Consider the following 144,179-nt stretch of genomic DNA (forward strand, 5'->3'; position numbering starts at 1 on the left):
ACAAGGTCTATGTTCATTGGACTGTCAGATCTACTCAAACAAGGCGTATGTTTATTGGACTGTCAGATCTACTCAAATTAGTTCTATGTTCATTGAACTGTCCGTTCTACTCAAACAAGATCTATGTTCATTGGACTGTAAGATCTACCCAAACAAGTTCTATATTCATTGGACTGTCAGATCTACTCAAACAAGATCTATGTTCATTGGACTGTAAGATCTACTCAAATAAATTATATGTTCATTGGACTGTCATATCTACTCAAACAAGATCTATGTTCATTGGACTGTCAGATCTACTCAAACAAGTTCTATTTTCATTAGACTGTCAGATCTACTCAAACAAGGTGTATGTTCATTGGACTGTCAGATCTACTCAAACAAGATCTATGTTGATTGGACTGTCAGCCCTACTCAAACAAGGTCTATGTTCATGGGACTGTCAGATCTACTCAAACAAGGTGTATGTTTATTGGACTGTCAGAACTACTCAAATAAGTTCTATGTTCATTGGACTGTCCGATCTACTCAAACAAGATCTATGTTAATTGGACTGTCAGATCTACTCGAACAAGCTCTATATGCATTGGACTGTCAGATCTAATCAAACAAGATCTATGTTCTTTGGACTGTCAGATCTACTCAAATAAGTTCTATGTTCATTGGACTGTCCGATCTACTCAAACAAGGTCTATGTTCATTGGACTGTCCGATCTATTAAAACAAGGTCTATGTTCATTGGACTGTCCGATCTACTTAAACAAGATCTATGTTCGTTGGACTGTTAGATCTACTCAAACAAGTTCTATGTTCAATAGACTGTCAGATCTACTCAAACAAGGTCTATGTTCATTGGACTGTCAGATCTACTCAAACAAGATCTATGTTCATTGGACTGTCGATTCTACTCAAATAAGGTCTATGTTAATTGGACTGTCAGATCTACTCAAACAAGGTGTATGTTGGTCTGACTGTCAGATCTACTCAAACAAGATATATGTTCATTGGACCGTCATATCTAATCAAAAAAGTCTATGTTCGCTGGACCGACTATGCTTATTGGAAAGGCATATATTCGAAACCATTATATTCTTGCGCTTAAACGAAATTGTGCGTTTTGAGTCTATTATATTTACTCATGATTTCACAATTTAAGGAAACACATTGAAGCATTTCCTCCAAAGCGACAGCATTACGTGTGTCCTAAGTAACTTCCGGCTCCATCATTTAACATGTCATCTCTTAATCAGACTCAATACACCTATTCGTGTAGCACATTCCAAAACAGCTCAGTAACAGAGACTTTATGTTTTAAAATGTGTAGAAACATACGAATGAACATTGCTTTATATCTTATAAATCTAGTACAATGATTCTGGCATAAGAATTGAATCAAAGTGTTCTAATACTAGCGTAGCAAAACGTGGTGTCAAATTTTCATTGTTGAATGTTTGTACTATTCTGACTATATTACATCTTTCACGATTTTGTTGTTGTTTTTACCTGTAACCTTATAATTATATTTGTGCATGTTCTTTCCCATTTTAGAACGATTGCATTTAATGCATTTCGTTTTTATTTACAATTAAAGGTCGAATGCATCGGTGTTTGAACGCAAACACGTATTATCTTTAACGAGTGCATTTAATCGCCACGCACAAAGTAAACGGTGACATTAATAGTGCATCAGTATGCTTAATGTGTTTGACATTTGTTTTAGGATCGACTATTAATGTTAACACTGTGGCGTGCGTCTAGCACAGTGTAATTTCCCGGGTTTTGTTATTAGTTCCTGGTCTCAGATTGATGGACGGTATATCCGGTTTCCTGTTGACAATTGACATACCTGGAACTTAAGTTCGTTTCCTTACGCTTTCATATCATCGTGATGTGCATATGCCTTATGTGTTATCACACGTTGATAAGATATGAACTTACATACATGTATACCTTAATATTAACTATCCCGTCCAGTGTGACTCACACAAAACATTAACAACTTATTTAAGACAAAGTAGACGTTTTGTTTCCAATGAAAATATATATATATATATATATGAAATTACAATAATGTATGGTGTCACTGATAAACGGCTATATATTCGATGTCATTGTGTTGTTAATTATGAGTTATGACCAAAATAATAAACGTGGACATGTTGTTGTTTGTGTTGGCCACCATGGCGTCTCCACTTTCGAACAATTATTATATGGCATTTAAGAGTATGTTACTAAATCAATATCTGATTAAATGAATCTCCTTCTTCTTCGCATATTAGTATGAGTATTGTTCCATGTATTCTTATTATACAGATTGTCAATTGTTATTGAATTTCATTCCATTTACTTAGGTAGCTTAATTATCTGGTGACTATTGTTTTTAATTATTTAAAAAAAAGAAAACATTTTATTTGATTACTTTTGCGCATAAAGTGGTTTTAACAAAAAAAAAATAAGATTTTAGTCCATCTGTTCATGCTAACAGAATAGCTGATAAAGGGAGAGTAGCTGTTGTATGACTCTAACGGTTGTATAATCAAACTGATATTTTTGCCAAGTGAAAGGATAATTGCATTTCAATTTGTCCGAATATGTGTATATTCATATCCTATGTGTATTGGCCACGTTCCAATCCCTCATGTGAACAAATCAGCTCGTAAATTGATAAATAATACGATTTATTGTACACATACTCCGATTTTGGTATATCGCTGTTAGTGGGACATTTTTAATGTGGTTATAATCCTAGAAAATCCTTGGCTCACATCCATCAATTCAGTTGCGATTAGTATATGCGACATATGTGTAGAGACTATGCTGCACTTGTTTCATATGATGAAAGTTAGCCGTATGTCATAGATTATATGTGCATGCCTGTAGAAAATAAAACTAAAATTACTATTTATTGACGGTACCAACTATTGCACTTTGTGGAGACAAAGCGTTATTAAAACATGTGCCTGCGATAAAGTTAAAAGCTGTGGGTGACCAAGAAAAGTATCAATATAAATCTATTTTTGAAAACGATAGAAGGCTTATGGAACTAGCATTCCGAAGGTTGGAAAATTCCGGAAGTTACAGTGCTTATCAAATACTTACGAATTCCGCATCAAATATGCTACATTCTTCTGAAATCATTTAGGTTTAAACCGTTTTTACATCAAAGCGGCACATAAACAATCACATCAAATGCAGAATTAATACTGGAATCACTCTTTTATGATTGTGACTTAACAGCATACGCATATTGTTTATTCTTATGATAGAAATTTAAGTACAGATATATTTAATAATAGGGAAATATTTTAATAATATGTTTGAGTAATTGATAAGTAATTGTTATAATTACTATTATGAACGAAAATGTTAAAAGGTTATTTACATCAATATTTCTATCTTATACGTAAGCAGAAGTTAAAAGTTTTAAGTGGTCAAACTATTTGAAAGTTCATCTCGTGCATGTAAAGACTAGTTGAAATATTGGAAGGTTTGTCAATAAGCAAGTAAACATGATATAGTGTGGGGTAAATAAATTGAAAAGTTTAATACAATATGTTAAGATTAGGAAATTGAGGGATTGTATAACTGACAGGCATTTGATAAACGGAACAGGTCAACCTATTTACATATAGGATTTTTATTACCTCATAATATCATTGTAACGGTACACATGAAAGGGGTCAACAGAAAATCTTATGTGTACAGGCCATATGAAATGATTCACAGGCATTCACAAGCAAACACAACATAAAGTTTTATGTCACACCGAGTAATGAGGTTTTAGAATATTCTATAAGCATGTAAGAACTCGAACAGTTTCGGCAATCAATTCCAAAGGTGCAATGTAACCAATCCGTTATAAGCCCGGACCATGGTTAACAATGGAAATTACAAGTAAATTTTATGTTAATTAACCTGGGGATAAAATGCAGTGTTTTTGTTAGTAGGGGGCGGTCTTTGGGTAGATTTGTCGAGTCTTCTTGACGTGGCGGCCATGTTGGCCGCCGCGCTGTAAAATTGGATTTCATTAACATTAGCAAGCGTTGTGTTAGAAAATATTCAACAGAAATAAATCAAGATGAAAACAGAAATGAACTTTGTTTGTTACTGTGTGTTCTCCAAGAACAAGGTGTTATTACGCTACATGATGATATAAGTCCAGGAGCTCAACACACCGGTGACAAGTACAGTAAAACATTGTTAGATATTTCTCTATTCGCGTTATGTTAATATAATTTCTGCTGTATTGTTCAAGTAAGCCAGAACGTGCTCGGATAATAATTAAACGTCGAACTGCTAGATGTAATGATAGACCAAGCTTGTTGAGCCCCACTTCAACGTAAAATAGGATATTTGCGATTTGTCTATTGGTGAAAAATGTTTCAAAAAGTTAAGGATCGTTGGCATAATAGTAGTTTTGTACTGAGCCTATTTAGGTCTCTGAACACACAATTGCCGCAACCTGGGAAAGCGGTGTTTGGTGCATGTGCTAAAAGTGTCGCCCTGATTAGTCTATGCTGTTCGCACAGGCTTATCTGTGACGGCATTTTAAGCACATTTATTAATCCCGATTTTACCAGACTGCGATTCACGTGAAAAAGCGATCAGTAAAAACCTTCTTGGTTTAGTCAAATGTTCCTTATGGGAGAAATAAATAATTCTTAATGCTGTGTTCTTACTTTTCGATTTGTATACAGCGAAAAAATTAAAACGAACAAACACTTAGAGAAGATCATCACCACGAATAATATACTGTTAGCGTTGATGGAAATGTCAATAATCTCGAGTTGAAACAAACCGTTCCTTCATTAAAGTTTTTTTTACTGTCATTTAAAAAAACATGTTTAAACTAACAAATCTATTCTTTGATAAGTCTTAATTAATAACAGCAAAAATAGTTATACGACAAATATTGTTTCTTTGGAATTTTACCCGGGCTCTCTGGCAGAAAAAGCAGGTGCGCTACCACTGCGCCTCATTGGCTTTATATAAAAGGTTATGTTATCATAAACATATGTTCCCAATCAACCAGAAATAATTCAAAACAATACCAAATATACGGCTTCCCATCCCAGTTGTAAGTCTCATTTAACGTTAGACAATGAGACTCCATATTTTCATTGAACGCAAACTAATAGTATTTCAATATGATTATACAAAACCCACACATGTTTTTCTTTCATATTTAATTAGTTTAAAAAAACTTTTTACGATATGATTAACGTCAAATGACAAAAGACAAATTAATTTGTTTAAAACGAGTGCCACTATCGTAGTTTTTTTGTAATCTTGTTTGTTATTTATGTTTAATCTATAACCTTAAATGAAGGTGGAAAAAAGAAAAACAACCAATCGTGCACTTAATTCAAGGTCGCTTGCACATTAAGTTTAAAGAAGTTAAGTTCCAAGACAACTTCTCATTAATTTTAAATAAAAAAAAAATACGTTTTATGCGTTAGTTTGAATAATACAACAAGCTTTGTTCACGTAAGAAAACACTTAATGCATCATCGGGTGATTTATATGTCATTTATTTTGTTTTCTTCGTGACCACGGAGCCACAAATAAATTGTGTGAACTGTTGGTTGAACTGCTAGAATTTGATAATGAATGTTTTAATATTGCCTCGTTGCTTGATATTGGTTTCCAGTGTTGAGCATAAATACAACTTAAAAGTGAATCTTTATATCATCCTGTAGCGAATTTACATAAACACTAAAAAACATTTTGTCGTTCGCCTTCAAAACGATCTCCATTAACATTTTAATATGTGTTTTCCTTTTCGTAATTTGATGTTAGTGGTGCAAAAAGGTGAATAAAAGGACATGAATTTTCATGGATCAACTTACAAAGCTGTACAAAGCAATGCGCGTGTCTTTAGCGATCACTTAGAATGATCACACGTAAGATGATGTTGAGTCATTTGGTAATGGCATTTCCATGCATGTTTCAAATGACTGGCAAATAATTTTCATCTAGCTGAACACTTTACCAGGGTTCAGGATCGCATGACTTTGTTGGGTTCCAAATTAAACGTTAATGGATGTAAACACACCGGTAAGTGTTGCTTTTATTCGAATAACTTTTCAAACCAATTTTTATTAAGAATTTCAACTAGTGCATAACAGACAGAGATTTTTATTACTCTTATGACAATGTGAAATACATCGGAATTACTTATTTAATAAGCATTTGTTCTGGTTCAAAAATTATATGTTAACTGCATTTATTTAAACGGTTATGCTTCACGCAACTTGAAATTGTTTCACCAATTTCTGACGTAATCAAGGATTAATTCTTATACCTTCAAATATCGGCACACACTGCAAGAAAACCCGTCTTTCATGCACTAAAGATTTTGCAAATGAATTTCAATAACTTGAGATATTTTCAAAAATAAAGTTCTGAATGGTGTGTTTACATTGTATCCAGCTCGTGTGTAAACCCCTGAAAACCTCGTTGACTCTGCACCCTCTTAATGTAAATAATAATACATTTAACACGAAATGCACTTAGCCTTCTTGTCAGGGAGTGAGGAAAGCAACTGCACACTGAAACGACGTAGTAAAACCGTTAGTAGTTCATCAGAATATTAGAGACAGCTTATTTATTTCAAATCAGATATATAATCTTATTTATATCTTACAGTTAGCGTTTAATATAAGCTGATATCCAATGTTGAAATGATATTAATGTAAATATTATGATGATGCATGAAATATTATCGGAAAATATTACAAGTAAATCTGGACACAACCAAACAAAAATGCATACCCATTTCTAATATATGTATAAGTAAAATTAATTCAATATTATTGCCAAATACATAATTGCAAAATGAATGGCAATTCAGTCACTTACAGCATGTTAACTGGAGACCTTATATGATCAAGTAGCTTAATTGCATGAAATAAACAAGATTACTTTGACACAAGATTTCACACATCATTTTGTTGCGGAATTACGCAATGACGTTGTTGTAATCATATAACGTATCCTATTAAAAATTTGCATTTCTAGTTGCCGACTAGCCTCGAACGTTGACAATTATCTCAGGTTCTCTCTGAAAATAGACAAGAATCTAATGGTTTAAATGTTTTAATTAACTGAATGATCTCTCTTCCTCTCTCTTGAGATGTGACTTATACCGAGCCAAATTGATTTATCCGCAATAAACATGTAAGCGTTAATATCTCTGATAACAACCATGATCAAAATCTGAAAACTGTTAAATATCGGGCATATAGGTAAAATAAATGTGTTAACACACGTCGGAGGAAAGTACGAGGATTTCAAAAGTTACATATTAATATAATCGCGCCTATACTTAAGAATACAAATCCACTTTGAACTGTGTTGTAAAGTATATTTGAGATACAATTCAATTATATAACCAAATAGCGGGAAACTTCAAAAAAATGGTTTCGACGCATACAGGTCGATACTTATAATGATAGATATATCAATACTGCAGATGTTTTTTCTTAAGTCATTTGTGTTTGACATTCAACACATGAAATTGATCTATGGAGCAGAGTGCCTACAGTAGAGTTTACGGAGCAGATTGGACACATGCTGAGGCATATGCAATTTCAATTTCAATATAAATTAAGATACAAGTTAAGACGAACATGTGTCAAGAAATGCGAAATAAGCCAGATATTTAATTCTGAAATCGAAAATGCCTGTACAGTCGAATTCGCGGTTCATTTAAAATCCCTGCAACGATATCTTTTCATACGACACACGCACACTAACTAAAAAGACGAATGCTTCGCTTATTGTATCTTCGTCACAATCGGATCGGGGCGCTAATTTGTCTTTGCTGCATTTTATGAAATTCGGCTTCAATGTATAATTTTTCGTGCCTATTTTTTGTTATTGTAATATGTTTTATCAATATATTACAATTGAACACATACAAAAAATCGTATAATCTCGCTCTAAATACAAATCGAACAAATTACCGTTTGCATATTCTCAAGCGAGCAATATGATCTGGATTTAAACGACAATTGTGTCTGTTGTGCCTACCAAATTACGCATATGCTTACGTAAAAAATGTCATCGGCAGCAGCTTTCGTGGAATAGGAGTAGTCAAACAACAATAATGCGTACATTGCACTCATCGTTATTTAATTCTGACACCTAACACATGCGTATTGATATCCAAATTAAGGAAATGCGCGATGTCGGTAAACCTGAAATTTAAACTGTCAGAAACCCATAATTCGTCGATAATAGATGTACGTGTACAACATAAAACGGGGATCATGCGACAATGTGCTATAATATAGTATCTTTATTCTTGTTTTCTTTATTCTAAACAAAAACTTGATTTTACTCACCGGAGCACGAACGAATTTATCGTGCCCATCATGTTGATCTCCACAATATCAAGTAAAAACATAGAACATGGGTCGGATGGATATCAAAATCTTAAATTAACTTAATTTTATTAAAATAAAAATTATGGACACATTATATGGCTTATGAGTGACCTAGGGGCGATGAAACATAGTCGGGTTCGATTCCCACTCTGAAGTGTTCTCAATATATCATCCAAAGATACCACATACTGGTCTTCTGAGAAAACAGACTTGATATGGTCTCAATTTACATTATGCGTTCGATGCAATCGAACTAAAATAGTTAACATTAAGGTTCATGGGAGGGATAAAATTCATTAAAACTTTGCTTTGGTTTTTCTTCATTCAATGTGGTACAATATGGTCAAACTATATATCATTTTAAAGGTAAAGACGGATAGAATAACATAAACACATTTTTGACATTAAATATTTTTTTGCTTTATTCATATTTTTGTTTAAAACCAATACATTTTTACACTAATTCACAAAATCTCAATCTAAAATTAGGAAGGGTATGCACGACCGTAAGTTGAATACATTCAAAGCTATATACATATACAAGGTCAAGTTGGCAACATTTCACAGAAAATTATTGTCGAAAAACAACAAATGAGTTATTATTCAACTGCATTTTTTTGGATAAATTTCCTAAACAAAGTTCTAAAAATAACTAAACTGAATTACTTTTAAAAAATCCAGGCATGGTGGATAAAAAGAGTTACCATTCTATTTCAAGGACTTAACAATTTTGCTTTAACCAAATGGAAAATTTTAAACCATCTCAAATTAAAAGAAATTGCAGACGACATATAAAATTGTAAATAAATATAAAGAAATAGGTTTGGCTGGGTAGAGATCATTGTGATAAAATGAGATATTGCTCATCAATAACAATGAGTTTTGTGCAGACGACTCTAGAAATCATAGTTTTACATAGAAATACACAGCTAGGTATCATGGTTTTTTCTTTCTTCCTTCCTGAACAACTACTGTCCTTGTACCGTTTTGAATAATGTGTTCCTTTTGGCAAACCGAATCTTTTTATATATGTGTATATCGATTCCTTCTACCCATTTTGAAAGCGTGGCACTCGCTGGTTATCGGTCGAAATTACGTGAAGTAGTAAGAAAACGTGGTATGTGTATACACATACCTTAGAAAGCACATCATTATTTTGACAGTTGGGTCGCGACTAGTAAAACAACTGTTAACATTAATCAGGAAGAGATCGCGCTTAATAACAGAAATGATCAGACAGAGATATAATCACTTACCCCATTTCAGATATTTTCCAGCTGAAAGTTTTCCCTCACACGTCTTTTTTTTAGTGTATTTGTATTGTTTTTCTGGAGCCGAAGTGCATCTCACAGAATATTCATCCGACTTCCGTTGTTTTCACTTCGTTATTAAAAACTCCGTTTAAAAGAATTATTTTTACATTTAGGTTGTTGAAGCGAATTACTGCTATTTATTATCAATAAAATAGTATACCGTGATGAATTAAACGGAGTTTCGTATCGATCTTTCTGTCAGTCTGTCAGCGTACAATTTTATGCGCAATAATACAAGTGCATTTGGTTCGACAACAATTGTAAACATTGGTGAAATGCTTCTTACAAAGTTATTTTTTGGAGTGTTTATGAGGTCTGATCATGCAGTTTGCACACGTTAACGGAAAGATTACAATCCAATGCATTTGTCATCGTCAACCGTTTGGAATGTCAATTAGGCGATGAGTGAGTTTTTAGCATGTTTGTTTCAAATTTATTAATTTAAAAATGGCTGCCCCCATCGTCATGAAATGACATGTGTTCGAGTTTTGATATTTCTAGATATGTAAACTTTTTACTATTTAAGCGTTACGTGCCCTCATCAATGTCGATATTATTAGCTAGTTATATAATTTTCCGCCGAAAAACGTTGAATAAACATCATTCAGATTTTTAAAAATAATGTCTTTTTTATGTTAAAATCGCTTTGTCTTTTGATTGATTTTGTATACATTTATATAAGCAAATATGTATACATTTTCAATGTGGAACTCTTCGTTCAGTCAAATTTGAGTCCAATGCTAGGGGTCCCACATATTTCAAACTGAAGCCTCTTCATGAACCTTAAACTAAATCAAAGATGCAACTATCTGAGCTCCTAATGTGAACTATTCGCCATGTTACTTTTACCATGAAAACACAGTTACGCAGGGTTTTTTCTCAGCATTTTGGATAAATAGCCCATGGCTTTGAAATTGGGAATTTTATCGGCATTTTCAAGAAATTGGGAAAATGAATTGGGATTTAAAACTACATGAAAGAGTTCAACACCTTTAATCACAAACTCCACAAACACTATCATGATCAACAGTTTTCCACATAATAAACTCACACAAAATCTTCAGTCACAAATGTAATTTCTCTAGTTTCAACATGTTGAATATCAGTTAGCACTTTGCTTTCGGAAATCAACGATGACGATGCAACAGTCACTTGTTATTAAATTACTATCATTGACAATGGAAGGAGTTTCAATGGGAGGACTTGTTCTTGTTGACGATGTTTGTTTATTTAATGGTGCCTGCTTAAAAAATCAACAGTTTTTGTTCGGCCACATTTTTGCTAAGGAATCTTTTTCATGTAATATTTCTAATTGTGTGACATATTTGTTTTCTATTCAGCCGAATCACAAAACAATTAAAATTTCATCACCAATATATTAAGCGCCTGAACAACACAGAGAATATCGGGCACACGAATAATGCCGACGTTATCCAAATCGCGGTATAGTCTAAATACTGTACAAGACTGGATCGGACTACGCTTTGTTAAAAATCGAAAAAGCCGATGTCAATAGCTTTTTTCCAATTTGGAATTTTTAAGCAAATTTTGGGAAAAAAGTATACTTTTTGCAATTGGGAATATAGCCGAATTTCGGCTATAAAATCGGGCCAAAAAAAAACCTGGTTAAGAGCCACTTATGGAATTCGACTTACATAAAACATGTAGATATGATCCGAATTGACCCATGACCTTGTTGCGTTCAAACTAATACTTCTTAACTCTTTCAGTGCTGGAACCGAATTTTGAAGGCCTTTGCAAACAGTTTGGATCCAGATGAGACGCGACAGAACGTGGCGTCTCATCATGATCCAAACTGTTTCGTATTCTTAAAGTATTCTTTGAAAAAAATCAAAGAAAATACTAATTTTAGAAATCCAGCAGACGACATTTTAGCAGACGACAAATTTCCCAGCATGCAAAGGATTAATAAACAAATGTCCCTCTTTGAAACCGAAAGCAATATCCTTCTTATGCAAATAGCACTGGATTTCGCTCCAAGTGCAATTATGTCAATCTTTGTCAAGTTTCCAAACAATAAACATGCAATTACTTGACTACGATTTATCAATGCCTTTCTCAGATTCAATGATATGCAATTGTGCAGTCAACAAAGAACACTTGATACATGTGGGTGTGTCTATATAAAATGGATGATTCTAAAGCATAACAGAGCCTGGTAAAAGCCTGCCAATTCAATCGTTTGATGTTGATCGACTAAAGATGATTTATAGAAAAGGGCCGATTGAGTATGATGGGACATGTAGGTGTTACGCGTTGATCCATACATTCTCTACAATACATCTACAATATATTGTATAAAAAGAAACCGAGTTTCTTTCTTCACTGAACGCATATTTAAAACAATGCAATATCAGTACATTCATATACGCATACATGTACAAGATTTTAAATGTGTCAGCCATTGATCATGTTATATTTACTTTAGTGTAAACCTATTTATTTTAGCTCGATTGAATCGAAAGCTGAAGTTATATGAAATGCTCTCCAGTCCGTTTCCTGGGACTTAAACCAGTAATGTGTGTATTTGGGGGAGATCTAAAGAACGCTCTCACAGTGGGGATCGCACCATTGACCTACGGGGATAGGTGGACACCATATCCATCACGGCATGGCGTCTATAATCATCATGTGCAATTAGAATTGTTCAACTGATCAAGAGATCCTTAAGAGTGAAATCCGATCCTATGCTTGCCATATTAGTTTAAAGAGCTTATGGACGTTGCTATAACTTAGAATATTAATTTTCAAAGTTTCAAGTTTATATATGTTCAGCTCAGTTCATACATAATTAATGTATTCAGCCAGATATTGTTATAACATGGAAGTTATTTCGTTCTTAATAAATGCGTGATTAATGAGATGAGTGCATGAGAAAACTAAATAAGGCGCGTACAATGTAATATAAATTAATTTGTGTTGCGTTGCGCTTATCAAATCACCTTTTTGGATGCATTCTTCGATGACTTGATTTTGTCGGAAAGTTCGATAAACCTATATATTGTCGACGATTTATGTTGTGGAAGTAATATTTTACGGAATACTCGTGTTATTTAAAATATTCTTAAGACTGCTTACACATGTTGCATACACAAAGCAATTATTCGGCCAATGAAACATAAATGTGTGTCTTTATATTTAACGTCAATTGACAAATGATAACGTTTCCAATTATTACTACTTCGTTTGTTTCATCATTTGTTTCTTTTATCACAAAAGCTTGGCATGATTATTTACTTTAATTGAATAAGTATGTTTTCATGCGAGCAACCCAAAATCTAGTTTAAGTTACCTAATAAACTGCACGTCTAAAAACACTTCATGCAGTAACTTAAGATTTTAATGTCAGTAATTACATATGTTTATGTGTTTACGGAGAAATGCATCCCATCCGTGTGCTAATGGTCGCACTGCACAACATATCGACTATAAACTGCTGACATTCTCACAATCTCCATATGGAATGTTGTAATTATACGATAGTCAGTCATTGTTTCAAAATGTTAAGAATTATCCACTGTTAAATGATAATGTGTTTCTATATTTGAATGCATAAAAGCCCAAATCAATTTTACGAAAATTACTTTCATCGTTAAGCTGTTTTATATCCATACTAGTTTGCTTTATTGGCTTTCAATACGCAAGCCTTTAATTATTTAAAGTTTTTGTTCTCCTCCTCGTTATTTGATGTCAGTTGAAGAACACTTTAACAGAAACCTGAATCTTCGCTGATGAACATTCTAAGTAGTACAACAACATTTATTGACGATGTATTAGTTAGCATCAGGGATCAGTTCGTATGATATACAGATGCGTATCCAGAAAATTATAAGAGGAAGAGGAGGGGGGGGGTTGAACTGGTGAGGGTGCGGGAGGGGTGTCCCCCCCTGTCGTCGATTTTTTTTTAAATGGCACCTTGAAATGACGCAATTTCCTGCTATCTAATCAGCATTTTGCATGATAAAAGTGCATGTAAAACAAAACAAGAACTTTAGTTCACACATCAAGTGTGACAGACAAACAGACACACAGGGGTAAATCAAATGTCTCTCACACCACTAAAGCGCTGGGAGACATAATCTTTATCCAGAAATTTTTAACAGTGTTAGATGGGTGGACCTCCTATTTCACCTTGTTGGATATCCTACTAAGTCATCCTCTTGGATGGGTGGATATTTATCAAACTTGGTTGTAATCATTGTCGATTTTTTTTAATGGCACCTTGAAATGACGCAATTTCCTGCTATCTAATCAGCATTTTGCGTGATAAAAGTGCATAAGATGTGTCACGTGATTAGGCGGGAAGGTCGAATTTTTGAGCTCTTGTGAAAATCTTTAAAATCTTAGTTAAAAAACATCAAATACAGAAAAAAGTTTATTAAATATGGATATAAAGTGTTTATAGTCGATGACAAAGTGTTATGGGGAGAAAAACAAAACGAAAGAGTAGAGAAAGCAGTGGTAGTGAAAGCGATATAGTAAACAAAGGAAAACTTTTCAAATCGAGAGGCCCGTCAGGAGATACAAGCGTTTCGCAGAGTGACATTTTAAATGTAGCTAATGCCGTATTATACGAAACGGATTGTGTGCCATCCCTAGAAATTGACAATAATGTGTTCAGTGGGTATGTGAGTTGTATCGAAGGAAATTCTGTCCAACCGGAAGTGCTAAATATGGCAGAACCGTTAAACAGCGAGCTACTCGCGTATTTGAAAAAGCTAGACACTAGAATGGACAACATAGAGAAAAAGCTAAACACTCTTGAAGAAGTAGAAAAAAAGGTTAGTAGCTTCGAATCAGAATTAAAAAAGTTGTGGTTGGTGGTAGAGGATAGAAACCGGAAGTTGGGCGAACAAGTCACGAGAGTCGAAGAAAAGACAGAGAGTATAGACTTTGCCCTGAGTGCTGTAGACAGTAAAGTGAGCGAACTGGAAAAACAGAGGAATACTTTGCAGGAAGAAGTTGTCTACTTGCAATCTCAATCTATGAGAAATAACTTGATGTTCGGTGGCATACCGGAACCAAGCGCCGGCACAACAGAAGACACCGAAAACACGTTACGGACGTTTCTGCACGAGAAAATGAAGCTGGCAAAGGAAGAAGCAGCATCCATTAGGTTGGAACGTGTACATCGGTCCCCAGGATCGCCAGTACACGGGAAAACCCGAAACATTGTGGCGAAGTTTAGCTACTTCAAAGACAGGGAAATGGTGAGGAAAAAATGGAAAGAACTGGACGGCACGGGTTTTACCGTCTTTGAGCAATACCCTCCGGAAGTGATACGGAAAAGAAGGTTATTGGTGCCGAAAATGAAAGAGGCGAGGCGGCTGGGGAAAAAAGCGTACCTGGCCTTCGATACGCTCTACATCGACGGAACCCCGGTGCGTGCCTAGGAACACGGCGGTGATGAACTGAAAATCCTGTCCTGGAATGTTAACGGACTTACCGATTGTAAAAAGTTATGTTCAAATTTTGTTAATATCTTGAGTTCTAATGATATATGTTTTTTGTTTGAATCCTGGACGAATAGCTCTAGTAATATAGATTTGAGTGGATATTTGACTTTTAACTTTTTTAGAAAATTCCAACATCGTAAAGCTCGAAGAAATAGTGGTGGTATTGTTGTTTATATTAAAGAAGAACTAGCCGTTGGTGTTTCAATCGTAAAAAATCATTATGATACAATAATTTGGTTAAAATGTGATCGTACATTTTTTAATATCCCAGATGATTTTTATATATGTGCCACTTATGTATGGGGACATGATTCTCCAGTATATAATACCTTTAATGTAGATCTCTTTGAAATTTTAGAAAACGATATAACTTATTTTTCGGAATTTGGTAAAATATTTGTTACTGGCGATCTTAATAGCAGAGTTGGCAATAAATGTGATTTTATTGTACAAGATAAAATAAATACTGTATATGATGACTCTGATTACTGCCCAGATAACACCTCAGTTAGGGCCTCTGTTGATAGCTTACTAAATTGTCATGGAGATTACTTGATCTATGCAAATCCACTAGTTTACGTATTGTTAATGGTAGAGTTGGAAATAGCTGTAAGCAAACCTTTTATTCGAATAACGGTACGTCTGTCATTGACTATTTGTTGACAAAAGAATGCAGCTTTTCAAATATATCGGATTTTACCGTGCATGATTTTAATGAGTTCAGTGATCACGCCCCGTTACATTTTTCGTTATTATGTAATTATGTCTCGTCAGAGTATCAGTCTTACACCGATGTCAATTATAAATGGGACGATGTGTTACGAGAGCAATTTCGTTCAGGGATTATTTCTATGTTACCAGCATTTAATAATATTGTGCACCATATAGATTTTTCAAGTCGTTCATCAATTAATGACGTTTTGAATAATTTTACCGAAACTATTCGCAGTGTTGCGGACCCGTTATTCTCCAAAAGTCGTGTTTATAATACCAACCCTAGTTTTAATGTTAATACCTGTATAAAACATGCAGAATGGTTTGACCACGAGTGCGTTACTGCACGAAATTTGTACCGCGCAGCTTTACGTGTTTTTAACTCTTGTAAAACAGATACTAACAGAGAAGGTTTATGTTCGAGTAAGAAATATTATAAAGACCTAATTCGTAGGAAGAAAGCCGTTTGCTATAGGCAACAAATGTTGAAGATCGAAAATTTAAGGAAGCAAAAACCAAGGGACTTCTGGCGATTTTTCAAAGCAAAAAATAGCGTCATTAAAAATAAAATATCATTAGAAGAATTTACAAAGTTTTTTGAAAACATTAGTAACAATAATGCTGATTTTTGTCATACTGGAGCAGAGGATTTTTGTTTAAATAATGATTTTAACTTAGAAAATTCTGCATTTCCTGAACTTGACTTGCCAATATCTGTTGAGGAAGTTCGCAATGCGATTAAACATTTAAAACGGAATAAATCATCTGGTAGTGATTGTATGTTGAATGAATATTTCCTTGAATGTAGTGATATCTTATCTGCCCATTTATGCGATGTGTTTAACGGTATTTTTGTATCGGGTTTTTTCCCCGATAAATGGACAGAAGGAGTAATAATCCCTTTGCATAAAAAAGGCTCAGTTAATGATGTAAATAACTATAGAGGGATTACCTTAGTAAGCTGCTTTTCAAAATTATTTACCACGATTTTAAATAAACGCATTGAAACTTTTTGCAATGAAAACACTATTATTTCGGATGCGCAGTTCGGATTTAGAAAAGGCTATTCAACTGTTGATGCTATTTTTATACTGATGTCAATTGTTCAAAATTATTTGAATGAAAATAAACGTTTGTATGTTATATACGTCGATATGTTTAAATGTTTTGACAGTATTTACCGCAATGCATTATGGTTGAAAATGTTTAAGTCTGGTATACAAGGTAAATTGTTAAGAATAGTGAAGGATATGTATGCGAATGTTAAGTCACGTGTTAAATCATGTTCATCCTATTCAGATTATTTTAGTTATGCGGTTGGACTGAGGCAAGGGGAGGTAATGTCGCCGATCTTGTTTTCTTTATTTGTTGAAGATTTTGAACTTTACTTACAAGATAGCATTAACTCTGGTTTGAGTATAGATGATATTGTTTTGATTTTATTATTATTTGCTGATGACATGGCTATTTTAGGCAAGTCACCTGCTGAAGTCCAATCACATTTAGATAAATTATATGTATACTGCAATGCTTGGGGGCTAAAAGTTAACACTGCAAAAACTAAAATAATGGTATTTCGGAAAAGAGGGCGATTAAAAGAAAATGAAAAATGGTCATATAATGGTATTGATATTGAAGTTGTTGATAACTTTAACTATTTAGGCACGGTGTTGAATTATACAGGAAGTTTTAAATTAAACCAAGAACATTTGGTTGGTAAAGCCCTTAAAGCATTGAATACATTATTGTTTAAATGCAATGAATTTGACATAAAACCGAAAATATTTTGCCAGTTGTTTGACGCTTTTGTGGGTTCTATATTAAATTATGCTTCAGAAGTGTGGGGTTTCACTAAGTCAGATGATATAGAACGCATACATTTAAAATTTTGCAAACGATTGCTACAGGTGAAAATAAATACATGTAATGTTGCTGTTTATGGAGAATTAGGTCGATATCCATTGTATGTAAACAGGTTTGTTAAAATTATTAAATATTGGTTTAAAGTTATATCATTATGCAAACTGTGTACAAACAAGCCTTGAACGATTGTAATAAAGGTTATACAAACTGGGTCTCAAATGTCAAGAACATGTTAAATAATTTTGGATTCGGTTATGTATTTGAAAATCCTAACGTTGTACATGTTAATAGTTTTATTAGCGAGTTCAAATGTAGACTTGTCGACAATTTTAAACAAGAGTGGTACGGTAAAATGAATAATAGTACTGTATTAGATATGTATAAAGCTTTTAAAAGCTGTTTGGAATATGAACCATATTTAGATTTACTTCCTAGAAGTCTTCGATTATTTTTTGTAAGATTGAGAGTCTCTGCACATCCGTTGAGTATACAAACTGGCAGATACGCCCGAAATAACATACCACGTAATGAACGTTATTGTTTATGTTGTAATGTCTTGGATTTAGAAGACGAATACCATTTTATATGTATATGCCGCTGTTACACTGATTTAAGGAAAAAATATATTAGTCGTATATTTTATATTAACCCATCTGTATATAAATTCCACAAGTTATTAGCCTCATGTGACAAACCAGTCATTTCAAATGTATGTAAATATATGAAAGAAGCTTTTGCTATAAGAAATGCAATTCTTAATAATGCTGTTTAATAAATTTCATTACCGCTTTGATAGAATTTACGTATTCATGCAATTTGATTGTGTTTATTTATATTTGAATTCTTAAATGACCATTTATGTTATGTAATGTTATGTTGTTATACCTATTCATGTGACAGAAAATAATGTGTATATTTGTGTATTAAGACGATGTACTTATGTATAAGTCTGAATAAACTGTCTGTCTGTCTGTCTGTCTGTCTGGTAAATCAAATGTCTCTCACACCACTAAAGCGCTGGGAGACATAATCTTTATCCAGAAATTTTTAACAGTGTTAGATGGGTGGACCTCCTATTTCACCTTGTAGGATATCCTACTAAGTCATCCTCTTGGATGGGTGGATATTTATCAAACTTGGTTGTAATCATTGTCGATTTTTTTTAATGGCACCTTGAAATGACGCAATTTCCTGCTATCTAATCAGCATTTTGCGTGATAAAAGTGCATGTAAAACAAAACAAGAACTTTAGTTCAGACATCAATTGTGACAGACAAACAGACACACAGGGGTAAATCAAATGTCTCTCACACCACTAAAGCGCTGGGAGACATAATCTTTATCCAGAAATTTTTAACAGTGTTAGATGGGTGGACCTCCTATTTAACCTTGTTGGATATCCTACTAAGTCATCCTCTTGGATGGGTGGATATTTATCAAACTTGGTTGTAATCATGTTATGTATATCTTGTTGAGTCTTGTGGTTCAAAAACTGTCAAATAAGGTAAAGTCATTGATAAACCTTTTTTACAAATTATAAAAATAACATTTTAACAACACTCTTTATTTCAAGTTCTCTCTATGCGGATGACCTAATGATGATAGAGCGGTAGACTTTTGCTCCGTGGCTCAAGAGGTCAGTGGTACGAGTCCCATTGAGTTTTTTTAAAGTCTTTAATTGTATTCTTGTTTTTTTACTGGAGATTTTAGACTCAATGTTTACATTTATCAATACAAAGCATTTTATGACAAACTTCAATACATGACAAAATCTGTGAAAAGGCCCCTTTAAATTCATCAAAGAAACTTACCGAAAAATGAATGAGCCATTTGTAAACATTTACCTATAGGAGGTTTTGGGGATTCCGATAATGACGTCACGTTTGAGCATGCTCAAATTTTGGCCGTCAAAACTGCGGCCATTCTGCTATTGTTTGCATTGATGAAGCGCATCGTGATAAGGTTACAAACATATTCGCGACCCTTTTGAAGAACAAAAAATACTCAGAAACCGAAATTCTTTCAGATTAAATTGAATCGAATGAACGAACACAAATAAGGACGAAAACAAACAACAAATTGATTGATTTTATGTAATCAACATATAGAAACTGATTTGAACCTATTTGTCTGTAAAAACTTACCTTGTTACAGATTAACTAAATCCTCTTGATAAATGTTTATGTTTTTTATTTAATTGTTCACACCAATTTTGACACTCTTTGTTTCAGCATTTTAACCCACTGTTTAATTGCCCCTTTCTTTATCACAAACCGATTATCTCGATATGATCGGATACTGTCCAGACAATTACTAAGAAAACAATGTGTCATAAACCCAGGGACCTATACTTGTATGACTCTGTATAGGGTCTCTGCATAAACCACATGTGTCTGGTCATTAAACACAATTTATGATACCTCCATGTCATCTCTCGACATATTAAGTCAAAAACTTAATAGTTGCTATAATAAAATATTTGAACATATTTAAAAATAGACATTTGTCCGAAATGGATTAACAGCTAGGAACTATGAAGTATATATATTAGCCAGTTTAAACATAAAATAAAGTGTTTAATAACTATACATTTAAAATATTGTACACATTTACTGCTACACAATTAACGTATTTAACGGGTACCTGCAAATGTAAACTCTGGCATAATGTGTAAAGATCGTGCGTTACTGCAGTGTTCGAAACATCATCATGAAAACAAGCAATCACGTTTGGTCATTAAAGGGATATAAAATACTTGCATTATATAAATTAAATGTTTAGATTAATGGTATCATAAAATGCTAGATTTGTATCGCTCATTATCACAACAGACGACTTTTCAATATACGTGTACATGCAAAGACAGTTCAATTTGCAAAATATGCAGGTGTTTTTCCAATTTGAATGCTTAAATTTATTAATATTTTCATTCAATGTTAACGAAACGAAAATTCATTCAATGTAAAAGAAAATTAAAAATAAATTTCAAGATTGAAATGTATTGAGCTATTTTAGGGCTTTGTTTTATAACTGATTCAATGCATCCCTTACACTTAATTTCAATCCCGGATGAAAAATAACACTATCGCATCCACACCACTTACAATAATATTCAAATGATTATATGTTTTATTATTTTTGAAATATCATTTATTAAATTCTTATTTTAAAACAGAATACGGGTATTTATAGTTTTGTTTTGTGAAATTGTACGTATTAAGTTTTCCGACGACCTTTACTCTGATACAATGTAATTGGCCGCGATCAAGAAGTTGACGGCCAATCTATTTTTAGTAACGGAAAACCCCTCTTGTGACGTCACACAAAAACCTCCTATAGCTAAATGTATCAATGAATTTCATTAGCTGAATGTCATTCATTCAGCCAAACAAATAGCGCAGCTTATCACTTACAGTCAGTGAAGCGTGCAGTTTAGCTGACGAAGGTTAGATCGTCTGTTCACATGCCTGGGGGCTGATCATACAAATCGACAGCTGTTTATGGCTTAATTAGGGGCATATGGCAGGAAGTACACCAGGGGATTGAAACTGTAAGGGGCTCATTAAAAAAATCGTATCTTGCCAGCCAGCTGGGGGGTGGGGCTTTAGCCCCCTAGCCCCCACCTAAATACGCCTCTGTACTATCAGCTGCAATTAAGTAACAAGGTTATGACAAACACGAGTCTTACGTTGCATCCAATGTAACCACCCAATTTAAGCCTTTTCAATTTTAAATGACTGGCAAATAAAGCCTTTTAATTTTACATCGTTGAACATAAATTTACGACGTCTTCTCGGAAGGTAGCAAAATGTACAATGAGTTTTGTAGATAAGACTCCATTCCCGTTTTTATTTTTAAATGTACACAACAATTTAGCAATAAGAGAAATCAGTTATTTTAGCAGTATATAAATTTCCAGTACAGTAGCCAGGGGCCTGTGTATTGAGCTGATAAGATACGGATCATCACAGCAGGTTGCTAATACACAGTGTAGACTTCCCCTGTTTTAGTATACTAATTGTTATTTGCCTGATATAAATGAAGTGTATTTATTCGGGTCTACCGACGTTATGTTAAAAGTCGTTAAATGTGAAAATGTCAAATTATTCATATTCTCAGATTTTAAACTCATTTGTATTGTGACATTTATTATTCCTATAATCAGTATGCATCACGCAAACATGCACTTTTATGATTAAAATCTATTCTTATAAAATTGAATTCATAGATGCTGCTTGGTGACAACGTTTATTAAAATTTCTTTCATCACTTAAATATTTTACAAAAATACACCTGTGTTTCTATCTTAAAAAATCTGCAAACAACGCTTTTTTATCAATGCATCTTTTTATCAAACACTTGTTTATATCTATTTCATACATTTTATTCAAAATTAGCAGTCAAACGTATTTTAAAATGTCAATACGGGTATAATAACACTCGCATTATACGCCCTATTTATGACACTTACTGATTGTTGTGAAACGCGTTATCTATTTCATGTGTTGAGAATATACCATAAATGTCTGTATACCACACGTCTGTAATTACCAATTACTGAGTGCGACAATCGTTATTATTGTAGACAATATCGGCATATGCTTGCATCTCGAGGACGCCCATCTTGTTTCATGTTAATAATTTTACTAATTGATAATTGATGTGTTAGTTAACAATGAAAAACAAGAAATATTGCCGTTTATGGCCTCGTCCTTTGTACATGTATATCTTATATTGTATCATAATCTTGAATGAACATGAACTACTTATTAAAGCGAGATTATACGATTTTTATAAGTGTTTAATTGTAATATATTGATACAATGTAAATATATGTAACCAAAACATGACAAATTTACACTGAAGACTGAAGACGAATTTCATAAAATGCAGCAAAAAGAAATTAGCCGCTGAAAGGAAATTAAAATCATCCGTAAAACTTAATTTAGATTCATATCGTACATGCATGATATACACGCTGGCGAATTCTATTGTACTGACATTTTAAATTCAGATTTTATATCTGACTTATTTCGCATTACACATGTTGTTCTTAGCTTTTATTTTAATTGATATCGAAATATATGTATAAAAAGTTTTTACACATTTTATATTAATTCATTCATTTTTGACAAAATCGTATATTCTCGCTTTGACACTTGATCCGTATGGTCCGCCGATGTTCAAATTTAAACAAGTATGTTATCATTAATGTCATTACAGATACATTATATTATATATTTTAATAAATTTATTGATACAATATTGAAAGACGAGGAACACGCAATCAATATTAAGTCAGACATGTTTTGTATGGTCCGCAAATCTGGACCGTATACTCCGTATATAGGTATTTGTCATTAAATGATTCATTAATGTTAGTACAGCAATTTTTACAATTTATTAAATTATGGAACACGGCAAATTTGTTCCCCTTGAGAACTTGCGTTTTTCTACTTCTACTTGTCGAATCAATTATCTATAATCGTATTACATATTTTACTTTAACAAATCGACGACAATATACATTTTGTAAAAGTGTAGAATACAAAAACAATTAAAAAATATCCCACTTTCATTTATTCAAAGGACAATCATCAAACAAATCGGAACTTTTTTATAGCCAATTATCTATTTTATTTTATGCTTTCCGGTGGTTTATAGAGAAATATCAGTGAAATAAAAGTGGTATTTCACTGTTTCAAACAGTGAAACATAACAGTGAAAAATATCGTTATTTTTCACTGTTTCAGTTAGATACTGGAACTACTTCCCCAATAACCCCATGGTGAGCCTCAATTGCAATTTTCATTCAAGGGAGACTAGTCTACTTGAACCTGAAACACACATTTACCTCCCTTAAACATAATTATTTCGTCTGCTGCTTAACTCTTTAACAACAATGGATGAATTGGAAAACAATGAAATAAATCTTCTTTTCTCAAATATCTTTGACTTTGATGACTTTTTTAATGAAATGAATGAACAAGATGATGACAGCGCTTCAAAATCACAAGAAATAACATCAGCAGCACCAACAGCAGGAGCAGCAACATCAGCCCCACATCCACTGGTAACAGCATCAACACAGGAAGAAAAAGAACAAAACCCAACATCAACACCAACAAGGAATTTCAGATCTGTAAGTGTGGATAGCTTTCTGCTTGAAAACGAAAATTTAAATACAAAAAAGAAAACCGACAATGACATCAGACTTTTCAAAACTTTCCTAAAAAGTCACAAAAATGAGGCAAGAAATATTGAAAATATACCTCCTCATGAATTGAACCCTCTGGTCTGCGAGTTTTTGTTGGGTGTGACTAAAAAAGATGGATCAGAGTATGAACCCACATCTTTGAGGGCATTTTTAAGCTCAATCGACAGGCATTTAAGGCACATGAACTACAAGCACTCTTTGATAAATGACCCTGAATTTGCCAAAGTGAGGGAAGTATTAAAAAGTAAACAAAAAGCTCTGAAAAAAGAAGGTTATGGAAATAAACCGCATCAAGCCCAGGCATTAACAAATGAACATATTGAAGCTATGTACGCAGCTAAAACTCTGGGAGAATCAAGCCCAAGAGCTCTATTACACTCACTGTGGCTTATATGTACAACCCATTTTGGGATGAGAACCGGCAAGGAAATTCACACCCTATGCTGGGGTGATGTCAGCCTTGGAATCGATTTTGAAACTGGTGAAGAATTCATCACCTTCGACACTGAGCGTCAGACAAAAACCCGTACTGGTGAAAATCCTAGGGATATAAGGTGATTTTCCTACTTTAATATATTTGTACACAAATCTGAATTGATAATTTTTTATTTATATAAAAACTGGTACTGTTTATAAAATATTTAAATGGAATTTTTCTTTAGTAAAAATAATACAAACATGGAGGATATGTGTTGGTTAAGGTAGAATATCGATTTTATTTCACGAGTGATCATAGAAATTATTATTTTTACGAGTGGCGAAGCCACAATTGAAAATATATATTTTCTATTATCACAAGTGAATTTATAGACCTTTTTTTACAATATAATTCTTATTTGTATTATTAATATACAGTAGACTTCACTTTTGTTGGAATAGTATTTAATTTAAACAAAACATTTAATGCAACACACATTTTAACTATTCATAGGAAAGTCAAGCCACTGGCATATGCAGTTCCCGAACAACCTGACAGAGATCCGGTGCATCTCTACAAGCTATATGCCGACAAACGCCCTGTTGACATGATGACAGAAGACAGCCCCTTCTTCTTAACTCCTGGCAACAAGACACAGCAATGCTGGTTCAGGAAGTCTGCCATGGGAATAAACAAGCTATACAGCATAATGACCGAGATGAAAACAGATGCTGGTATTCAAGAGCCAAGAATCACCCCATACAGGTCAAAACCCCATATTATATACACTACTTTCATAACAAGACTAAAATATATAATAAAAATCACTTACCTCCCATTTATTAAGTAGGTGTTGTTTGTCCAATTTACATGCTACAACACTCAAAATTTTAATTCATAAAATCTCCTGTACTCGACTAGTACTATTCCTCTACTTTCCGGTTCCATTACATCCAGTACTTGACAGACCACCATGTATTTATTGAAGTGTTTCAAGAGCACACAAAACAATTACAACTTATATCTTATGTAATATGTCATGTGTACCGTTGAATATCGATTTTATTTTTACCATAGAAATAAACTTTTTTCAGTGCAAGAAAGCACTTGATTCAGAAGCTGAATGACGAGAATGTTCCTGCTCATCAAATAATACAGATTTCAGGGCACAGAAATATTAACAGCTTAAATAATTACAGCAGTTTGAACAAGGAACAGTCAAAAAATATTTCAAAAATACTTTCTCATTCAAACCAGTCAGTTGAAAAGCACAACCGCACAGCCACTGCCACTGCGTCAGCCACACCTGCATCAAGTGATTTTCCGATGGCCCGAGGATTTTTTGTCAACTCACATTTCCAGGGCAATGTAACATTTAATTTTCACAACTCTGAATCTTACATGGGCCTTTCCCAGACACAGAACGTAGTCAATCACCAGAGGCAATCTCCATCCCGTACACCGGCGGTAACCGCAGATTCCCCTGTACAGCGACACTACAAGCGAATCCGTCTTATTGCAGAGAGTGACAGTGATTGATATCGAAACCATTTAGCACAAAAACACTGTTGAAATATGTTTGCGTTCCTAGTTTAATCCAGTTATGTGTTATTAATCCAGCAAGTCGTAAAAGTGTTGTTCAACATGGCGAGCACTTTCGTAACTTTGAGATCAGTTGAATACACAAATTACTACGCCAGTATATGCAACACTATTAATTTCATAATAATTTAAATTAAACTATTGTTTGTAATAATATTGAATGTATAAAGTATGAAAAAGATATATGTTGAATAAAACATTGATTTTAATAGTAATACACTTTTTACAGATGTGAACTATTTTCTTGTGTAGTAAGTTCTTTGTGCGTTCTAAAAATTGATGCACCCCACGGGGAAACTTAATGAGGCAAATTCGGAAAATTTACAAAACTACAAAAATAAGCATAAAATAAAAAGAAAATTTGTTGGTTTCGGTAGCATATCGAATTTAATTCACTCGTGATCATAGAAAAAAATATTTTCACTCGTGGCTACGCCACTCGTGAAAATATAAATTTCTATGATCACTCGTGAATTAAATTCGATATGCTACCGAAACCAACAAATATCCTCTATATATTCAATCAGACGTAGTGTCAAAAACTTGTGAATAGCGGATTAAAAACGCGTGAAACTAATAAAGGTGGTCGAAAAATCTGCAAACTGTAAAAAACGCAAAACAATTGATAGAAACTCGGCCAGTCGGTCTGTGATTAGTGGAAGTGAAATTCGGTAACAGCCCGGCGTCATGTGAAGAACTCGTATCTAATCGATACCAACAATCATTTTAATGTGTAGTTCGGTTGTAATTCGGTGACAAGTGTAATTCGGTTGTAATTCGGTGAAAAGTGGAATTCGGTGTTTCCATGGACCGTTTACAATGTCTTTTAATCATCTGTGTAATAGACAGTACCTTTTTTTATTTTGTTCAATATATCAGTATAAGAAAGTTTACATAATTATTGTTTTACCAGCACTTTGATTCTCTCATACTTTCTTATCTTATGGAAATGTAATTGAAATAAGCCCAATATTATTTTTATACTTTGAATATTTTTGGTGAGTTAGCTAGTCGTATTTATTTATCAAATGGAATGTTTTTGTCAGTTTTCAAGCTGTTCCTCTGATTAACCTATTTTTCCTTATTAATAAGAGAAGTGTTTTAATTAATTGTTTGTCACTAAGCCATTAATTCATACATGCATACAAAATATAAGAAAATTTTGAAAAAATATATATTAAAAGGTAAAATAATTAGGCATATCCATACTGGGCATAAGGCTGTACATGATCGAACCCATGTGCGCCCCAGCATTCCTTATAAACTGACTAGACTTTTAAAGTGTGGATGAAATTGGAATTATCATATAAGCAGCACTTTCCAGCTACTTGGTACAGAAAGATTTCCATTTTTGCGGATGTGTTCTGAGTGGAAGGCTCATTATCCAGAAAAAAACTAATCCATCCTGTATGTTGACCATCAACAGCTCTGACATTACTCAACAATATACAGGAAATGGCCTTGAGCTCAGGTCACCTAGCTGAAAAGGACACATATCAACCACTGCGCTTATAAGACCACCTTTATGTTATTGATAAAATATAATTTATTTAAAAATAATGCATGGTTAATACTGTGAAGAAATACTTATAAGTTGTTTGCGGATTCAAATGTTTGACAAAACAATGTGTGAGAATACTATAGTCTATAGGTCAAACAATATTTCTACAGTACAGCTTCCTCTCCTTTGTATTAGCCTGATCAGTATTTGAAATAAACTTGCATCGGAGACTATTGTGCATTATTTTCTAACCAGATGTCAACGCATTTTTTAATACAAATGTCTTGAAATCATTTGTAATAATATGCTGACTAATCAGACTTAAATTATTTAGCACTGTCACGAAGTGTATATTGATATTGTAATCTAGAGTCCGTGGCACTGTGAATATAAAAATAAACAAGCATAGATTAGTCATTAGAAACATAATTACCGGTTTCTGGTTCCTTTTAGAATAGGCGCCATACTTCGCTCGGTGCTTTTCCGGAAATATCGTTGGAATTGCACCAGCTTTGAGTTTGAGCTTTAACTCCATTCCAACACTAGCCATAACACTTGGAGGATGAAAAAACAACTGTCGTCAAAATGTTTCAAGCACAATCTAGATGCCTTACTCGGTTTGAAATCAACCAGTCTCCCATCGATTACTCTCCTGGAATTGACTGCCTTTATCCATTTCTTACAAGTAACATCAACCTTCTGAAAACGGAAAAAAAAACCTTCTTTCCCTTTTCCTCACGTTCTTTGCACCCAAAAGCAACACACTGAACCATATCGAATAACGATTGTCATGCAAAAAATACAGAAAATGCACACGATTTCAATAAAACTTGTGTAAAAGAATTGTATTATGCTAACGTGATAGATCTATTGAGTGTCAAATTTGACATTAAGCGCGAAGTGTTCACGCTTCGATTCGTAATAACGGTTTCCAGTCAACTCGTACCTAAGTCAACTCGTACCCTAGTCAACTCGTACCCGATTTGGTCAACTCGTACTTTAGTCATTTTTCAGATTGGTCAACTCGTACCTTTTTAATATTTGTTCTTTATGGAAACAAATTGCGATGGTTGTTTGCATGCATTTGATGTTTTTTATGTTTATTGCAGGTACGAGTTGACCAAATAATTCTGTTGTACTGAGCAAGTGTGACACCTAAAAAGTATCCAAATCGTTCTGATACAAATTTCTTTGTTTCATTTTTTTTTGTATTGTGGCAAAAATAAGATTAATGCCAAATTCTATTATGACAATGTCATTTTATTTTTTTAAATTAACTGTAAGCAATATTGAATTAGTTATTTAAAAACGTTAATTAGTTATATATAATTCACGTTCCATAAATACATCAGTTCTCATTGTATATACATATGGGGCCTGCTTTCTGCTAATCTTGGTATTAGTGTACATAGTACAACATACCAATGGCGGCTGAGCGCAGAATACTGAAATCGGCCGCCAAAAAAATCTATATGGATTTGCGGACAGAAATACAAAGAAGGAATCTGCGGACGATATATACAATTGTTGCGTTATAACTCGTATACAGATAACTCTATTGATAGTTCTGTGTTCTTTATTCAGTTCTTTACATAATGTTTCAAAGTCCAATACATCCAAGTCCAAAAGTTAATCAACAATATATTACAAAATCCGTTCAAATCCATCTGTATGAAATTCTAATTAAATAATGTATTAAATTAATACATCAAGCAAAGATACTCTTACTCTAACGTATATTTAGTCGTGTTACTATGTCAATTGCGGAAGAGAAACCTATCACCGAAGACGTAATTTATCATATATATATCGGTCATTTTGGTTTGCATATACAATAAATGGTCTTTTTAATTGAAAAGGCAGACGAAATCGACTAAAGTTTTAATATAAATTGACGTTTTATCTCTCCATTTGGAGACCGTTTACATAATTTACGAAATTGGCCTTTAAGTTGCGCTGCTTACCATTTTAATATTTATATAATTAAATAATAATAATCTTATACCTTAATGTTTTTATTATAATTGAACATTTTCTTTGAGGCCAATTTCTACAAAATTTAAAATATACTGCTCTGTTTTATTTACATAATTTATGTTTATTTACTTAATCATACGCTAATAATCATATTAAAAATCATATTAAAGATAATTTCTAAAAAAATTAATAATAACAGTTCTGTTTTATAAACATGATTTATGCAGGCATCAATATTCAGTATACTCTTTAGGATAATAGTTTCAACTTAATAATCATATTCTACATAACTAATTTCTATATGATATAGTAATTGTTCTCAATGTTAACTATATAAGGTTAATATGACACTCAATCAATCAATTAACACAGACCGTTATCTCTTTAATCTTTTAATTAATCGACATTGTTCAATAAAGGCCAGTTGCTACTTCACACAGCGCAATACACGCGAGAATTATTGTAAGTTGATCAGTTTAGTTAATTGAATATTGATGATGTTTTTATTGAGATTTTATGATGTTTATATGAATTTTAAATTTATTTGCCTTTGCAGGGATCGACAAGATTACAATAAATTAAATAATCCGACAGACGGTGGTTATAAACAACGCAAGAAGTTACACTCAAAATCTCATAATCTTAATGATTATAATACACATATTAATGTACAAATAATTTATAAATTTAATATATACAGCTTATATATAAAATAATAAATGATGCACTTTCTATTGTGTACATTATAATTTAGACTTTACATACTCACCAGTTCCAAATAGTTTATTATATCCTTTAACTTCAAAGTGGATCATACCTTTAATTGGTTAAGTCATCATGCGGTGTTTACAATCAAACATTTTATCAAAGAAAATGCCGACAACTACCGCGCGTGTCATTTTAGATGCACGACAAACAAATTGTTTAACAAATCGCCGACGGTCCTGTTGTCATAAAGGTGTTATTAGTCAACATTTTATCAAACAAAACGCCGACAAACACGTCCTTTATAATTATACACGTGTGAAAAATAATGAACTTGTCTACTTTTGCAAAAAAACCAACATTTTTTATAACCTTTATCTATATTCATATCAAAAACTTATTTCACGTCTTTGATATATATAAATAATTTTTAAGAGGGTACGTGTTGACCAATTCGGGTACGAGTTGACAAGTGGGGGTACGGGTTGACCAAAAATCGGGTACGAGTTGACCAAATCGGGTACGAGTTGACCGAAGGTACGAGTTGACTAAGGTACGAGTTGACTAGCTCCCGTAATAACAATGGACGAGTTTCCGAGTCATGCGCGTTGAGTGCCTGTGACGTCACAACCAAAATAGGTGGCGGAAATACCCGGGCGGTTTACGGAAAATAAAAACATCGTTTTTTAGTATCGTAATATTTTTTGCCATAGCTCTTGATGATTCCACTCGTTTTAGAATATACATATTTATAAAAATGCATTTTTCGTTATAAAATCGACAGTTCACCTTTAAAGTGTATCCGAGTGTTGGAGAAGAAATTGGTTACTTTGAATCATAACACATGAAACGTCTGACATATCGACAAAACACGTGATGTCTTTATTGCCTATATGACGTAAATGATATAAAAGTATTGTTTACGGAATAATTTCTTTTTCTTAATATTGTGTTTTCATAAAATAACATATGATATAAAGATATGTGAGCTTTTTATGACCATGCGGACTTTAAGAAACGAACGTTATCTAGTGTTCTTTAGATCTCCCTCAAAGTACTGGTTCTAGAACTAGGAAACGGACTCGAGAGCATTTCAAATAAGTTGTGAGTATCATGCATATGGAAGTGAACCTTCGAATTAGTATGATTCTTTTGTACATGCTTTGACCTAAAATATTTAATGTGATCTGAATATGACTTGCATATACCAAAGCGAAAAGCGAAATCGACTTTACTACGACAAATATTTACGATGTGCTAATCATATCACGTTTTTTACAGTCGCAAAAGATGCCATGCGTAAAGCTTACTTACCGTTCAGTGATAATGAGTTGATTTCATACAAATTACAGAAAAGTTACAGCTACGGTAATCCTAAAATATACACTGTCACAAACACACATATTCTGCAATATGGCACGTACAAGCACTGACATTTTGCGTCTATGGCGACCTTTTATATATTTAGAGTTATTACACCGCCAACGGAAAGTGTGCTCAAACGTGTATTTATTAAAAATGACATTTTACCATAGAAACACCTATTCGACCCAATTCAATAGAACCACGGCCACGACCATTGCCAGATGAAAGGTACTATACCACGACCAGATAGTGGTGGCCTCTTTAAGTCCGGGTAATTCCGTCTGATGGACAGAGTTGTGATGTTTTGTACAGAGTTGGGATGTTTTGTAACAGCGGCGTGTACTGCATTTAGACCAAGCTGCATTTAGACCAAGCTGCACGAAGCGCATTTATTTCAGCTTTGTCCTCTTTTATTAGTCAAATGGAAATAACTCCATGTCAATCATTGTAGTTAAACGGCGTCACAACATGCACATGGGATTTCTCCGGGTTCTCCGATTAACCCCCTCAGAAAAAGACCTCACCAAAATTGAATATCTCAGTAAAACAATACAAAGGTGAAAAATGCATTTATATTTTAAAATTCGTTTACACTTTCGTGAGTCATGTAGTTTACGAGTGCCGTAACACACTCCGGGTATTAAAATAAAGCAGCCGCATGCGCTGAAGGTATAAACTTCGATTAAACACACCATTGGTGTTGAAGATCTCGCGCAGATCTATACGAAGTTGACGGAAGGACGGACGGAAGCACATACATTTAGTATGACTTAAGTAATTATTGGAGAATTCGTTTCCACTCCAACAAACTATGTTAAATAGCTTCACCGCATTACAATTTGTATTTAATCAATCAGCCATATGTGTGTGACTATGAATATGGCACGTACAAGCACTGACATTTTGCGTCTATGGCGACCTTTTATTTATTTAGAGTTATTACACCGCCAACGGAAAGTGTGCTCAAACGTGTATTTATTAAAAATGACATTTTACCATAGAAACACCTATTCGACCCAATTCAATAGAACCACGGCCACGACCATTGCCAGATGAAAGGTACTATACCACGACCAGATAGTGGTGGCCTCTTTAAGTCCGGGTAATTCCGTCTGATGGACAGAGTTGTGATGTTTTGTACAGAGTTGGGATGTTTTGTAACAGCGGCGTGTACTGCATTTAGACCAAGCTGCATTTAGACCAAGCTGCATGAAGCGCATTTATTTCAGCTTTGTCCTCTTTTATTAGTCAAATGGAAATAACTCCATGTCAATCATTGTAGTTAAACGGCGTCACAACATGCACATGGGATTTCTCCGGGTTCTCCGATTAACCCCCCTCAGAAAAAGACCTCACCAAAATTGAATATCTCAGTAAAACAATACAAAGGTGAAAAATGCATTTATATTTTAAAATTCGTTTACACTTTCGTGAGTCATGTAGTTTACGAGTGCCGTAACACACTCCGGGTATTAAAATAAAGCAGCCGCATGCGCTGAAGGTATAAACTTCGATTAAACACACCATTGGTGTTGAAGATCTCGCGCAGATCTATACGAAGTTGACGGAAGGACGGACGGAAGCACATACATTTAGTATGACTTAAGTAATTATTGGAGAATTTGTTTCCACTCCAACAAACTATGTTAAATAGCTTCACCGCATTACAATTTGTATTTAATCAATCAGCCATATGTGTGTGACTATGAATATGGCACGTACAAGCACTGACATTTTGCGTATATGGCGACCTTTTATTTATTTAGAGTTATTACACCGCCAACGGAAAGTGTGCTCAAACGTGTATTTATTAAAAATGACATTTTACCATAGAAACACCTATTCGACCCAATTCAATAGAACCACGGCCACGACCATTGCCAGATGAAAGGTACTATACCACGACCAGATAGTGGTGGCCTCTTTAAGTCCGGGTAATTCCGTCTGATGGACAGAGTTGTGATGTTTTGTACAGAGTTGGGATGTTTTGTAACAGCGGCGTGTACTGCATTTAGACCAAGCTGCATTTAGACCAAGCTGCATGAAGCGCATTTATTTCAGCTTTGTCCTCTTTTATTAGTCAAATGGAAATAACTCCATGTCAATCATTGTAGTTAAACGGCGTCACAACATGCACATGGGATTTCTCCGGGTTCTCCGATTAACCCCCCTCAGAAAAAGACCTCACCAAAATTGAATATCTCAGTAAAACAATACAAAGGTGAAAAATGCATTTATATTTTAAAATTCGTTTACACTTTCGTGAGTCATGTAGTTTACGAGTGCCGTAACACACTCCGGGTATTAAAATAAAGCAGCCGCATGCGCTGAAGGTATAAACTTCGATTAAACACACCATTGGTGTTGAAGATCTCGCGCAGATCTATACGAAGTTGACGGAAGGACGGACGGAAGCACATACATTTAGTATGACTTAAGTAATTATTGGAGAATTTGTTTCCACTCCAACAAACTATGTTAAATAGCTTCACCGCATTACAATTTGTATTTAATCAATCAGCCATATGTGTGTGACTATGAATATGGCACGTACAAGCACTGACATTTTGCGTCTATGGCGACCTTTTATTTATTTAGAGTTATTACACCGCCAACGGAAAGTGTGCTCAAACGTGTATTTATTAAAAATGACATTTTACCATAGAAACACCTATTCGACCCAATTCAATAGAACCACGGCCACGACCATTGCCAGATGAAAGGTACTATACCACGACCAGATAGTGGTGGCCTCTTTAAGTCCGGGTAATTCCGTCTGATGGACAGAGTTGTGATGTTTTGTACAGAGTTGGGATGTTTTGTAACAGCGGCGTGTACTGCATTTAGACCAAGCTGCATTTAGACCAAGCTGCATGAAGCGCATTTATTTCAGCTTTGTCCTCTTTTATTAATCAAATGGAAATAACTCCATGTCAATCATTGTAGTTAAACGGCGTCACAACATGCACATGGGATTTCTCCGGGTTCTCCGATTAACCCCCTCAGAAAAAGACCTCACCAAAATTGAATATCTCAGTAAAACAATTCAAAGGCGAAAAATGCATTTATATTTTAAAATTCGTTTACACTTTCGTGAGTCATGTAGTTTACGAGTGCCGTAACACACTCCGGGTATTAAAATAAAGCAGCCGCATGCGCTGAAGGTATAAACTTCGATTAAACACACCATTGGTGTTGAAGATCTCGCGCAGATCTATACGAAGTTGACGGAAGGACGGACGGAAGCACATACATTTAGTATGGCTTAAGTAATTATTGGAGAATTTGTTTCCACTCCAACAAACTGTGTTAAATAGCTTCACCGCATTACAATTTGTATTTAATCAATCAGCCATATGTGTGTGACTATGAATATGTCAAACTTATTGACCAGATGGGGTATTCACGTGATAGTCAAAATGGCGTCGTCCAGGCTGAGGAATGGATTGTTCGCGGTTTTATACCCTTTATTACTTGTATTGTGTTTTTTAAATGCCGTTCACTTTCCAGCCATATCAGCAATAAAGTTGCGAGCGTTTATTTCGCATTTAGATTTGCTCTATATCTCGATTTATTAAATTGCTTAGCGGGATAACCTAATTCCATCTCCATTTAGAAAATTCGCGGGAAGTAAAGTCGAGAATTAAAGCGAACTTTAATACTGATATTGCTGGAAAGTGAGCGTCATTTAAACATTAAACGAAAGTAATAACTAGAAATGGCGCGGCAGAGGCCGACACGTATCCCCACGCCGCATGTTTGACCAAGGGGGCACCCCAGGATTGGTTATGGGGCCATGCATACTTGAGATTGACCGTATTGTCATAAGAGATGTTCAGTATCAATGGAAGTGAATCGGTGTAGAAATGAAGAAGTTAATGTAAAATAACATATAACAAGAGATGTGTTTGTCAGAAACACAATGCCCGCTCATGCGCCGCTTTGATTTATTTAAAAATATATATCATTTGGCAGTTTCATTACTTTCCTCCCTTTACAGCTTATTACTTCCTTTGGATTTTTTTTTACCTTTGAGTTTGTCAGGAAAACAATGCCCCCTCCTGCGCCGCGTTGATTTATTTTTTTATATCATTTGGCAGGTTCATTACTTACCCCCCTTTAAAGCTTATTACTTCCCTTGGAGTTGTTTTTTTGACCATTGAACTTGAAAAATGACCTTGACCTTTCAGCTCCATGAGATACACATGCATGCCAAATATCAAGTTGTTATCTTCAATATTGCAAAAGTTACGGCCAATGCACCATACTGGTGGCATAAAAATGAGTGAAAATCTCTGACCTGGCCCACCCCAACCCCCATAACTTTTGACCCAGGGGTCAGATCAAAGTTTCAAGGTTCTAGTGCTTATAGTGTAGGAGGAGATAGTGGCCAGGACGGACAGACAGACAGACAGACAAACAGACAGACAGACAGACGGACGGCGGAGATAACCACAATATCCCCACGCTTTTTAAAAAGCGTGCGGATAATGAGTATGAAACGGCGAAAAATAACTGTCTCGGCATGGACGTCGCCATATTGACTATCACGTGATTAATTACCCCCCTGTTAACTACTACAAATTGCACATTATACCTGGCTACGCAAGAGTACTGGCGTTCGACAAAATCAGTGACAAACACAATATTCGAAAGCAAACTTAATAGATTTACACCATATTAGTATTTGTTGTGCCCCTTTGTTGTAAAAAAATATACATGTAAACGCAAGTCAAATGATAGATTTAACAAGACTATTGCCAAGCAATATATATCCCCTACCGGCTCCACCATTGTCAGAAATTCTTCCATTGTCAGATTTATTTTATATATTTGTTTCCATAGCAACCAGAATTTTTTACATAGGAACAAAATGAAATGACGTGCATAATGTCCATATTGCCATCTATCCATGGTTCAAGTTTCGTGAAAAAATATGAATAACTTTTCAAGTTATCGCAGGATCCAGAAAAGTGTGACAGACAGACAGACAGACTCACAGACGCACAGAGCGAAAACCATAAGTCCCCTCCGGTGAAACCGGTAGGGGACAATAACAGGAAGCAGCAAATCAAGTACGAACGTAAACATGTACAACGAAATAGTAAATCGTAGTGCGTGATGTTATAGGAATGATTTCTTATGAAAATCAAGACCCAACTAAGAACTAGTACAGAGAAAATCTGATTTTGCTAATAAACAATGTATAAAACACGAAGGCTTTCGAGAGAATTTTGAACACAAATGTTTACGAACATATACACCTCAGTGAAATGGTTCTTGGAAGTATTCAAAACTTCCCTGAAAGAGAAGCACTTCGTTTTTCTCAATATGCACCTTTACCCTATTTATATTATCATCATCATTCCACACAAACACATTTAACATGTCGTCGTCAAAACTCTCCCCTGAATACAGAAGCTCCATGCGACTCAGTCCTCTCTGTTCAAGACATGTAAAATGCTTCACAAGCCCGTGCTTAACGTTGTGGTACAATCCGTCGAGCGCAAAGCGAACGTAGACCGACCAGTTCGTGTGATTGTTACTATCTATATCACTCCGAGCAACCTGGACCTTGTATGGCTTCAGTGACGATGGTTTCTCATATTTGTCCAACTTTAATGCTGAAAATCCTCGCCCATGTGGCTGGTACTTTTCTTTCCACCAGCCCGGAAGTGGCAAGGGACGACGGGTATTCTTGTCAATGCTCACTACTTGGTTGATGTTCCTTAGCAACTCCTTGCCGTCTACGGTGATAACAGTTGCTGATGAATTCAGAGACGAACTGCCCACAAATCCACCTTGTACCCTTACATCTAGCGGACACTTGGGTGTTGATAGATCATACAAATCCATCCTTATATCAAAGCAGGAGGTCACAAGAAATGTCAGACGATCGGCAGTTAATTCGGCATAGTCTCGAAACGTCCGTCCTGTGTCGTCCATTGGCCAATGATGGGACATATATCGTGCAGACTCGACTAGTTTCATCAGTTGCCATGGTTTTGGCAAGGAGTCTGAAAATAAAACAGGATTAGCGGATCTAAGATGTATTGTATCTTAATATGATAACTCGATAATATACAAACAAATAGACCATGCTCGATGACAAAAAGGGTTGTTATGAGTTCTAGTATTTACGACCACGTTCATGGCATGTCTGGCCACCCCAAATGGGTATTCCACTCGGAGATCCGTAAGACAATAAATGTATAATATCTTCTCTCATATGGCTTATAAATTGCGTATTGCACTTGTATTTCCTCTGCATCTGTGTATTGATCCATAAAGGTCGCTGTACTGTGAACACATCGGAATGCCAATAACCGTGTAGTTATACATGCGATAAAGGGTAACTGTACTGTGAACACATCGAACAACCAGTAACCATGTAGTTACCCATGCGATAAGGGTTACTGTACTGTGAACACATCAGACAACCAATAACTGTGTAGTTATACATGCAATAAATGGTCACTGTACTGTGAACACATCGGACTGCTAATAACCGTGTAGTTTATACATGCGATAAAGGGTCACTGTACTGTGAACACATCATACTGCCATTAACCGTGTAGTTATACATGCGATAACGGGTCGCTGTACTGTGAACACATCGGACAACCAATAACCGTGTAGTTATACATGAGATTATGGGCCATTGTACTGTGAACACATCGGACAACCAATCACCATGTAGTTATACATGCGATAACAGGGCAACTGTACTGTGAAAACATCGGACTGCCAATAACCGTGCAGTTATACATGCGATAAAGGGTCACTGTACTGTGAACACATCGGACAACCAATAACCGTGTAGTTATACAAGCGATAAAGGGTCGCTGTACTGTGAAAACATCGTACTGCCAATAACCGCGTAGTTATACATGCGATAAAGGGTTGCTGTACTGTGAACACATCGGACAACCAATAACCGTGTAGTTATGCATGCGATAAAGGGTCGCTGTAATGTAAACTCATCGGACTACCAATAACCGTGTATTTATACATGCGATAAAGGGTCGCTGTTCTGTGAACACATCGTACTGCCAATAACAATGTAGTTATACATGCGATAAAGTGGTGAGTGGGTCGAATAATAAAGCCTTTAACTAGTCTTTAATGACAAAAATACTACCATTATGGGAACAGACTTGTTTGTTTAATTGTCTTCAATTTTTGTAGAATCATAATATTTCGTGAGCTCCTTGGTTGCGTATTGAAAGACAAATATGTTCTATTAAAATTTTTATGAACATGTCGGAGTCATTATAGTTACAAGAGTTCCGCGGTCAGAGACATATGTCCCCAAACAGGGTTTTGAACAAGTGACCCCAATTTCAATAGGTGTCATCTACTGTTCATAGTCAATGCAAATGTGAAGTATCAAGCCAATCGGTCGATTCGTTGACGAGTTATTGATCAGAAATAATGTTCACACTTATTGTGACAGTGACCTTGACCTTTGACCGAGTGACTCCAATTTCAATAGGTCTCATCTACTGTCCAATTCCAATCCACATGGGAAGTATCAAGGCAATCGGTCAATGTGTTGACGAGTTATTGATCGGAAACGATTTTTCCACTTATTGTGATATTGACCATATTGACCCATTTCAATAGGGGTCATCTACTGTCCAAGGCCAATGCACAATGTATCAAGCTTATCGATCAATTCGTTTATGAGTTATTAATCGGAAACAATTTTCGCACTTATTGTAACAGTGACCTTTGACCAAGTGACCCCAATTTCAATAGGCGTCATCTAATGTCCAATTTCAATGTCAATGCACATGTGAAGTAACAAGTCATTCGGTCAATTTGTTGAAGAGTTATTGATTTGAAACGATTTTCTCAATTTATTGTGATAGTGACCTTGACGTTTGACCTAGTGACCCTTACTTCAATAGGGATCATCGAAATAACGGTCACCGTTATTGATCGGAAACGAACTGGTCTACCGACAGACCGACCGACAAACAGGCCGACTGACATCCAGCAAAACAATATACCCCCTCTTCTTCAAAGGGGCATAATTGTGTAATGACTGCAGCGTTATTACCAATAAATGTTACACGCATTGTAAAACAAAATAGTTTCATATTTTCAAAAAAAACATCGTTTCTTTTATAAATCATGCTTGAATTAATTTGACATGTTATTCGTTGTCATACTTTTAGAGTCATAATCGGAGTAGTGCAGTCCATTTGTTCGGACAATAGCAGTAAGGGTAGTTTCATCCACTGTCATCGCGTAGTTAAGCTGCTTTAATTGGTCCCATCGTAGCTGCCTGAAACAGAAAACGCGAGGTCGTGTCTGCAATAAGCTCTTGTTAATCAGTCATATCTCTAAGGCAGTGTAATGTAAGTATTGTACCATTTTACATAAAATGCTTAGTGAGTGGAGCACCGGTTCATTATGTAGAGCGTTGCAATTTTAATCCCGAATCCATGAGATCGAGACGATGCTCGACCATACCACAAAGGTAGCATTGGTAATTAAAATTGTATACGCTACGACTAACCACAAACACCTCTGATGTAATTAAGGAAGTTGTCAGTCACTGGTATGTATGTGTACGTATTAACATCGGAAAGGAAAGGACCATCACCATATTCATCATTACCATCTTCCAATTTCCTCACTCATGGATGGGTCATAGTCAGTAAAGGCAACATTCCTAATGACTCTCGTAGACTCAATGGTTTTGTAAGTAACGTAGGCATTGAGCTCTGAACAATCGAGCGTTGTTCGTGTGCCTGGCTGTGGATACAGCATATAGCCTACCAGACACTGACGAGACAACCAATACTGATATAAGTGCCTTGTGCGGTGGACACCATCTGTCATTTCCTTCTGGCTTGGTTGCGCGTTTGAGCGGCGCTCAATCCAGGTAAACAAATATAGGCGCAAACACGACAAATAAAGGTCGATTTCGCGCAGCCTTCAAACGCGCTAGGCCACAAACACGACAGAACTACAAAATAAAAGCAACCAAAAGACGAATGTCACGCTGGGATGGTTCAGTATTGACTTAAATAACTAGAGCTTTGTCACAGACGTGACGTATACCCCCACATGCTGCATTGACATAAAATATTTTGCATGCTGTCTTCACATAACAAGAGAATATAATTTATGGCAATTTTTAAGAATGTATATGCCATTATCATTTATGGCCATTTTGACCTTTGAACTCTTGAATTCTTTCGCAAGACACGCCGTCCAATGACTGTGAACAAAAAGATACCGACGTGATTCTTTCGAATGACACACCGTCCAATGATTGTGAACAAATGTACCGAGTAATTTTAAAATCGCACACTGAATGACTTAGTTATGGCCCGGACAAGATCATTTATGGCCATTTTTAACCTTTGAACTCAAAGTGTGACCTTGACCTTGGAGATATCAACGTATTTTTTTCCCGCGGCATACCGTCCTATGATGTTGAACAAATGTGCCAAATGATTCTAAAATCTCACAATGAACGACATATTTATGACCCGGACAAGCTCATTTATGACCATTTTTGACCTTTAATCTTAAAGTGTGACCTTGACCTAGGAGATATCTACGTCTTTTTTCGCGCGACACGCCGTCCAATTATGGTGAACAAATGTGCCAAGTGATTTTAAAATCACACAATGAACGACATAGTAATGGCCCGGACAAGAACATTTATGGCCATTTTAGACCTTTGAACTCCAAGTGTTACCTTGCCCTTGGAGATATCGACATAATTCTTTCGCATGACACACCGTCCAATTATGGTGAACAAATGAGCCCAATGATTTTAAAATCTCACAATGAACAACAAAGTTATGGCCCGGACAAGCATTTGACCTTTAAACTCCAAGTGTGACCTTGACCTTGGAGTTATCGACGTACTTCTTTCGCGCGACACACCGTCCTATGATGGTGAACAAATGTACCAAGGCATTTTAAAATCTAACAATAAATGACATAGTTATGGTCCGGACAAACTTTCGCTTTAAAAAGCATTAAGTGACCCCGTGACCTAGTTTTTGACCTGGCATGATCCATATTCAAACTTGACCTAGACATCATCTATATACAACTTCTGGCCAAGTAAGGTGAAGATGGGATGAAATTTTCGAGACAGACCGACAGACAGACAGACCGACTCCTTTATAGTCCATTACCAATGGTAATGGGGTATAATTATAATTATAATTAATGGCTGAGATATGGTTAAACACGTTGATTGAGATGTGGTGAAACTTGATGATTCAGATACGGTTCAACTCAGTGATTGAGCTGTGTTGTAACACGGAAGTTGAGACATGGTTCAACTCGCTGGTTAAGCTATGGTTCAGCACAATAGTTAATTAGGAGTTTAACGCAGGAGCTTAGAATTTATAGAGACAACTCTCTCCTACTTCTTGTACTGTACTTATACTATACAGAGTTGCGTTTTCTTATCTGCTTAAAATGCAGATAATTCAGCCAAAAGAGAAAAGGAGCTTTGATATTGTATGGCAGTACATCTCAAGAAGTAATTGTGAAATTAGAAAAGAAAAACAAATTATCAGTCTGTTGACGGACTAGCAAGAGCTGTGTGTTGCTACAGAATAAAGGCAACTTAAATAGATTTCCTAGTATCTTATTGTTTTCATATGGCTACCCATTACCTTCGAAAGATATCAACTTGTTTGGGGTTCGACTTAACAAGAGAAATAATTTTATATACGTTTTTCAGGAACCACCGATCTAGTATAAATGGATTACCCGTCCGAACGAATAGGAATATCTAAACGATGTCTAGTTTCAAACAGCAAGACATATATCATTGCAGTGATGATTAACCTGGAGTTTGCTTGCGGCATGTGTTAAGGATACTTAATTTAAATGAAATCATAGTATAGATATGTGTCTATTATTGTCAAATTATGAATATGTTGATGATATTTTTGTTGTTTAATAGTAAACGTGTTACATGCGAGACGCAGCGTTTGGTTGAATGGTACTATCGTGACAGGTATTACATTTTAAGACAGGATTTGTGCACATTTGTATGAAACATTTTGACTTTTAACGCGGTGTTTGTAATATACTAGAAATGTATCACTCAGTCAACTTTTATAAGTTTCCGATTCCATAAATGGAACACATTTTTAGTGCGAATTCTTACCCAAAAAAAATCATATTCGTGTTAGTAGTCAAGGAATTCCTGACGTAACTGGGAAGTGCTGAGACATCATTGCGCAGGGTGCATGCCAAACTAGCCACAAAGACGGTTCAGTGAGAGACTTGAACGACTGCGTTATAAAACAAAAGTGGTATTTCGTTGATTGTGTACAAGTATATACTTACGGAAGATGTTATTATAAATGCCAGTGATTATTAAACAATCGCATCCGGGTTTTTATATCTTTCAATTCAAACAAGTTTCCGATATAAAATGACTCGAGAAAGTCAAAGAGGTAAACTGGCGTGATTGTTAGAGATGATTAGCCTGTGCGATGAGTAAAACGCTCATCAAATATACGACTATGGTTTCCGTATTCATTGTCGACAAAGATCCACGTTCAAGTGTTTTGTTTTTAGTTGTTCGCAAGAACAACTAAAGTTAATGGTGGTATTTTGAAAATATGTGTGCAGGCTACTACAATTCACCAAATCACACGCAACCCGCATCCGCGCCAAGAAAGAGTTGGTGACGAGGAAGAGTATACTTTACAGTTAACATGTTTGCCTATGGAAATAATTCAATCCGTGTTACGTAACATTCGCGTAACACAGCGCTTCGTTAATGTCACAGGGCTAGGTCAGCCAATAGATGCATTCGGGAAGACGCCTGTACATGAACTCTGGAATACACACATGCACGCGCGCATCAAAGCAGCTGATGCTATTAATTCGCAACCTTAAAAATTCCCTATCAAATCAACGAGAGAAACATTGTAAACCCCAATACCATTTAACTGAGTGCGGTATAGCATTATTTCATAATAAAAAGCAAACAATTTTTTTTTAAAGAAAATGTTTTATTGGCGTCGCTCTGGAGAGCGGCGACTAGTATATAAGTTATTTTACGGATCAATGTATATATTTTTGTTTTAAGAATATCTTGCGTAGTGGTGATTTTTTGCGTAAATTAGTGTAAATAAGTACTGCATTTGTGCCTATTACATTCATTACAACATTTATTGCCAATAATGCAAAGCTTATTGTTTTAATTAATAACTGATCCACAACTGATCACAGGGGAAAGATCACAGGGACTGGGCAAATACGCGAAACTTTCTGGTTTTGTATAAAAACAAAACATAATCAAAATATATTTATTTTGTGGTTTTTCTAATTTGCTTATTTAGTGGAGAATCAATGTAGTACGATATTTGACGACCTTTCGCGCAAGAAAGTTTATTGGAAGGCGTAGTGGTACGAAAACGTACAATGTATTAGTTTATTAATAGACATATAATAACGATCGCTATACACAAGTTCACCAAATAGCAATACATAAATGATGTCAGCCGGAATAGCTCAGTTGGGAGAGCGTTAGACTGAAGTTGTTTACGCAACCATCATCTAAAGGCCCCCGGTTTAATCCCGGGTTCCGGCACGAACGGAACAGTTCGGCGGCTGACAATTTTTTTCAGTCAGATTAATAAATATAATAAAGCTTTATTTTATGTAGACATTTTAAAATCCATTTTACTACAATTGGACATTTTTATTAAAATTAATGGATGCCGTGTGGTGACAACGTTAATTAAAATTTCTTACATCACTTAAATATCTTATTAAAAAATACACGTGTTTTTATATTAACAAATAAATGCAAACAGCACATCTATTATTCATGTATTTTTATGGTTGTCTATCATAGGCCCTAAGTACTATCCCTACCACATATAGAGCGCGAAGCGAGACACGTATTATTGATTGTAACAATGAGTTGCGATAAAGGAAGCAGCCGCTTATCAAGGAGGAGCTGTGTCCCAGCATCCCGTTTCCCTAGAGTCAAGCACTCCTCGGAGTTTTTTTTAAGAACCACATATAGAGCGCGAAGCGCGACACGTATTACTATCCAGGTGGTATGGGGCCCTTTAGCATTATCCGACCATTACGTCCATAGTTATCTTCCTTAGAACTGAGAAATTTTGAAATCGTTGTTCGAAGTCCAAAATTTTCATCCGATTGTTCCCAAACTTGCACAGGTTTTTTTTATCAATGAGGACCCAACCCAAACTCTCTATATGAGCAATATCGGACCATAAGTCCAGAATTTTGTCTCTTTGAATTTAAAAATAAAAGTGAAAAACTGCTTGGTTAGGTGATTATGTCAACCTTTTTCATCAGATTCTTTCCAAACTTACAGTGTCTTCATATCAATGAGCATTTTTACCTCATTAAAAATGAGAAACATCGGGAAAATAAGTCCGGAATTTTTTTCTATTAAATTTGACAAAATAAACAATTTCCACTTGTTTAAAAGATTTCACAACTTTCGTCTGAATCTTTCCAAACTTGTTAAGTGGTTTATATCAGTATTACTCGAACCCTATTGAAAATTGAAAAAATGATGAATATCGGAGCAATAAATCTATTATGATCTTTTACTGAATTTCAAAGTATTGTGAAATGCAGCTTCTTTATGCAATTTACAGTTTTCATTCAATTTGTTTTCAAACTTTTACAGTGTTTTCATATCAATGAGTACTCAACCCCTATCGTAAATGAGCAACGTAAGAATAAGTTCAGAATCATCTCCCCTTGACGTTGAGAAAAATATGAAATTACGCTTACAAGATGAAGCAGATTTTTTAAAACCTACACAGTTCTGTTCCATTAATGAAAACTGCACACGGATGCCAGTAAAACAAGAGCACCGCCTGGCGGGTGCAGACCGCTCATCTATTTTCTATTTAAAGGTGAACGGACTCTCATTTTCAATCACAAAGGAGGGAGGGGTGGAGTGAAGAGGGGTGTATAGTGTGTGTGTGGGGGGGGGGGGGTGGACATTTATAACATTATCCTCCAAAAATGCGAAAAAAACTCGGGGTGGGGGGGGGGGGGAAGGGATTCTTGGGTGCGATGGTTGGACGGTATTTCGAACATAAAATAATAAAAATAAATATTTGTGTTTTTTAACAGTTTCCAAAAAAAAAAAATTGGGGGGTGAGGTGGGGGGGGGGGTATAGTGTGAGGGTGTGGTGGTAATTTGTGAGATGATGTTACCAAAAAAATAAAAAATAAAAATTAAGGGGGGAGGATTCGGGTGGGGAAAGGGGGGGTGGGGGGGATTCTTGGGTGTGCTGGTTGGACGGTATTTCAAACATAAAATAATTAAAATAAATAGTTGTGTTTTTTAACCGTTTAAAAAAAAATGGGGGGGGGGTGGGGGGTATAGTGTGAGGGTGTGGTGGTCATTTGTGAGATGATCTTAAAAAAAAAAAAATTGGGGGGGATTCGGGGGGGGAGGGGTGCCACGGGGGATGGTTTGGGTGGAGTCTATTGTGGTATGTCAGGTAAGAGTAGTTTTGTCAAAGTATCAATCAAATCTAATCATAAATAAAGAAGTTATGGCAATTTTAGCAAAATTTAATAATTTGACCTTGAGAGTCAAGGTCATTCAAAGGTCAAGGTAAAATTCAACTTGCCAGGTACAGTAACCTCATGATAGCATGAAAGTATTTGAAGTTTGAAAGCAATAGCGTTGATACTGTAGGAATAAAGTGGACCTAAACACAAAACTTAACCAAATTTTCAATTTTCTAAGTATAAAAAGGGCACATAATTCTGTCAAAATGCCAATCAGAGTTACATTACTTTGCCTGCACAGTCCCCTTATGATAGTTAGTAAGTGTTGCAAGTATGAAAGCAATAGCTTTGATACTTAAGGAATAAAATGGACCTAAACACAAAACTTAACCAAAATTTTCAATTTTCTAAGTATAAAAAGGGCACATAATTCTGTCAAAATGCACGCCAGAGTTATCTAACTTTGCCTGCCCAGTCCCCTCATGATAGTAAGTAAGTGTACCAAGTTTGAATGCAATAGCATTGATACTTTCTGAAAAAAGTGGACCTAAACGAAAAACTTAACCAAAATTTTCAATTTTCTAAGTATAAAAAGGGCACATAATTCAGTCAAAATGCACGCCAGAGTTATCTAACTTTGCCTGCCCAGTCCCCTCATGATAGTAAGTAAGTGTACCAAGTTTGAATGCAATAGCATTGATACTTTCTGAGAAAAGTGGACCTAAACGCAAAACTTAACCGGACGCCGACGCAGACGCCGACGCCAAGGTGATGACAATAGCTCATAATTTTTGTTCAAAAAATAGATGAGCTAAAAAGGAAACCAATGTAAATAAAATGAACTATGAAATATTTGGGGGTTACAACACAAAATCATAGATAATGGTTATTTGGGGGTTATATCACAATCATAATAATGGTTTTTTGGGGTTATAACACAAAATTATAGATAATGGTTATACCAGTACCTTTTTCTATTTTGTTTAAATAATCGGCCAATATATTAATACAGTGGAAAAAAATCGTTCCATGTAACTTCATTGAGTGCCTTTTACACTAAAATTCCCGACGCCCTTTGATGCTTTGCATCAATACTTATCTTGAATGCATATAAAATCCATTTCATTAGTGTTTCATGATGATATGTAATAAGCTATTAATTGAGAAAAAAACGTGACAATCGGACATAATGTATCCATATTCGCTTAAACTCAACAGAAAACAACAAAAATATTCGTTTTGATCATTTTCGATTATTGTCTTTGATATATGTTTAAATAATACTTCGCATTTTGGACTCGGTAATCGGTCACTAAATTGCCCGGGTAATACATAATGGACTATCGCTAAACTTTCTTATGATAGTATTGCTTTCAAGATGAGGGAACAAAAACTACCGAAATATTATATTGTCATGGTGAGACGGATATCGTTTCATTATCTAACCACAAATGTTTGCCGTGCTCGGTCAGTCTGTATGGAAATCGTTCTTAAAAGACTGAATAGGCTACTGAAATTTGCCAGTTTGCTATAAATAACAAAGTTTGACTTTTATTTCGAAGAGTTTTGTGCTAAGATGTTCCATTTATTAGAGACAAATAGATTGTTTAAACTCGCGTCATGCGAAAATGGACTTTATGCCATATGTGACCATCGTAGCTAGGGTCCAGCCAGCGCATCTCGCAGTCTGGTCGAGGATACCTTATGTGACCACGAAACCTTGCGTGATTTGCGCAGCTCCTGACTAGAATGAGAATTGCGCAGACGTGGCTTGAGCTACGCTAGCCGAAGCGCCATAAGATCCATTTTATTCCGTAGTATAATTTATAATTTGTATTTACGAATATTTACGGGTTGTTTGAATATACGTGCACCTTATAGCATACATTTCATGAGAAATGAACTGTGATATATCAAGCGGTTTAGTTCGACGACTAGGCCTCCCGTGCCAGAAAAGTGAGCTGATCGAGAGGCTTTCCGTGCCACAACGAAAGTGAAAATATGCACTTTTTAAGTAAATTGATGAAAATTACTATATAGCGTACATAGAACGTAAAGATTTGATTAAAAAGATGATATCAATGACACTAGATATTTGACATATTACGGAGAGGCTATGTTAAAAAGTAATCAAAGTGGCATGTACGCACGATTGCTTCACCACCCTCGTCATCATTCAATCGTCGATAGAGTTTGTGATAAGTGTTTGGACCTGCGGAATACTGTGAACCTGTAGCTGGATATATGCTTCAACTCATGGGCCACCTCTTGTATGCACAATTTTGTTTACGGGTTTTAATTTTAGATTTTCTTGCCTGTTTTGTGAATTACGATCATCCATTTTTCTTGTTTATGACAGAGAGGCAGCGAAGAATGAACAGAGAGGCAGCATTTTGACAGAAAGGCCATCGATATGCATCTAGACCGTGTGTCTATAAATGTATCAGTATTTCCTCCTTTAGAAGAGCACTAGGTACCTACTTCTACGCGTAATCCCCATAAACGCCCCATGTTGTAAATACTAATAAATAATCCACTGATAAGAGCTGTGTTTGTTATCGATCTTTGAGTTGGTGTATGGTCTCGCAACATCGCCACCCTTTTACTTTATGGTTGGGCTTAAAAACCAAGATCAGTTTTGTTGTGAAATATAATTACATTTAATAATAATGACTATTATTAGTAATATTATTCTACTTATTTCAATATAACACACTACTCCTCACTGATTTGTTTTAATGATTTGATTTATTATAATGATTTGTTTGAATAGAACTCTATAATGATTGTTATCTCTCAACTTTCTACTGTGGCCACATGCGGAAATTGCAAAGTAAAACGTACTGTCTACTTACATGGTTAAACAATATTGAGACTCCCCCCCCCCTAGAAATTCACTCCACAGGCACTCGGCATCAGTTAGCTACCACCCCCCCCCCCCCCTCTGCAACTTCTCCCCCCCCCCCCCCCCCCAGCTGCCTCATTTTATCGCCAAAAGGGATTGAACCTGCATCGGATTATTAACGATTTCTTGCAATACAAACATAGCTGCTTAAAAACTTGATTTTTGCTGAATTTTTACAAGGGCTGTTTATAAAACATGCATGCCCCCCATATGGGCTGTCAGTTGCAGTGGCAGCCATTGTGTGCATTCGTTTTTTGTCACTGTGACCTTGACCTTTGACCTAGTGACCTGAAAATCAATAGGGGTCATCTGCCAGTCATGATCAATGTACCATCAGGAAACCATTTTACTGTTTCGAGTCACTGAGAAATTGACCTTTGACCTAGATACCTGAAAATCGATATGGGTCATCTGCCAGTCATGATCAATGTACCTATGAAGTTTCATGATCCTAGGCGTAAGCATTCTTGAGTTATCATTCGGAAACCATTTTACTATTTCGAGTCACTGTGACCTTGACCTTTGACCTAGTGACCTGGAAATCAATAGGGGTCATCTGCCAGTCATTATCTATGAAGTTTCATGATCCTAGGCGTAAGCATTCTTGAGTTATAATCCGGAAACCATTTTACTGTTTAGAGTCACTGTGATCTTGACCTTTGACCTAGTGACCTGAAAATCAATAGGGGTCATCTGTCAGTCATGATCAATGTTCCTATGAAGTTTCATGATCCTAGGCATAAGCATTTTTGAGTTATCACCCGGAAACATTTTACTGTTTCGAGTCACTGTGATCTTGACCTTTGACCTAGTGACCTGAAAATCAATAGGGGTCATCTGCCAGTCATGATCAATGTACCTATGAAGTTTCATGATCCTATGCGTAAGCATTCTTGAGTTATCATCCGGAAACCATTATACTGTTTCGAGTCACTGTGACCTTGACCTTTGAACTAGTAACCTGAAAATCAATAGGGGATCATTTGCCAGTCATGATCAATGTACCTATGAAGTTTCATGATCCTAGGCATAAGCATTGTTGAGTAATTATCTGGAAACCATTTTACTATTTCGAGTCACTGTGACCTTGACCTTTGACCTAGTGACCTGACAATCAATAGGGGTCATCTGCCAGTCATGATCAATGTATCTATGAAGTTTCATGATCCTAGGCCTAAGCATTATTGAGTTATCATCCGAAAGCCATTTTACTATTTAAAGTCACTGTGACCTTGACCTTTGACCTAGTGACCTGAAAATCAATAGGGGTCATCTGCCAGTCATGATCAATGTACCTATGAGGTTTCATGATCCTCGGCCTAAGTGTCTTGAGTTATCATCCGGAAACCATCTGGTGGACGGACCGACGGACCGACTTGTGCAAATGGGGGCATACATATTGATTACTAATGATTAGACTTAAATGTAATATTTGACTATCGCATCGCCGTCTAGAATGCTAGTGACACTTCGTGTTTGACTCATTAAAATTATGTTTAAATTTTATTACGTTAAAGAGTACCCGGTGTACATTTAAGTAGTTCCCGAGCCGACAATGGCCAATCGAGCATTAGCCATTACTAATTTACTTACTTGTTGCCTGATGGTCGTGAGTCTTGCATTTTTGATCCTGATAAAAGCACGCTCCGACAATGAGATAAATATGTGTGTATCCTTGACTTAGTCAAATTCACATGACAACAGTTCATGTTCCTGTTTTCATACGATCATTAATCAACATCAAAGCTTCATCTAAGTCGAGTTTGGTATAGCATGATTTCCTGGTGTTAAAAACTAGAACGTGAATCACTACGGTAGGGTTGTTTATGTTTCATGATTATACAGTGCGGTGTGGGAATTCTTTCGTTTCCTGTGAAATGTCTAAATAGATTTTATTTGACTATTTATTTTTATTTAAAGCGAAAGTATATTATGATTAAAGTGACAATGAAAATTTACATATCCCTTACTTATTTCAAATGTTTCACAATGTGTCAGCAGTTGTGCAGTGTGTCTGAATAATTTATAAAAAAACCTTCAGTAGTCTAGACTAGAGACAGTACGACAGAACTCTAGAAGCGTAGCGATATTCTGGTCGATCGTAAGTTCGTGGATATAACAAATAGAACAGTTTTATAAGCAATTATTTTTTTTATTTTGATCAAATTAATGTAATTAAGCATAAATTAAATCATTACCAGTGTAAATAATAAAAAAAATATCAAATTCAATTGTCATCTTGTCTTCCAAATTTAAGTTAACAAACACCATCCATCAGTATTAACCGCCATTTCGAATTCATGTAAGTTCGTGGATGACACGTGACGTCATAAGTCCAGAACAGCTGATTAGGCCAAATGTAGAAATGTGTGTTTTCTAAACATTTGTTCATACATGAATGCAAACAATAAAAAATGTATATGTAACTGAACATCGAACATGTATAAAGAACACTATTTAATGAACTGTTTAATATTTCAATGGAGTTGGATTGACCTGTAAAATTAACACAGGTGGTTAGCGTATGGCTATGATATTAATTAGTGAAAACATCATTTTGATTTATAAATAACCAAAATATAACTAAAAATCAACCTTTCTGAAAAAAATGTATCCAACTCAAGATCACCTGAAAACAGGGTGCATCGCTCTGAACAGCCATAACGTCTGCAGCGATTTCCATAAACTTGGTCTTATTCAACGCAAAAAATGAATTTCCTTTCTGGAAATGTGCATATCTTGTAAATTTTCAGAAATAACACGATACACAACTAGACCAAGTTGGTGAAAATCGCTGCACTACTGATGAAGTTATGGCTGTTGAAAGCGATTGCACCCCACTTTCGGGTCATTTTGAGTTGAATACCTTGATAATAAAAGTAACTTTTATTAGAAAAGTTGATTATTCATTAAAAATTGATTATTTATCATTCAAAATGATGCTTTCACTAATTAATATCAAAGCCACACGCTAACCACCTGTGTAAATTAAATAAAAATGCATAAGAAACCAGTTACCGAAAAACACATCTTTTTTACTTTGTCTAAATAGCCTTTCAAAATCGAGAACGAGTCTGTTTACATACAGTGTCAATAGAACGTCATATGTAAACAAAAGTGAGCAAAACAGGGTTTATGTATTTTTTTACGATTTTTTTTGGCAAAGGAAATTTGTGCATTAGGAAAATGGAGGTTAAATACACTTATGGACATTATTCAATTTGTTTACCTGTTTAAAACACATTGCATTTCAATATTTTGTTCTCAGTTGTAAAAAGATAGTTTGCAATACACACTTTCGGTTTTCGTCTCCAGGATGTCAAAATCTAGCGCGGTTAGTTATTCCAAACTGAAAATCCACGAACTTACGCTATCCACGAACTTGCACTATGCAACAATATTTAGTGAACACTAATGGTTTACATTGATCAGAATTGTGGCATACGATAAAAACGAAGGGATTTCAATGAAGGACATTGGCCAACAGGGTCTGACATAGACGAAATGAGGAAGATGCTTCCGGGTATTGGTGTATTTGGTACAACGCCCAATATAAGATCTTTTGTGGCCATTCTGAATTCATGTGGATTTAGGTAGTGGAGCAACATATATATCTTTTAGTTTTGACAAGTTTTTGTAAAACATGCTTGGACAGCATGAAATTTAGAGTGTTTGTTTGATCATTATAATAATTCCTTTCCTACAGGTTAAATTATTGTATATTAAACACTCAATTTGTATTAACGTTGACTTTGATTATCACTGTTCTATGCTTCTAAGCACATATACAGGAAAACTGGACTATTATTTGAACGAATTGCAATTTTCACAATGTTAACATTATTTATTACTATATCCTTTCGAGAGTGAAAACTGCTAACCCAGTGGTTATCTCTTTTGAAGGTTCACAGTTGAACTTTATCGTTCATGAGTCATGACAAGTTTATTTTACAATGACTACTGGCTATAGTAAATGCTTGTTAAGATCGTATATAATTAAAATATAATAATAACCTTTCAATCTCATTCACTTTCAGGGTGGTTGCATTATGGGGGCTTGTCAAGTCGGAGGCAGCACAGTTAGCCAGCGAGCTTCAGATTCCCTTCAGCACCGACAAAGTTGATGAGATATTACTGAACAAGGATGTTGACGTCGTTGTGATAAGTTGCCCTCCACACATGCAGTCGCCAATAGCAGTGAAGGCCCTTGGCATTGGTAAGCATGTTCTGTGTGGTACACCAGCGGGCCCAACACAAATTGATTCCCTTAAAATGGTGCATGCAGCACGGTACTATCCGAAACTGGTCGCAAGAATGATCTACGGACTAAGATTTCTGCCGACGATCAACAACATGAAAAAACTAATTGATGAAGGATTTCTTGGTGAGCTCAAGATTTGTGAAATCAGGGTTAACTTCTGGAATTACCCTAAAGAGAAGTTTGATTGGACATGTGATGATATTATGGGAGGGGGTGTTTTGAATTCTATTGGAAGTAATCTCATCGACATTGTCACTTACCTAACCTCGCAGAAAGCAATCAGTGTTCATGGAATGCTGAAGACATACACGAAACAAACAGACAAAATCAAAGGCATCCGGGAAATCACCAGTGATGATTTCTGTTCATTTCAGCTGGAACTAGATTATGGGGCCTGTGCCACTGTCACCATCAACACACACATGCCAGGGCAGTTTTATCAGGAGATCACTATTGTTGGGACAAAAGCACGTCTCACTGCAAAGGGCGCTGATCTGTATGCACAAAAGAATGATTCAAGGAAGGAAGATCTGCTGCATTTTGATCCAATCAACTTCAAGGAGGAGGAGCGGTATGGAGTATCAGAGAAGACAAGGACTCTTATACCAACACCATATCTGAAAGGCGTCATACGCATGATGGAGTGTATAAAGGAGTCCTTTGACAAAGAAGAGGAGAGGAGCAACTACTGCCAGGAGATGCTAGAGAATGCTGCAACCTTCGAGGACTGTCTGTATGTACAGACTGTTATCGATGCTATACGGAGGTCAGACCATATCAAAGAATGGGTGAAAGTTGAAGTTAAATCAGAAGAACAAAATGAAAGCCCTATTCTTACTCATTCTTCTAGCAAACATTCAAACCAAGTTTAATAATGAGTGACTGTTTTTTGTTGTGTACACATATCAAAGTACAAAGTGTATTCTTTTTTCATGGTATTACTGTGACTTAAATCGTTTAATAATGGTTGGAATGTTTTGAAGATGGAGTGGAAAATTTAGTGTGACAAATTCAATAATTACATAAAATACATCAGATAACTTAAGAATTAGTCAATAGCTCAGTCTAAAAGAGGCTTTGAAAATACATACATGTACTTGATGCAATATTTGTTTTGATTCAGGGAATTTGTATTAGTAGTAGCATATCATTGTCACAAGAACATTTACTATCTGAGAAAATCTGAAGCTTAAATCCAGTCTCTAAATACCCGCAATCCAAGGATTTAAAGTTTTGTTGTTATTTGTCAGTTTTTGCTCACCTTAACATAATGTGCTGAAGGAGGGCATTTGTGATCAACATATGTCTGTGTTGTGTGGTGTTCAGTTGTGTTGTGTACATTGTCAACTTCTGGCTTGTTACTCTCGTAGAGGTCACATTTTTCATCCAATAAGTTCTTTATGAAACTTGGTCACAATATTAATATAGAGTATATCTAAATCATCAGACATAATCTGAGAAAAACCTTGTTATCACTCTTGAGGCCACATAAAGAGAGGGAAGAATGCTTATGATCTTTACTAAATGCAGGCTGAATTTGAATCTTAGTCATGTGTGTTTAAATTCTAGGTCACCAGGTCAATGTTAAAAAAAGCTTATTACCACTTAAGAGGCCACATTTATGATTAAGTCTTGATGAAAATGTTTATCTTTGCAATATCTAGTCTGTAAGTTATCTGCGTCATGTGCGTAAAAATCATGTGAAATCTTTGAAAAATCTCTTTTACACTCTAGAGGACATATTCTGGATACTTTATGGTCAGAATGTATATCTTCACAACATTTAGACAGCATTATTTTGCGGATTGAGAAAAGTCATTTCAACACCATTTGGTCAATTGGACAAAAAGTGTGGATATTAGGAAAATTTGCGTTGTCAAATCTTCAGATTGGGAATGTAGCAGGGTTTGGTATAAGGAGGACTTATACTGCCTTGCTATAAAATTTAGCTCGTATAGCAAGGCAGGAATTACGTTGTTTTTTTAATAGCAAAAACCCATCTTAATATTCTTTTACATGCTTTTTTGCTCACATGTACAGTTTCAGTGCTCATTTTGTTCGTTCTTTTGCTGTTGAAAGAAAATTTATGCAAATATCCTTCTTTTTGGGAATTGTTTGAATGGCCATTGGAAATGTTGCAATTTTTTATGCTTGGGAAAGTGTCTTTTACAGGTAATTTAGAAAGAATGAAACAAAATGCTGCTAAAATAAGTTCAAATTTGGGTCTTAAGCCTCCAAAAATTTAGGTCACCAGGTCAATTTCACACAAATGTTGTAACCACATAAGAGACCTCATTCAAGACAGAATCTCTTGACAACATAAAGGTTGAGTTTGAATCTGTGTGTCATGTGTGTGCACAAACAAAAAATGCCACATGTATGGCGCAATCTTTATCAAGCTAGGTTAGTATGGTTATCTTTGCATGATTTAGGCCAAGTACAAATCTGGGTCGTTTGTGTTTAGAAGCTAGGTTACCAGGTCATATCTTTTAAAAAATCCTAGCACTTTAATGTCAATATTTATGACTAAACCTTGATAAAAACTTCATCATAATGTTTATTTGACAATATCCAGGCCTAGTTATACTCTTCCAATATGTGTCTAAAAACTAGGTCACCTGTTCAATTATTTAAAATACTTGTTACCACTGCAGGGCATCATTTATGACTTATTGAAGATATAACATGGTCAGAATCATTATCTGTACAATACAAATCTGTGTCACATGTTGTCAAAAACAAGCTCACCTGGTCTTCAACAATATATTGTCCGTGAACTCAGGGTGAGTGCTTCAGGGCCATCATGGCCCTCTTGTAAGTTTTTCACTTAGTGGTATTTTAAACACAAAACTAGCAATACTTTTCACTGTTTTATTGTCCTTATGTGTTTACATTTAGCATTTATATGTTGCTTGTTTTCTATTCAAAACATATCTGGAAGAAATATTGCTTGCACTAGCATATTATGAAATATGGATATTCAATTATTCACTTCAAGTTTGAATTAAACACAATTTTGAACATTCTTAATGTACCGTAAATCTTCTTCATTTAAAGTGCATTTCTCCCTTTTTAGCAAACCTGAGGAAGAAGTATGAGCACTTAATATTAGTTAAGTGCTTAAATAGGCAAAGCTTGACCTAAAAAAAATGTAGTAGTTTAAATACCAATTGTCATATGACTAAAGTGAAGTACTGTAAACAGCAAAAATGAATCACAAACAACAAATTGAATATTTCCCTAAGTAACTACATAGTCCTAAAAATAAATAGTATTATAATACATGGGTTTAAGTCTAAGAGTTTACTGTTTTTATGACCAAACCAGTGAACATTTCTTGTGATATCTTGTCAGTACTACGCATTTGTTGGTATGTACATGTAGCATCATTATTATATTTTCTGTTAAAACTGTTTTATATAGATCACAAGTGCTTGGGCAATTGATTATATAAAGAAGGTTGCATTTAAAACCTTTATAGAAAGTGATTTTTTTTGCTTTTATTTGTTACAGCCTGTGCCATTTGAATTGGGAAAATTAGCGCGGCAAACCATGAAATTGGGAAAAATAGTGCGATAAAAATTGGGAAAAATTAAGCATTATAAATTTGATTATAAGTAACAGAATTAAAATTGTTTTAAAGTGCATGTTCAGGGGGTTTTCTAGCCATTTTTGGTGAATGTCTGGTCAAATTGGGATTGTTTTAATTGATAAAAGTGGTAAACTTGGGAATTATTTATTGACAAAAAGGAATAGATTATAGTTATATAGTTTGTACGATGTTTAAATAAAAAGTTGAGATCTAAAGTTAAGAAATCATAAGTCATAAGAGACTTCTTTAAAAAAAAAAAAATTGTAATTTTTGGCTTTTTGGGGAAATTTTGGTCAGCTTTTTGGGATAAAACGTTGATTTTTGCAATTGGGAAGCAGCCGAAAATCGGCTGTAGTTTTAAGCAAAAAAATCACTGATAGAGCACAATTTTTATGCCTCCAGCATCTTTAGATTCCAGCGGACATACAGTCATTGGCCCATCCCATCGTTTTTCGTACTTCAAAGTTTAATAATTTCTTGGATGATGTCTATCAACATTATTTACATCACATTGCCGCATAATGACTTTAACTTTGAACTTAGACTAATTCAAATGGCCCAATGAATCAATACTGACTATGCTTGAGCTTCTATGGTTGATCTGTTTTGAATGTTGGTATGTACTATGATTAATGTGCAATGTAGTTTGTTGGTAAAATAGTGTATTTTAACACACAGTACTTAGAGTTTTCTTAAATTGAAGTGACATGGAGGTCACAAATGACTTCTATAGTTTTACATATCAGAATTTAGATGTTTTAGAAGAGTTTAGTTTAAATATGTAAATTATATATATATATTCTCCAACAGTGAATACATTTATGAGCTTTAACCAATATAGTATTAAATTACATTCAACATCCATAGGTTTAAATTTAAAATATGCAATGTGACGTAAGGCTCGTACTTGTTTGCTTAGTGTGTTATTTTGAACATCTTGAACAAGAGATGTGTTTGTCAGAAACACAATGCCCCCTATTGCGTCGCTTTGAAGCCATTAATTTGACCTTTGACCTTGAATGATGACCTTGACCTTTAGCCACTTAAAATGTGCAGCTCCATGAGATACACATGCATGCCAAATATCAAGTTGCTATGTTCAATATTAAAAAAGTTATGACCAAACTTTAACGAAGGTTAAAGTTTAAGGAAAGAAAAACCAATGATATTTGACTTTGACCTTGAAGGATGACCTTGACCTTTATTTTTCACCACTCAAAATGTGCAGCTCCATGAGATACACATGCATGCCAAATATGAAGTTGCTATCTTCAATATTGCAAAAGTGTTGTGAAACACACATACAATGACTGACTGACACAATGACAGACAGGCCAAAAACAATATACCCCCGATCTGTCGATCCGGGGGCATAAAAGTGGTAAACACTTTAAATAAATAGATGGATTTTTTAAAAAACAATTTAAATTTTTTGTGCCAGAAAATCATAGTGACTTTAGCAATACTTAATAGTTATTGTACATGTTGTATATTAAATAAGAAATGGTCAAGTTGGAAAAAATTCTCCACTTTAACTCTCCAGAAATTTGGCTTAAAGGGATCTTTTCACGCTTTGGTAAAATGACAAAATTGAAAAAAGTTGTTTCAGATTCGTAAGTTTTCGTTTTAGTTATGATATTTGTGAGGAAACAGTAATACTGAACATTAACCATGCTCTAATATAGCCATTATATGCATCTTTTGACGATTTTAAAACCTAAAAATTATAAAGCGTTGCAACGCGAAACGATTGAATAATTTGGAGAGTTCTGTTTTTGTCGTTAAATTTTGTGAAACTACGAAGATTGCTTATATAAGGTATAAAATACGTCAAGAATGTGTACTCGGCGGAATAGCTCAGTAGGTTAAAGCGTTTTTACTTCAGGACTCTGGCAGGACTCCAGGGGTCACTGGTTCGAAACCTGTTCCGGGCAATGTTCTTTTCCTTTTTTTAAATTTTTTCTTGATTTTTTACTGGAGCTTTTACGATCCAATGTTTACATTTATCAATATAAAGCATTTAATGAATAAGTTAAAAAATGCCAAAATCTGTGAAAAGGCCCCTTTAAGAAATTTGGAATGATAAAGTTAAGTATATTTAGATGTTCTGCTTACATTTTCCCTTCATAAATACCTTAATTTGAAACTTAAACCCCTTATAAATAATAAGTTCTAATAAGCACTTTTGTCTATGATGTAACAATTACTTACTTTGCATATTTATAGTACAAGTTTGTAAATAGTGTAAATATTTAATTATTTATACTTATCAGTTAACAATGTAGAAAAGTGATTGGACATATAGTTAATATTGGCATTTTGAATTAAACTAAATTATTATGCATGTTAGTTGTTAAAACTTCATCTTTACCTTATTATCATTTAAAAAAATGAAATTTCAAACATATAAATAAGATCAATAGTAAACATGATACACTTTGTATACACAAACGTATAGGATTGTAAACTATCATATATTTTGGAGTGTTCAATGTTTGAAAATGTTTGAGTCAGGCGAACTGTCAAATTTTGTCTGGGCAGGCTGCATGCGGCAATTTATACTAATTTGACACAAATGATTACATTGTCCTTAGCTGATATGTCAAGGACACATGTAAAGGTCACATATCAAATTTGGACATAGAAAAACACTTGCCACAAAAATGAACATGTGGAGACGTCATGTCATGTGTGCTTTAAAATATAAGCAACATACAGTTGTTTTGTTTATTAACAATATTTTCTTCATAAAATTTGTGTTTAAGTGCTGGCGTCTTTGTCCAATCAGTGTTATTGCCCTTGCAATGTATCTTTTATAATTTCGATATACATGTAAAAAGATTTAATGTTCATAGTACATGAGAAAACAAATACTTGTTCAAGCATTGTTTCTTGCTAATCTTAACAAGTGGCCGGTGAAGTTCCATTTATAGAGTGGGAAACATGTACATTATATATTCTATTACTAGCACTGGTATAGTATTCAAAGGCAATCAATAATGTTTAAATAAAGTTCTTTGGAGGTATCTGGTGTTGTATTCACAAAATGTTGTATGTGAACAAATGACATTTCACACTTCAGCTGAGTCGTGCATAAATGTATTTAATGTGTAGCAGTGTGCTGAGTCCTATCAAGAGCTAATCTGTCAGCTAATAAGACTTCAAAATGTGGCGTGACTTTATAGCAAACAGTGTAGCGTCTGACCAGACTGATGGCATAAGTACCATTTTCCAATGACATGGCTCACTTTTTCCTCGAAGAAACTGTTTTAGTTATATGTTTAATATTAGGTTGCTGAACAACTGCATGTCTGTCCTTTCATATTGTGAATGTACTTGTTATTTGGGTAGAATTTATTCTGATGTCTAGGAAATTAAGACTTTTTTCATTCTATCATGTGTGTTAAGGATTTGAATTTTACCTTCGGAACTTGAAATGTGTGTATTTTCTATCATTTATTCTTTTGTACATTAATGCATGATAATGGTGTATGGTGCATCAAATAAAAATGTTTGACAGTTATATTTATGTTGTACACAACAAAATTGTTCAGAATGCTTAATAATTTTCTTTGATCTGTATTTGCCAGATAAAGATCTGCTTAAAAATCAACCTTTTTATCAGGTGTTGATTGTTATATTCCTTTGTTGTTATGAGCTCACCTGAGCACAATGTGCTGATTGTAAGCTATGGTGATTGTCTTTAATCCTGTCACTATTTAACTGAGTTACTTGACAAGTTGAAGCATGAAATATGTACAATACATTTGTCTCAATGATATCTTCACCAAGTTCTGACATGGTTCTGCTTGGTTGAAAAGAATTTCCAACATATGGGAAAAAAAAACGAGGTGGCTATGGTAAAAACTTTTCGGACATTAAAGATGTCATTTTTTTACCAAACAAGATGACATTTCTTCGGAACAATTATCCCATTGCTAAATCGATCATGAAGTTTAAACATGTAAAAAATAAATAAATGAGCCGCGTTCTGCGAAAAAGGGATTTAATGCATGTGCATCCGCACAGGCGAATCAGGGACGACACTTTCCGCCTAAACTTGATTTTTGCTAAGAATAGACTTTGTTTAAACGAAAAATATCAAACAAGAGGAAAGTGTCATCCCTTTTTAACCTGTGTGGACTGCACAGGCTAATCTTAGACGACACTTAACGCACATGCATTAAACCCCCTTTTCACAGAGCACGGCCCAAATGTTTTATATCCGACCATAGCAAAATTATTTGCCAATTCTACTGGAACTCCACTGGTAGGTGTCTTAGGGCTTTCTTGACACTGATCATAAGGTTTGTTTACTTGTTCACAGCTTATATTACTTGATTTCATGCACTTTTAGCTCGACTATTATATATGAAATATATACAGTGGAGCTATCCTACTCACCCGGGCGTTGGCGTTTCCGTTTCCGTTAGCGTGCAAATGTTAAAGTTTTCGTACTACCCCAATTATTTTCATTGTCCTATTGTCATATTTTGCATACTTGTTTACCAACATGACCCAAACCTATAAACAAGAGCAGACAACTCTATCAAGCATTTTTTCATAATTATGACCTCTTTTCCACTTAGAATATGCAGCAAATGTTTAAGTTTGCGTACTACCCCGAATATTTTCAATGTCCCTTGACATATTGCTTTCATATTTTGCATACTTGTTTACCATCATGACCCCAACCTACAAACAAGAGCAGACAACTGTATCAAGCATTTTGACAGAATTATTGCCCCTTTTATACTTAGAATATGCATATTATTGATAAATCTATGTTAAAGTTTGCGTACTACCCCAAATATTACCTGTGTCCCTTGACATATTGCTTTCATATTTTGCATACTTGTTTACCAACATGACCTCAACCTATAAACCAGAGCAGACAACTGTATGAAGCATTTTGATAGAATTATGGCCCCTTTTATACTTAGATAATTGAACATTTTGCTTAAATTGCCATAACTTCTTTATTTATGATCAGATTTTATTAATACTTAAAAAAAACACTTACCTAAATACCACAATGGATTCCACCCAAACAAAACTCCACGCCCCAACCCAGAATCCCTGCCCCCCCCCCCCCCCCACCTCCCCCCCCAAAAAAAAATAATTGTTTTTCCTTTATTTCTTTTAAAGATCGTCTAATAAATAACCACAGCCCCCCTCTCAACCCCCCAACCCCCCCCCCCCCCAAAAAAACAAAATTATTTTTTTCCTTTTTTTATTTTTGAAGGTCGTCTAATAAATTATTGAATATGAACAACTTCCCCAAGCACTCGAATAGTCGAGCGCGCTGTCCTCTAACAGCTATTGTTTTCTTACAGGAAGTGTTGCATGAAAAATGGCAATTATTCGTGATGTTATTAGTTGTATTTAGATATTTATAATTAATAAAGTTTGTGAATAACGTTCATGTGAGTTACCTTGTAAATATGATTGTGTGATTTTGCGTTCGCTTTAACACTAGACGGGCCTCGCGGTTTCCTTATTTTAAGCAGTTGGCATGCCTGCGAGTGTACAATTTCCAATTTCAAATAGGTACACGTACATCAAATACTTGTCTTGAACATATATTACAAATTTATCAGTAAGCTCGGACCGTTATTTTCAGATATATGTTTTAAGTTAGTTGACAGGAATATTTTGTTGAAGTCCTGCGTTCGATGCATGATCAAAAACGGAATTGGCCCCGGAGTAATTTCAACCCATTCATTGACATCATGGCAATGCTGATCTTTTAAAATACTGCTGTAATGTCATAATAAATCGTTCAGAATACTTTTGTGAAGTACCGGTACTTTCAGTATTTTTATTGAATGCATGAACTTTCTCACTTCTTTAATTCAGTTGTGTTATGCTTTAAAAGTCCGTAGTATTAGCTCAAATTACGGTATTGTCGTGAAGATTGGTCCATGAGGTGGGCGTCTGAACTCCGTTTAGCCTTAAAAGCAGCGGCTATTGATTCGCAAGGCGCAGTGGTTAGTACACGCGCCACCTCATGTACCCATTTACTAAATAATGCCGACAGGCAAACTTTTACGCTTACCGGGTATATTCATCAAAGGGGCCTTTTCACAGATTTTGGCATGTATTGAACTTTGTCATTAAATGCTTTATATTGATAAATGTAAACATTTCACCTAAAAAGCCCCAGTAAAAAAAATCAAGAATAAAATAAAATTTAAAAAAAGCAAGCCTCAACAGGGCTCGAACCTGACTTTGGAGTAAAAATCTACCACTTAGACCACTCGGCCATCTACGGAATCCGGATAGAGCAATCCATAATATCGCACTTCTTTCATCAAGGGCGACACTAGACACACGAAACGATACTTGATATTTTTCTTGACAGTCGCGACGATACTTGATATTTTTCTTGACAGTCGCGGCGACGCACTATTTAACACGATATATCGCCTTTTGGGTAACGTACACAAGGGCAATATATCGTGTTAAATATCAAGTATCGCTTCGTGTGTCTAGTGTCGCGTTCAAAGGGCGACACTAGACACACGAAGCGATACACGATATTTTGCGCGACAGTCGCGGCGACGCACGATACTTTATTTTTCAAATATCGCCCATATTATCCGAATCTCGTGTATCGCGGTGTATCGCGGTGTATCGCGGTCTTATGTGCATCATGTCGTATATATAATATCTTTTGATATAATATTATTTTTTAATAATGTTTATTTCTGATCAGCAATCAAAATGTTTATGATTGATATAGCAAGCTATTCGCTTCTTATACTTCAATCTGGCCATAAATAAATATTTAATATTACATAAATATTTTATATAAACGTATATAATACGTTTTAATCGTCAAAATATGCATGTATATAATCGCTATTTTAGAGCATGGTTAATGTTCAGTACTACAGTTTCCTGACAAATATCATAAATAAAACGAAAATTTGTGAATCGAAAACAACTTTTTATTATTTTGTCAATTTACCAAAACGTGCAAAGGCCCCTTTAATTTATGACTGTTTGGATGTCATAGAAAATTCTTTTGGCAAAAAAAACATGAGCCCTCGTTCTATTAAGCAATTACAGTAAGGCTCATTTATTTAAAGAAAACCAGTATGGTCTCATATTTTCTTCTTGACTGCTTTGCGCTGTTCTGAGAACATCTGTTCAGGAGCGTGGAGTTGGATTATTGAAACAAGTTCTTAAAATGAGGCGTTATGATTGTAGTTGTACCAATTAAAACTATAAAAACGGAAATAAACTATAATTAGTCTACTCCATTTAAAAATAGTGTACCCATAGGTTCTAATTTATACCGACAGGCGTCAATAGTACATAAAGGTTCTAATCGTACATGTTTATGAGTAAATGTGATTGTAGTCCCTTAATACTCGTATGGAAAAAACTATGTGTCTGTAAGCACAAACTTGTGTCTGTTCACGTATTTCGTCTCTGTATGAACATGTATACCGACAGTCTTTTCACCCGGATAGTACGCCATACTTCCCGGTACGTGTGACAGGTTGGGTTTCTCCGAGTTCTCAGCCTCTCCAAACACACACATACGACCTATCAAATTTCAAAATACACACATGTAATCCAGTTCCAGCAAAATAGAAGAGTTTTTAATACGACGGCGACGTTGCTATCTGTCCAAGAATGGAACAAGTACCACTGATCAAGGTACTAATTCAAAGTCCATTGCGACTGTAGCGGTGGCCGGACTGCGAAGGTTGTCGACTAGCAGCTCCACTAGCTTCTCCACCAAGTACAGGCTCCACAAGTCTCTCGTAGTTTCAATCCTTTTTTTGTCCAATTTAAACATACATCTCGTATACATATGAAAAACAAGGTTATACAATTACAATATCAACATATCATTTATTGTTATTTAAGTATGTTCATATTATATACAATTTGGCATAAAAGTTGAAGTCAATTTTAAGAGATGATGCTAAAATATTATATAAACAAGGGCTGTTTGTAAAACATGCATGCCCCCCCCCCCATATGGGCAGTCAGTTGTAGTGGCAGCCATTGTGTTAATTTTTTTGTCACTGTGACCTTGACCATTGACCTACTGACCTGAAAATTAATAGAGGTCATCTGCCAGTCATGATAAATGTACGTATGAAGTTCCATGATCCTAGGTGTAAGCATTCTTAAGTTATCATCCGGAAACCATTTTACTATTTCGAGTCACTGTGACCTTGACCGTTGACCTAGTGACCTGAAAATTAATAGGGGTCATCTGCTAGTTATGCCAATGAACCTATGAAGTTTCATGATCCTAAGCGTAAGCATTCTTGAGTAATCATCCGGAAACCATTTTACTGTTTCGAGTCACTGTGACCTTGACCTAATATCGTGAAAATCAATAGGGGTCATCTGCCAGTCGTGATCAATGTTCCTATGAAGTTTCATGATCCTAGGCGTAAGCATTCTTGAGTTACAATCCGGAAACCATTTTACTGTTTCGAGTCACTGTGGCCTTGACCTTTGACCTAGTGGGGTTAAAATCAATAGGGGTCATCTGTCAGTCATGATCAATGTACCTATGAAGTTTCGTGATCCTAGGCCTAAACATTCCTGAGTTATTATCCGGAAACCATCTGGTGGACGGACGGACCGACAGACCGACGGACCGACCGACATGTGCAAAACAATATACCCCCTCTTCTTTGATGGGGGGGGGGCATAAAAATGAAAAAGAGAAGGACGCTAGCAAGTTTCATAAGGAGTTTCAGTAGGGAAAAAAGAAAAGGTTAGACGGAAAGGAAGTAGTTTCAATCCTATTGTATGGCTGCGAGACCTGGACGCGTCATGCAGACACAGAATGCTGGATACAGGCTTAAGTAAAAAGGTGTCGCCGAAGACAGCGCACTGCATTTCTTACATAAAACTAACGTGGGCGCTCGTGCATAAATGCTCAGTGCTAAAATAAAAACTTAAAACTTTTATGAAAATAATCATATATTATTCTTCAGTTATACATACTATTCCGAGTGACATGTAAAATGCACGAGGTACATCAAGTTTGCAATGAAATGGATGCAAGTAAATGTGAGATGCCGGTAGTTAATGAGTGTGTTGTCGCCCTTGGATAGAATAAAAGGACATAGGAAAACAGAGAATCGTGCTTTTTTCTTTTCGTGAATGTGACACTGTATGTGCATTACGAGATGTCACGAAGGATATAATTTCGTGTTAAAAAATAAGGGAACTTGCACACATGGTGAAAGTCCCTGAAAAAAATGCATAAACATTTTTGGGAACAATTTAATCAAATTAGCCACGTGAGTTAAAACCAAACATCATCCATTTAGCATGATTGTATATAACAATTAAAATTACATTGTTTCCGATAAATTTTCAACAATAGTTTATCATTATATTCATACGATGACTAACTGCAAAATGAACGGCAAATTAGACTATCTTTAAATTTACAGACCAAAACCAAGTACTATAAAATGAACAGTTGCATTTATAATATCGAGACTCTACATAGATAAGATCGCTCATCATAATAAATTAATAGAATCCTCAGCAATTGTATTCGACCCCAAGAGGCATTAACGAAATATGTTTTTACCGCGAGCTTTTACTGCATGACCAATACATAGTAGGCTTGTACTCAGGTGTTGCGCAATAGGGTCAAAAGTTCATCCGATAATCAGATGAATGAGTTCTAAATATATAATCACATGACAAGAATCACTTGATTATGCTCTACGTAGAGTTTTTGAAACGATTAAATTTGTGTCGTACTTTCTTTAAATAATTCCACTTCATATGCGGTATAAATGAGGCGAACCGTGCAAATATTTTCTCTACAAATTAATTTCTCACTATTTTACGCACTGCAGTGTCGTGAATATGTTTACGTTTGTTTACTTGGCGATGGTCCAAATATTTGTGAATCGAGCCATCTGATTGGTCAACGCCATTGATTGACACGAGAACTCGGTAATTAGGTTACCCCGCCTTTGCATTGAGGCTGAAGATGGCGACCTGCTATAAACATCGTGTCGATTTCGTTGTGTATCTTGGCATATTGTGTACATTCTCGGATATTTATTAATTAATACTGGATATAACGTTGTTAAAGAATGTGACAGTTGTAGTATGGGCAGTGTGTAGTGCAGTGGATACGCGAAAATACGTGGGAATACCGAATGTGTAGTCATCGCTAAGAGCGAGTGGCGAGTAAATACAGGAATGGACAAATGTCAAATTGACCTGGGTTGACTAAAACGAGTAAAACCAGCAAGCATGTGATTAGGGAGACGTAACGTTTTCATTATAACCAATCTACCTCATGGTTTCACAGTGTAAATGGCCAGTTTATCGAATGCGGTTGGGGAGCATAGAGTGTGCTCTCTATGTCATGAGAAATATAAGGACCCTCGGGTTTTACCCTGCTTGCACACATTTTGTCGGGAGTGCCTGGAACGTAGATACCACGACCAAGGCTTTAACGATACCCTTGCATGTCCGATATGCCGTCAGTCCACATCATTAAGCTCTGGTGGCGTGGAAGGTATTCCGTCCAGCATTTTCATATCGAATATCCTAGATGTCATGGTATCCCAGGATGAATACGAAAATGGTGACTTGAATACCAACTTCTCGGAAAGCTTGTGCAACTGTGCCGAAGGTAGCAGAGCAACCTCACTGTGCAAGAATTGTCACGAGTACCTTTGTGATAACTGCGTAAAGGCCCATCAACGAGTCAGATTGACCAAAGATCACTACATAGAGAGCCTAATGAACAGGGGATTTCCTTACCAATGCCAACCAGCCCCAGTGTTGAATTCCCCAAGTCTTTCCACTGCACAAGGTGATAAACATCAAACCCCTTGTTCTAAGCATGAGAATGAAATTCTGCGTGTTTATTGCGATACCTGTCTAGTTCCCATATGCAGAGAATGTACAATGACTGAACATGTTGGCCATAGCTTCATCTACCTCCAAGATGCCATAGACAACTCCCGAAATGTATCCAAAAAGCTTATAGCAGATGCAAAAGCTGGAATGAAAGCTATTGAAGAAGGCATACAGCTTACTCAAGGCATGGCTGAACGTGTTGAAGTTCGCTCACAATCGGTTACAGCAGAAATAAGGAACATAACCAGACGTCATATGGCAGCACTTGAAGAACGTGAACGTGATCTCCTTAGACGTGTAGAAAAGATTCGCCAAGTGAAAGGTAAATCTTTACACATGCAAATTGATGAACTGAAACAGGGACTTGTAAGCTTGAGTCGGACTGTTGAGAATGTTGAGTCTGTGTTAAACACAGGTAGAGATATTGATATATTGAAGACTAACGAGAGCATGGTAAATGAAATGCAAAAACTGAGAATTCTCAGAGGCCTTTTGCTACCGCATGAAGACGACAGTATTTTATTTACCCCGCCCGATGCCGCACTCTTGATTGCAATATCCAAGATGGGATTCATTTCTAGCAGTGCTTATGCTCCTAACTGTGTTGCATTCGGTGAAGGGATCAAGCGTGCCCTTAAAGGAAAATTGGCAGCCTTTGCAATTCAAGCCAAAGATCATCTTGGTGAACAGCGTGTGATTGGTGGGGATCCTGTCCAGTGCATCATTACTAGTCCGGACGGTACCATGTACAGGACTGAGGTGATAGACCGACAAAACGGTACCTACAATGTATCATACCAACCACAAATCGAGGGACAGCACATGATTTCCCTGATGGTCAATGGCAAACATATTCATGAGAGCCCATTTAAGGTCGATGTGAGAAGTGGCCGTAACTATGCCACAGTGGGCCATATGTTTGCCCAGTTTGGTGGAGAAGGAGAAGACCCAGGCAAGCTTTGTCGCCCATGGGGAATTTGTTACCACAAAGACGGCTACATTCTTGTTGCTGATAGAAGCAATAACCGCATTCAGGCTTTTAATCTGAACGGCATCTATCACCACCACTTTGGGTCATCTGGCACGAGGAATGGTCAGTTTGACCGGCCAGCTGGTGTGGCTTCGGACATCCAGGGACGTGTAGTGGTTGCAGACAAGGACAATCACCGCATTCAGCTCTTCACCATTGATGGTACATTCATCCTTAAGTTTGGTGAAAAGGGAAATAAAAATGGCCAGTTCAATTACCCATGGGATGTTGCAGTGAATTCAGAAGGGAAAATATTAGTGTCCGATACACGAAACCATCGTGTTCAGTTGTTCACTGGTGACGGCTTGTTCATCAATAAGTATGGATTTGATGGTGCTATGTGGAAACATTTCGACTCTCCCCGTGGTGTGTGTTTCAACAATGAAGGTCAGATGATTGTTACTGATTTCAACAATCATCGCCTTCTAGTTATTCATCCCGATTTCCAGACAGCCCGCTTTCTAGGAACAGAGGGCAGTGCCAATGGACAGTTTCTTCGCCCTCAGGGTGTAGTCGTGGATCAGGAAGGAAACATCATCGTTGCTGATTCTCGCAATCATAGAGTTCAAGTATTTCAACCAAGTGGCAACTTCCTGTGCAAATTCGGCACTCCCGGGTCGGCCCCTGGTCAGCTTGACCGGCCATCAGGTGTCTGCGTCGCACCAGATGGTCGCATTTTTGTTGTTGATTTTGGTAATAATCGTGTGGAAGTATTTTAAATGCTTTGCCCTTTTGAAGGGTTTGCTTATTGCCAAGCTCAGGTTTTAACTCAGGTGTTTGCCTGTGTGTTAGTTGATGTAAATATGTAGAGTATGTTTGCCAAAGGCATGTTGTTATATGCTCAGGGAAAACCACTAGTGAGTTCAGTTGATTCTTCTGTGCTGGGAAACAACAGTTACACTGTTTGAAAAAAGGTGTGTCAAACATGCTTTCTCGTAAGTTTACTTACAGGTTTCACCATGCATAGAATTCATGGTGCATTCAATTTTTAGCTCACCTGAGCACAACTTGCTCATCGTGAGCTTTTGTGATCGCCTTTTGTTTTTCGTGCGTTGTGCGGCGTCAACATTTGACTTGTTAACTCTCTAGAGCCCACGTTTATTGTCCAATCTTCATGAAATTTGGTCAGGAGATTGGTTTCAATGATATCTTGGATGAGTTCGAAAATGGTTACGTTTGCTTAAAAAACATGGCTGCCAAGGGGCGGGGCATTTTTCCTTATATGGCTATAGCAAAATCTTGTTAACACTCTAGAGGCCACATTTATTGTCAAATCCTCATGAAACTTGGTCAGAAGATTCATCCCAATGATATCTTGGAAGAGTTCGAAAATGATGTCGGTTGGTTGAAAAACATGGCCGCCAGGGGGCGGGGCATTTTACCTTATATGGCTATAGTAAAACCTTGTTAACACTCTAGAGGCCACATTAATTTTCCGATCTTCATGAAACTTGCTCAGATGATTGGTCCCAATGATATCTTGGATGAGTTCAAAAATGGTAACCTTGGCTTGAAAAAAATGGCTGCCAATGGGCGGGGAATTTTTCCTTATATGGCTATATATGGCAGGGCCCTCACACTACTTTGGGGGAAGGGGCCCGCAGCCCTTAGGCGGGGGAATTTTCGCGGCGTTTCCCTTTTTGGGGGATTATTTTACTTACTCGCTCATTATTTCATTTATACATGTTTGCACTATATTCATTGCATTTTTCATAATTTAGTATGTTTGAAAAGATTAAATTGAAATAGAATTGAGAAATAATAATCATGAGACACATCTTTCTATTTAAAAAAAAATAAAAAAATTTTTAGGGGGAATTTTTCCCCCAAAAAGGGGGAAAAAGTATACTTTTCAGGTGGGGGACTGCCGCCGAAATTCGGCGGCAGATTTGATAGATTGAGGGCCCTGTATGGCTATAGTAAGATCTTGTTAACTTTCTAGTTTGCTCAATCTTCATGAAATTTGGTCAGAACATTTGTTTCCTGTGTAGTAAAGTTTGGTTTTATTATGTCAATATTATGTGACATTAACTGTATTATGTAATTTTTCATAACCATTTTCAAACTCGTCCGAGAAATCCACATAACTAAAAAACATGGCCGCCAGGGAGTGGGGCAGTTTTTTTATATGTATATAGTGACAACATGTGAACAGTCTAGAAGACACATTTTTTTCCCAATCTTCATGAAATTTGGACATATCTTGGAAGAGTTAAAAAATGGTTCAGGTCGGTTAAAAAAACATGGCCGCCAAGGGGCCATTTGTTGTTCATTCTTCATGATACTTGGTTAGAACAATTGTTCCATTGATATCTTTGGCTGCAAAGAACAGGTCATTTCTTTTTATCTGAGGTGAGCGACTTTGGGCCTTTCAGGCCCTCTTGTTTTTGGTTAGTTTTGGGGCTCAGAAGATTTGCAACTGTTCACATTAAATCGCTTGTTTTGATTTAGCGCGTGCTTTGTTTTTTATATGTTCATGTATAAATTTATATTTGCTGTTATTTCATACATCTATGTATAACTATGTTACATTTAGAATCATCATTCTGACGCAAGTTGTATTTGTGTCAAGCCTTCCCACATGTGAGCCATTCAACGATATCATGTATAAATCATGAAGTCATATAAATTCTGTATAAATATGTAAATTGAAGTATTTAACATAACTTTCCTAATTTAATGTGTATGAAATAATGCAATATATGCATATTGACTGTTTGTTTCTGTTACACAAACATGGGTGATCCCAATTTAAATATGATATTAAAGTTATTAATTTTTCCAAAGCACTAAAAATGTCCCTAATTAAAGTTTTGTTGTGGAATGTCTCAAATATATTTCATTGTTATTTAATTATTATCTTTTATTAACGGGTAAAAACCTATAATTTAGTATAAACTATTAATAAGCAAAATGAACAATGTTTATTTCACGTGTCTTGGATTAATTTATGTGGGTCATTCTTCCGTAAATTTTACCTCAATCATCAATAAAAGATTGCTAGGTTTTTAACGGTAAGATGTAAACTTCAGAATAATGTTATTTATTCTGTTTCCACACTGTCCAGTAAATAGACTTACAAAAGTGAATTTTTGACACATGTTCATTCTTTATGGTGTATAAGCCTTTGTTTTTGTGCCAGTATGTTTATGGAAATGACTAGAGAATTTAACATTTAAAAAAACAATGTAATATGATATGGCGACAGGACATTTGTAATTTGCTGGGTCAATTCTATTAAGCTTGACCATCCAAGCGGTTGATAGCTTTGACAAACTGGTGGTCTGAAACATTGAGAAAATGTCACGATTCACTGACAATAAATCAAACATGTTATTCTTGCTACGCATCTTGCATTTAATTTTGTCAATTCAAATTATACATAAAAATATAATTACTTTTTAATCTGCTTGTTAATTGAAAAACAGCAACACAGTTTGTATGTATAAAACAATGCTAATACATAAATAGGATCAAGCATATTAAAATATCAACTTAGATTTAGTTTACTTTACTGTACAGGATTTGTAAAGTTAGGTTAATATTTGTGTATTGGACAAAAATAACACCAGTGTAAAGAAAATTTAATTTGGGGATGTTCTATCCAAACCCTAAGAGTTCAGATTTCCTCAAAGGCCTAGTAAAGATTGTAAATTTCAACCCACTCCTCTGGTCAGTTTTCAGAGCGCACATATAATTAACTTTTGAGCTTAGTGTCTCATTTGTACATGCATTACTGTATTAACTCCAAACCAGCTAGTACAAGTGGTAGGCCAGTATTACATGGACTGGTGTTCACTGTTTACACCAGTTTCACAAGCCCATCTGATACTGGTCAGTATCTTGGCAAGTGGCCAAAGTTGGGAGAGGAATTAATGGTCTATTACATAACTGACTTCTGTGTGTGGTAAACACATGATACTGGTCATGTGGTCAAGTTGCACTTGTATACATTTGCCCAATACACAACACTAGCCTTGGCTATTTTTAATCAGATTGCATTGCTATCTATGGTCATTGACTAGGGGAGTTAACTGCTATAAATAACATGTTTCATTACCATTAATAATAAAACATAACAAATTGTGTGCACTTTTCACATATTGTCAAATAAGTCAAAATGTGTGAAAGGTATCCAAAAAATCAAATACTCAATCATATAATGGATATAATTGATTAGTATAGGTCCTGATTGGTTTTTGCACTATTAATTGGATACATTTCACAGGTCATTGACATAAGCAGTGCTCCAGCTAGGATTTAAAAAGGGCATGGTGGCTTTTTTGTCAAAGGGGCACTTTGGACGCGTAGAATTTTGTCAAAAGGGCACTTTCGAGTGCGCAGGCTTTTCTGGAATGCTTCCACATGCATTTTAATTTATATGTTATTAATAATTGTTAGAAATATTATTTCCATTATTATTAAACCATATGAATATAATGTGTACAAAATGAAATAAATTAGTTACTTGTAATGTAATAAGAGATTTATCAATTAGATCTATCATATGTAAAAAAAAAAAAAAAAAAAATTTTTTTGGGGGGGGGGGGGCAGGGCGGAGGTTCGGGAGGGCAGGGCGGAGGTTCGGGAGGGCAGGGCGGGGCGCCCTCAAATTTAGGCCTAGCTGGAGCACTGCATAAGTGACATAAATTGTAGACAGAATGTATAGAGAATGTCATCTTAGTATTAATAAGTACATGATTTCATGATACTTATGGATTTTATTTTAAAATTAAAATGGATAACGTGTAAACAAATCATTTACTTCCTTCATTCCCACAATTGGATATGAGTAAATCATTAGTGTTAACTAGTTTGTTTGGGTCCTGTTAAGTGTAGCTGAATGCTTGTATTTGTGCATTTTATTGTTTCTGTTGCTTTGTTGCATATGTGTGATGATAATCACTGTACAGCTTTACAATTATTGCAGCTAGTTAGAAGTTGTTAGTGTCATTGAGGTGATCAGATGTGTGTTTCAGTATTGTTGAGGAGCACTTGTTTGTTATGTACATTTTTATATTTGGTAAACTATACTTTGTTTCATGTTGAGTTGTAGCTAACCTCCAGCCTGTTAGCCTGTTGATTATATGCAGCTTATAATTCACCACTGTCCAGTATACTAAATGTTCAAAAGTTTTTTGTCATTATGTATTTAACTGTTCATTTATATGCAAAATAGCATCGCAGTAATCCAGTTTTTCTAGATGTCAGGTTATAATGCTTAGATTTTAGAAGGGTTTTTATTAAAAAGAACATTATATGCGTAAAATTTGTCTGTTGCTTTGATAAATGGCAATTCCTGCCATGATCATGTATATCAGGTATCAAATATTTTGAGCTTTTGGGGAAATATCTGAGCATTTGGGACTACACGTGTATATGTATATATAAACATAAGAAGACAACATAATTCAGGACTATGTTTGCTTGTTTGTTTAAATTTTTTATTACTTTTGCTTCTTTGAGAAACTAAAAGAATTTGCAGATTCTTGTTTTAAAGATTTTGTAGCGTAGTTTTTGTGAACTTTTGTGTTGTTTTGAGAAGGCTTTAAAAGTCATGCATTTACCCACTCTGCCTCAGGTTTTTGTTGTTGACTGCATACTTTGTGTCCTCACAGAGTGATGTGTAACCCTTTTTTGGTATGTTCCATGTAATGTACCGTTAGATATTCTGTAAAGAATATTTGTTTTTGTATTTCCAATTGAAGTACCAATACCTTTCATCTAGGCCGTTATAGTTTGAATATTTTGAACTATCATTGTTAGAACTGTCATAAATTACTTGCATTGTATAACCATACTCTAAATTATACCAAATTTGTAACAACTAAGATGTCAAAATTGTGTGAACTCTATTAGATTTGAATGCTGAAGTAGAAATGGCCTGTTTTTGATTATATTTAAAATTTGGCATATGTTAACATAATTGTCATCATATTTTATTGTGAGAAAATATTTGCAATTTTGGTTATTTAATGCTTCATAATATTTTTTGTGTAAGCAATAAAGCAAACTTTGATTTATACTTTATAACACACAGCTTTTATAAGTAACATACAGAAATTAATGCCCAGAGCTGCTACATTTTGCAAATTTAATTCCATCTCCCAGACATATAATATTGATACAATGTGTCTTGTTCTGAGAACACTGGGCTTAATTCATGTGCGTAAAGTGTCGTCCCAGATTAGCCTGTGCAGTCCGCACAGGCTAATCAGGGACGACACTTTCGGCTTTTATGGTATTGTAAGTTTCAAGGAAGTCCCTCCTTACCGAAAATAAAGTTTAGGCGGAAAGTGTCGTCCCTGATTAGCCTGTGTGGACTGCACAGGCTAATCTAGGACGACACTTTACGCACATGAATTAAGCCCAGTTTTCTCAGAACAACACACCAATTATTTTTTTGGTTTATATAATACCAGAGTTTGTTAAGATATCTTCCGGTATTAAGAACATCCAAAGAGGAATCTACGAATGTGTTCTCCGCATTACTGTGAGCAAAACCTTAAATATTTATTCAGTTGTAAATCATTTCTGACATACTCAGCCTTTGCTTATGCAAATGTGTAGCTCTGTTTGTTCTGAAATTATATGTCATCAGACATCTTATGTAAGTGCTTTATGCTAGAGTTTTGTTTTAATATTGTCAGTAAATGAAACACATAAACATGGCAGCTCTGAACATTGTTGGCGTATTTATTGCTGAAAAAAGACACCAATTTTCTACATTGAAGCATTTAGCAAATTTACTATTAGTCAAGGCCATTTAACATGTTTGAAATTTTCTTTAATGTATTTGATCAAAAGACAAGCATGTAAGAGGCACAATTAATACAAGTGTTCTGCTTTATTGATTGATAAAGTATAAGAGGTTGTAGATCAGTATAAGTAGAGATGCAGATGGTACTTACTGCCAATAAATTCACAAGCAGTTAATACATTCTTGTTTTCAAGCCTTTACCATTGCTGCACCTGTATTAACCAGCTGACTGTGACCTGGCTGATGTAACAAAAAGGTGTTTTAATGTCAGCCCAGGGCTATTAATTTCCCATTTATATTATGCAGAGAAACATTAAAAAATAGGAGATGGTCAGTATGCACAGTGAATTTGGCTGCCCATTGACCCTTTACCACTTAGATAAGCTTGCATTTGTAGTCCCTAAGAAAGTTAAATTAAATTAAAGACCTTTCTTACTAGATTCAAGTTTTAAAGGCTTCATTTCCAATTCTTAGATACTGATGAGCAGCAAACAGCATACAACCTTAACAGCCTGTTCTGGTTTTATGCTGTTTGTACATAGCCATTTTCACTTCGCTTCATATGGGGGAAAGGGTTAAATTAGTGAGGTGAAAACATGAAGTGGTTAATGTTTTTGTGTTCTGTCTTGAATTGCTGCTTTTGATATACATGTGAAGTGCTTTTTGTATTTAATACATTGTACAAATTTTGGTGGTTAGTTACATTCAAATTGAAAATACTTAATTAATCTTGTAGTTAAGCTAATTGTTTGTACATTTTTTGCAGATGTTACAGCTTCACAAGCTATATGGGCATTTTTCTGATAATAAGTAGTAATAAAGTGCTTTTTGTTGATTGTGCACACATTACCCCCATTGGTATGTGAACCTGTAAAGCTTGCTTAATTATGCCAGGTGTTGCTACAAATTGCATATACACAAATACTAGATGATAACGGGCTGGGACATATGTAGCCATCAGGAGAGAACTGAATAATTATTACTGACAGTCTGAACAATGAACTTTCCATTTAAATGAAAGTAAGTTATTTGCTTGATACTTTAATTATTTGACAATGAAGGACTTCTAGAAACAAGGTAAATTATGCCAGGGCATGGAATTCCAATTTTCTGCTCTGGGGTTTCTTGTTAATGGGAATTTATATTGCCTCACATTACCTCAGATTGTTTACCTACCTCAAAGCTATATACAGGTGTTTATATACTCCATGAACCAGATGTGGGGGTTAGACAAGATCCAAATTATGTTTCTCTTTCTTTACTAATGATTATTTGTACCTCAGTCTGGAATGTACATATACAAATTGGGCAAAAGTAATTTACTCTAAATGAAATCATGCACTTACATTTGTCTTCAATTTGAGTTTTAAATTTAAAAGACAATTTGATGCTGGTATATACTTTGATACCATAGGGCACAATTTATAGTCACCTATGCAAGTTATTGTATCAAAGTAGTTAGGGAAACAGTTAGGAAAATGTTATGACAATGCTTCCATAAACCTTTGTCTGGAACATTGATGCTTGAAAATATGTTATCTCAGAGCTTCTTTTAATAACTTTCACCTTTCGTAGCCTATTTACAGATCTTGCTTAAATGAAAATGTTGTTAATGATTAATGTTACACTAATTGTCTAAGCTCATTGTGTACATGATATGCTTTGCATGCTTATTGGCTGTCATTGACCTCATTTATTCAGGTATACATGAATGTGACAGGTGCAGAACTTATTTCATGAAAATATTGGAGTTAGCCCCCTTTGTAAAATTGTTTGTTGTATGTCATTTGCCTTATGTATTATACATGTTAACTGTACATAGTCATATAAATATGTAAATCATTGTAAACACTTTCAGATTATAACATTTCTGTTGAATCCCTTGTGAGTATATTTTTAAAGGATTGTTTTATTTTGCATTGGTCAAAGACCAGTTTCTCCTCAATATCTTATTTGTTTTTACTTTTAATAACGCTTAAAGCGGAAAACACACCTCGTGGGAAATCTGAAAATGGGCCGGGCTCTGTGAAAAGGGGTTAAATGCATGTGCACAAAGTGACCAAGATTAACCTGTGCAGTCAGGACAGGCTTATCAGGGAAGACACTTTCCGCTTTTATGGATTTTTTCTTTTATAAAAAGTCGCTTCTTAGCAAAAATCCAGTTTAGGCAGAAAGTGACGTCCCTGATTAGCCTGTGTAGACTGCAGACGCTAATCTGGGATGACACACATATGCATTAAACCCCCTTTTCACAGAGCATGGCTCCAGTATTTTTCCTTCCCAAACTATACGGGTAATTATGCAATTTTGTGTTGGTGGTTCGGTTGTCATTAGAACATGTTCAACATTGAAATCTTCAGGTATAATCCATCACATCTTACACGCCCTGAAGCAGTCAATTATTGTCAGGTGCCGTAGACTCTTTGGTCTGTTCATAGAATGCAAGAGCTTTACTTTAAGAGTCAAGTTTTTGGGAGGTTTTGGTTGGGTGTATAATGATTTATTTAGAATATAACATCTTTTTTGTCACTTACCTGTACTATTAAAATAGTATACTATTCCTACGTCTTCTATTGTTAACAGCAAACTGTTTTGTAGCTTATAAACAATTGATTTTATATATTTCATGGTACCATAATGCCTCTTCTAAAAGAGAACCTTGTATTTTAATAATAAAAACATTTGTATTTGACATGTAAGAATTGAGAAAGAAGTTGTTCAAAAATGGTATTGTTTCCTTCCTCTGAACGTCTTAATGACAAATTAAACAAAGTTTCTGTTTTTTAAAGGCAAGGCCTGTATTGCTTAGTAACGTAGTCCTGACATTGCACCTTAAGATATAAAACTTGTATTACAATGTAACATTTTGTACTTGACTTAAATTGTACATCTTATATTCTTAATATACTGATGGTCACTGGATGTTATGCTGTGTTATCTTAATAATTAAGCATTGATGTTTCAACTATCTACCTGTTAGTTTTTTTTCCAGCACGTTTTCTTATTGTGAATTTTACTATGCTTTTAGCAAACTATTCAATATATGATATAAATATATATATATAGGTACATGTATATTTAGGTTTTGCGTGAGAGTAGTTTGAAGTTTCTCCAAGGTGCTTCAATTATATTGTAATACAGTTCATGTACTATACATTTACATGTAGCTTGCATTTTCTTGATTTGTACTCAAGAGTTTGATTATATTCTATGTTTGGGATTTGAACTAACACTTTCATATCATAGTTTTGGTTGGTTTAGTATTGTGAGTTTTGCAGAAAAGTTAAATTAATAAATTGTAGGTTTTCTGTAAAGATTTGTATGTTTTGATTATGCTTTTTCAAAGCCATAAAAAGTTCACTTATTCAGTTTATTTGATTTAAAAAAAACTTATGTTTGATAAGAAAATACAAATGTACCTGTTATACATTTTTAATGAAAGCTAAACTAAAAAAAAATAAATAAAAGTGAACAATTAACAGAGAAGGTTATCAAGTAACAATTATAATGGTGGCGTCCATGCTGAGTCTGGTAATTTTTGCCGTTTAATACCCTTTAGTAATAAAGGATATAAAATGGCAAAAAATACCAGTTTTTGCACCGACGTCTCCATCTTGACCTTCTTTTGATCGTCATGTTATTACGCCCTCTGAGTTATGGATAAATCTTTGGCATATGATTATAACTAGTGTCTTCTTTTGAAATATGGTAACGCTACACATGAACAGTGTTAAAAAGTTCTCTTTCGTCAACAGCATTTCATTTCATCATTGGACAATTTTACATTGTTAAAAATGGTTAACTCATCAACAAAAACTCATGATGTTAATTGAAATGTTGTTATGTGTCCAACACACCTAATGAGGCATTATAAATTTTAAGTGTCAAATTTGTTTTAGAAACTTTCGGCCAAGCCAGTATTTTACTGTATAAATTCATTTTGTATCGTTTATTGTTACGTTTGCTATAAGCCATAAAACAACTATATTCAATCACTAATCCCGGTACAATGTTAACATACATATGTTGCATTTTGTCTTAATGTAGTAGCTTATATTTGCTGTTTCCAATTTTTGTATGTAATTGTTTGTTAACAATGTGTCTTACTGCACACTTTTATTTTGCGGTCTAGCCGAGCAATTTTTGTCATGAATGTTTCTTTTCTTTTTTTACTCCATTCTTCAATGGGTCTTATTTACTGAGCTTACAGAAAAATTACCGGTATGTTCACTGTAAAAAGTAGTATTAAAAATGTTCTGTTTCATTTTTGCCAGTACTTTCAGATTCTTCAGTTTAATTTGAAATATTAAAAAAAAAGGTTAATGATAAAATTTGTCCAAGTTATATTGAAGTTGTGTTGTTAGGTTTGACTGGTTTGTGTTGTTTAGCTTGACTATTCACCAAATAGTCTAAGTTATACTACGTGCTCAAATGTCCACACCTGGGTAATGCTCTGGTGAAGGTAATGTGCAACATCTCCCTATTACTACATCCATTTTGAAAATGCACACATGAGTACACTGACCATGTTCCATAACTCTTACCTTCAGGTTAGCAGAATTATGCCCCTTTTAATGTTCCTGCGAAGTTTGGGGCATTAAGCACTGCACATGTCAGTACATACAGATATCGATATGTCATGAAGCTTGTGTTTTCAACTACTATTAAACTGATGGGAGGATCTTGGGGTAAACTTTCACAGTTAGAAGGCCTTCATGTGTTGATGATGCTAAAGAAAGGACTATTTGGCATGAACAATTTAGCAGAATTATGGCCATTTGTCTGTTTTTTATGTCCCAAATCTTGACTTTTCAAATCTGTCTCTATCTACGGGGTAGTTTTACAGTTAAATGACCTTAATTTGTAGATGACCATGTAAAAAAAGGAATTTTGACTTCGACCAGTTAAGGCGGCATTATGGACCCATTGTCTGTTTTTCAACTATAAAAAATGTTTTCCTTAAAGTCTATTTTTTCTCAACTCCAGACTAACTATTGGACTCGATCTTTCACAGTTGAATGACCTTAATGTGGCCGTAAGAAATGAATTTTGGCTGGGATAAGTTTTTGGTAGATTTATGGAACAGTTTTCCACCATAGAAAATGAAGTCCTGAAAAATATGTTTTCAACTCTTTAACTACTAGGCGGATCTCGTTCAAACTTTTGCAGTTGAATTAAATTGATGTATGCATGAACATTTACAAAGAAATTTTGGCTTGAACCAGTTTTGGCTTAATTAATCGTCACTGTTTACCCCGGTAATTAAAACTGTGCATGTGTTCAGGGTCATTATGGAGGTCACTGACCAAGCAGAATTATAGCCTTTTTACAATAAGAAAATTCTGTTCAAAGTTTGCACGAAACTACTCCACATCTCTATATTTTGAAGAGATACTGAAATAAAACTGAACAAGACCTACAACAATGATTAGCCTTTTAGCAGAATGATGCCTCCTTTAAATCTAAGAAAAAAATAGGTTAAGGTTCATGTGGAAGTTGACCTTCAGGTAAAGTTTGCATGCAACAAAAACAGGTAAATGTATCTGTTACTACAACAGATATACATGGATAATTAAAACTGATTATATTTCTTCAGAATCAAAAGCTAGGTCACTGAACATGGCACTTTACTTTTACCTGCAATTTAGTTGAGTTATGCCCCATATTTTGTATACTTGTAAAATTCATGCCAATATTGGCATGCAATACCCTATCTTAAGGTGATATGCAGACCAAGTTGCCTATGAGGTCAGTTAAGTCAAGGTCAAGGTGGGATTCAATTTGGGGCCAGTAGGGTCAATATCATTTTGACTTAAAATGTAACTTCAATTAATTGATTTAAAATTTAGTTTTTTGGCATGTTAAAACTTCTTGTTTTACAATATAACTCATATTCATTTTCAACTTCCGACATGAATTTGAAGTCATTATATAAGGTTACTGACAGAAAATGTACATTATCATATAAAAGTTGAAGAATAGTCAAAAGCACTTTTTCGGACAACTCTTTTTTTGGTTCATTATTATTTGTGCTGCCAAAGATTTCTCCTGATGAGCTTGCTATTTCACCTCATTGTTGAAAATGTATGGTTAAGATAGAAATCTATTCTGGCAATACTTTACTCTGATGATTATTGCACTGGGCATGTGAGTTCTATGGTCAATGGTTTAGACATTTACATTACTGGTTTGCTGTATATTTCTATGTTTTTGTAGTTAGATATACATTTTCCTGATGCTTTAATGAAGGTATAATGCTTTCAACACTGGCTATTAAAAATGTGATATTTCACAAAGATAAAAAATAATTTAATTGTGTTAACACAAAAAACAATCTTGTTAAAAATGCACATTGATACTGTGAAATTACTGGCTACCTGTCTTTGTAACATTTAACATGTGTAACCCTCTTGATTAATATCTTGGATAAAGTTTTTGTGGACTATATATGAAAGGACAAAAAATACTGTTAATCGCTATAGAAAATCTGCAGATATGCTTGGCCAGACATGTCCTGTTTTGTGTACACTTTGTGCAATGATGCTGCATTAAACACTTTGCTACATACTTGTTGTGTTGTATATTTGAAATATTTATATTCCTTCATGTTTTTGTCCCCTACCGGGTTCACCGGAGGGGACTTATGGTTTGCGCTCTGTGTGTCCTTCAGTCAGTCCGTCAGTCTGTAAGTCTGTCACGCTTTTCTGGATCCTGCGATAACTTTAAAAGTTCTTCATATATTTTCATGAAACTTGAAACATGGATAGATGGCATTATGGACATTATGCACGCCATTTCATTTTGTTTCTACGTCAACAATTCTGGTTGCTATGTCATCAAATATATAAACAAGAGGGCCTGAAAGGTCCAAAGTCGCTCACCTGAGATAAAAAGAAATGACCTGTTCTTCAACAATAATGTGACTAAACTATTTTTATTCTTTCCAAACATTGATCATTTATACTTAAGCAATAATGCAAACAATGCAAACAATTCATATAGCAATACAGTTCATGAACTTTCAAAAGTTAATCATATTAAAACAAGGTTTCGGAAACAATTAAACACTTCCATGTCTAAACTTGGTCAACAGTTTGTGTTCAGTATGAGGCAAATGCCTGTTTAAAGCACAAGGATAAACAAACACCCGTGATCACTATAATTGAATTCACTCAATTCACTTCACTGAACAAATAATTAAGAACTCACTTTCAATGTATTATTCACTTAAGTCTAATGTAAGACACTTTCAGAAAACAAGCAGTTTAAATCCATTTCTTCGGCTTTGATTAATCACTTATAACTTGCGTTAATCACAACACACTTCACAAGTCACTTTAATTAAAAGATTAGCTGAGATTTGTCATTTAATAAATTCACTATGTTCACTACTAATTAAAGACGCTAACTTGTTGTTGCATAAATTCACTAAGTCCTGTTCTTTATTAAATCACTTACTCAATATTTTCACTTAGAGAAACAAATACTAATTATGCCCCCCTTCGAAGAAGGGGGGTATATTGCTTTGAACATGTCGGTCGGTCGGTCTGTCGGTCGGTCCATCCACCAGGTGGTTTCCGGTTGATAACTCAAGAACGCTTGGGCCTAGGATCATGAAACTTCATAGGTACATTGATCATGACATGCAGATGACCCCTATGGATTTTGAGGTCACTAGGTCAAAGGTCAAGGTCACAGTGACCTGAAATAGTAAAATGGTTTTTGGATGATAACTCAAGAACACATTCACGGCCAACAGGGCGTACTCTGAACAATATAACTGAAGCAACTGGTCTGTAATCCTAAATCTATAATTATCAGTCCAATGAAACATCATCATTTGAATAAAATAAAGTGGATCAGTAAAAATATTATCAGAATATGAGATTTTTTGTATATTTTGTATATTAAATATTGTGTTAATGTTTAATTTTGTTGATTAATATAAATGTAAGCAGGACAGGGGAGGTAATACACTATTATATCTTTCTTATATACAGGGGAAACAAATGCAATAAGTTTAAATTTCATGTTTAATAAATAGAGGATATTTGTTCATGTCAGTGTGAGATCATTTGTTATTTTTTATGATCACATTTTATTATTACTTTGACAAAACAACACTTACCTGAATACCACAATGGATTCCACCCAAACAATACCCCATGCCCCTACCAGAATCCCTTCCCCCCCTCAACCTCACCCCTCAATTTGTTTCCTTAAAACATCTAATAATTACCACACCCCACATTATAACCCCCCTCTCAACCCCCCCAAAAAGTTTTTTTTAAACATCTAATAAATTACCACACCTCACATTATACCCCTCTCACTCCCCCCTACCCCCCCTAATTTTATTTTTTTTAAACATCTAATAATTACCACACCCCACATTATACCCCCCTCTCACTCCCCCCTACCCCCCACCCCAATTTTTTTTTAAACATCTAATAAATTACCACACCCCACATTATACCCCCTCTCACCCCCCCACCGCCCAAAAAAAATTACATTTAAAGAAAACCGCCCCCCCCCCCCCTCCCCCGGCCATGTTTTTCCACCCATCATGACCATTTCAAACTCGTCCGAGATATCTATAAAATCGATGTTTAAAAACCAAGTTATGATGATTAGGCAAAAAATGTGACTTCTAGAGTGTTCACAAGCTTTTTTTAACTAAATACATATTAGGAAAATGACCCCCCCCCCCCCCAGGCGGCCAAGTTTTTTTACCGGTCCGAACCATTTTCGAACTCAACCTTTATATCCAAGAAGTTCACAATCTGTCGAAAAAACTGATATAAATATTAGTTTCTGTTAGTCTATAAGTTGCCTCAAAAATTGTGTTTATAAAATAAGTCTAACTTAATATAAAGAACACAATTTATGGAGAGTGGAAAACTCCAGTTACTCAAATGTAAAAAACAAGAAGAATTTACAAAAGTTAGTTCAATCAAAAGAGTCTTTATAATTCAGAAAATGCCAAATAACAAGGTTGCCATCGAAACAGTTTCTTAGCACAGTAGTCTGCTAAATACACCAAAACACAGTAGGTTAACTTTGCTTATCAGTAAAGATAAAAAATAAGGCTCTACAGCGCATTAGTACATGTACATTTATTTTATGAGATAGGTTTATTAAATTGCATGCAAACTACTGTCTTTATGTACACCACATTTTATGAAAGAAGTCCCAGGTTTATACAAGGGAGTTAACTATTACTTAACTATTAGAAAGTATGTACAGGTTATCTTTCTTTAACATTATGGCTTATCACAACTAGACTGTTTTCACTATATACATATAGAGAAAACTACCCGCCCCTTGGCAGCCATGTTTTTCAAGCAAAGGTTACCATTTCTGAACTCATCCAAGATATCAACGGGACAAATCTTCTGACGAAGTTTCATGAAGATCAGAAAATAAATGTGGCCTCTAGAGTGTCAACAAGGTTTTACTATAGCCATATATGGAAAAATTCCCCGCCCCCTGGCGGCCATGTTTTTCAACCAACCGACATCATTTTTGAACTCGTCTAAGATATTATTGGGATGAATCTTCTGACCAAGTTTTATGAGGATCGGACAATAAATGTGGCCTCTAGAGTGCTAACAAGATTTTGCTATAGCCATATAAGGAAAAATGCCCCGCCCCTTGGCAGCCATGTTTTTCAAGCAAACGTAACCATTTTCGAACTCATCCAAGATATCATTGAAACCAATCTTCTGACCAAATTTCATGAAGATTGGACAATAAATGTGGCCTCTAGAGAGTGCAAATGTTGATGTCGCTCAACGGACGACGGACAAAAGGCGATCACAAAAGCTCACCATGAGCTCAGCACTCGGGAAGATATATTGCTTGGCAATATTCTTGTTCAAACATGTTTTGACTGGTTACTTATTTATAGTTGAACTACAATAAGACGAGATCAAATGGCAAAATCTTCCATAGATTCCCTTACAAATATCAAGTTAAATTTATTGATAGATTTGAAATATTTTGGATTCATGGATCCTAAAACACGATACTTAATAGTGAAAGTAGCAAAAGAGCACTCAGCAGTTTTGTGACCCAATGTTTTGCTTGAATTATGAAGCGCTATCTTTGCATACAGTAGTCCTGTTGCCGTAATCCAATGCTTAAAGTTTGTGTGCATCAACACCAAAATTGTCTCAGTTTAGACGAAAGTATTGATTAGGATCTTCTGCTCATTGTGTGAAGACACTGACAAAGGTCCATAACTCTGACACGCAATAAACCTGAATTATGTCAATATTTAAACTTGGAAAAGCAAGGGTAACCATTTGTATGCAACAGCTAAAGATCGTGTCTACTACCATTTTTATTATTCCTCCATTCGAAGAAGAGGGGGTATATTGCTTTGCTAGATGTTGGTCGGTCTATCTGTCGGTAGATAAATTTGTTTCTGATCAATAACTTGTAAACGGATTACCCCATCAGCTTGATACTTCCCATCTGCATTGGCCTTTGCAAGTAGATGACCCTTATTGAAATTGGGGTCACTAGGTCAAAGGTCACTGTCACACTAAGAGTGAAAATTGTATCTGATCAATAACTTGTAAACAGAGGGTCCGATAAGCTTGATATTTCCCATGTGCATTGGTGTTGGACAGTAGATGGCCCCTATGGAATTTGGGTCACTAGGTTACAGGTCACTGTCACACAGTGTGAAATCGTTTCCGATCAATAATTCGTCAACTGATTCACTGATTGGCTTGATAATTCCCATGTGCATTTGCCTTGAACAGTAGACGAGCTCTATTAAAATTTGGGTCACTAGGTCAAAGGTCACTGTCACAATAAGTGTGAAAATCGTTTCCGATTAATACCTTGTCAACAAATGGACAGATTGGCTTGATATTTGCCTTGGACAGTAGATGACCCCTATTGAAATTGGGGTCATTAGTCAATGGTCAAGGTCGCTGTGACATTAAGTGTTAAATTGGCTTTATCCAGTGTCAAGGCCCTGTTTGGGGGGGGGGGGATCTTGTTAAAAAACACTAGACCAGACAGCTCTGTTGGTAGGGCCCATAGCTACAAATCCTAGGATTGTGCTCAAGCCTGGTCACATGATTTGTGTGGGGATAGGTCATGAAATCCTTTATGGGGCCATTCTCCTCCTACCTCTGATTCAAGTACTTTATTTGTATGTTACTGACACTTTAGCCTGTGACAAGGTTTTTTGCAGAATAATTCCTCTTTTGTGTGGAAAAGGAAATTCAGATTATTGCATGAAATTAGTACCTGTACTGATCTCTACAACAGATATTTATCTTAAATCAAGCATTCGTTCAAATTGAGTGAGGCCAGGACTGATTACCCCAACTTGCCATTAAGCAGAATCAGCCATTTTATATATTAATACCTAAAGACTTCTTGTCCCATTATAAAGCATTGTGCTGTAAGCTTGATTGTTATGGAAAAGTTCTGTTTAGGAGGTTCTAATGCATATTCAATTAAATAGTTTTCACCATGTGTTAAATGTGGTTTATTCTGTGCCAGTCTTTTTTTCCCCAGGCCAATGACATTGCTTTGCATCATTAACCTTATTTAAAATTAAATTAAAACTATAATCTAATTGTGTACAAAAAAGTAACTCTTAAAGGTCAAATAAAAAAAACCTTTAAAAGATGACCTGCGCTAATATATATGAGCCAATAACAGTTACACTCATATAAACTCAAACAAAAACTTCAGGTTTTTCAATTTTATTACAACATGCATGCACTCGCTCAATATGAATAGCACTATCACACAGATGTCTGTAATCACTAATCAGTTTTAGGACGCGTACCACTATTCATTGTCCCAGGACTCGTACCACTATTCATTGTTCCAGGACGCGTTGTTACTGCCCGGTTTAGGGGTCTTCATCTCCATCCTGTTGGGTGTCACATGACCGAAGTGGTCCTTGATCACGAACTGGGCCATCTTTCGCCGGCCTGGAAATGGGTACAACATTATCACATTATGCGATTGTAGTGATAATACATTGAACCTATTTGGCCGACATGTCAGCCTTATTTTGGGGATTTGGGATTCATAGGAAGGTGTGGCTATATAACACATGGTGTATCGTTAAAAGCATGTTTCATCACTTCTGCAAGATAGGCATCACACCTTTTAGCCCTTTTCCAATCAGAATGGAAGTGAAAATGGTTATGCGCAAACAGCATAAAACCAGAACAGCCAGCGAGTATAAACTCGCAGATGGAAATGAAGCCTTTAAAACTTGTATCTAGTCAGATAGGTATTCACTTAAATTTAATTTTTTAAGGGACTGCAAATGCGTATCTAATTGGTAAAGGGTTACACTGCCACAGGATGGGATTATTAAAAGAAACACCTCAGTCAAGAAGGGAAAGGGCTAAATGCAATTTGAATGCTCATTCTCAACTAAAGGTGTTATGACCTGCAACCAATATGCCCATACCATGAAAAACTTTATCTTCACACCTTACATATATTGCCTACATTTGCTTGTGATCAGTATGAAAGTGATCAGGGGCTGAACTTAACGTTGCACACACTTTACTTAAGGTGCAACCTACAAGTTATAGTGCTCAGCCAAAATACATGAATACAATATATATATATATGTTTATATATTAAGTATTACAAGCACATATTTTGATGAAGGGGAATATTTATGATGCAGGAAATATAATGTTTAGACTTATGACAAAAGTCCTTAACTAAAGGATACAATTGCAAAAGTAAACAGTCAACTAACCTTCAATTAGGTCCAGGTACAGTTTCAGGAAATACATCTGCGCAGGCAGAGGAGTCCCTATAGACTTTGAACTCTACAAAAGTGTACAAAAAGGGACTTTAATGAAACTTTAATGTTTGCAAGAAACATTGCAGGATGTAAAGCATATCGCTAGCAATTTTTTAATGATTTATTTTTAAATAGACTAAAATTTGCTGAACTCCAATACTTCGTTCAATCAGGTAACCCATTTCTGCTTACTTTGTCTTCGAGATTTGGGCCAGAAAAAATTATAACCAGTAAGTACAAATTAGTTTAGAAAGGTGAAAAGCCTGCTAGGCTAGTTATTTAAAAATGCAAATCTCAAAGACTGATATTCAAATATTGGAATTATTTTTTAGCCCCATATGATGGCTCGTAAATGTTCATATATCGATATCGTCGCGGGAATTTCACGTGGAATAAATAGAAGCACAAAAAATAAAAAGTAGCATTTTGGATCTTGTTAAATCTTTTTTACCATACCACATATGAGTTGAAATTTTGGCTATTGCTATAAGAAATTATAAGGAGTTAATGATTTTAATGGGTCAACTTCATTTTACGAAATATTTTACAAAACATACGTTGATTTTGTGTGCTTATGGGTCATTAATTTATTTAATATAGTGTACTTTAAAGGTCTAAAAAACTAAGATATTAATAATTCACAAAGTAACTTATATTCAAATAAGCTCTCTGATATAGAGCGCAAGTTAAGATTCTCCAACTACACACGGAGGTTATGGCCCCTGACCTCATTGAGATGGTTCCAGGCCTTGTCATACTCTCCCCTCACAGCGTGGGCTGCAGCCAGGTTGTACTGCATGATGGCCCGGGCAGTGCGCTGGTCCCGCGGTGTCCACGGGTAGAACGCACCTGAAACACAGCACACCCAGGGCATATCAACCTCGTTCTGTGAAAGCTGGTCATAATGCATGTGCGTAACGTGTTGTCCCAGATTAGCCTGTGCAGTCCGCATAGGCTAATCAGGGACGACACTTTCCGCCTTAACTTGATTGTCAGTAAGGAGGGACTTCCTTGAAACTAAAAATACCATTAAAGCGGAAAGTGTCGTCCCTGATTAGCCTGTGCAGACTGCACAGGCTAATCTGGGACAACATTTTCGCACATGAATTAAGCCCAGTTTTCTCAGAACAAGAAACAATTAAATACTTTCTACTGTCATTCTGCAACTTCATCTGATTACAGAAGGGCAGTTGTGAGTTACAGGCATGAACATACACGTTGTACTGGTCAACTCAGAGAGATGGTTAACTGACCGATTGTCTATGGCTAATAATAAATTTACAATAAACAATTCGAAACTAATCCATTTTAGGACAAAACTACGGGTTGCACTAAAACGCGGACTAATCTGCGGACGATATAGATTATATAGTGAACTGCGGACCATATAGACAAAGAAGGATTATCGAATCTGCGGACGTTATAGACAAATAAGGATTACATCTAATCTGCGGACGATATGAACAAAGAAGGAAACTGCGGACATGATAAACAAAGAAGGAAAAATACCATAATAGACTGAATGGTGTGACTGGCTAACAAGAAATGATATTTAAAATATGTTTAGCGTTGATTCAATGAAGAAAGGATAATTAGATTACATACTTTGTGTAAAACCAAGTTTTATTCCACATCCAATTTTAATAACAGACACTACGTACTTTATGGATGATTAGCACATCAGTTATTTAAGATTAAACAATCTAAATGTTTTCATACTATTCCACTCAAGATAGAGCATCTTTTATTGAATAATACTGTTTATAATATGATTAAATTTTTCAAATGTTTTATAAATTTTGAATTATCTATAACGTCTGCAGATTCGATAATCCTTTTTTGTCTATATGGTCCGCAGTTTCCTTCTTTGTTCATATCGTCCGCAGATTCGATATAATCCTTCTTTGTCTATATCGTCCGCAGATTCCATAATCCTTCTTTGTCTATATGGTCCGCAGATCACTATATAATCTATATCGTCTGCAGACTGGTCCGCGTTTTTGTATCTGCCCAAAACTACTGTTCAGTAAATTTCTTTACTTGACACATTTATTACAGACATTATACAATTTCATACAGAAACATTTATTAGAAGTGTTCACTTAAGTACTGCAAGAGTAGAAATAATAATATCATTCGGTATTACTGAAATAGGTATCTCACAAACCCACCTTTGAATTCAGGATCCGAATCTTTATCGGACTTGTCCATATTTCCTTTGTCTAAAAATACAAAATATAGATAATCATCAATAATAGATACACTTCCACGGTATAATAACTGCCATGAGCATTTTGCTGTTCTTGTAGACCAGGCCCCAATGCTACATAAATTCTATGCTTAGCTCAATCTTAGTTCATCTTATCACTGGATATCAAAGCCACATTTAAAGGGCATTTTCATTGGTAAATAATTGTAAAATTGAGAGGTTTCATGGGTAATTAAAAAAAGGCTTGCGTCTAAACATAAAATATTACCCATTTCTATTCCTAAGGTACTGACACATTTTATGAGCTTAAATAGTTTTCTTCTTTCTACTATGACAAAAATTGAGAGCAGTCAGTTTTGTGTGGGGCTGGCATAACAATTTCACAACATGCAACATGGTTCTGTCTGTATTGAAACTAGTTATGTTGTCTTCTTTCAGCGAAAACTCCTTTTGATTAAATATTGTGAATTACTTTTGAACTGCCCTATATATATACATGTACATATGAACATGTGATGATTCATAATTAAATTCCATGTCAATCTTGTCACAGCAGCATTAGGGTTAAGTTTTTATTTGTATTTATGTTTTTTTTCTCTCAAACAATGATTGAAAATATTGCTGCACAAACACTTTGCATTGATTTGGTGCAAATAAAGTTTCTGGATAATTAAACAGTCACAGGTAGGCCTAATTCTTTCATAACTCTTTGTCTATAAAAGTATAATGATAAAATCCTATATAATTTTCTAGTTATTTCAGTTTTTGCAGACAGACAAACAGACCAAAGATGAAGGAAAGTCCCAGCAGACAAAGGTTGATCTGATATCCAAAGTTTTCTAACAAGTTTCATATTATCTTCAGTACTTTGAGAGTTATAACAAAAGTTTTGCAGACATACAGACTGACAGATGGCAAAACTATGGTCCCCTCAATGAAACACTGGTAGGAGACTTATAATAGGGGTGGTCAATATTAAATTCCTGAAGGCTTTATAGTATATTCAAACTACAGATTCTAATTCCATAAGTTAAATTGTGTGGCAGTGCTTCTTAAATGTGGTCATCCATTTGTTGTACAAGCCACCTACCGGTAATAAACTATATATCAAGCAATTAGAACAAATTAATTTGTAAATGATTTTGCCAGTCGAATATGTTTGAAACAAACTTAACAAGCATTTTTTTTCACTGCATCCTACACGATGTAACGCCACTGTAAAAAACATGTGAACGGTCCGTACATTAGATTTGTGATCAGTAACTGTTCCTCTTGTACAAAAAAATCAACATCATAAAAAACTTACAGAAAACCAATGCTGTATGCGCATCTACAAACCAGCATACCACCGTCTACTTACCTTGGTCTGGCTTGTTATCTGGTAGGGTGGTGGACACATCTGTGACCAGTTCCGGGTTCAAGTGCTGTATGCCGTCTGCTATCCTGTCCAGGGACACCAAGGCCTCTCCCATGTACATGTGCGCCAGATAGCTGTAGGGCAAAAGAAGAGAGATCACGATGAAAGATGTGTACACAAATATGAGCCTTGATAAGGGTTTCTTTGCATGTGCCTAAAGTGTGTTCCCAGATTAGGCCTTGCATTTGAAAAGGAAAATCAGAGATAACACTATCCTCTTTTTCGGCGTAGCTGTATTAAGCCAGCTTTTCACCTTACCTGACCTTTGTAAGTGTCCAATAAAATTAAAATAAAATTTCCCGTGGCTAGGTACGAATGAATACACTTCATTTATTCCATTGGCTGATTTGAGTATACCACCAGAACATTGGAAACATATCCGTGTCTTTGTAACACTGTTTTACTGCATGAAACAATTTTATCTCTAATGAAAAGGCTTAAAAGATATAACAGTTTTACACTCAATTCTCGACATCAATACAGTTTGTGGGTGCACTTTTTATTTTCAGAGAATTACCAGCCCAAAAGCGTATATACTTTAAGGCTTTGTTCTCATATTTAGTACTTACTTCCATATTCCTGTCAACATGTTAACATGTAAAAGTATAAAGAGCAGTGGAAGCGAGGCCTCACTTTAATGCATTGCATTTCAACCCGCGATGTATCGGGTCAATTAGCTGCCAGTGTGTGAATGTCAGAGTTTATATACAGGTCATCACCGGAGTTCGCGGCCAGTAAAATACTCGTTATATAATAAAGACGCTATCCGTAAGTAGGTGACCTGGAATTTTCTTTTGACCAGAAATATGTTAAATGAAGATATCCAGCAATATAATTATGGTATGTCAATAATAGATTCTTAATGTGTTTTCAACAACACAATGATAAATATTATTTTTGATTAATTTAACAATAATTTTTCCACCATATTGACTAATGTATTAAGCATGAGCGCGATGATTCTCGATACTGTTAATAACCAAATCAAATAGCAATGCCCGACAAACCACTAAAACAGGTTTGTTCGAAGAACGCGCCTATAAATACGGATACTTCGTGTGTGGCCGGTTGACTCATATGTTTTAATTTCATTACCATTCTCCTTTTGGTTTTCAGTTTTGTATCTATAGGTTTATGACCAGCAATATGTAATAATGTAAAATAAGCCGCGAAAACTCCGCGTAACATCCCGTACTGCGTGTGATGCAGCTAAGAACTGCACAGAAAAAGACATTCGCTATCCTTGATCTCATTCCTTGAACTATCAATGCCGTATATCTTTTTCTTGTTCTAAATTGTTCATTAAAAGAAAGTCTCTCATAAACGAAAAATCCAGTCATTACCTATGAGCCTTTTTATGAGTGTCAACCCTGATTTATTTCTGATTTAGCCCAGTTTTCCAGGAGCGTGGCTTATTTGTTTGTAAAAAATACATTTAATTATGTTTCTGCTAAAATGCGTTTGGCATACGGAGACTACACACTTAATGCTTGGTATTAAGTCAGAGTATTTACTAGGTCTACTCCCAAGGCATCACATACTATTGCAAGTAGAAAACTTATGCTGTTCAGTTTTATCAAATCAATCTTAACTTCCAGAGTTCAACGTTTTCATGTTTTATTTTGATCAGTACAATGTCCATTACAATTGGTTTCTGCAAGCTATTTTTAACATGTATTTTTGGACTGTGGCGTTAACCCTTTCCCCCATAAGAAGCAAAGTGACAAGAGCTGTCAGAGGACAGATGCTTGACTATTCAAGTGCTTGACAGTAAAATGTAAGCCATCATGGGGAAATTGTTCATATTCAATAATTTATTAAACGATCTTTCAAAAAGAAAAACGGAAAGAAAAAAAAATTGGGGTGGGGGAGGGGGTTGAGAGGGGGGTATAATGTGGGGTGTGGTAATGTATTAGATGATGTTTAAAAAAAAAATGTGGGGGGGAGGTTGGGAGGGGGAGAGATTCTGGGTAGGGGCGTGGGGTATTGTTTGGGTGGAATCCATTGTGGTATCCAGGTAAGTGTTGTTTTGTCAAAGTAATAATAAAATGTGATCATAAATAAAGAAGATATGGCAATTTAAGCAAAATGTTCAATTATCTAAGTGTAAAAGGGGCCATAATTATGTAAAAATGCTTGATACAGTGGTCTGCTCTTGTTTATAGGTTGGGGTCATGTTGGTAAACAAGTATGCAACATATAAAAGCAATATGTCAAAGGATATAGGAAATATTTGGGGTAGTACGCAAACTTTAACATTTGCACGCTCACGGAAACGCCGGGGTGAGTAGGATAGCTCAACTATATATATTTCATATATAATAGTCGAGCTTAAAATGGCTTTTGCAACCAGCATAAAACCAGGTCAGCCTGCGAGTTACTCGCAGTTTGGTCAGGTTTAATGCTGTTTGCTGCTCATCAGTATCTAAGGGTTGGAAATGAAGTCTATAAAACTTGAATTTAGTAAGAAAGGTATTTAATTAAATGAAACTTTCTAAAGAACTACAAATGCGTGAAAATACGTATCTTATTCTATGTTGTAAAGGGTTAAATCTAAGAATTGTGGGTTGAATATAGGGCCCGACCAGTCTCAGCCTCACCTTTGTGCACTGGAGATTCTGGGTTGCTTCAGCAGCGTATTGGCGTAGTCAAGAGCCATGGTGTAGTCGTTGAGGCAGAGGGCCACATAGGCACTGGCACACAGCACAGAACATCTGAAACATGGGCCAGATAAGGGTACCAAAAAGCAGGTAATAATGCACACGAAAATATAATCTATTGCAGGTAATTTAGTAATACTTCCAGAGACTATTATATTTCTCCTATGTCTTAAAGCTGCAGTACATAGGATATACTAACTACATCATTGACAGGTATTTAAATGTATTTAAAATTGCCATTTGTTCGTGTTAATATTGATGGTGATTATTTGAGTAATAAATATTTTTTCTTCAAGAAATGCATGTCTATTCTTGAAAATGCTTTGAACTAACAGAAAATTGCTACTACTACTACTACTATAGATTTACCATAAAGGCATCAACAGCTGCTGCATTCAGACACAGGTCAATCACACATAAATTTAACTAATTAAATATATCCAAATTAACTTGCTACAGACAAACATCACTTTTCTATTATAGAAACATATTTAAACAAGATGTGTTTGTGAAACACTATGCCCACTCCATATATTTGACCTTTGACCTTGAAAGATGATCTTTACCCTGACCTTTCACCACTTAAAAAGTGCAGCTCCATGAGATACACATGAATGCCAAACATGAAGTTGCTATCTTCAATATTGCAAAAGTAATGGCAAATGTTAAAGTTTGACGCAAACAAACCAACAAACAGGCAGGGCAAAAACAATATGTCCCCCAGTATAGACTGAGGGACATAAAAAAACATCAGTTGATCTTTCCAGAGTACAACCATTTAAAATATAAGCTACTTTAGATGAGCTAACACAGACTTAAGTGTTTTAAGACTTCAATAAATCAGCATAAACATTCACTGAGGAGCTTTAAGAATATGGCCCCAGGACAGTTTCATCCCTTTACCCTTTCCAGGTCAGAAGCAAAGTGAAAATGGCTTTATGCAAACAGCATGAAAGCAGAACAGCCTGCGAGTAGCTCGCAGTTTGTTCAGGTTTTATGCTGTCTGCTGCTCATTAGTATCCTGGGTTGAAAATGCAGCCTTTCAAACTTAAATCTATTAAGAAATGTCTTAAAGGGGCCTTTTCACAGATTTTGGCATGAATTGAAGTTTGTCATTAAATGCTTTATATTGATAAATGTAAACATTGGATCTAAAAAGCTCCAGTAAAAATACGAGAATAAAATTAAAGAAAGTAAAGTAACTCACAACTGCGCTCTAACCACTGACCCCTGGAGAAAAAGTCTATCGCTTAGACCACTTGGCCATCCCCGCTCATACAATGACTGGTGTATTTTATACTTTATAGCAATCCTCGTAGAATTACAAAATATAATGACAACACCAGAACTCTCAAATATATTCATTCCTTTCGCATTACAACGGTTTAAATTTTCCAGGTTTTTAAATCGTCAAAAGTTGCATATACCCCGGTAATGGATTTTTTAGAGAATGGTTAATTTTCAGTGTTACTGTTTCCTCACAAATATCATCACTACAACGAAAACTTGCGAATCTGAAACCAGGGCTATAGATAACTTTTGGGGTATATTGGGTAATCAACCCCCTGTTTTTGACAACAATAGGGTTTTTGTAAATTCAATAGAGTTTTAGCAAAAATTTTCACCCCCTACTTTTGAGCTTAATTGGGTTTTTCACTTCCGGTTTTTTAACTCAATTGGGTAATTAAGGGAATGACTTATATAATATAATAAAAATCTACTAAGGTTACTTTAATATTTATACAAATGGAATTCAAAAGGGTACCTGTACATAACTACAAACAATTACTGAATTTCTGATCAAAGTTCATTCATTTTTGCATTGAATAAGACCGAGCTGTGAAATCGCTGCTCAATTGATGAAGTTATATCTGTTCAAAGCTATGCGCCCCATTTTTGGGTCATTTTGAGTTAAATACCTTGAAATGCAAGTAGAAATCGGACGGGTAAAAAAATAATTACAATAATACCCCAAAGATTGAAAGCCGCTAGAAAGACTGCCTTCTTTTCTTCATAGGACGGCATATAAACTATCCGGTACATTTTTGTACGGAAAATAACCAGTCTAAAAATATGCCCAGTTATTGTAATAATTGTGTTTCATGACGCAATGTTGTTTCGGGAATTACGTTATTAAATTTGTATTTGCGTTTTTGTACGCTTTATTTTGAATTTAATTACTTTTGTGGTTATTTTAATTGTGTAATAACGCAAATACACTTGTTATCTATAGCCCTGAGAAACAATTTTTTGTAAATTTACCAAAACCTGAAAAGGCCCGTTTATATTAAATTACAATTTCAAAGGGACAACAAATGGGTCAAAATGCGTATCTGAGTGGTAAAGAGTTAACCAGTCTGGACATACCTGAGATTGTGGACCTCAGTGGCTCTCATGGGTTAACCAGTCTGGACATACCTGAGATTGTGGATCTCAGTGGCTCTCATGGGTTAACCAGTCTGGACATACCTGAGATTGTGGACCTCAGTGGCTCTCATTGGGTTTCCAGGAGGCGCCTGCACAAACACAGCCTCCGGGCCTAGTTTGCTGAATAACCGAAAACACTAATACAATAAGGGGACCTAGTTTGTTAGTTAAAATTAATATATAACACACAGTATGGAGGGGGTCCTAGATTGCTGAATAACAGAAAACCCTGATACAATATTAGGGCCTAGTTTGATAATTAACAAAGAACATGGGCCTAGTTTGATAATTAGCAGAGAACGATGATACAGTATCAAGGGGGTCATAGTCTGCTGAATAACAGAAAACACTGATACAATATGGGGGCCTAGTTTGATAATTCACAAAGAACATGATACAGTACGGAGGAGATCCTAGTTTGCTAAATAACAGAAACACTGATATAATATGGGGGCCAAGTTTGATAATTAACAAAAAACAATAGTACAATATGAAGGGAGTCCTAGTTTGCTAAATAACTGAGAAAAGTAGGCGTTCTGGGAAAACTGGGCTTATATTAATGCATGCTTGTAAATTATCATCCCACAGTGTGCACAGGCTTGTCAGGGACGACACTTTCCGCTTGTTTGGTACTTTTCATTTAAAGAGGTCTCTTCTAAACAAACTCCAGAACTGGCAAAAGTGTTGTCCCTGATAAGCCTGAGCCGATTTCACTTTAGGCACAAGCATTAAGCCAAGTTTTCCAAACAAGAAGGCCTGAAAGGCCCAAAGTCGCTCACCTGAGATTCAAAGGAACTGATCTGTCCTGTGAAGCCCAAGATGTCATTAGAACAAAATGGTCTAACCAACTTTCATGACTAGTGAACACCATGGCAGCCACGTTTTTCAACAGACCAAAACCATTTTTGTACACATCCAAGATATCATTTAAACAAATTTTCAGACAAAGTTTCATGACGATTCATGAGGCCATATAAGGCCAAAAGCCCCGCCCCCTGGTGGCCATGTTTTTCAAGCAACCGGAACCATTTTCGAACTTGTTAGAGATATCATTGGGAAAAATCTTCTGACCAAGTTTCATGATGATCAGACAATAAATGTGGCTTCTAGAGTGTAAACAAGGTTTAACTATAGCTATATAAGGAAAAATGCCACGACCCCTTGGCGGCCATGTTTTTCCACCAACTGGAACCATTTTTGAACTCATCCAAGATATCATTGGGACAAATTGTCTGGCCAAGATTCATGATGATCAGACAATAAATGTGGCCTCTAGAGCGTTAATATGGTTTCACTAAAGCAATATATATCTATATTACGAAAAATGCCCCGCCCCCTGGTGGCCATGTTTTCATAGCAACCAAAACCATTTTCGAACTCATCCAAGATATCATTGGGACAAATCTTCTGATCAAGTTTCATGAAGACCGGAAAATAAATGTGGCCTCTAGAGTGTTAACAAGGTTTTACCATAGCCATATGAGGAAAAATGCCCCGCCCCCTGGCGGCCATGTTTTTCAACCAAACAGCATCATTTTTGAACTTGTCCAAGATATTAATGGGATGAATCTTCTGACCAAGTTTCATGAAGGTCGGACAATAAAAGGGGCCTCTAGAGAGTTAACAAGATTTTACTATAGCCATATATAGCCAAATAAGGCAAAATGCCCCGCCTCTTGGCAGCCATGTTTTTGCAAGCAAACTTAACCATTTTCCAACTCATCCAAAATATCATTGAACTCGTCCAAGATATTATTGGGATGAATCTTCTGACCAAGTTTCATGAAGATCGGACAATAAATGTGACCTCTAGAGTGTTAACAAGATTTTACTATATCCATGTAAGGAAAAATGCCCCGCCCCTTGGCAGCCATGTTTTTCAAGCAAACGTGACCATTTTCGAATTCAGCCAAGATATCATTGAGACAAATCTTCTGACCAAATTTCATGAAGATTGGACAATAAATGTGGCCTCTAGAGCGTTAACAAGTTTTACTATAGCCATATTAGGAAAAATGCCCCGCCCCCTGGCGGCCATGTTTTTCAACCAAACAGCATTAGTTTTAAACTCTTCTTAGATATTATTGGGATAAATCTGCTGCCCAAGTTTCATGATGATCGGACAATAAATGTGGCCTCTAGAGTGTTAACAAGATATACTTATAGCAATATATAGCCATATAAGGAAAATGCTCCACCCCCAGGTGGCCATGTTTTTAAAGCAACCAAAACCATTTTCGACTCATCCAAGATATAATTGGGAAAAATCTTCTGACCAAGTTTCATGAAGATTGGACAATAAATTTGGCTTCTAGAGTGTTAACAAGGCAAATGTTGACGCCGCACGACGGACAACGCACGGCGGACGATGCTCGACAGACAAAAGGCAATCACAAAAGCTCACCATGAGCACGTTGTGCTCAGGTGAGCTAAAAAGGGCACACAGTGATAAAATATGGGGAATTTGATTGGCTGAATAACAGAGCTAATTTTAGTTAAAAACAAAGAAAAGTGATACAATATAGGGGGCCAAGGTTGTTGATTAACAAAGAACAGAGAAATAATTTGGGGGAACGGGGTTTGTTTGCTGAATAACAACAAATACAATATGTAAATTGATTGTTTATATTGGTAGATTTGGTTAATTAGTGACATGTGTACTGGTTTGAAAGTTCAAACTTTGCAAATAAACACATTTTAACGGTTCTACCGTAATATCAAAAGACTAATATAAAGTAAGAAAAAAGTAATAGAAGAGCAATAGCTGTAAATTTTGGTTGACTAACTGTAGTGGCAGTTATCTCCCTTACCCATCTTCCTTGTCCTCATTCTGAGCCTGGTCTGTTGCCATGGTTTCTGGTACCCCTGACAACAGCAACAGGGCGTTCCTCAAACATAGGGAGGCAAACTCTAGGGTGGCTGCAGGAATGGCCGGTGTCCCAACACTAGAATTTGAGGAAGATTTTTAATATAGGGAGATTTCTATGGCATGAAATATAGGAAGACTAAAATGGTGTGAAATTTAGAAAGAATTTCATGGTGTGAAATTTAGGAAGATTTCCATGGTATTAAATATAGTAAGAAAGATTACATTAAATGATGTGAAATAAAGGATGTTTTATATGGTTTGACATATTTATGTGTACATTGAACTGGGTTAAATTCATCAGCCTGTAAACCATATATTTATACATATATTTGTACAGTGCTACAGGCATTGCATAATTTGGGCTAAATCGAACACATTTGCAAACCTGTGCTTCCCAGAAAATGGATTGATAGTGTCTCTGTATGCCACTGATATGACACAATCAACATGAAGTATAAAAGGTTCAACTAAGTCAAGAAATGTCACCTATTTTTGTCTTGGTTGACGCCAGGTCCCAGGATCAGCTTTCTGTGCACACCACTTCCAACGCTGCCCTGAATCACAGATTGCCTCTTTGAGAGCCTTCGGTCATCTTCATTGTTCTGGAATTAGGAGTGATTCATTATCTGATGGAATACAAGAGTTAATCTTCATATTAAGAGGTCCAGGACTGAGTCTCATAGCTAGCAGTCCAGTTCACTCCCTAAGATCATAAAAATGCTGTCTGAATGATAGTCTATATTACAGCAGAAATATGTTTCTACACTGGTTAGTATATGTATTGAGTTACAAGAGATGTGTTTGTCAGAAACACAATGCCCCCTACTTTGAATTATTTATTTTTGTTTTGATTATATCCCTTTAAAAAATATTACTTCCCATGTAAAAATGATCTGTATCTGCCAAATGATAAATAGAAATTATCTCACTTTAACGCTTGTTACTTCCCTTGGATTTGTTTTTTTGACCTTTGACCTTAAAGGATGATCTTGACCTTTCACCACTCCAAATGTGCAGCTCCATGAGATACACATGCATGCCAAATATTAAGTTGCTTTCTCCAATATTGCAAAAGTTATGGCTTATGTTAAAGTTTTTGGACGGGTGGACGGACGGACAGACAGTTCAAATGCTATATGCCACACTAGCAGGGGCATAAAAACAAATGTATTGTATACACAGTGATTGCACCAAAGTGCCAGATTGTTGAAACATCTTCTGTATCCACAATGTGGTAGAGATGTACTACAGTTACTGTATGCATAGGAAGTAAACATACAAATGAGCTGCTCTCTGAAAAAACCCAGGGCTTAAAGCATTCATAAAACTTTCATCCCAGATAAGCCTGTGCAGTCTGTGCTGGCTTATCAGGGACCTTACTTTCTGCCTGAACTGGATTTTTGCTACAGTACAGTACAGAATTCCTTTAAACCAAAACTGTTTTAACACCATTAAAGCGTAAAGTGCTGTTCCTTATAAAACTGTGCAGACTCTAATCAAATCAAATCATAATTTATTTATGGTCGGTATGAGATAACATGTATATAACATAAGCTATGTACAGCTTTTGACCAACCTAACAGACCAACTCTAGAATCGTAACGGACATGCACTAAGCCCTGTTTAAGCACGGAGAGGTTTAAAGCACCGCTATGGCTATGACTTGACTGGTTACCTCTCTGTAGGCCATGATGCAGCATTCAGCCAGTCTCAGCCAAAGGTGTGGGTTGATGTGGTAGATCTGCACGGCCTCTATGAGACACTCAAACGCCGGCAGGGCCTTCCCACAATGCAGCAGTTGGATACCCATGTTGTACATGAGCTCAAAATGGCGGCTCATTCCAAGGCAGTGAAGTGGTCGACCGGAGAGCGACTTATTATTTGAACCTGTCAAGGGATAAATTAGCAGCATACATTTTTTATTCCACGAGTAGCATGAGAATTTTATTGCATTTTCTTAAATCAAACTGAACGGTTTACAATTTATCTAAAAGCAATGAAAGAGCATGGCTTTGGCAGTGCGAGTTGTTTGATGAATGGAAACTAAAGATGTTAACAAAATTTAAGAGTGAACAAATGGGAAGCTAAACTGTGTTGGTGTTATTTTTGGTGAATTCACATGTTAAGTGGCAATCTGCACAACTAATTCAACACTAGTATCAAATACCACTGAACAGTACAATGCAGTTACCGAAACTTGCAGAAGAATAACTATATTATTCATTTTCTTTAAATATATTATTCTCTTAAAAATTGCAATACCATGGTAGTGTTATGCGCAACATGCCCTTCAATAATATAAATTTCAGCTGTTGTTCATAGTGACATGATTTTCAATGATAGGGTTCTCAAAATTCTTAGTTAGCTATTACTGTAGCAAAGCATCAAAAACCTTCAAAATGACTTAACAATACAAGGCCATTATTTTCACACTTTGAGTTACACAAAGTCTTACGGCAGCACTATTTACCCAAATACACCCAAATACGCTCAAAATACCCTAATACTAAATAATTTTGACTCACTATGACATGTTTGACCATATTTTTATTAAGATAGGGTTAGGGTTAAGATATTAAACTACCACATTTTTCTTAAAATTGCTTCACTTGATTAAACAAGAGATGTGTTTGTCAGAAACACAATGCCCCCTATTGCGCTGCTTTGAAGCCATATATTTGACCTTGACCTTGAAGGATGACCTTGACCTTTCACCACTCAAAATGTGCAGCTCCATGAGATACACATGTATGCCAAATATTAAGTTGCTATCTTCAATATTGCAAAAGTTATGAAGGTTAAAGTTTAGGTTAATGTTTTGAATTTTTTTATTGACCTTTGACCTTGAAGGATGACGTTGACCTCGACCTATCACCACTCAAAATGTGCAGCTCCATGAGATACACATGCATGCAGAATATCAAGTTGCTATGTTCAATATTGCAAAAGTTATGAAGAAGGTTAAAGTTTTGGGACACATATATTAGACCTTGACCTTGACAGCTCCATGAGATACACATGCATGCCAAATATCAAGTTGCTGCGTTCAATATCAGGGGTGTGATTGTGGCAATGTCAGAGGGGAGGAAAATTCTGTCGACTGATTTTGACTACGCGAACGTCAGGCAAAACGAAATGACAAACCTTAAAACAGACATTAAAATAAACAATTTCTTGAACTTCATAACAATATTTCTTTACAAAAACCTATTAAACTTCACATTTAACATACTGAGGATGCAAAGTATACAGTATTTATTGTGATCAATAGCAGCAGTATTTCAATGTATTGAATTACAGTAAATGGACTAAATATAAACAAACACACTTGAGTGTTCTTCTTTTGTTAATGATGTATTAAACTGAGTTAAATTAATATATTTAATTTGTTTACCTTTCAATATCATGCATTTCACATCTTCAGTTAAATGCTATTTCAGTTAACTGAACAGCGTGACAAACATAATAAAGCAGAATATGCATATGAATCTGATTATACACAGATCCACTTACATATAAATCAAATCATGTTTGTCTACCAGGTATTTCCATGTTCGAACAATACTCTTCTAAATTGTTTCACTTCGCAAGTAGACTGAAATCCAACTTGCAAACACTGGTTTCCGTGACAAAAATTCACGGTGCACATTTCTAAACTAAATATGTGTTGCTTGTATCCAAAACGTAGTCTTAGGCGAACACATTTCATTATTCCTATCAAACTATATGATGTCAGTCGTTAATTCAATTGCTATTTGTCATTTCAATAATCTTAATTTTCGCTTAACAACGGCGCCATTTGCAAACGAATTCAGCTTAGAAATACCACACACTTTCAAGAAACCGATTTTAATAGGAAGATTGGGAAACGACAGCCAATTATATCGCTCGTTTTAAAAATGCTTAGGCAGATTAATCTACCAGTGTAAAATGCGGAGAGATTTCGCGGGCCGCAGATATTTCGGGCCGCTTATGAAATACGTCTGCGGAATCGGTGGTACCCCCACATTTTTTAAAACGATTTTACGCGAATCTCAGAAGTGACCTCCGGGACATCCGCGTAAAAATCACAACCCTGAATATTGCAAAAGTTATGAAGGTTTAAGTTTTGGTTAAAGTTTTGATTTTTTTTATTGACTTTTGACCTTGAAGGATGACGTTGACCTTTCACCACTCAAAATGTGCAGCTCCATGAGATTCACATGCATGCCAAATATCAAGTTGCTACGTTCAATATTGCAAAAGTTATGAAGAAGGTTAAAGCTTTGGTTAAAGTTTTGGGACACATATATTTGACCTTTGACCTTGAAGGATGACCTTGACCTTTCACCACTCAAAATGTGCAGCTCCATGAGATACACATGCATGCCAAATATAAAGTTGCTATCTCCAATATTGCAAAAGTTATGACGGAGGTTAAATTTTTGGTTAAAGTTTTGGGACACACACACACAATGACAGACAGGCCCACAACACAGCATAAAAAGTCCAATAATATGGATAAACATGCTGTAATGTGTCAAAATTATGAGTATTTGGGTATTTTAAGCGTATTTAGGTGAATTTGGGTAAATCGTGGCACCCAAATCTTGTGATAGCATGGAAAAATGGTATCACGTTTTAAGTAATCTTGAAAAAGCACATTAAACGTACACAATTATTTTCTAATTATTAGCAAGAGATGTGTTTGTCAGAACCACAATGCCCCCTATTGTGCCACTTTGAAGCCATAAATTTGACCTTTGACCTTGAAGGATGACCTTGACCTTTCATCACTCAAAATTTGCAGCTCCATGAGATACACATGCATGCCAAATATCAAGTTGCTATCTTCAATATTGCAAAAGTTATGAAGAAGATTAAAGTTTTGGTTAAAGTTTTTTAATTTGTTTTCTTCACCTTTGACCTTGAAGGATGACCTTGACCTTTCACCACTCCAAATGTGCAGCTCCATGAGATACACATGCATGCCAAATATCAAGTTGCTATCTTGAATATTGCAAAAGTTATGACTAAGGTTAAAGTTTTGGTTAAAGTTTTTGGACACACACGTACAATGACAGACAGGCCAAAAACAATATACCCCCGATCTTTCTATCCGGGGGCATAAAAATACACAATTTCAATTGTATTATGATATATGAATGTTTTTATGCTATAAAATGGTAAATTTTGATTGCTACCACTGAAAGAGGCGCCTTAAAGGCATTAAAACTCTCGCGCTCCACACTTGTGCATTTATTTATATTTCTTGCATATGCACATTTAAATTACCAAACAAGGCACAATATCCCAATAGCGTAATTCCCATTCTCTTCTACAAGAAACACTCTGATACAAGGCTGTGAAGCCCTACCATTATCACCTCCATGCTGTCTATTCTGGTCTGTGGACCGTCTCATCTCGCGCACAACGTTCTCGTTTTCCTGCAGGGCCTTACGCAGATAGAACATGCCCAAGTTGTGCTTGCGTAGGTGGAAGTAGACGCAGCCCATGTTGTTATAGTGCATCACAGTCAGGCATTCACCTGAAAATCATATGTAACATACCCATATGTCAAGTTCAATCAAAATTACTGTCAGACATTCACTAGGCCTACATAAATTGTATGTAACATATCAACGTGTCAGGTGTCATTTGGAATAACTGTCATGTTGTCACCTTGCCAACATATGTAACATATCCATGTGTCAGGTGTCAATGGGAATAACTGTTTGACATTCACCTGGCCAACATATGTAACATATCCATGTGTCATGTGTAAATCGGAATAACCGTCAGGGCTTCACCTGGCAAACATATGTAACATATCCATGTATCAGGTGTAAATCGGAATAACCGTCAGGGCTTCACTTGGCCAACATATGTTACATATCCATGTGTCAGGTGTCAATCTGAATCAGACATCACCTTGTATGTAATATAACAGATAATTTGTGATATGTTTCAAAAATAATGTACAACAAAATTAAAAGCTGGAAATGAACGTCTACTTTAATTGTTCAGTGTCTGAAATATCTATCTTTATAGACTGCAGTCCAATGGCTACCAAAACTGTGTATCAGGCTACCAGAAATTCTAAGAAGAAGCCCAATGGGCTACTAAGTTTATCAGTAGCTCAACCTCCTTGCATAAGGCACTTGCTGTGATATCATATTTCTCAAACACATGGCTGAAGGACTCAAGAGCTACTAGTGTATTATAGGTTTGAATCCCATCAGTTATCTTATCTTAACATCAGCTCTAAAAGCTGAACTGAGATCAAAGTTAACAGTTGTCAAATACATGTGTATTACCTAATGACACAGTTTTTTATTTTCTGTTACCAAAGTGTTAAACTTGGTTAAGATATGATCAATTTATTTTATGCTTTCTGGTGGTTTATAGAGAAATATCAGTGACATAAAATGGGTATTCCACAGTTGTAAACAGTGAAAAATAACAGTGAAAAATATCAATATTTTTCACTGTTTTACTGTGAAATGACGTCATTTTTTGGACAAAATGACGTCATTAATCCAGCGAAATTATACAGTTAAACTTATTTACAATGTGAATAAACGGTTAAAAAAGCATAAAATAAAAAGAAAATTTGTTGGATTCGATGGAATATCGATTTTATTTCACTCGTGATCACAGAAAATATATATTTTCACTCGTGGCTTTGCCACTCGTAAAAAATTGTTTTCTATGATCACTCGTGAAATAAAATCGATATTCCACCGAATCCAACAAATATACTCTCTATATATTCAATCAGACTTAATGTCATAGTAACAAGTCACACATGCAATATGTAGAGTGCTTATCAAATTTTTTACAACAGTTGTCAAAGATTTGACATGGTGGTGGTGTGACATACATATTTTATTTCATGTGATCTCGTTTCTGTTTCATGTGATCCTGTTTCAGTTCCATGTGATCCCGTTTCTGTTTCATGTGATCCCGTTTCTGTTTCATGTGATCCCATTTCTGTTTCATGTGATCCCGTTTTTGTTTCATGTGATCCCGTTTCTGTTTCATGTGATCCTGTTTCTGTTTCATGTGATCCCGTTTCTGTTTCATGTGATCCTGTTTCTGTTTCATGTGATCCCGTTTCTGTTTCATGTGATCCCGTTTCTGTTTCATGTGATCCCGTTTCTGTTTCATGTGATCCCGTTTCTGTTTCATGTGATCCCGTTTCTCTGTCATGTGATCCCGTTTCTGTGTCATGTGATCCCGTTTCTGTTTCATGTGATCCCGTTTCTGTTTCATGTGATCCCGTTTCTGTTTCATGTGATCCAGTTTCAAACTTGGCCAAGATCTTTTTAAAATGAACATTCTGACCAAGTTTTATCAGAAGTTAATAATAAATCTTGGTTCTCAAGTGGTAAAAAGGTTTTTCACCGATTAGAGCCATTGACCTTGAATTTCACACAATTTGACCCAGATTGACACTTAACCCTTTCCCACTTAGGAACGTATTTTGACGTGCTTGTAGTCCATTAGAAGGTTAAATTTACTTAAAGACCTTTCTTACTAGATTCAAGTTTTAAAGGCTTCATTTTCAACCCTTAGATACTGATGAGCAGCAAACAGCATAAAACCTGAACAGACTGCGAGTTACTCGCAGGTTGTTCTGGTTTTATGCTGTTTGCACATATCTATTTTTACTTTGCTTTTGAGTGGGAAAGGGTTAACCTAGATAATGCAAAGATAAGCATTCTGAAAACGTTTTATCTAAATTGAGCAATAAATATGGCTTCTAGCTTAGCAAAAAAGTTTGTCAAACATATGACCAAGTGACCCAGTTTTCTATTTCAATATTCAAACACAGTCTAAGTATTGTCAGGATATAAATTCTTACAAAGTTTCTTTAAGATATGGTCACAAATGTGGCCTATTAAGTGGATCAAGCTAAAATTTGAAGATGCACATTCCAAGAGGCAAGACATATACTTATCACATTAGCTCACCTTGAGCCCTTCATGCTCAAGTGAGCTTTAAGTGACAACTTCAATTTTAAGACAACACTTTAGAAACAGTGTTGAGCATTCAATAAGGTATTTATTATCTTTAAATTTTCATTTGAAATCCCTAGTTCAAATAATACTTATTTTGAAAGAACTGACGATTTGGTTGATGAGGTTTAGAGACTTTGTAATAATATATATGCAAACCTTTGTCTGTGTACATCTGAGGGCCAGATCCCAACATCTTCTGAGCTTTTCTGTAGTTGCCACGGAGATACTCAAAGTTTGCCTTCAGAAACACCACTGATGTGTTCTACAAGATTTGAACAATGGCTTTTCACTGGTACAACCCTCAGTTACACAAGGGCTGTTTGTAAAACATGCATGTCCCCCATATGGGCTGTCAGTTGTAGTGGCAGCCATTGTGTGAATACGTTTTTTGTCACTGTGACCTTGACCTTTGACCTAGTGACCTGAAAATCAATAGGGGTCATCTGCCAGTCATTATCAATGCACCTATGAAGTTTCATGATCCTAGGCCTAATTATTCTTGAGTTATCATCAGGAAACCATTTTACTGTTTCGAGTCACTGTGACCTTGACCTTTGACCTAGTGACCTGAAAATTAATAGGGGTCTTCTGCCAGTCATGATCAATGTACCTATGAAGTTTCATGATCTTAGGTGTAAACATTCTTGAGATATCATCCGGAAACCATTTTACTATTTCGAGTCAGTGACCTTGACCTTTGACCTAGTGACCTGAAAATCAATAGGGGTCATCTGCCAGTCATTATCAATGTACCTATGAAGTTTCATGATCATAGGCATAGACCTTCTTGAGTTATCATCAGGAAACCATTTTACTATTTCGGGTCACCGTGACCTTGACCTTTGACCTAGTGACCTGAAAATCAAAAGGGGTCATCTGCCAGCCATTATCAATCTACCTACGAAGTTTCATGATCCTAGGCATAAGCGTTCTTGAGTCATCATCTGGAAACCATTTTACTATTTCCGGTCACTGTGACCTTGACCTTTGACCAAGTGACCTGAAAATCAATAGGGGTCATCTGCCAGTCATTATCAATCTACCTATCAAGTTTCATGATCCTAGGCCTAAGTGTTCTTGAGTTATCATCCGGAAACCATTATACTATTATGGGTCACTGTGACCTTGACATTTGACCTAGTGACCTGAAAATCAATAAGGGTCATCTGCGAGTCATGATCAATCTACCTATCAAGTTTCATGATCCTAGGCCTAAGCGTTCTTGAGTTATCATCCGGAAACCATTTTACTATTTCGGGTCACCGTTACCTTTGACCTAGTGACCTCAAAATCAATAGAGGTCATCTGCGAATCATGATCAATGTTCCTATTAAGTTTCAAGATCCTAGGCCCAAGCGTTCTTGAGTTATCATCCGGAAACCACCTGGTGGACGGACCGACAGACCGACATGTGCTAAGCAATTTACACCCTCTTCTTCGAAGGGGGGCATAAAAATCAATCCATGCTAGACAAATGTATGCTCCAAACAAAGGGCAAAATAGAAATTTCCAAAATTTGATGTTTGCCCTGGAATGGTGACCTTGATCTTTGACCTAGGGACTTGGTCCTTTTGAATGTCACGCAGTCTCATCATACTTCACACTTTTGGCAAGTAACTTGAAAAATATCATCCATGCACAAATCTGTGCAGAGACGAATATTTCTTGCTTTTTTTAATGCGTATAATAATTCAAAACTGCAATTGCTAATTGCTATTTTAAATATTTGTCTTTCATATTGATCGGGAAATTTTTTCGATAAATACCAGAACATTATGTTGCTTTAATAAAAGTTTCCATAATAAAATATCAAATTTATATAAAAAATCCAACTGTTCAAACATTAACTACAGACATGACGGAAATGAAGCTTCAAATCTTCAAAATTCCCAATGAAAAATACAAACAAAAAGAATTCTGCACATATTAATTCCAAAGTTCATTTCCATTCAAGGAAACATTATGGCAAATTAAAATGCAAATCATCTCCAATTTTCCAACAGATGCAGTTCCCAAGGGGGCTACTACTCACAGACGATTGCACATTCATAACAGCCTTGATTTCCCTCTTGCATGCCTTCATGGATTTCATCATGATCAGACATCGCATCTTGAACTGCAAGCACAATTTACCGGTATTGAGGATTTCACAGTCATAATATACCTATGAATTTATAACACATGAACAAGGAAAACTTTAAAAAATAAAAGTCTTAGAATCTGAGTATGGCACTACAGATATCACATGTACTACACATATTACTAAATATTTGATGCTTTAAATAAAGACAAGGGACAAAATTGTCACAAAACCAGGTTTTCATTGTGAAAAAAAAATCTGATAAAGGGAGAAAACTCAAACTGAACTTTTGAAATGACCAAAAAAAATTAACCCCCTTTGTAAGTTTTTTTTTTTTTTTTAATCTATTTTTAGTCGTGGCGACCTTGACATTGGAGATATTGACGTGATTCTTTCGTGGGACACACCGTCCCATGATGGTGAACAAATGTGCCAAATGATTTTAAAATCTCACAATGAATGACATAGTTATGGCCAGGACAAGCTCATTTATGGCCATTTTTGACCTTTGAACTCAAAGTGTGACCTTGACCTTGGAGATATCGACGTAATTATTTCGCGCGACACACCGTCCAATGATGGTGAACAAATGTGCCAAATGATTTTAAAATCTGACGATGAACGACATAGTTATGGCTCGGACAAGCTCATTTATGGCCATTTTTGACCTTTGAACTCAAAGTGTGACCTTGACCTTGGAGATATCGACGTAATTATTTCGCGCGACACACCGTCCAATGATGGTGAACAAATGTGCCAAATGATTTTAAAATCTGACAATGAACGACATAGTTATGGCCCGGACAAGCTTATTCCGCCAGCCCGCCAGCCAGCCCGCCCGCATTCGCCAATCTAATAACCAGTTTTTTCCTTCGGAAAACCTGGTTAACAAGTATGAATTATATTTCATTGTATGAATGGGGCTGGTTGTCATGAGAAATCTAATAGGTCTGAAAAGTTTGAATCTTGTCGCCACAGACACTATCAAGTTGTAATATTAAAGATTCACAGTCTAGCTGTACAGTTCCATCTTTCTTGTCTCCCATCCCTATTTTATAAATAAGTGAATACCAACTATACTGAGTATAGGTACCCTGTTCAGTGATCCCTACTTCGGCTTTTTTATCCATCAAGTATAAACCCTTCACAGGAAGTATGGTGACACAAATCTAATAGGGTACAGATCCTGATCATGGTGGTCCCCACCCCCTCTTCATTTATCCCTCTAGTATATCCCCACAACATCAAGCATGGAAACTCAACTCAACTCAATTTATTAAGTAAATAAAGGTCGTTGTAATTTCTATAAGAAGGCTTCAAATCCTTCAGATCTCTCTTTCCCCTCTACAGATATCTCTACCATCTCAAAACAAAATACTGATTTACACCCTTTTCTCCACCTTTAGCATGCCCCATCTAACCACAGGTATACCTACTGAGTACTACTTTGAGGTTCATATTGAAGGATCATATCCTGATCCAGAAAATCTTTTTTGCTCTGGCTTCTTGTTGCTCTCACACACTCAAAGGATGTCCCCTAATGTGGCCATGCGGTACTTAGGAACAAAGCCCTTCCAAACCAAGATTTTCCCATCAAACTGTGCATGGGTCTTCAGTGCTTCTTGTAAAGTATTCCTACGAGAACACTATGAATAAATCACAGCCCTACACCCCATCCCCTTCCTTCCCTTACCACACTGAGCATAGGTCTCCAGTTCTCCCAGGAGGACTCAGATCCCGGGGATCCCTCTTTGCTGTCCTCCCTGCTGCCTTCACGCTCGGTGGGGATCTTTCCATTCAGAACGTTTTTCTCTATGTAGGTTAGCAGACCCATGGCTTTCTCTGGCTGTAAAGAGAATAATTGAAGTGTAACAGTTATGCTGCAGGTACAAACAAATGTTGCAAGCTTAATTGTAGATACACATGGATTTTGTTATTCTATAACATTCTTAAGCAGTTAACATTCTACATATCATAAGATTTTTGCTTTTCAATTCATAACGTTTTGCCTAAAAATGAAATGTACACCCAAAAATCGCATTCCCCCCACCAGTTTCATCGTATAAAAATGATCCCCAAATTTGCTTTTCACATGCTATTTTCCCCATATTTGAAAGTTGTGCATGCCTGAGGCATCTTAAAGATCCCACTACATGACCCCTTATTTTAATTATCGCTTAGTATGAAAATATTCAGGAAACAAGAGGGCCATGATGGCCCTGTATCGCTCCAAAAAAGCGGACGAAAAAGGCTGAAACAAATATTCTCTGCATGTGCAAATACTTAAATATAGGCCCTATTTAAGCACATGTACACTTTTGTGACCCCCTGGGCTGGGCCAAATTTAACCCCAGGGGCATAAATTGAGCAAACTTTGTAGAGGACTACTACATCTCAATACATACACAATGTGGTAGCCCTAGGTCCAAGAGTTAAGGACAAGAATATTTCAAAAGCTTTCACAAAATAAGCAAGATATAAGCGTATATAATGTTAAATTTTGTGACCTGCGGGTCAGAGTCAAATTTGACCAAAAGGGCATAATTTGAACAAAATTGATAGAGGACTATAAGATGTTACTGCATACCAAATTTGGTAGCCATAGTCCAAATGGTTTTCGACAAGAAGATTTTTTAAAGATTTCACAAAATAGGCGCTTTATAAGCGTTTATTCAATTTTGTGACCCCCGGGGCAGGGTCAAAGTTGACCCCAGAGGCATTATTTGAACAAATTTGGTAGAGGTTTTTTAGATGTCACTACATACCAAATTTGGTAGCCCTAGGCCCAATGGTTATGGAAAAAAAGATTTGTTAAGTTTTCACAAAATAGGCCCCATATAAGTGTATGTTCAGTTTTGTGACCCCCCAGGCAGGGTCAAATTTGACCCAAGGGGCATAAATTGAACAAACTTGGTAGAGAACTATTAGATGTCACTACATTCCAAATTTGGTAGCCCTATGCCTTATGGTTAAGGACAAAAATATTTTTAAAGTTTTCACAAAATAGGCACTATATAAGCATATAATCGATTTTGTGGCCCCCAGGGCAGGGTCAAATATGACCCCTGGGGCATAATTTGAACAAACTTAGTAGAGGACTATACAATATCACTACATACCAAATTTGGTAGCCCTAGGCCTAATGGTTATGGACAAGAATTTTTTTAAATTTTTCACAAAATAGGCATTATATAAGCATATGTTCAATTTTGTGACCCCCAGGGCAGGGTCAAATTTGACCCCAGTGATAAAATTTGAACAAATTTGGTAGAGGTCTATTAGATGTCACTACATAACAAATTTGATAGCCCTAGGCCCAATGGTTATGGACAAGAGACTTTTAAAGTTTTCACAAAATAGGCCTTATATAAGCATATGTTCAATTTTGTGACCCGCGGGGGCAGGGTCAAATTTGACCCAAGGGGCATAATTTGAACAAACTTGGTAGAGAACTATAAGATGTCACTACATAACAAATTTGGTAGCCCTAGGCCCAATAGTTATGGACAGAGAGATTTTTAAAGTTTTCACAAAATAAGCCCTTTATAAGCATATATTCAAGTTTGTGACCCAGGGCAGTTTCAAATTTGACCCCAGGGGCATGATTTGAACAAACTAAGAAGAGAACTATTACATGTCACTACATACCAAATTTGGTAGCCCTATGCCATACGGTTATGGACAAAAAGATTTTTAAAGTTTTCCCACAATAGACCTTATATAAGCATATGTTCAATTTTGTGACCCTCAGGGCAGGGTCAAACTTGACCCCAGGGGCATAATTTGAACAAACTTGGTAGAGAAATATAAGATGTCAATACATACCAAATTGTGTAGACCTAGGCCCAATGGTTATGGACAAGAAATTGTTAAAGTTTTCACAAAATAGACCCTATAAGCATATATTCAATTTTGTGACCCCCAAAATAAGCAAGATATAAGCGTATATAATTTTAAATTTTGTTACCTGCGGGTCAGAGTCAAATTTGACCCCAGGGGCATAATTTGAACAAATTTGGTAGAGGACTATTAGATGTCTCTACATACCAAATTTGATAGCCCTAGGCCTAATGGCTATGGACGAGAAGATTTTGGAAGTTTTCACTAAATAGGCCTTATATAAGCAAATTTTCAATTTTGTGACCCCCGAGGCAGGGTCAAATTTGAACCCAGGGGCATAATTTGAACAAATTTGAAAGAGGTTTACCCCAGGTACATTCATGAGAAATTTTATTAGAATTGGACCAGTAGTTTAGGAGAAGAAGATGCTTAAAGGAAAAGTTGACGCACAACGGATGGACGCACGCACGACAGACACAAGACCATGACATAAGCCCCGCTGGCCTTTGGCCAGTGGAGCTAAAAACAACAGTAAACTGCTTTTGGACCACCTTGTGATACTTACCTGGTATGTGGAAAGATACAGCTCTACTTGTAAAAGCAGGACTTTCTTGCAAAGACCTTCATCTGTAATGACAGTAATCAAAGTCATTGTTAAATTGAAATGTTAACTCACATGCTATTGGACATTTCATAATACTTCAGAGCTAACAAATAGCTGAAAGCTACCAAACATATTAGTACATGCATTTGCTATGAATCACATATGATATACATATACATTTTCCCCCAAACAAAATTGCAACATTTTCCAAAAACATATTTAAAAAGTTTAAAATAATAGTGATGATCTTTTTAATACTTGTATTTAACTTAATTCAAGCATTAAGACTAAAGTTAAAGTATATGAGGGGCTCAATACTTCCAAGAGGGGTAGGTAAGGTAGAATAAAGGACCCACCTCCAGTAGAGCTAAGTGGATCGATGAATGGGAAGAGTTTATCAAGGATGGCTAGTGCAGCCTTGTTCTGTCGCAGATGGTAAAGAATGACAGCCTGATTGTAGAACAGAACACTGTGGTCCACATCCTCCAGGCCCTCCCAGCTTTCAATGTTCACATGAGCCTGCAGGTAAGCCACCCATAAAAGCCAAATATCCTATCAGCACATGTGCAGAGAAAGCTAATAAGCACTTTAGGGTTAGAATGTTCAGAAGTGATACTCCTAGACTAACTTGGGAAGTTAACATGCCTATTCAACACTTAACATAACTTTGTATCAATCATCTATGACATCTAAACGCAAACCTAGGCTTACTATGACAGCCAAAAGCAAACCTAGGCTTACTATGACAGCCAAAAGCAGTGTTGGTCTTACTATGCAGTCTGCCAAATTAGTCACAGGCTTCATATCAGAGAACTTGGTTTCATAATTTCTCATTTGGCTTAAACTTCTTTTTCATTTACTTAACAAAAAAGACATGAACTTATAAGGTAAATTTTGTTAATGACATAATTAACCCACAGGAAGGTCTGCAAATAGTATTACATGATTTCTTGCAATAACAATAGGCAATAAGAATTAAGTGGGTATTAAGATAGGATCCAGCTTTCAATTTACATATGCTCATGAATGTAAGGATGTCCTTATACAACATAATAGTTTTAAGAACTGCTCGCCTAAATGAAAATCAATAGAACACATAGATTCATCTATCTTATGAATGTTAATTAGAGTACAATTTGTATCAGATAGTAAGCTTTCATGTGTTAGTGTTGTTGCACTGTAGTGTACATTTTGAGCAATCTAAAATAGGCATTTCAATATTTAACATTCATGAAATGATTATGTTTATTTAAAAAAAAAACAACAATAATAGCAATTTTAATTCTTTTGAAGTATTCACAAACACATCATTCTTTGTCCATTCAAACTCAAGATATTTCCAATATTTTTCTCTATCCAAATTTTCATTTTCAACATCAAACGTTGTATACCTTTGACCAAAAAAGCCAGTGCAGATCTTAGTTGAAATTATTTGGTTTCACACTAAATTTGAACCTTGAAAGTCAAGTATGTTAAAACAATACTGAAATATACATATGGTTATATAATGGGAATATCAGCATTTAGATTACACAAATATTGAAATCTAGTAGTTGGTGGCAAAACCTGAACTCTATTAATTCAATTTAACACTATTAAACATAAATTCATTAACCCACAAATATTAAAATAGGTTACAATCAGATACGGAACTTCATAACTTACATATATTACATATCCATCTATTTTATGTAATTTCTTTTAAATTGAAATTTAATAATGTTTTGATAAATATTGTAAATTTTAGTAATCAATTAGTATAAGTTTCATTTACATAATTTATTTTGTTCTAATTCAATAATGTTTTGATTAATCTTGTAATTAGCAATCACTTAGTATTGGTTTCATTTCTTACAGATTATTTAGAAATATGATTTATTTTAAGGACCTTTTTTACAAAGAGCAAAAATTTTGAACCAAGTTTAATTGAACATAAATAACAACAGAGACGCTTATCATTCGACCTCAATATTTCCAATGGCGGACATATGGAATTGCAATTGATTGACTTGTGCAAAATATGCTTATTTTACAATGTTCTCCTAATATATTCACTCAAATTTAAGTATAGCAGATCATGAATGATTCGACAGAACTTTGAGTCGCAAGTCTAGCTTTAGTGGACTATTGACGCAAAGATTATAGTATGTGGCAGTGGGGATCTGTGTTCTTACCATCTGACACACGCTAGCCAGACTCTGCCTGAACTCATCTGTGCTCTGAGAGCCAGACAGGCAAAAGTCCGCCACAGCCTTATTGTGTACTACCCGGGGGTCTGAGCCTCTCTGGGCCATCAGTTTGTTCATCACGTTACAGCAGGATGTGAACTGCTTACGGTCAAATTCTTGCATGGCTAAGGCAGCAAGTTCTTTCTGCTGCTCTGTCACTGGTGGATTTTCACCCATTTTTATCCTTAAAACAAGTACTTATTTGATGAGCAAATTGAATGTGCAAATAATTAACTCCAACTTTAGACCATGTTAATGTATAAGTTACATACAGGGTAACAAAAATAATATTCGATTTAAATATGGAGCATTATTGTGTTTATCAGATTTCCATTGCATAGCTCTTCACCTAAATTCTATTGAATAATGTCCGAAATATTTAATCCGAAAACTAATCCGTTTAAGAATCGTTCAAATTCTTTTTTCAGGGCGCGGTTCTTTCAAAATATAATCAACCCTAAAGATAAAAAGATAACAAATGTTTTGGAAATATTCGTTTCGGTAATAATAATAAAGTATCATAAGCTATTTCAATCAAATTACCCTTTTACTAAAATTCAGCAAAGACTTCAGATTCACCGTAGGTTACTTACTACCAAACTTAAACAATTATCGGACTGCAGTCCAAAATATATTTTGGACACGCTGATTACTATGGAAAACGTTACAGTCTGTAAACAAAAGATTAGATAATTAGTGTAACAACTTTATATTCTATGTCAATATTCATGTAAAAGAGCATTTAAATCTAGCATAGATAGCCCAGCGCAGAGCCCCAATGTGAACGCTCGCTTCAGTGAATGATCCAAATAATGACATCTACATATACATCTACATCGGTACGTTGACCAGTCAAACTTGACAATTACTCAACGGATAGTCGCGCTTAATACAAAAGTATATGGGTGGATAGAAAGATAGATTAAATAAAAAATACAAATTAAGTACAATATACTAGTATATATTTAGAGTATATAAGGTTAGAAGAGATAATACAGATAAAGTACACAACACTACATATTTAAATTAGGAATAATAAAAATAGATACATAGTAAAAGAAAGGAAAAAGAGAGATAATCCCAGCTGGTCATACAACCAGTTGGGAGTGAAACCCATTGTTAAAAATGCGGCGTCGCTAGCTCCCCCTTGAAGGATACCAAGGGGGGGGGGTCTCAGCTACTGTAGCTGGTAGTCTGTTCCACAATGGGATGGTTCTAGGGAAGAAACTGAACTTAAAGACATCTGATGATGTTGAGTAGTGTTTGTATGCCAAGCTATGCATGTTCCGACGTGTTCTCGCTGGTGCTTCTGATAGGTAGACATCACTTGGTATGTTGACAAGTTCATGTATGATCTTGTACAGAATCACTAGCTGGAGTTTTGTTCGCCTGTCCTCAACAGACTCTCATTGAAGTAGATGCAGCCTATCGGTAACGCTCTGGTATTGCGGTAACGGTTGGTGATAAAACGTGCTGGTCTTCTTTGGACCATTTCAATTTTCTTTTCTTGTTCTTTTGTGTGAGGATTCCAGATTGATGCGCAGTATTACAAGTGGGTTAGGACTAGTGTCTTATAGGCATTGACTTTTGTGGCTTGAAAGCTGTGCCGAGGATTCTACGTAGGAAACCCAACATGCTGTTAGCTTTCTTGGTGGTTCGGTCAATATGAGTGTTCAAAGACAGCGTAGAGTGAATGTCCACACCGATGTATTTTGTTGATTTGTCAACGATTAGGGTTGCTTCTTTCAATAGGTATGTGTGTTCTTTCGGCGCTTCCGGGTGACTCTAAGTAAACTTCATTTCTGTGGATGGAACTCCATACCCCATGTTTGTTCCCATTCTGATAGGGTTTGTAGGTCGTTCTGCAGGATGTCACAGTCCTCTTTGGCTCTGATTTGGCGATAGACATTTGCAGTCATCAGCGAACAGCCTTGTAGATGACTTCAGTCCGTCTGGTAGGTCGTTGATGAAGATCAGAAATAGCAGCGGCCCTAGGACAGTACCCTGGGGCACGCCGCTGACGACCGGAACCTGATCGGAGGTGGCACCCTCCACAATGACCTGCTGCAAAAGGTTGGACAGTAATGATGAAATACATCTGTGCTTCCTCGGATACCGTAGTGGCCCAGTTTTTTTAGAAGGCGCTGGTGTGGGACCGGTCGAACGCTTTGCTGAAGTCGAGCACGAGCATGTCGGTCTGGATGCCTTGGTCAAGTGAGTACGCGAGGTCGTGACTTAGCGAAAGTAGCTGGGTCTCACAGCTTCGACGTGCTCTAAAGCCATGTTGGCAGTTAGAGAGGATGTTATGCTGGTCTAAGTGCTTTAAAGTGGTGCTGACAATGACGTATTCCAGGAGTTTACAGCAGAGACTGGTCAAAGACACGGGTCGTTTGTTGCTGGCCTCATATCTTGAGCCCTTCTTGAAGATGGCTCTGACGTTGGCTTGGCACCAATGTTCTTGGACCTTTCCTTGCTGTAGTGACTCGTTGAAAAACCAACGTCAGGATAGGTGCAAGCTCTGCAAAGCATTCTTTTAGTATCCGAGCTGGTACCTGGTCTGGCCCTGCGGCTTTGTTATGGTTATTTTTGTCAAGGAGTTTCTTAACTCCTTATATTGTCACTACAATGTCACTCATGGATGGAAATGAATGTCCTGTTTGTTCTGGTTCAGGGGTCTGGTCTTCTCTAGTGAAGGCAGAAGAGTATTGGCGATTTAGGATGTCGGCCTTATCCTTAACTTCGTTGAAGAGCCGACCATTGTCTTTCAAGGGCGTTATTCCTGTTCTATCTTTTCTTAGTGATTTAATATATGTCCAGAATCTTTTTTGTTTATTTGGCTGGCTTGTATCTGAATCTTCAATCTCTATAATGTTGTTTATATATTCCCAGTATGATTGTCTTTCTACTTACTGGGCTTGTCTTTTTTATTCTTTATACTTTCTTAGGTCACTTTCACTTTTAGTTCTTCTTATTCTTGTGTATAGACGTGTCTTCCTGCGCAGCATTGACCTTCTTGTTGATCCAAGGCTTCTTGGTCTTGTCGCCTCTAAGGAGTCTAGAAGGGATGTGTTTTTCCATAAGTTTGAGAAGGTTAGATTAAAACATAGTCCAGAGGCGGTCGATGGTCTTATTACTTGTCAGACAGGGGTATTTCTGTCACTTATACACTCTACAAAATATTTTCTCGTTTGATAAATACGCGCCTATAAAACTGGGCAGAAAATCATAATAAATAAGACGAATCAAAGGCCGGCTTCCGGCAAGGCTATTCGACAGTAGACAATATATTTTGTCTACAGGCTATGGCACAATAGTATTTATCTAAACAAGGCAGTAGATTCTATTGTTTATACGTCGATTTCAAGAAAGCATTTGGCAGAATTAACCATGTTAAATTATTTGAGGTATTACATAACAAAGGTCTTAATGGAAAGTTCTTACGCACCCTCAAGGCTATGTATACAGACCTTTTTTCATGCGTAAAGGTTAATAATAATTCTAATATCTGAAAGATAAAATGTGTTACTAAAAAACTACTGATTATTTCCCCTGTAATATTGGCACAAAACAAGGGGACGTAAGTAGCCCAACTATATTTGCGCTTTTTATAAACGAACTCGCAGAGTCTTTATGGCGCTCATGTGATACAGGAATATTTATAACCAATGATATAAATGATATTTATTGCCTTATGTTTGCAGATGACATTGCTAACTGCGCGGAAACAACCGCTAAATCACAGAAACAATGCCATTAATAATTCTATATAATTCTCTCCTCTTTTGTTTAATGAACCCTTCATTTTACTGCACCACTCTTTTTTTTAATTGCACTCCTCTTTTATTTTGTTTTGCACTCCTCTTTTTTTTAGCCCACCTGAGCACAACGTGCTCATGGTGAGCTTTTGTTATCGCCTTTTGTCCGTCGTCCGTCGTCAACATTTTGCCTTGTGAACACTCCAGAGGCCACATTTATTGTCTGATCTTCATAAAACTTGGTCAGAACATTTGTCCTATTGATATCTCCACTGAGTTCGAAACTGGGTCATGCTGGGTCAAAAACGAGGTCACTAGGTCAAAAAAAAGAAAAACATTGTGAACACTGTAGACGTCACATTTGATGCCCAATCTTCATGTAACTTTTTAAAAATGTTTGTCTGAGTGATATGTTGGTTGAGTTCAAAAATGGTTCCGGTTCATTGAAAAACATGGCCACCAGGGGGCGGGACAGTATTCCTTATATGGCCATAGAGAAACCTTGTGAACACTCTAGAAGTCACCATTATTGCCCAATCATCATGAAACTTGGTCAAAACATTGGTTTCATTTTTAGCTCGGATGAGTTCGAAAATGGTCCAGATCGGTGAAGAAACATGGCCGCCAGGGGGGGGGGCAGTTTTCTCTATATGTATATAGTGAAAACATGTGAACAGTCTATAAGACACATATTTTGCCCAATCTTCATGAAATTTGGTCAGAACATTTGTTTCCTGTGTAGTATGTGTTTTCTGGATATGACGGTTGAGTTCAAAAATGGTTCGGATCGGTAAAAAAACATGGCCGCCAGAGGGGGGGGGGTCATTTGCCTTATATTTATATAGTAAAAAAGCTTGTGAACACTCTAGAAGTCACATTATTTGCCTAATCATCATACATTTTTTGCTAAACATCGATTTTATAGATATTTCGGACAAGTGCACAAATTGTCATGCATACATTTTTTTTCTAAACATCGTTTTTAGCATAGGTGCAACCAGGGACCTATACTGTTTGTATAGGTCCCTGGTGCACTGGTGCAACGCACCTATGCTTAAGGTATATACTACATTTCGAAAACCCACATCGATCGGTTGACCATTATGAAGCCTTACCTGATCAAAAATCAGACGAAATATCTATTTAATTTAGTATATGGTAATTCTTACTATTTTTTTTTTGAAACGTTTTTCTAACGTTTTCTTCCAAGAATATTGCTGACACCGTTTTTAGTGAATTTTTCTAAGACCGTTTTACGTGAAAAAACCTTCTAAGAAACTAAAACAAATTTCGTTCGTAAAACAATTCTGTTCTTGTTGATAGTGACCACACACCTAATTTCTATTTCCTTTGTTTACTGTTTTACATAACTGAATTTATAAGGCCCTGGTTTAAGGATATGTAACATTCATCGGTTAATTATAAATAGAAATTAAAACATATTCTCAGCAGGAAGTGGGGCATAAAGCACTTTTATTCTTTGAAAATGTGTAAAAAAATGGCGCAGTACGATGAATGTTTTCTGATTTATGACATGGATTCTGACCTGCCTTTCTATGGATTTGATAAAGTAGAGTTTGAAAATTATAGAGATGTGTTAATTGAAGTTCAAATGATTTACTTTGAGCCAGAAATTAACGTTACGAGTAGAGCTAACGGTTTAAATGTGGCATCGGATTTAATGGATTCGCGCGATTTCGGGACGAGTGTTGTGTCTGTAAAATATTAAATGGAAAGCTGTAAATGTATCAAGTCGGAAAAGAAAACGGATGGTTGTATAATGGTATGCGTGAAATAATGTAATTCTACGTATTTATTTTCATAGTTATGTCATTTTGTAACCATTCACATTCGTCACTATTTGGAATTCCCGTTTCTAAAAATTAAACATAATGTCGGCAATCGTTAAGGTTACAATATACTAAATAATCGTCGAGTCATGAAGGCTGTACACTCTAAAAAAATCATCATATTTTCCTCGAAGGCATGTTATACACTTTAGACTGTTGTTCTGGTTTTATCGTTTGGAGATATTGATAGGGTAAGCATAGGTGTTCACTACTAAATCTCTGAAATAGGATAAAGTTGGAGATTAAAGTAATAAATGGCACTGCAAAAGGTTACAATCCACTAGAAAACGGCCGAAAAAAAGGCGCAAAAACAGTCGATTTTGATTTGAGTCGAATTCTTTTTTGGTTTGAACATGACATATCTTTTGTATTGCTTAAATCGATTCAGCTAAGAATGCCCGTCAAGAAAAGGTATGGTTATGGGGGTCTCTATGTGCAAAATGTTGTATTTATTTTCGCTCAAAGTTGTCGCTTTTACATCGAAACATATAAGGAAACTTTTTAGTATATTTTGACCTAAACATTTACTTCAGCAGCAACTTCCCTGTATCTTGCAACTATGCTTCCAGCGCCATCGGCGCTCTCGTTATAGATATCTCGGACAAGTTCGAAAATTGTCATGATGGGTGGAAAAACATGGCCGCCAAGGGGTGGGGCAGTTTTCTCTATATGTATATAGTGAAAACATGTGAACAGTCTAAACGACACTTGTTTTGCCCAATCTTCATGAAATTTGGCCAGAACATTTGTTTCATGTGTAGTAAAGTTTGGTTTTATTATGTCATTATTATGTAACATTAACTGTATTATGTAATTTTTCATAACACAGAATTTTCATAATTAACATAGCTGTTTTAGTCATTTGCAGTTATGATAAGCCTATCAACAAAGAGTTAGCTGAAAGAAAGACAATATGTAATTTACATAATTTTGCAGTATTTATCTCTCTTGTTTAACCTGGTTCAGTAATCTATTTTTAGTTCTGCTCTTGAATTTGGGAAGATATTGATCATTGATAAATGGACTGTTCTGAAGGAAAATAGACTCTTCTGCCAGTGCTCTCAGAACTGAATAAAATGCGCTGTTTTGGCTGATTTAATCACCTCTTGATGGTTCTTGAAAAGGTAAAAGCTTTTGAAAAAGGTTGGTATTTTGAAATAATTAAACTCTGAATTATTGTAACACCAGCATCAAGACATTTGGCATTATTTTCTAAATTATTCTTATTATTTAGATTATTTTTATTTGGTATTTTCTAAATTAGAATAACTCTATTTTATTTCAATAACTTTAGTAAATTCTTCTTATTTTTACATTTGATTCACTGAAGTTTCCTAATCTCCTTAAATTGTGTTCTTTAGATTAAGTTAGACCTATTTTCTAAACTAGATTTTTGAAGCAACTTCTAGACTTACAGTAACTATTATTTATATCAGTTTTTGACAGATTGTGAACTTCTTTTTACATTCATTAAGGTATTTGCTGTATGTTGTTCATTTTTGTAGCGATACTTAGAATCTTTAGACTTGGCTTGTACCTGTTCTAAATTCTCTGTCATTGTTCTTCATTTTCCGAGTTCTTGGAATTAAAGTTAGTTAATTTCGTTCAAGCTGCTTTGTTTTTCACTTATATATTAATTTTTGAGTGTATTTAGGCGTATCTGACTGGACGCCTCTAGTTAATTGAATAACAACCAGTCAGTGGTGTCATCCTGACCGGAAATAAGCGTTCGTCGAATAAATATTTCCGCATTACATAAGTGCTCACAAAGTTACATAACTCGTTAACGTCCCGTTACCGGTTCACTTGCGTAAGCGAACAAGACCGCACTACCACACTTGGATACGACAGTTGAGTTCGAAAATGGTTTGGATCGGTAAAAAACATGGCCGCCAGGGGGGGTCTTTTTCCTTATAATTATATAGTAAAAAAGCTTGTGAACACTCTAGAAGTCACATTTTTTTCCTAATCATCATGCAATTTTGTCAAAACATTAGTTATGTGGATGTCTCGGACGAGTTTAAAAATGGTCCTGATCAGTGAAAAATCATGGCCACCAGTGAGTGGGGCAGTTATCTTTTTATGTATATAGTGAAAAGTTGTGAACAGTCTAGAAGACACATTTTTTGCCCAATCTTCATGAACTTTGGACATATCTTGAAAGAGTTAAAAATAGTTCAGGTCTGTTGAAAAAATATTGCCGCCAGGGAGCCATTTGTCGTTCATTCTTCATGAAACTTTGTTAGAATATTTGTTCCATTGATATCTTGGGTTGCAAAGAACATGTCATTTCTTTTTATCTTAGGTGAGCGACTTTGGGCCTTTTAGGCCTTCTTGTTCTATCTCGTTGCCAAGACATAGCTAACTCGTGGCCACGAGTTAGTAAGTCGTGGCCTCGAGTTACTAAGTCGAGGCCACGAGATAGAAAAAAAGGAGTGCAATTTAAAAAAGGAGTGAATGTCACCTCTATACCACCGTAGTTATCCACGTTAACACTCGAGCGTCATATAATGAATTCTCAATCAACTTCCAGCAGTGGTTCAATTTACGTATTGCTGTACTTTGCCTCGCGGGAATCGTATTTGTAAATTATTTATACCTTGCTATGATATATGTTTCACACTTTTGGATTTTCAATGCAAGTTAGGTAATAAGTCGACATCTGTGAATTTCAGACTATCGTATCAGCAAACGTTTAATCTCATCCGATAAGGCACTGTGCCTTTAAATTTTTATGTCGACAGCTATAATAAACTATCACCGTTGGGAATATAAAAACTCGTGTAACAAATCATTACATGTACTTACTTAATCAAATAAGTGGTTGAATCACAGAGATTTCTTTTTTTCTAGTTATCTTTCTTGCATCCTTTAACAAATACGTTTAGTTGCTTAGTACAATTACGAATGCACGCAAGATTAAAATTGTTTAAAATGTGAAATGACATTTGAAGTGACTTATCTTTCAAGTCTAATAGCTCCTATGATCTTCCCTACTCATTTATTTATGAACAAAAGAAAAACGTATTCGTCATCAAAATGAACAAGCTGAATTCTGCATACATTTTTGAGAGTAATGTATAGAAAGATATGTTAAGGCCACTTTCCTGGTCAAATAAAAAGTGAAAACTTAATCATTGACACATAGTTCCGGTCTATTGAAAGTGACTGCTTTAGCGTTTTTATTAATACGTTATGTCATCATATATATTGTCTCGAAATGATTCAATATCTGAGTAAATATTTGTCCGCTTCATGTCGAGACAGTGAAGCAGAACTCATGGATTGCTTTGATTCGGGACTCTATGCTATGCAATTTTATTGCAAGAATGAAGAAGCAAGAAAAGCAATTTGCCATTTCAATTTTAGTCAACTAATGAACGAAAGCAGGATTTTCATGTATTGTTGGAAACTTTACATTTTTATAATGGATAAAAATTATTGTTATTTTCTGCATTTGATTTATCTGTGTTGTTATTCTTTATTAGTAAGTAAAATATTCATTCTGACAGAATTTTCAATAAAAGTAAATATTACAAGAGACAAAATGGAATCGTTGGAAAAAGAAATATAAACAAACTTTCTCTCTTGATGCTAGGTTTTGGCACCATTCAAGCTAACCAATTCTTTCAAATTGCACACTTCTTGTCAAACTTGTTATACAGAAGACTATATTTATCAAGAGCACACACGCCCTCAGCGGTACTACATGCCTTGTTCATTTCATTTTGCATGCTGTAATAACTGTGTTAGGTATTGAAACATCATTTAAGTCGGATATAACGTTTAATGTATCAGCTAGATTATATTGCCTAAAGGCACCATATCCTCAAATAATGATTTGTTTCTACGTAGTATTGCTGCGCACAAGCCTATTAAAGCACTAAGTAAATGCAACCAGTTTATCACACGGAACTTCATGTGCTAGAAAATAGAAGACACAGCGATAATAAGGCAATTCCTATGTCTAAACCACGATGACTGCGAATGTTTTTGAATTAAATCCACAATAACCGCCTCCCATAAATTAGGTTCTTCATTAACTGTAAAATGGCGAACTATCCGATGAAATGAAAAAGCAATAGAGTGGCCGTTTAGTTGATGACATGAATGTAAATAAACAAAATCAGCAAGACTACGGCGTTAAAACGCTTCAATTCACGTTATACAAGGGATGATTTGTTTCTACCGACGAGAAGTTTAAAAAGTATCTTCAAGCTGTGAGACAGTAACAGAACTTTATGGCGCAGAAACTCAAGTGCTGGCAAATAAGATACAACTGTAATGAGCCAAGTACATTGTGTAAACCATTATTACGTCGAATGTACTGGAATTGGATTCTCAATACTTGCGTGAAATTAACTACAATCTTCAATTAATGTCTCAATGGGAGGCATCCAAACAAGAGAGAGCAATATAGCGGAATTGCAGTGAGTGAATGTTTGGACATAAATTGACTAGCATCAGCTATGTGTCTGTACAAAGCTTGTCGTATAAGCTGAAAAATAAGGTAAGGCATGCATGCTTCGTATAATAGCAAAACCTGTACCAATATAAAATATTTTGCGTATTTATTGCATATTTGGTCACAGGAATTCGTAGAACGTTTTGTAGTAAACTAATTGGGATATGCAACAGGGGACGTTTACAAACTATTAAACATTTGTGGCTTCATTATTTTATATTCTGGGTTGCCGTCCGATGCAAATGTCGTTATATGTTGTTATTTTTTCTCACAAAATTATTATTTTTACGCATCATTTTGTTGCACGTGTTCATGGGTTAATTTTGTATTTGCCGTTTGCAAATGCTTAATCTACAAACTTTATTTTATTTAAAAATGTAGATTTTTAAAATTTTATATACGAATACATAGGAACTGGTAGGACGAGTATTTTGCACTATCAATACTATGTTAATTTTCGCTCTTTTTATTTTTGTTTCATGGTTGGTGTCTTTATTTATACTTTTTTCTTCCGTTATGATCACAGCTCAATCTTTGTTTATTGGCCACATAAGTTTATTGTGATTGTCAATATATATCAAACGACGTGAAACCGATATTAAATATGAAATAGTAATACACGTATTGAAGTTATGCCTTTCCGACGCCTTTACAGAAGAGGAACTGGACATCGTATTAATACTGTATTTTCTATGTGCAATACATTTAGAAACTCGTTTATTGCATTGAACTGAGAAATGTGTTTGAATATTTCATTAGGCGTCAAGGTATGGATCGATTTTTATTTGAATGGTCGATGCCATTGATATCCCTAGTAGCGGAGTCATTCCTTAGTGTCTTCAATTGATGGTGAAACTGGACGGCTTTTATCTTTTTTTCTTGTATTTGCAAGGTAAGAGGCAACATATTACTATGGTATTGAAGCATATCTGTCATTAAAAATAACGTTTGTGTGTTGTTACTCTAACAGTGCTTACATGCGCGCAAAAGCTATGAAACTTTTCGTGTAATGTAATTTATGATTTCATGTTGAACTAATTGAACTACAAATTATAACGGCCTGGAGAGGATGGAAATAAAAGCATCAATTTAAGTTTATCTACATCACCACAATTGTGTTTGTGGGTACGAACATTTGGGTACGAAAATAAATTTTGGTACGAACATTTTGGGAACGAAAAAAAGAATTTAGGTACGAACACAATTTTACGGTGGCATAGAGGTGACATTCACTTCTCTTTTTTTAAATTGCTCTCCTCTTTTTTCTATCGCGTGGCCACGAGTAAGCTATGTCGTGGCCACGAGATAAAAAAAAGAGGAGTGCAAAACTAAATAAAAGCGGCGTACAATTAGAAAAAGAGCGGTGCTTATCTTTTTTTTAAATTGCTCTCCTTTTTTTCTATCTCGTGGCCACGAGTTAGCTATGTCGTGGCCACGAGATAGAAAAAAGAGGAGAGCAATTTAAAAAAAGATAAAAAGATAAAAAGATAAAAAGATAAAAGTGGAGAGAATTTTCGTCATCTCGGGATCCCGAGTTAGTCAGTAGTATTAGTAGTAGAAGTAGTAGTAGTAGTAGTAGTAGTAGTAGTAGTAGTAGTAGTAGTAGTAGTAGTAGTAGTAGTAGTAGTAGTAGTAGTAGTAGTAGTAGTAGTAGTAGTAGTAGTAGTAGTAGTAGTAGTAGTAGTAGTAGTAGTAGTAGTAGTAGTAGTAGTAGTAGTAGTAGTAGTAGTAGTAGTAGTAGTAGTAGTCGTAGTAGTAGTAGTAGTAGTAGTAGTAGTAGTAGTAGTAGTAGTAGCAGTGGTTGTACTAGTAGTAGTAGTAGTTTTAGAAGTAGTAGTAGTAGTAGTAGTAGTAGTAGTAGTAGTGGTAGTAGTAGTAGTAGTAGTAGTAGTAGTAGTAGTAGCAGTAGTAGTAGTAGTAGTAGTAGTAGTCGTAGTAGTAGTAGAAGTAGAAGTAGAAGTAGTAGTAGTAGTAGTAGTAGTAGAAGAAGTAGTAGTAGTAGTAGTAGTAGTAGTAGTAGTAGTAGTCGTAGTAGTAGTAGTAGTAGTAGTAGTAGTAGTAGTAGTAGTAGTAGTAGTAGTAGTAGTAGTAGTAGTAGTAGTAGTAGTAGTAGTAGTAGTAGTAGTAACAGCAGCAACAACAACAACAACAGCAGTAGTAGTAGTAGTAGTAATAGTAGTACTAATAGTAGTATGTTATGTTATATGAACTTATATAAGATTCATGCCTGCTTTGACCAGCTATATATATGCGTACAGAATATTTACATATGTTACGCAAAATTTGATTGGCTGACTAACTCGGGATCTCGAGATGACGAAAATTCTCTCCTCTTTTATTTAATGCACTCTGCCTTTATTTACTGCACCGCTCTTTTTTAATTGCACTCCGCTTTTATTTAGTTGTGTTCTCCTCTTTTTTCTATCCGGTGGCCACGAGTTAGCTATGTCAAGGCCACGAGAAAAAGAGAAGTGAATGTCACCTCTATGCCACCGTACAATTTGGGTACGAAAAAACTTGGGTACGAAAAATACTTGGGTAGGAAAAAAAAATGTGTACGGAAAAAAATTGGGTACGAATACTAAAAATGTTGGGTACGAACACAAATTTTAGGGTACGGGAAAGTAGTACCCGTGGGGAACTTGACCCATTCAGCGAAACTGGGAGGCTGGTTACATTCTCGATAAATACTAGTAATAACTACATTTGGGGTTTTCCCAGCGTCACAGCGTTTGAAGTGCCACCTGGCAGTTTCGTGTCTGGTTCCTGTCCCGAACCTCGCGATAAATTTGAAAGAGGACAGGAACCAAGGTTCCTTTACCTTTATCAATGATAATCAGCAAGGTATGCCGATTGTGAAAATTTTGCTAACTCAATCGGACTGGCTCGGTCTTTTACAAAGGTCGCCGTTGTGAAGAATTGTCAAAAATGTTATTTATTCATGACGTACAAACACAAGATTGTAGACAAAGTTTGAAAAATGGGCTTCGATAAGAATTTATTTTTTCCTTAAGCATTTGTTGTAAATGTGTTATCCGATTAGATTTTAGCATTGAATCAGTATATTAATTTACTTAGTTTATACACTCGATAAGGTAATATTTAAATAAATATGTGATTAAATATTATTTTGTGCATTATACTTTTTTAAGAAAACTATTAAACAACCTATATGATAGCAATTGTTAATACTCTGAATGCAATACGTGGGTTCAGACAAAGGTTGAATATTCAATATGTGCGCATGTAGTCATTACTGCGTACATCCATGCACCAAATGCAACGTCGATCATTAGGAATCGATTGACATGATCAATTTACCATTTAAACACTCGAGTGTCATATAATGAATTATTCATCTCTTTCTAGCAGTGGTTCTGTTTTTGTTTTACAGTGCCAGGTTTCCGGGAAATGTACTTGTTAATTATTAAAATAACTTGCCATGATATATTTTTCACACATTGTGATTTACACAACAAGATAGGTGATAAGTCGACATCTGAGAATGAATAACAGACACTCGTATCAGCAGAAGTGTTATCTAATCCGATGAAGAATTGTGCCTCTACAATTGTTTAAGCCTCGGGTTATATTATCCTTGTTGGAATATACAATTCGTGTAACAAATCATTGCATTAACTTGCTTAATTAAATAACTTGTTCCACCAAACACTTTTCTATCTTTTCTAGTTATCTTTCTTACTTCTTTTAACTCATAAATTTGGTTACCTATTGCAAAAACGTCTATGCTAACTTTGACTTGGTTATTTTAGTTTCATTCATCCATCGAATCAGTTATTTGCATGCATTTTGAAACATACACGTGATATTAAAACACTAATGCAAGCATACTTGTATAAAAACTTGGAATGAATGACATAGCTTTCAAAACTATTAGTTCCTGTTATTTCCCCTACGTTTTTCTTCATTTACCGCAACAGAATAGAAAACTGTTCGTCTATCAAAATAAACAAGTTGATGTCTGCATACTTTTTAAGAGTTATATATAGAAATAAACATTAAGTTTACTGTTCAATTCAAAGAGAAAGTGGGCAATCAAATCATTATCAACTAGTTTTGGTTTATTGAAGGTGACTGCTTTATCGTTTTTATTAATAAGTAATGTCATCATATATTGGCCAGACAAAAATAAATGTCCGAATACATTTTGTAAGTATGGTCTCGGTTCATGTCAAGAAATTAGTTTTCGCGAAGAAGAACTTCCATGGCCTGCTTTGATCCGGGACTCTATGTTATACAATATTATAGCATTAATGAAGTAGTAAGAAAAGCAATAGTTATTTCAATTTTAATTAACAACGGATTGCAATCTGGAATATATTTATTAGAAGAAGAAACTGTACAGTTTTTAATATGGATCACTGTTATTTTCTGCATTTGATTTTTTTTCTGCGTTGTTATTATTTGTTGGTAAGTACAAACTCTTCAGTGTGGCAAATCGGTCAATAGTTATAAATTTTGTTCCATCTTAAAATAGTTAATCAATGGAATCGTTGGAAAAATGAATATTATCCGCGTTTCTTTCGATACAAGGTTTCAGCAGGATTTGAGCTAACCAACCGTTTCAAAATCGCTCACTGCTTTTTAAACTCGTTTTACATAATACTATATGTATCAATAGCACACAAGCATTAAGAGGTACTACATTTTCAGTGTCATGAATTTGTATAACTTCTAATAATAATTGTCCCGCTGTCGCTACCGCATTACATTTTTATGATTTATGATCAAACTATTGGATTATAAAAATGGTACCCATCTGCGGTGTTATCATTGATTTAATATTTCACAAATACTGTGATAATTTAACATATTATTTTGTACAAATTGTATATAGGCCTATTAAAATGGCGATTTATATGTTAAATCAATATCAACTATTTTTATCTTTGTTAAAAACAGCTTGATCAATTGTTCATAGCCAGAAAAAGAATGATTTCCATTAGGGCCCAGCGGTTCGTTTGCCAAACACACCATCTAATATTACAAGATTTATTGCTTACACTCGCGACTTGACTTCGGAATAAACTCATTACTTGGAATACATTCCGTATAAAAGATTTATAAACCATCACATTTGATAACCTACGTTATGCTTTTATCGAAAAACTAGAAAATAGTTCTAAACAAAAGTCGTAATTTTAGACAAAACAAAAATGTCATAATTGCCAAACGGTTCTCGTTATTTGAGATGTTTCTTGGATTCTGTATACTATGAACCAATAAAGCATTATACGATGTAGTAAACCAAATGCTATTACACATATACTAAAGTAGAACCATGACATTTACATGTTAGATTCAGATATCTCTCATCTACCGCTAATGTTATGTCCTCAACAATGATAGTATATGCTATTGTATTTTGTTTAATATCTATAACAGGTTATTATCAGTCGTATAGGAATTTCGATGGTAATGCTACCTAAATGTTTTACATAAGCTTTCCATCTAATTTTAGTCATACAAACATCGGTTTCGTCCAATGTCATAAATATAGGAGCTGGCACGAGTTGTCATATCATACCATATTTTATTAAACGAGTTCAGGAATTGTGTAAGTAGCGAGCCTTTGGCGAGCTTACTAACGAATTTCCTGGACGAGTTTAATAAAATATGGTATGATATGACAACGAGTGTCAGGATCTTTTTTATCACATTCTTTAAAATGAGCAAATTAAATAAGTATTTACGCAAACATAATGATAAATCCCGAATGTTGTTTACATTATGTGACTTCATTTGACGTTGCAACGTCATTTCAGCACAATAACAAAATACGATTGGTCAATAAACGAAAACTAAGCCAATGAAAACTCTTTAAAATGTTGTATTACACATGTGTAATAAAAAAATATATGTAATGGTTATATTACATGGGAAACAGGGAGTGGCATGTGATAAAAGATGATATACGAAAGATTGCTTTTGGAAAATTCTCACCACTCATCCGTCTTTGAATTTGAAATTCTAATTTCTTTAGTCAATTTCGATTGGCGTTAGCGCTCCATTCGTATTGGCTTCCCTATCAAGACGGCGAGTTACATCAAGTGATTTGTGATGTGCAATCTTAATGTATTTGAGTGGGGTTCGGACACCGATATTGCAATTTAACGAATACATATATTGTGTTGTATATAATGTAAAGAAACGTTTTACAAGTTGAGTCTCACAAAATGATATGAAACTTGTTGATCATCAGCAAAGCACAGAGATCTGAAAATTAAACCATAGCCATTAAGTTTTAAAGTCAGTTCATGATATGGCTTCATTAACAGAAGAAAAGGCAATTATTCAATAAATATTACGACATAGGTAAAGCAATTACAATACTTATGCATTATATGTTATTTCACCAAGCGTTGACGATAAACGTGTTGATATAAATAAGTGATGGAAATTTTGTATTTGTATTTATTGAAAACAGAACAAATATTGAAATGGATGGACGCCTTGATTCTATGAACTGTTGGGCATATGAAAGTTTAGGCGACATGCCAAGAAATTCTCATTATATCATGTTAGTTTTTTAATCCAATATTCTGTTTTCCATTCCTTTAGTAAAACCACACGAGGTTTGTGAGCGTATTTTTTTTTCCCCCATCCTGATATATTTGTCGCGTCGGTATTGACACTCCTACAATATACGATAGACTTTTGTCTATGAATGGCAAGAATACCATAACCAATAGTTTCACGAGAAACCCTTTTTGCAGCCCGTTTCTGGTCTGTAGCAAAATACATTGGTATGCCAGTAACATGTTAATGTCTGGTGTCAGAGATAGCGATGATATATGATAAATAAATATGATAACTATTATTCAATATTTGCCTAAACAGTTGTCGTATGGCCGGAGTATATATATGCGAAATCGTGATAACAGATGCAGCAGAACTGTGATGGAATATATTCGATTCTTACGTATTTCACTCCGGTCTATCCAATAATTATATGAGAGGAATCGTTTGCTGACTCGGATCGACTGTGAAATGAACGCTACAATAACAGCCATTACCGTTACTTGGAAATAATATTGCATGTTGATGCCTGTAAGTACACTATAAAATATATTCATTGTATTCTTTTTATTCAAAAGTCTAGGACCGCTTGCTTACTAAGAACTTCCGTTTGATAAAAATGTTTCAACGTGTAACACTGCACTTTTAAAATAAGTACATGCAATTATCGCTATGCGCTTAAATAGATATTGTCAAACGTTGGGGTCGCATCTGAAACATTTATGGCGTGCACTCCAACGACATCCATGTGTATGTAGTTATTTATATTTATCTATGATTCTGTAAGTAATGGCTGATACACGATTCAATTATACGGTAATTTGAATACTTTAAATGTTAAAACTTATTTTTTGTATTGATATCCAACCATTGACATTTCGTCTAAGTTTAAGGAAATACAGAGCAATCGATTGCTTAAATTGTAAGACAAACTACAGATTTTCAAAAGCGTAAACAAAACATTTTACAAGTTTGTGATAACAAACACTGTAGCGTTTGACGGTATAGCATATTCGTCTACACAATACGTATAAACGTCTGATCGCTTTTTTATGCTAAACATACGATTAATACTTTATTTCATGAGCGACATACATTAAAAAAATATTGAAGTCTGGTGAAATAATGTCCAGGAGTAAATCCCATTTATTGCTGCCATTAAACAAAACCAACGACTAATTTCTAGCTACGAAAACAAACGAATAGAGTAAGTCTAACTGTCCAACGACACGCTACAAAAAAAATGATTTAGTATTGATTAATATTAAGAATACATGTATTCGATATTATCGTAGAACAACAATAAACATTTATTATATGAATAATTGAAAACAGCGCATCCTTGACGGGGTTATTAAAAAAAGAATAACCCTATTCAGCAATACGATAATAGATTAACATTAATTAACAAAATAGTATATAGTTATTGAAAAAGCACACCCTTTGACACGAAGTTTGCTAATACAAAAATGAAATGCTAATGTCATTAATTTATTCCTTCATTCATTGATTCCTTAATTTAATCGTTCGTTCGTGTGGTTGTTTGTTCGTTAACTCATTAACGCATTCATTCATTCATTCATTCATTCATTTATTTATTCTTTCATTTATTCATCTACCAATTCGTTCATTAAGTAAACATACATAATGCAATTGTTTAAATTTATTTTTTGAAATATATCTTCACGCATATTAAAATTCATGTGTCTGTAGGGTCTCTTAGGGACCATTTTAATAGTTTATAGATCTTGAATACATGTATTGAGCAATATTTTCTTTTTGTTGTAAAAAAAACCCCATAATAAAACATTATATAAACAAATTATATTACATATTTCAATAAATACCGTCATAATATGCAGTATCAATAAAACAAATTATACAACACAATGAATTATACATGGTTGATTGGCAAAATATACTGTTTCGTTCTATTAAAAACAACCAAACAGTTTAAAACGTACAACACATACACGCCACGGGCATATAATTGTTTAAGTTGAAACTTTTATTTAAGTTGGACTGATAACTTACATCCGTAGTCTACTAAATAATGTGAATTTGATTTTAGTTCTGAAAGCACACGATTAAAAGTGTTTCATGGTATTAAAATGTGCAATTAAATGCAAGTATCACAAAAGTTATATTGTCTACCGCGTTAATAGCTAAACACTATGATTATATATTATTCATCCTTATTTGTTCTTACGCTCAGCCGTTTCAGTAATAGAAATTCTATTTACTTTTATCTTATTTGGTTTGTCGTAGCATCATAATTTGCTCAGTATTGTTTGATCTTTAGTATTAGAGGTTGAATTACTTGGATTTATTACTTTAGCGCGCTTCAGAAAATGTATATTGTGCAGTTGATAGAATCGTTTTTTCTGTCAGTTGTTTCTTTTCTTAGAAAGCAAAATAAATGCACGTTTAAAAAAGTGTGCATTCATTTTGCTTTTATATATATTGTTGCATATGTTACACATAATATATATATATATATATATATATATATATATATATATATATATATATATATATATATATATATATATATATATATATATATATATATATATATATATATATATATATATATATATATATATATATATATATATATATTATGTGTAACATATGCAACTACATGTGTTTAGAGCAAACAGCGTTATGCCGTTTTCGGTCAATATATGTTTTCCTTGATTTATAATTTATAAATGTATTATTTCGGGATATATTGAATTCGCACGTTTTTCTGAATGTATTGATAAATACTGGTAATAACTGGCAATACAGTTTGATTAGTTTGATATTTATGTTTCAATTAAAGTAATTAGATATGACGAATGTCATGATATACGACATAAACAATTGTATTAGCATGTGCACAAGTGTATGTAACCAATTTAATGTTATATAAATAAACATATTATTATTTCTGTTTAATTCACGTTTCGGTATTACGCGATTATCAAAACATGGAACAAAATATGTGCATGTTTAAATACTATACACACACATACAAATGTATTGGATCAGTAATAGAGGTAAACATACATTCATTTCTGACAGATGATCATGCACATTTATACAATATCACCTAAGTAACGCGTATTGTGAAACAGATATTGATTCGTAGCAAATAAGAACTGGACCGACAATGCATGGTGATGAACAATACCTCATCAGACTACTCTACATTTAAGTTTGCAAAAACCTTCTCCATGCAGGCTTTGTGTTCATTGTGCAGGGACGTAGCTAGCATTTTTTAAGCTGTAGGCCCGGATACGTTACATTAAATCGGGGGTCCGGGGGTCCTCCCCCTGAAATGTTTTAATTTCTATTACGCCTGTGGTGAGATTTAAATAATATCTAGACAAATAATACGATTAGAAAATATAAGACTTTGGCCCGTTGGTCTTTGATATTTTACTGTTTTATCTCAATGTCAGAGAACTAAATTTTACTGTAGGAAACCTTATATCAGAGAACTAAATTTTAAAACAATATGGAACAGAGAAACATTTAAAAGTGTAACACTCCACTTATTCACATGTCAAACCACGGGGGTGCTTCGCAATAATACTGTCCGCATGTTTATAATGGCACGTTTTTGTTCGGCATGAAGGGACCGAACCGACCTAGATTCAGTCAATGGATCGGGATACGGGTGCAAGTGCTCCATTTTAAATTTCCGCGGTCATAAACATCATTCGGAATGTTTTTTAAAAATCCAACGTTAATCGATTACAACTTAATCTAGTGTTGAGAAAGGGAGACAAGAAGATTAACATGTAGATCTATATAAACTGGTAACAGCAAGTCACGTGAAAAGAAGCGAGCTAGAATCTATGCACATAGAAATAAGAAGAATTGATAATTGAAAGATATGTCCTTTGAACACGACCAAAATCCATTGTCTGAGGATTATGTCAAAATGAAATGCAGATTTCTAACACCTCACCCCCTAAGGGTCAACATTTAAAGGCGTTTTTCGAAGTTGAAGCATTTTTATTTTTTTCATGTTTGAGAAAAACTTTGTAGGCCCGGGCCGGCTGTGCCTAATAGCAGCTTCGCCCCTGTTATGTATAATATCAATTCAATAACAAGGCGTGAAATACGAATGTCTAGTGTGGTTAGCGATCACACTTAACTTAGCTCCAATTAATCTTACTTCATGATTAACATTTTCATTAGAATGCATCAGTGTTTGTGTTGGCATGCAGTTGAAAATACATATTTGCTTTAATTGAATTTGTGTTTATATATGTAAAACACTATTTAATGTATTAATTGCTATTCTTTTCTTATTCAGACCAAAACTAATTAATAAACACGGTTTCAATAATAATTCGGCAAGATGGCAAAACTGCATAGGTTTGTGAAACTCAACGACCGTTTCGACTCCCAAGTGTTCACGTTTGCGTTGCCTGGCAAGGTTGCCACGGATACAACTTCGGACACGTTTTCCAAGGACATTATCTGCGGCTACCACAAATGGACCGTCTCCTTCATTAAGAACGACTTACACATGGGATGCTTTCTGAAATGGTTATCGACGTGCCTCGGAATGAAGTGCCAAATAGATTTCTCATTCACTTTGCTCAATCGTGAACATTTCACGAGAAACGAAACGTTCATAGAAAAATGCTGCGTATTCACAACGGAATCGAACCAACACGGCAGAAAGACATTTGTTGGCCTCAATGACTTAGTTGAGAGAGATTTTGCCCAAGTTACTGGCGATTACCTCATAGAGCTTGAGATGCGCAAAGTGAATTGCGTATTTGAGAGCTACATTCGACTTCCCCGTGAGATACAGTCGCGTAACGCCTACGAGACCAAACTGGAGTCGGCGTATTTCTCTTTCGGCCTGTTCGACTGGAGCATCTCGCTCATTCCAAGCGAGGGCACCATGCAGCAGGACGAGAGCCTCACGCTGCAGTTACACAGGCACACCAGCTTCGACCACATTTGTAATGTCAGGTAAATTTAAATATAAATTTCATCATGAGCTAGTTTTCATCTTCCGGATAATTTCATGTAAAAACAAAAAAGATGTTATGTTTTATGAAAATGAGCCAATCTGCAAGCTAGCACCCAACACCAACAATCAACCGCTTTGCGAAAACAATAACGTACACGTTAAGATACATATTATATATTTTATAAGCGAATAGAAGTTTGAAAAAAGAATGTTCTAGTAAAGCAGTTTAACTTAAATAATTACAGTGCTAGTCTGTATGTAGCAAATATACGGTAATACGCCATTGTCTTTTTCGGTCTTCCGTTCAATATGGTATGTTCCCACAGGATTAAGACCGTTGTACTGGAACGATGAGTCTGTAAGATACAATAATCACGTAATATAAGTTTCTTTACGGCTATAAGACAAAATAATCAACATAGAAATTACAAAGGCATTTTGTAAAACCGCGTTTGACACTAATATCCGGCCGCAGTGTCCGACAATTAGCAAGATGAGATTTGAACTTCACTTTCATTTGAAGGCAGACAGCAGCGAGCGTTTAACGATCAACGTCTCTGAATTAAATACTGTAATTTTCGTCCAACTGGCTTTTTAGTAGACTTCAATTGTTTCATTATCAGCTGTTATTATAATATGATTCGTTTATGTTTCATTTATGATTGTTGTACGATTATATTATCTGATTTTGCAACAACCTTTTATTGTTTGATGGCATGTACTACTGTGTTGATCCTTTAAATATGTCTAGCGAATAAGCAGCTTTACGTAACTATACATATACGCAATGTCGGTGCAAGATTCTATTGTGTTCGTATTGTTGCTTCGTAATTATACACTCAATCGCACTTCTGACGCTTCACGTACAGTCGTTGTCATATTTTCTTGGTCAATTCTCAACGGATTTCGTCAACATTTAAGATATAAAAGGCAAGGTGGTGTCTTGTAACGATGTGTATAGCTCGACAGTATTGACGAATCACTTATAAACTCTGTTATCATAAATTTCTCTCATGGGTCGGTTATTGTGTTTGCATTCGGTTTCGTTTGTACACGTCTTGCGTGAATTATAAGAGACTATAACAGTTTACTAGGCGAAGAAGGCTTCAATCTATTAAAATCGCGTCCAGTATGGAAAATCATTTATTCTTATAGAAATGTAAGTGCCTTGTCAATATTGGCCACCAAATTTATTGAAATATATTTCTATCGGATGCATTTTGATTGCAATGCAAACGTATATTATGTATGATGAATACGTGCGTAATTCATGAACTGAGTGTGCGATACGAGCCTGTGTTTAAACAATTGGCTGCTTTAGCGATCGATCGGCCTGCAATCTTTTTATTGCATACCCAAGCTTTCTATATAACAACGAACAAAACATGTATTTTATCGGATTGTTGTAAGGAAAAAAGTAGGATAGAATATCGATACTAATCGCATACATTCATTTGCAAGTGCAGCACAATAGATACACACTCGATAATGGTCCAGAAGTATCACAACTTCTAAATGCCTCAAATGAGGCTTTGTATACAATGATCTCAACCAGCGATATTTGAAATTTCAAGTTGATACCATGTGTCAGCTTTTGATATATAAGAATTATAAAAAGGAATTGCGTTACAAGTGATGGAAAGTTTACACACACATCATTCATCAGATTGAAATTTTGTTTGTCACGAAAAAGTAAGCAAGTAGTTAACTAAGTGTATAGTCTTTAAAAGGCATTACATCTAGAGCAATAATTAAAGCCAACGAATAATATCATTTCATCAATTCTTGTTTCTCGATCAATATGATTAATTTCTTAATGTTAATCAATGGTTGCACAATAAAGTACAATTATTTTTCATCCAATGTGCTTTTGTTTCGACCTCGTTCTGTGTACCAGACTTCGTGTCGGTTACGATCGGATGTGATAAATGTAAACGCACAGCGAAAAATCACATAATAATTTCGCGCTCTATATATGCATTATTATTTGTTTGTATTTGTGCTTATTTGCTATATTAAATTTGCAGATACTACATCAGTCTTGGCGAGAACGGCGGATTTCATTCAGAAGAGCTGGATCAGATGGTGGACATAGCAGGCAATGGCGAGCTCTACATCATTGGAGGGTCACTGCAGAAGCTGGCCAATGGAAGATCGTCACTGAAGGTCAAGGTCACCATGGTCTCCATGGTGTCAGTTAGCGAGGTCACTCTTAACGTTGCAAGTAAAAGCAAGAATCGGGCCCATTTTTACGACAAGGATAAACAGGCATGGTAGTTAATTTTATTGTCCATTTAAAAGTAGATAAATTACGCAAATGTGTCACTAAATGGTCAGTGTGTTCCATTATGGAGTTATGTGATTTTTAATAGTATATATTATTCACGTTTCACTTACATATTGCCGATTACAATCTAAACGCATGTTATAGGAATTGGCGCTGTTTGTTTTGCATCTAATACTGAACATTCGCATGTTTTGGTGATATACACTTTGTAGAATACAGGTGATTTCCCCAAAAAAACTTAATTTTGTTAATTACGATATACGAAAACTCCGCCCGTTACTTCATCGTTGCACATATGTCCAAAGGAGAACTTGATTCAACCTATTTGGACTTTCAAAAGCCAAAGGTGACATTCGCGTTTAAAAACCGATCTTTACCTATGTAAATAATGTTAATAATAAATAGCCGTCCATTAGTTAGTCCTTTGTTAACAAAAATATTAAATCTCGCATGCTTACTTCAAAATACGCATTTTTAATCGGTTAATAAATTGTTGTTAAATGTGAGTGTTATTAACAAATATTAAGAGATTTATTCGCTTATTTTCAGAGCTTTTACAGTATTGAGGATATCAAAATATCAGCATAAAATAAATTGACGTATACTGTGTAGTTTATGTATCACTAGAAATAACTTATTATATGTTGTCGATAAATACTTGTGATGGACAACATCTTAAACGGGCCGTCCAACAGATAAAGCGTCGTATCGTTGCGAAACGATATTTCGAAGCTACGAGGATTGCTTATATAGCTAAAAATACATCCGCCCATGGTATGAGCGTGGATGGTCGAGTGGTCTAGACGGGAGGCTTTTTACTCCAGGAATCCAAGGGGTCAGTGGTTCGAGCCCTGTTGAGGGTTACTATTTTCCTTTTTTTAATTGTATTCTTGCTTTTTTACTGGAGATTTTTAGTTCTAATGTTTTAAATTACCAATATAAAGCATTTAAAGCATTTAATGACAAGCTTCAATATATGCCAAAATCTGTTGGACGGCCCCTTTAAATATTTTTTACACACTCAATATCAGCGGTGTTATATTGGAAACGGAAGATTTCTTGGTATGTATGACTACTTGTTTTCAGGCTTGTCGAGGCGGACACGACTGGACCGAATCTTGCGTTCCGACTTTATTACACTGACATCACGCATGTGCCTCGGAAGAACAGTCGCCTCGTTTGCTGGAACATGCTGGTATTAACGAGGTAAAGTAGAAATCAAGTGGCCAATCATGATTTATTTCCTCAATGACTTATGATAAAACGGATGTTTAACACTATTTATATGTTTGTGTATATAGTTGTACACCAATCAACACTATTGTTTTGCAAAAGTGTATAGGATATATACCATGCATACAATGCATTTTTGTATGCTTTTGTAATGAAAAAGTTATTTGATACGTAAAACCAAGAAACAATACAAAGAAGATGTGAAAGAGTCATTAACAACAAAGCCTTTAATGCAGATACTTGAATAGCCATGAAAATTGATTACATTGATGAAGTAGCTGCTGGTAGAATTGTAGACCATGTACATCTATAGTGCTAATCAGTTTTACGATGATTTTAGAAAAACGCTCCTTTAATATAAAATAATCACGTTTGTACGTGATAGAAAATGTAGAACATTCATACCATTTTATTAAAATGATGACAGAAGTGCGCGTATCGTTTAAGTAACACGTGTTTAAATAGCAAATTTGTTGCCGATACTATTTTATTGCTTATTGTGTTAACATTTTCATGACAAGATTATCCACACATGTTTCAGGTATATTCCAGAACACAAGGTTCAGACTAATTACGGGCCGTTCAGTAGATATTACGTACAGCAGGACCTCGATGAAGGTCACATGATCACGACTACAATCCCAGTAGCAGATGTGAGTTTTTAGGCCTTCCAACCGCAATTATTAGTCTATTTATATTCGATCAACCAATCAAAATTAAAGCGAATGAAATAAAGAAATCCAAGAATCTGCAGTTTCATAAGTATTATATAATATGTTAAGTTGATATGATGCTAGAGATTTATATCATTTTCAATCTTGGAGAAATGTCAAATTATGTTTATATATTTTTAAGGGAATCAGTCAAAGATTAAGTTTGCCTTTCTAGCCATCACTCTTCTTTCGACCGCCTACTTCTTTACATTGACAAATCCAAGGCAGGACTGTAGTGTTTTTTTATGTGTCACCTATATCGTTAAACTTCAAATGTCAGTTAAGCTGAATACACTTTGTAATACGTTGCGTCGGTATTGTATTTGCACTGGATGGGACATGTGTGCATACAGCTGCTTGCTTGCAGCTGACCGACGCAAGCTGTTTGTACACGGAGCCAGAGGATCCCCATCTCACGTTGCACATCGAGTGGGTGGAGTCACACCTGCTGGCCACACCCTCGTACCACGCCCATGACGATATCGACAAGCTCCAGAAACATCAGATGAGGTAGGGTAAAATATATCGTGTGACACACCACTAGAAATAATTTTCGAATAATATATAAGTAACATAATATACAGCTGCATACAAAGTGGTGTATTGATTTATTCAACGCTCACAAAATCTTCCCGTGAAATATCAAACAAATTATATTTATTAAAAAGCACATCTTGTATTTATTATTCTCTATATGCGCATTTTTGCAAATACTTCCCATTTGCACGTTTACCAATGTCTTTTCAATCAATATTAAATGTAATACAATAAAAATCTAATAGTATTACATAGGATCATGTTTTTACGATTATTGAGAAAATAAAATAGGAAGAAACATTCGGCGCTGTACCTGCATGCTCTTGTTTAATGAACCCTCTATGATGCAATATATATAGAAACATTCAATGTTCAGTCAGAACATACTTTGCAAATGAAAATCTACAGTGCATTTGGGATGTATTTTTATACATTTTATTTTCTTTTAAACGAGATTTTTTTTTCACCGATACAAAAACCGTCGATTTCCATTATCTTAATGATACTTATTATGGGCGAAACAAAATCAGCGGAGTCATTAGTAGAATCAGCTTTGTATAGTATCGTACTCAATACATGGTATTAGACGTAACGGAATATTATTTTGCCAGAATTAGACTAATTGTACTGCCTGAGTGGACCATTATAAACATCTTTTCATTATAGGCGATTACCGGTCGGGAATATAATTTTACCCCAAGTTAATAGAAGACCATATATGCATGGCAAAGCACTTAAGATTTCACGCAAAATGCACCGTTAGCGAAAAACACAATTGTTGTTTTAGTATGAGGAATTGGGGGATACACACCATACATTTACCCTGTTTACTAAATATAACAGAAGTCCAAAATTCCAAAATACCGTAACAGACCGGAAGCGGTCATAAATGCATCGACTTGAGCTCATTAAGTCACTGTTGATTTCGAACATACGCTGTCAAGATTTTGCGGTGAAACTTAAAAGTGTAATAACATCCTCATTATGTATACAGATTGTACGTTAGCCCATTGTGGAATCAACACATGACAATATGTTAATGCTTGTTGCGAAAATTATTAAAGAAAAATCAATTATTAATATACCTTCGACATCATATTTTATTTGCTCATGGCAAGAATACGTTGAAAGCCTAAGGCTTATGCAAACACTCTCGAGTCCTTTTTCTGGGTAGAATCAGTACGTTGT

At 35.4% G+C, this 144,179-nt stretch overlaps 7 protein-coding genes across 10 annotated transcripts in view; 5 read left to right on the top strand and 2 right to left on the bottom strand.

Annotated features, from left to right (window-relative positions):
- The first annotated feature begins 23,389 nt into the window (after positions 1-23,389).
- Positions 23,390-26,209, top strand: LOC127846392 (uncharacterized). The gene is made up of 3 exons (XM_052377607.1): positions 23,390-24,528; positions 24,906-25,157; positions 25,487-26,209. Exons 1-3 carry the CDS (start codon positions 23,660-23,662, stop codon positions 25,929-25,931), a joined length of 1,566 nt encoding a protein of 521 aa, XP_052233567.1. The 5' UTR covers positions 23,390-23,659; the 3' UTR covers positions 25,932-26,209.
- Positions 26,210-36,190: 9,981 nt separating this feature from the next.
- LOC127844127 (uncharacterized) lies at positions 36,191-50,780 on the bottom strand. The gene is made up of 3 exons (XM_052374141.1): positions 50,558-50,780; positions 39,720-39,835; positions 36,191-37,559 (listed from the first exon to the last, which is right to left on the bottom strand). The coding sequence occupies exons 1-3, from the start codon at positions 50,671-50,673 to the stop codon at positions 36,808-36,810; spliced, it is 984 nt and encodes a 327-aa protein (XP_052230101.1). The 5' UTR covers positions 50,674-50,780; the 3' UTR covers positions 36,191-36,807.
- Positions 50,781-50,822: 42 nt separating this feature from the next.
- Positions 50,823-60,703, top strand: LOC127844123 (glucose-fructose oxidoreductase domain-containing protein 1-like). Of its 3 annotated transcripts, none has more exons than XM_052374137.1 (3): positions 50,823-51,065; positions 52,280-52,557; positions 53,002-60,703. In XM_052374137.1, the coding sequence occupies exons 2-3, from the start codon at positions 52,469-52,471 to the stop codon at positions 54,095-54,097; spliced, it is 1,185 nt and encodes a 394-aa protein (XP_052230097.1). In that variant the 5' UTR covers positions 50,823-51,065; positions 52,280-52,468; the 3' UTR covers positions 54,098-60,703. The 3 variants fall into 3 exon arrangements, with proteins under 3 accessions (XP_052230097.1, XP_052230095.1, XP_052230096.1); XM_052374135.1 differs by having other exon boundaries at positions 52,370-52,557; XM_052374136.1 differs by having other exon boundaries at positions 52,397-52,557.
- Positions 60,704-66,809: 6,106 nt separating this feature from the next.
- LOC127844117 (E3 ubiquitin-protein ligase TRIM71-like) lies at positions 66,810-73,217 on the top strand. The gene has a single exon (XM_052374127.1). The coding sequence runs from the start codon at positions 67,144-67,146 to the stop codon at positions 69,442-69,444; it is 2,301 nt and encodes a 766-aa protein (XP_052230087.1). The 5' UTR covers positions 66,810-67,143; the 3' UTR covers positions 69,445-73,217.
- Positions 73,218-87,201: 13,984 nt separating this feature from the next.
- On the bottom strand, positions 87,202-117,218 carry LOC127844119 (CCR4-NOT transcription complex subunit 10-like). Of its 2 annotated transcripts, none has more exons than XM_052374130.1 (18): positions 117,171-117,218; positions 116,574-116,811; positions 114,756-114,918; positions 114,361-114,422; positions 111,649-111,801; positions 109,908-109,991; positions 108,032-108,137; positions 105,238-105,399; positions 101,548-101,759; positions 100,359-100,474; positions 99,814-99,948; positions 97,046-97,123; positions 94,517-94,630; positions 91,860-91,990; positions 90,462-90,512; positions 89,018-89,139; positions 88,243-88,315; positions 87,202-87,451 (listed from the first exon to the last, which is right to left on the bottom strand). In XM_052374130.1, exons 2-18 carry the CDS (start codon positions 116,802-116,804, stop codon positions 87,333-87,335), a joined length of 2,112 nt encoding a protein of 703 aa, XP_052230090.1. In that variant the 5' UTR covers positions 116,805-116,811; positions 117,171-117,218; the 3' UTR covers positions 87,202-87,332. The 2 variants fall into 2 exon arrangements, with proteins under 2 accessions (XP_052230090.1, XP_052230089.1); XM_052374129.1 differs by having other exon boundaries at positions 105,229-105,399.
- A 20,376-nt stretch (positions 117,219-137,594) lies between these two features.
- LOC127845887 (uncharacterized) lies at positions 137,595-140,498 on the top strand. The gene is made up of 2 exons (XM_052377063.1): positions 137,595-138,220; positions 140,249-140,498. Exons 1-2 carry the CDS (start codon positions 137,595-137,597, stop codon positions 140,496-140,498), a joined length of 876 nt encoding a protein of 291 aa, XP_052233023.1.
- A 301-nt stretch (positions 140,499-140,799) lies between these two features.
- Positions 140,800-144,179, top strand: part of LOC127844124 (uncharacterized) — a 4,792-nt gene continuing 1,412 nt past the window's right edge. Inside the window, exons 1-3 of the mRNA XM_052374138.1 lie at positions 140,800-141,714; positions 142,283-142,394; positions 142,822-142,964. Of these exons, the coding sequence (XP_052230098.1) occupies positions 141,698-141,714; positions 142,283-142,394; positions 142,822-142,964 (272 nt within the window). The 5' untranslated portion in view covers positions 140,800-141,697. The remainder of the gene's footprint in view (positions 141,715-142,282; positions 142,395-142,821; positions 142,965-144,179) is intronic.

Source organism: Dreissena polymorpha, chromosome 9, assembly GCF_020536995.1.
Source record: "Dreissena polymorpha isolate Duluth1 chromosome 9, UMN_Dpol_1.0, whole genome shotgun sequence".
In the NCBI taxonomy this organism is placed as follows: Eukaryota; Metazoa; Mollusca; class Bivalvia; order Myida; family Dreissenidae; genus Dreissena; species Dreissena polymorpha.

Bases quoted from the DNA above. Each gene is read 5' to 3' on its own strand.
- LOC127844119 (XM_052374129.1), bottom strand. From the start codon at position 116,804: ATGGGTGAAAATCCACCAGTGACAGAGCAGCAGAAAGAACTTGCTGCC. The intron at 100,475-101,547 runs GTAACCAGTCAA...TCCTAATTCCAG, and splicing joins GCATCATGGCCTACAGAGAG to AACAATGAAGATGACCGAAG. The intron at 91,991-94,516 runs GTGAGGCTGAGA...TTTGCCCTACAG, and splicing joins AGAATCTCCAGTGCACAAAG to CTATCTGGCGCACATGTACA.
- LOC127845887 (XM_052377063.1), top strand. From the start codon at position 137,595: ATGGCAAAACTGCATAGGTTTGTGAAACTCAACGACCGTTTCGACTCC. The intron at 138,221-140,248 runs GTAAATTTAAAT...TTAAATTTGCAG, and splicing joins GACCACATTTGTAATGTCAG to ATACTACATCAGTCTTGGCG.
- LOC127846392 (XM_052377607.1), top strand. From the start codon at position 23,660: ATGGATGAATTGGAAAACAATGAAATAAATCTTCTTTTCTCAAATATC. The intron at 24,529-24,905 runs GTGATTTTCCTA...AACTATTCATAG, and splicing joins GAAAATCCTAGGGATATAAG to GAAAGTCAAGCCACTGGCAT. The intron at 25,158-25,486 runs GTCAAAACCCCA...AACTTTTTTCAG, and splicing joins CCAAGAATCACCCCATACAG to TGCAAGAAAGCACTTGATTC.
- LOC127844117 (XM_052374127.1), top strand. From the start codon at position 67,144: ATGGCCAGTTTATCGAATGCGGTTGGGGAGCATAGAGTGTGCTCTCTA.
- LOC127844127 (XM_052374141.1), bottom strand. From the start codon at position 50,673: ATGAACTGTTGTCATGTGAATTTGACTAAGTCAAGGATACACACATAT. The intron at 39,836-50,557 runs GTAAGTAAATTA...TTTCTGTTTCAG, and splicing joins TCACGACCATCAGGCAACAA to GCAGCTACGATGGGACCAAT. The intron at 37,560-39,719 runs GTATGACAACGA...TTTTATTTTCAG, and splicing joins CTCCGATTATGACTCTAAAA to ACTCCTTGCCAAAACCATGG.
- LOC127844123 (XM_052374137.1), top strand. From the start codon at position 52,469: ATGAGGAAGATGCTTCCGGGTATTGGTGTATTTGGTACAACGCCCAAT. The intron at 52,558-53,001 runs GTAGTGGAGCAA...ATTCACTTTCAG, and splicing joins CTGAATTCATGTGGATTTAG to GGTGGTTGCATTATGGGGGC.